Source organism: Gadus chalcogrammus, chromosome 11 (genome assembly GCF_026213295.1).
Source record: "Gadus chalcogrammus isolate NIFS_2021 chromosome 11, NIFS_Gcha_1.0, whole genome shotgun sequence".
Taxonomy (NCBI): domain Eukaryota; kingdom Metazoa; phylum Chordata; class Actinopteri; order Gadiformes; family Gadidae; genus Gadus; species Gadus chalcogrammus.
This window is the reverse complement of record NC_079422.1, coordinates 2490295-2634473: the sequence shown is the minus strand read 5'-3', so window position 1 is coordinate 2634473 and position 144179 is coordinate 2490295. Positions and strand designations below refer to the sequence as shown.

General features: G+C 43.6%; 2 protein-coding genes across 2 annotated transcripts; one reads left to right on the top strand and one right to left on the bottom strand.

The window, feature by feature from the left end:
• Nucleotides 1-17154: 17154 nt before the first annotated feature.
• LOC130391621 (uncharacterized) lies at nucleotides 17155-19336 on the top strand. Its single transcript, XM_056601843.1, has 7 exons — nucleotides 17155-17632; nucleotides 17754-17830; nucleotides 17973-18162; nucleotides 18333-18454; nucleotides 18549-18777; nucleotides 18865-19011; nucleotides 19086-19336. Exons 1-7 carry the CDS (start codon nucleotides 17155-17157, stop codon nucleotides 19334-19336), a joined length of 1494 nt encoding a protein of 497 aa, XP_056457818.1.
• Nucleotides 19337-59896: 40560 nt separating this feature from the next.
• On the bottom strand, nucleotides 59897-136221 carry ankrd28b (ankyrin repeat domain 28b). Its single transcript, XM_056602219.1, has 28 exons — nucleotides 135834-136221; nucleotides 111907-111990; nucleotides 110030-110108; nucleotides 109468-109538; nucleotides 109191-109391; nucleotides 106864-106951; nucleotides 100967-101109; nucleotides 81215-81427; nucleotides 75313-75391; nucleotides 75076-75190; nucleotides 74390-74472; nucleotides 70371-70434; nucleotides 69258-69326; nucleotides 67381-67521; nucleotides 67116-67227; nucleotides 67004-67030; nucleotides 65202-65276; nucleotides 64915-65116; nucleotides 64725-64812; nucleotides 64530-64647; nucleotides 64142-64361; nucleotides 63705-63792; nucleotides 63512-63595; nucleotides 63264-63409; nucleotides 63055-63137; nucleotides 62870-62952; nucleotides 62642-62733; nucleotides 59897-62174 (listed from the first exon to the last, which is right to left on the bottom strand). Exons 1-28 carry the CDS (start codon nucleotides 135858-135860, stop codon nucleotides 61888-61890), a joined length of 3162 nt encoding a protein of 1053 aa, XP_056458194.1. The 5' UTR covers nucleotides 135861-136221; the 3' UTR covers nucleotides 59897-61887.
• Nucleotides 136222-144179: the final 7958 nt, after the last annotated feature.

The following is a 144179-nucleotide window of genomic DNA, read 5'->3' as shown; positions in this document are numbered from 1 at the left end:
CGCGGATCTCCAGAATGCTCCGAACTGTGGTAAACGAACCGAACGGATTCGGATACAATTCGAATCCGCTGCAGGCCTAATATTTAGTGGACAATGGAGAAAGGACTCCCACCCGGAACCATTGTAAAAGGCCCGTGATGAGATGGTCTACAAAACCGGAGTCGGGGTGCGATGAGAGGAATGATGAAAGAGAAGCAATGTTAATTGGGGTAGATTTTAAAATCTCTTGGAGGGATGGCCCCTCCCTTGAATTGCCGGCCTTTGGCGGCGGGGGCAGGTGGATTTCGGGTGCGGGTCCCTGCAAAAGCTGCAGATGTGGGAGAATTTACATTGATGGTAAGAACAGGCAGATTCATTAAAATTATTACAGATGGGCCTCCCAATGAAAGAAACGATAGCCCGTCCGAGACGATCGCACGGTTGTCTTACGTTAACGCCACTATGGACGAGTGGCGTTTTAGAGGCATAGACGGGGGCAGTAGTAGCGGTCTTGGGACATAGCACCGTTGTGTGCCCGTGGGAACTGCAGATAGCACATGAAATTGACTGATGGCCACCGAAGTGGTGGAGCAGAAGCTCGGTGTCCGTAGTGGACCAATCAATCCTCACGTTAAGCATGGCGATCCATTGGGCAGACTTGGCAGAAAATGCTTTATGATATTCATAGAATAACGTTCCGCCGTAGCGCTGGTTGAGGTCGGCGATAATAGCGAGGTAAGCGTCAAGTTCTGCCCTCCTATCCGGATAAACTTGGCACATAATGTCTCTGTAAATCCCGAATGTAATGACGAACTCACCAAAAGAGAGATTGCGCGAAAGTCTAGGATCTGACGTTTTCAAAAGAACGGACACGTCACCGCAATCAACCCATTGACGCTCTATGGCAGGGGAGGGTAACAGTAAGGCCGCGAGATTAACGTCTCTGCCCTGGAGTATATTATTTTTTTTGGTCTGAGAAACCGTAGCCGCGGCGGGCGTAATAAAGCTCCTACCCTGGAGCTGGACTGGTAGAGCAGTAGCGAGAGAATACGCGAAAGGGGCTACCGCGGGGGCTGCAGTAGCCGTGGTACCAGAGCACGTGCCAGGTGCATAGCCTGTGGAGGCGGAGGGAGCCGAGCCGGATGGTTGCTGGAAAGAAAAAGGCGCCGTGGCGATGAACGACGGCGGGTTGTGGGCCTGGACCCGTCCGGGAATGCGGCCTGGTGTTTCGACAGCATCCATCCTGGCGCCGAGGCTTTGCACCGACTCGGCGAGGGTGTGTAGAACCTGGCGGAGGTCCGCGTCGGGGACATGTTGGGGGTGGTGATGAGGATCCCGTGGACCGAAATTACCGGCTTTCCGCGCTCGCTTGCCCGGGCCGGAGGTAGTAGGCCGACCAGCACGCTTTTTGCCGGGTTTTGTAGTAGTCGCAGCAGCCGAGCCAGCAGCGGCGGCATCCGGAGTGAACGTTGGAGAGAGTGGAGCGTGGAGATGTTCCCCCAGCACTGTGTCGGCAAGCTGCAGGGCAGCCGCCCGCGACAAGCAGACTTCCACTGGGACGCCTTCTTGGGTCAGGAGTTCCAGCAGTTATTTGGTTGGCCAAGACGCCCAAGAAGCCGATCTTAATTGGATTCTCGAACTCCTCCGCGATACGGCAGGAGATGGAGGAAAAGCGTCCTCATCGGAATCCGACATTACGGCCTCTGGGTGTATATTTATCGACATGGTACTGGGCGACGAGATTTAGCGAAGCGAAAATCGAAAGCACAGTAAAGCAGCTCATGCGTTGAACGAAGACCTGAGCAGCAAAGACATATGTTAGACTACTCTTTATAGAGCAGGTGTAGGTAGGTGATTGGTAGCTGGTGATTGGCGGCCAGCCGTGCGTGATTTGAGTCCTCATGGTAGAACTACCAGCAAGCTAACATATGTTAAGGACTGTGCCAGGCAAGGAGAAATCAGTAGTTATCAGTTTCTTATCCGCCTTACTTCATGAGCATCAGCTGTATGTGGCCTTAGTGCCTAGATTTAATATGACAACCGCCACTGTTGTTTGGACCGGCGGGTAGACGTAAACTGGCAGATAAATGTAAGTGTTATGATTTCTCTCATTAATTTCTTATGTTTGCATTTGTGTCTTGCAGAAGATGAAGGAGAATGCGTGCAGTGGGCTGAATGGAGAATTCGTGAATCAAAGGCAACACCATCAAATGCATTATGAAATTAAGCACTATTAGGTTGTCAAGGCTGTAGCTCAGCGGGCACATGGTCCTGGATACCTGATTTTCGCCCAGAGTGAAAACTATTTCTACATGTAATCTGAATGCACTCTCCAAGAAATGCTGCAGTTCTTCGTGCCACAAGAGGCCAAGAAGCTCTACTACAAGAAGTTGAGGCAGAAGGTGAAGATTATTACAAATTATCCAAGTTAGTTCCGACCAAGTAATTTGATTGGACAAGAGGCATTCCAGTGCTGATATAGAGTATAACAGCACTTGGTCTTTTAACTATACACGTATCGCTCCGCTTTACGGGTGTTCTCATAACCGTTAATGTTATTAACAATCTTTTTGTAGCTTAGATTGCAGCTAATTTTGCACAGCAAATATGAACATGTTTTCAGGAATAACATTTGAGTTGAATTACGAATGGTCGCCAGAAGAGGACCAAGGGAACCTAATGTAATGCTAGTGTTGCTTGGCAACAGTTCACTCCCAGTCCAGTTTCAGATCTATTTGTGTTGGCGGAGCCAAATAAATCATTAATGAACAAAATAAATCTGATCATAATATGTTGTTGCTTATTATTGTTAACTAATGAATGGTGCTTGTAGAACTGTTGTATAAAAGCAATATCACACAGGAGGGAGTGCTGTTGTACTACGGCTGTGATTCGGTCTTAGGTACGAGGCCGTCGGTCGAGTGCCGAAGAGAATCACAGCCGTGCTGATATTCAGTACAACAGCACTCCCTCTCGTGTGATATTGCTTAATTATTCTGTTAAACCAAAATTCCATTAAAAGTCTGATTACTAAGAAATATTGATGTATCATTACTTTAGTCAGTTTCAAGTTTTTATTTTATTAACACAGGGGTACCAACAATGTGTATGATGTATGAATACCTGAAAGCATTTGTCGATGACCTCACCCAGCTGCTGAGAAAACCTTCAGAGGTAAACCTCTAAAGGTGTGTGCCTTTATAAGCGATGCTCCAGCATGTGCTTTTCTCCAGAACAGTGTGCTATCCTCTGGTTCAGTCTTTATCATCTACAGTTGATTTAGTTACAAAGAAACCCATTTCACATATCCCATTGATTAAATGCACCTCTGCTGTTTGGGTGTAAATTTTGCCATCACTATTTTTTGTTACGGAGACGAGGACAACTACTTGCCTCATTCATGCATCTCCTTTGTCCATATCTATGTTTGGGGAATGTAATTTGAAGCCATTCCTCAAGTGTTTGCTATGCCTCATTGTTTAGTATACTGCATACTACATTGGCACACTTGGGAAAAAATAATCTTTTTATATTTTATTACATTTCTTCCCTGCTACAATTTTTCCCCACTTTATTCTGTTTTGGGCATTTCCTACCAGTGCAAATATGTTTAAATTAGTCACTGAAAGCAGTGTTCTGAAATGATATCAATAAATAGTTGTGGCCTGTATGTGTATGCATGGCCTTCACATATTTTTTGTAAAGCTGTACATGTCTTTAAAGATATTGATGTGGATGTTTCCACATTTACATTTCTCAGTGCAAATGGGTTTTTGAATAAGTTTCTGAAAGTAGTGCTTTGAGATGTGCTATCTGTAATTTGTACACCATGGTGCAAATATAACAAACATTTAAAATGTTGGAAATATTTCTGGTCGCTTTTATTTCAAGTAAACTTGTTTTTCTGTGTTATTACAACCTTGCAACATATTTCCATTAATGTAGTTTGTTTATTCCTTAACACAGTTTTCAAAAAACACATTCAAATGGGTATTAAAACCTTAAATTTTGTCAAGCCAAACTCTTGAGTAATTATTTCAAAGAAGAGGGGCGTGGAAATCAATGAGGTATGAGGAGTGGGCTTTGGGGCTTATCTTATGACTAACTTTGGATCTGAACTAGGCCTATGTGAATTGTGAGCAGATCTCATGGTATTTACATCGCTTAACTAGGATTTCTAAATTGCAGCTTCTGTGTTTTAACCCCTCTCAAATGCCACTGTTGTAATGGGGTTTTCTTAACCAGTGATCTTTATTGGATTTGTGAAAGCTGTTTGTGTGAGCTTGCTAAAAGTATATAGACCAGTTTTCCTGCCAGAAATAGTTGTAGCTGCGACATTCAATGGCCATACCTGCAGATTATCTACAAGGATAAGCATTAATTGATCTCATTACAAAATGACAATCAGACTATCAGGAAAATTGCTAATATGCGTTACAACCGCAATTCAACGCCATTTCGACGTGTGGTAAATGACATTGAAAATTAGCACGCAAATCATCGTTGAAACAACGTAGTATTTTTCGACATTCTCCGACCGTCGAGATAACGACTATCCACCACGTTGATCCAACGGTGAATTTTAGTCGTCTGACGGAAACAGACTATTCTAACCAACAATCACCTCGTTTTCGACGCCCCATTGCTGTCTGGGACAGGACTGGCTGGCTACGCTTATGGGTTGCCGTTTGTAAAAATTTGTTTAAATTTTTTTAGCTAATACATTTTCAACATTTAGCTCACTTTCCTCACATTTAGCGCATTTTCCTCACATTTGAAACAGAAATTCATGTAAAACAATAATGTAGCGACCCTGGGACATTTAAATAGTTTGTGTGTTTGTATGTTTTGCAATGTTCTTCTTGTCAATCAGTGTGGGGGTGAATCATTAGGTCAGCTGGGGGAGGGCCTGTGAAGAACAGGAGGGTGGGGGCCTGCACGTGGGAGAGACCATGTTGGGGGTTGCCGCCGGGGTAACCAGGGTTTGTTTTGGGCGGGATTTTCGCTGTTGATTACGCGTTTCAGTGACCTAGTTTTGTTACATTAAAAGGTTCCTTCAAATACCTGACTGGACATCGTTATGCAGTGATGTTGATAGGTTTTCAATGTAGTGAGTCCCCGGGACCCACAGGTGGCGAGTTGGGTGGGTCCCTGAGAAATTCAATGGGTCCCGACTCCCCAGTTTAAAAAATGTGTTTCTTTTTTATTATTATTCTATTTCTTAAATTAAATTAATAGTGTTAAACTCCTTGATGGTGGTATGATATGGTTATAATAAACGGATATATTAATGTATGTTCAAAATGTATCTGAAATTAAACAAATAATACATGAAATTGTCATCTGAAAAGCGCAGCCATTTGTATGTGGTGAGCCACTGCTTCAGAAAAGTTCACTTTTTTTGGGAGGAACATGTAGAAGGTTGAGGCACTTCTTCTGCAGTGGGCTCATCAGGCTCAGTAGAGGGGGAGGCAGAAGTAGGTACAGGCAATGTTGAGGTACTCTCTCTAGGCTGATCAGAGTCAGGGAGGAGTGCAGAGGTAGTGGGGACAGAAAATGCAGCTGCAATAGTTTGCTGACCTGCAATAGGTTTCATCTTTTTCTTTGGTGGCATTTTTGCGTTCTCTCTTCTCTGCCTGTTTCTCGAGAAAAACGGGATCTCGTTGGAAGCGCGATGTATGCGCAGGCGCCGTTTGGGCATAACAATATGGCGGCTGCCGTTCAATGTAGTTTTCATCACCACCACCGGATTATGTTTCATTTATTTCATTACAGCACGTCCCCTAAACGTTACAACATAATCGACACGAATGAGCACAGCATCGAGCAGTGGAAACGTGGGTTTATTTACTATGAAGTTCGTATTTTTAATTGTTGAAATGAAATCAGCGGTGACGAGCTAGTTGTTTTGGTAGCGGCTAAATTAGCATGTCGCGATACTTTGTACAGGGGATCACGTCTGCACCGAGTAGATGCGCAGAGGGCTGAAACAGCGCTTGTCCGGTCTGCTCACAAGAAGGTTTCTTTGGCCAGTTACTGTGATTAAACACGAGTTGTTTAATGTTCACAATGTATCGTTTTTCATGGGGAAAATGAGATGCGTCCCTGGGACGCATCTCGTTTTTCATGGGGAAAATGAGATGCGTCCCCGGGACGCATGGATAGTGAGTTTAGTGCGTCCTTTCAGATTTTAATGCGTCAGGGACGCAGGACGCGTACCTAGCAACATCACTGGTTATGTCACCGGCAAGGTCATTACATTGGTGAAAGTCATTACATTGGTGACTTACATGGCGGCACCTTTCTCACATCGAGCCCGGTGTCCATCAAGACGCCTAGATACACCGGTGAGGCTGACTGGGAAGCTTTCCAAGCGCAATTTGACGCGAGGCGTTGCCCCCTTACCCCCGCCGTCGTCGTCTGGAGGAGCCCATCATCGCAGCCGGAGAAGCAGACGACGGCATCCTGGAGCCTGTTGTCGTGGTGGGGCGGATCTAGGCGGGGTCACTGTTGAGGGGGTGGCCTTTTTGGCTTTAGTCGATACAGGGTATTACAGTGACCCTGGTGAGGCCAGACATTTTGCCAACCTGGACGGTGCTCCAACCTACAACTGTGCAGCTCCGCACAGTCACGGGGGAGAGGGCTCCCATGAAAGGGAAGGGGTTGTTGTCCATCTGCGTAGGGAAAGACTGTCCTCCACCCAGTGTTGGTAGCAGCTGTGCAGGACCCCTGTATCCTAGGGCTGGACTTCCTGCGGTGCACAGGCTGCCAGCTGGACCTGGAGAGGGAGGCGATTGGCTTCCAAGGAGGGCCCACAGTCTATACGGCCCCGCCAAACACCTCCTAGATCCGGCCCCCACCGACAAGAGTTCAGATGGACCAGTCACACGTCCCCGGCCCCCTTCATCCCTTGCAAAGACCTTCCAACCACCCTGTCTTCCCGATCCCTGTCAATTGTCTCAGTCCTCCTCCCGAAACCCTTCCCCCTCGTGTCAATGTTTCGGCCCCTACAGACTGCTCCCTTGCCACCCCAGCACCCCACTCCATGAGCTTGGGCCCCTTCCCCTGCCCAGCTTCCCCAGACAGGTGAGGAGACCTTGCTGTCTACTGTGCGGGCAAATTGGCAGGGGCACTGTGATGGACTAGACCCTCAACAGCAGGAGCAGCTGTGGCTACTACTGGCGGAGTTTAAGGACAGCTTTGCCGTGAATGAGAGCGATGTGGGTCAGACGCACCTGGTGCAGCATGAGATCGACACTGGGGATGCCAGGCCCATCAGAATGCGCCCGCGTCGCCTGCCCTTGGCCCGCCAGGAGGCTGCAGACTAGGCGCTGTGGGAGATGCAGCAGGGGGGCCTCATGGAGCCCTCAGATAGTCCCTGGGCAGCAGCCGTGGTGATGGTGCCTAACTGTACGTCCACACCATAGAAGCAAATTGAGCTACCAAATCGCCGGAAGTCATTCACTTTCTATGGGCAAGAGCGACCAACGCTACCAGCGGCCAAAGTTGAGTGACCAGAGCGTCCAAAAAAAGTTTAAAACTGTTGAACTTTATGCAAATTACTATGACGCGTTTCTGCGGCCAGACACTGACAGCCAATCGTAATGTAGACGCTCTTCGCTTGCGTGGATCCCAGGGAACACCGGACGCCGGCACTTTGGTTCCTATACCTACTGTTTTGGTTCCTACTGACTACAAAATGTCGACGAAAAAATTAATCGAGGCTGTAACCGGAATGCTCTATGGCTTTTACTTTTTCACTTCCTGCCCTGATTGATCTGCTCTGTTGAAATTGACGCGGTTCAGCAACGGCTTGCAGCAAAAATAGAAATGCTACGGAATGATAGCGCTGCGGCACGGCAAGCCGCTCCTGGGACGTTGCTGAGACGTTCCGCAGCCGCGCCCTGTGGAAATGGTCTCATTGATTAGAGTGGAACCTATCTGCTGCGGTGACCGCGGCCAAGACGTGCCGCTGCCGTAACGTTGCCGTAACGCGTCCGGTGGAATCGAGCCTTGAAATGTCGTAGCTTGGTCGTCCTGGTTCTCCGGCAACAGTGTATCGTCTACCTGGATGATATACTGGCACACGGGGGCTCCTTCGAGACAGCACTTGCCTCGCTGCGTCAGGTTCTGGAGAGAGTAGCTGCGGCGGGCTTGAAGCTCCATCCTGATAAGTGCCATTTCCTGAGGAGAGAGGTAACTTACCTTGGGCACAGGGTGGGGGGAGAAGGCATTAGCCCCATGGAGGACATAGTCCCTGGAGAAATTTTGAATCCGTGTCTTTGTGGCTTTATGTAGCAGGCTGGACATGCAGAAAACCCGTACTACCCCCCTGCACCCACAGAGTGAGCGATTTCATCGCTGTATGGAGCAGCAGCTGGCCATTGTCTCGGCTGAGCATCAGCGGGACTGGGACAATCATCTGTCTCTGGTGCTCATGGCATACAGGTCAGCTCTCCAGGAGTCGACGTCCTGCACGCCTGCTCTGCTAATGTTGGGCAGGGAGCTTCGCACCCCAGCTGACCTGGCGTTTGGCCGGCCGTCCGATTCTCCCCCTGTTCCTCCCAGCCCAGAGTATGCCAGGAGACTCCAGGACCGCCTGGAGAGGGTTAACTCCTTCGCCAGGGGACCGCTGCTGAGCGCAGGGGTGAGGCAGAAAAGGAACTATGATGTGCGTTCTCGTGGCAGGCACTTTGAGGCTTGGGAGCTGGTCTGGACCTACAGCCCGCATAGAAAGAAGGGAAGATGCCCAAAGCTCGATAGCGAGTGGATCGGGCCATGCAGGGTCCTTGAAAGAATGGGGGAGGTGGTGTACAAGGTCCAGCTACCACCTCGGGGAAGGAGGGTGGCCCTCCACAGAGACCAGTTGGCCCCTTATCGAGGCACCGCCAACCCTCAACCTGCTCCAGCGAGCCCTGGAGCTCCCCGCACCGGTGCGAATGGGCCTCGGACACGCACACCTCAGTGTTCTGGCCCTGGGTCCCCACCTAACCCTATCCTTGTCTCCCCTCCCTTTCGATCACCACAGTCAGCAACTTGGCCCCCAGCCCCGCCCTTTCCCCCTGCCCGCCCCCGGTCCTGACACTCCTGGGCCCCTCACGCCCCCAGGCGCTTCTCCCCAGCCCCCTGTGGCCCCAACGCGGCCTCGTAGGGAGGGGAGAGCGCCGGGTCGCTTCCAGGACTTTGTTTCTTCCCTCGAGGACGATGAACTTTGAAGGGGGGAGGCAAAGTAGCGACCCTGGGACATTTAAATAGTTTGTGTGTTATATGTTGCATTGTATTTCGTTGTCCGTTATGCCAGTTGTTCTATGTGCATGTATTGCAATGTTCTTCTTGTCAATCAGTGTGGGGAAGAATCATTAGGTCAGCTGGGGCCTTGGAAGAACAGGAGGGTGGGGGCTTGCACGTGAGAGAGACCGTGTTGGGGGTTGCCGGGGTAACCGGGGTTTGTTTTGTGCGGGATTTTTGCCGTTGATTACGTGTTTCAGTAGCCGCGTTTACATGGACACATCTGTTCCGCATAGATTTCTATGCGGAACAGAAAATGATCATATATACGCCTCATTCGGAATACAATTATCTGTTCGGCATAGATTCTATGCCAAATAGAAGAGGTGGTGTAGTCCGTTTTAATCGCCATGTATACACTTATTCCGAATAGATTGGGGTTTAACTTAGAGCAGCCGCAGTAGTTCGCAATTGGTCCACTGAGCTCCATCTGTACTTTTAAGCACACCGAACTTGACCGCTGTCAAGGAAAGTGGATTTATTGCCTGATTCACGTCTTTGTTATCACTCCGTTAAAGTAGTCCGGTAAGCGTGTCCGGTTGCTAAGCGACGGGACATGGGTGTTTATTAAAGGACAATTCCGGTATTTTGAACATTGAGCCCCCTTTCTGGTTTGTTTAGGATGAAATAGAGTGGGTGACACCGAAATTTGAACTATTAGTCCTTTCTCGGGTATTTGGCTCATTTTGAATCGCTCCTGCCTGCTTCACAATGGTTGTCTGTGTGCATACACAAACCTGTCAACCCAGCAACCCTAAACGTTCGTTTTCAAAAATGTGCAAGTAACCGAATGGTTAGTGGCATTCGTGAAGTTTAAAAAAATCGTCGCAATATATGGTTTCCATCCGTGTCAGTTGCTAATTGGAACTATTTTTTCAGATACCTCACAACCGCATATAAACTTCCGCTCGCTGCGTTACGATGGTTACACAGCTGGTTACACAGTTCGACCATCTGTTGACGACAATATTCCAGAGGAAGAAGAAGCATAATAATAATAATATATATAGGCCTATATGTATATCTATATATATGTATAAATAATATAATATATAATAATATATAATAATAATAAGAAGAAGACGTTCAACTTCATTTTCTGTCGAGTTCAAAACCAAGGCATCAGCTGTGGTTACCGTGCAGTCGATTATGGGAAGAATTTGTGCGGTCAGAAACTGACCGCACTGAAAGGAGTTGTCATCGGCTTCCTCTCAACACCCCTAACAGTCATAGAGTCAGAAAGTTGTGGCTTTCATTCCTCGGGTTCGACATAAACACCCCTGTAAATGTACTTCGGGAAGCTGACCATCGCGTTTGCGCCTTTCACTTTCGGCCTGAGGACTACCCTCAATCAACAAGTCATCGAAAGAAGTGTCAGAAGAGACTGCATCTGAAAAGGGCAGCTGTACCGACGCTTTATGGACCAACGCTAGACGAAGAATATCTCGGGGTAAGCTAGACATCATGTACAACGTTATGTTTATGATTAGTTTAGGTTGAACATCTGACTCGAACTGAAGGTTACACGGACCAAAACAGCGAGTTCGTTGTTGCTGCTTGATGTTTTTGACGATGATTCTGAAGTTAGTCTATAGGCCTACTAGTATTTTGACCTAGAATAGCGTTTTTAAAATGTTTTTTTGATCGTAACGTCTCCTAAAGAGCGCTGATGGGGTATCCACAGAGGTTTGATCAGACATGGGCATCATACGGCCGTGATTTTGGCCGTGATATATAAGATATAGATATCTATAGCCTATATTATATATCTTAGATTATTATATACTCAGGCGACCAGGCATAACATAATCGCTTGAACCACCGTTGAAATGGCAGTCTGAGCCATCATAACAACAATATTTGTGTCAGTAATGTTGATGAGATGTTGTGTTTTGCAACTTGTTACAGGCTGTTGGCGGTGTGGTGGACCAGCCTTCTACCTCCAGCATATCCTTGGTCCTCACCAGTCCACAGCCACGGCCTCACCAATCCAATCCAATAAATCCCCAAGGAAGTCCTTATCTGGGAGTTACCTTGCTTTCCCTGTGATCAGGGAGAGGCTCTCACTATCTGTAAGTTATATTGTTACTATATTGTTACCTTACTTGTGGTGATACAATGTTTATTAGGTGAGTGCTGCATGAAGCGCTCAACTATTATTTCTTTTTTCTTTCACCTAGACTCCATTCAAATTTTAAAATATTCAGAATAGCTTGGAATCGCGCGCTTCTTTTTCCGATTTTTTTAATATTTTCGGACGTTCAGCAGTGTTGCCAGATTGGTCAGTTTGTCCTGACAGATTGGGACACACGCACACACACAAACACACACACACACACACACACACACACACACACACACACACACACACACACACACACACACACACACACACACACACACACACACACACACACACACACACTTATTTTACATTTCTGCATTTTTAGCAATGCTTTGCGCTTTTCATTCAGCTGTCACTCTATTTGTTTTCAACCATTTCCATTTTCTTAAATGTTTACATTGTTTACTCCATTTAGACTTTTGAACTTTTGTTCAAACCCCATCACTTGATATAAGACATACATTTCTTTATGTCTTAATCTATGTGGCTTTATTAAAACATATTTTCAACCTCACTTTGCACTACAGCACATTTTCTGCAGGAAATGCATTTTCTAGTTATCACTATAATTGTAAGTATTCCTTTGTTTCACTTTTCAACAGCCAGATGATTGTGAAACTGCAACCCAGTCGCCAAGAAAATACGTGACGGTGTACGTTTCCATGAACACTGGATACGTAGCATTTCAACGTAAAAAATAGAGTGTTATACCTACAGTATCCACGCGTGCCGCTGTGGAGGCGGGTTTCGGGGTTTGCGTTTCACGGCTTTCGCGGCAAATTGTGGACAAGATTGTTTAGGGGGGGGGGGGGGGAGGTAGACTGTTGTTGACCGGGGAGGGGGGGGGGGGGGGGGGGGGGGGGGAGACACGTTAGTTGAGGGGGGGGACGCTCGACAACGAGAGTTGGTTTTTATTGAACGCTCGACAACGAGAGTTGGTTTTTATTGAACGAGACTTCAACACGGAACAGCTGCACGAAACGATGGTCACGTCACTCTCGGTGACGGTGTCGACAACAATGAACACATGAACAATGTTAATAGAACAACACACAACCACATAACATCCCGAACCCATTAACCCCACTTAATCCTAACAACAAAACAAGTTAACAAAAGCCCCTTTTGTCAACTGACAACCCCAATTCCCAGAATCCCCCGCGGCTCCGGAACACGGCGTAGCCTATATTAATCTTTATTATCTGAATGGGAAATGCAATATTTTAGGAGAGATACACCATTAAACGCGTTTCTAATGACATTTCTAGCGAGAAATCTACATTTTCCTTACATAATCTTCAGTCAGTGAATGTGTATGATCTTTATTAATCTTTATTATCTGAATGGGAAATGCAATATTTTAGGACCGATTCACCGTTAAACGTGTTTCTAATAAAATTTCTAGCGAGAAATATACTTTTTACTTGCATAATCTTCAGTCAGTGATTGTGTCTGATCTTTAGTTTTATAGTTATTAGGATTTGATCGGCTCGCTCGCATGTTTCAACGACGTCAGGTTGTTAGGAATAGGGACGCTGCTTTTGCTATACTAGCAGCTCACGTGCTTCCTGCGTTTGTGTTATTAAACTGTTACTTTATGTAACTTTTAATGATATCATCTTGTTAGAAACACGTATATCTGAGAGCCAACCCAGTCGCCAAAAGCATACGTTGACAGTGTACGTTTCGTGAACACTGGATTACGTCGCATTTCAACATAAAATAGCGTGTTATACACACACACGCACGCACACACACACAAGCACACACAAGCACACACAAGCACACACACGCACACGCACGCACAGACACACACACACACACACACACACACACACACACACACACACACACACACACACACACACACACACACACACACACACACACGGTGCATTTCGCTGCTAAAACAACAACAACAAAATATTCCCTCAAATATTATTACTAAAGAACCGTTTTCCAAAGAACGAAATGTAAACCAATGCATTCTGAATGGGAGTGTTTCTTCGATTTTTCCATGCTACACAGAACGAAATGTAAACCCATGCAAATAAAGACTTCATGGTCATAATAATTTAAATATCATTAATCTCCTGAGTGTGTTGGGTGGTATTCTATTTTTTTCAACGGGGCTGGTGCCGTCTCCTTTTGACCTTTTGACCCCAGACTTCTGGGGGAATAGCTGAATCAATTCATTAGTCAATCAGAAGCATGTAAATATCTTCCCGGTGGCATAGGAGGACGAACAAGGTGTCCTTCAACATCTACGCTTCCAGGCGATTGCAACGGTGCCACACATGAGCATATTAGAACATGTTTAATGGTAGTAATTAGCTGTCGAAATTGGAGGCCTTAATCAATAATGAGCAGCTATTGATTTGCTTCCCGATAAAAAATTGTGACAAATGACATGTTATGTAGCATCTACACGTTGAGCTGAGTCCAATGACACCAAGCATGACACTCTAGCTAATGGTAACATGTATTTTACATGGTACACCTAGGTCTAGGACATGATCTCGATGTAGCAAGAGGGCGAGCTTGATCTCATTGGACTCAGCTTAACGTGTAGATGCTAATTAACATGTAATTTGTCAAAAATCTACATCGGGAAGCAAATCTATAGCTGGTCATTATTGATAAAGGCCTCCAAAATCGACAGCTAATTACTACCCCGAAACATATTCAAATATGATCATGTGTGGCACTGTTGCAATCGTCTCGAAACGTAGATGTCGAAGGACACCTTTTTTGCCCTGTTGCACGACCGGGAAGATATTTTCATACTTCTAATGGATTGATTCATATTTTAAGGTTCTCGGAGTGAGACTTTAAGCGGCTGCAGCAGAAGTGTTGAGACGAAAGATGATATCAAGACATTAATAGAATATTCCCATTCACATTATGATTCTTCGTCATAACATCCGACCAAACATCCTTTACATTCACCGAGCGAAGATTATGAAAGTCCAGGCCCCCCCTTCCTGCACTCGGGGTCCGACCGGGCCAAGTTTCGGTGCGGGGGTCCCAGTTAGGCCCTAGAATATGGTATTCAAATTTCAGGGCGGTAGGACCTTCCTATCTCAAAAACTGTTTTTCCACCACATTCTGAACCATTAGGTCTCGCAGGCAACACTTCTGAAGGGGCTTTGTCCAAATGACAGTCCATTTGGGAAAACTTTTTTTCTCTATGGGCTAGAACTACAAATCTTGGATATGTCGTTCTCGGGGCCCCAGGAAATGTGTGTAAACATTTTAGCATCCTATCTCGAAAAGGCCGGAAAAGGGGCGTGACCTCCAACAGTACAGTCACTGTACATAAGACAGAGGTTAGTTTCTAGGCCCCATTTTTTGTGGGATGGAGGTGTACATTTGTGGCTTAACGTGTGTAGACACAGCTGGCCTGTGGCCACGTCTTTGAAGTCTGGGGTCAAAAGGTCAAAAGGAGCCGGCACCACGCCGCTTATGAGATAACAAAAAGTGAATCTGTATTTCTCTCATAACATTTTGTCATTATTGAAGAGAGGCCTGATTCTCAGATATGCATGTTGGACTGTTAGGGTATAGGTCTGGGAAGAACTTCAGGCCAAAATCTTGCAAGCGAGCCGCTGGGTGCAGATGCAACGAGATGGAGCACTTGCTGAGTCATTTCCTGTAGGGCTGGAGCCACAGGTTGAAGCGTATATGCGTCCTTTGAAACCCCCTTTGATATATAAGAGACCCCAAGGTACAGTTTACTTAAATGTTCTCGCCTCAGTCACCTATTGCATCACTTCCTTTAGGGCTTCGGCCTCCTAATTGATCATTGTAGTATAATTGAATGCCCTCTTTCATATTATATGATACTTCCACCACTGGGACGTGGCAACAACTCTCCAAATCCATATGGGGGGGGGGGATGCTTTTGGATAGTAGGGGTGTACACTAGACATAAATAAGAAGCAAACTCAGGAGAAGGAATGACCTCTCACAAATATTTATTGAATAAATTGTTTCAAATAACCCTGCCTCGTTAAATCAATGAACTTGGTGTTTTGCTTTCAAAAATAGGTTATAGAAGAAGTCTAAACTGCAGAAAATAAAAACATCCAAGCTGCCTTTTAAGGATACCTCGGAATATCTGTCTATTTTTTAACCGTCGGACCCCAGTTTACGACAAAAACAACACAATTTACGGCAGCTCCTTTGCCGCGTGGTTTTTAGAGCCATGTAAGGATTAGAGGGGGCGGTCGATAGCAACCACCATAGCAACCATGACGGTCAAGTGACTGGATGCAGCCCCATTGAAAAAAATAGAATACCACCCAACACACTCAGGAGATAAATGATATTTAAATTATAATGACCATGAAGTCTTTATTTGCATGGGTTTACATTTCGTTCTGTGTAGCATGGAAAAATCGGAGAAACACTCCCATTCAGAATGCATTGGTTTACATTTCGTTCTTTGGAAAACGGTTCTTTAGTAATAATATTTGAGGGAATTGTGTTGTTGTTTTAGCAGCGAAATACACCGTGTGCAGTGTGTGTGTGTGTGTGTGTCTGTGTCTGTGTGTGTCTGTGCGTGCGTGTGCGTGTGTGTGTGTGCGTGCGTGTGTGTATAACACGCTATTTTATGTTGAAATGCGACGTAATCCAGTGTTCACGAAACGTACACTGTCAACGTATGCTTTTGGCGACTGGGTTGGCTCTCAGATATACGTGTTTCTAACAAGATGATACCATTAAAAGTTACATAAAGTAACAGTTTAATAACACAAACGCAGGAAGCACGTGAGCTGCTAGTTTGGCGAAAGCAGCGTCCCTATTCCTAACAACCTGACGTCGTTGAAACATGCGAGCGAGCCGATCAAATCCTAATAACTATAAAACTAAAGATCAGACACAATCACTGACTGAAGATTATGGAAGTAAAAAGTATATTTCTCGCTAGAAATGTTATTAGAAACACGTTTAACGGTGAATCGGTCCTAAAATATTGCATTTCCCATTCAGATAATAAAGATTAATAAAGATCATACACATTCACTGACTGAAGATTATGTAAGGAAAATGTACATTTCTCGTTAGAAATGACATTAGAAACGCGTTTAATGGTGTATCTCTCCTAAAATATTGCATTTCCCATTCAGATAATAAAGATTAATATAAGCTACGCCGTGTTCCGGAGCCGCGGGGGATTCTGGGAATTGGGGTTGTCAGTTGACAAATGGGGCTTTTGTTAACTTGTTTTGTTGTTAGGATTAAGTGGGGTTAATGGGTTCGGGATGTTATGTGGTTGTGTGTTGTTCTATTAACATTGTTCGTGTGTTCATTGTTGTCGACACCGTCACCGAGAGTGACGTGACCATCGTTTCGTGCAGCTGTTCCGTGTTGAAGTCTCGTTCAATAAAAACCAACTCTCGTTGTCGAGCGTTCAATAAAAACCAACTCTCGTTGTCGAGCGTGCCCCCCCCTACAAACGTGTCTCCCCCCCCTCAACAAACGTGTCGTCCCCCCCCCCCCTCAACTAACGTGTCTCCCCCCCCCCCCCTCCCCGGTCAACAACAGTCTACCTCCCCCCCCCCCCCCCCCTAAACAATCGTGTCCACAATTTGCCGCGAAAGCCGTGAAACCCAAACCCCGAAACCCGCCTCCACAGCGGCACGCGTGGATACTGTAGGTATAACACGCTATTTTTTACGTTGAAATGCTACGTATCCAGTGTTCATGGAAACGTACACCGTCAACGTATTTTCTTGGCGACTGGGTTGGAAACTGAGATGCTTCAAATGGACACAGAAGAGCAAGGGGTGTGGGATGAAAGAAAATGGATTGTGAACGAGTCTAGCATCATGCAACTGTTTAGAACATGTCATATATGTGCCGCACAAATCACGGATAAAAAAGTGACAACTACAGGCAGCCAACTAAAGATTGAATGGACATGTTTGAATAATCATCATGGCAAGTGGGCATCATGTCCTGATGCAAGAGGAATGGCACAGAATAACCTGCTTGTTTCTGCTGCTACGCTTTTCTCTGGAACAACTTTCACTGAAGTACACGAGTGGGCCAGCATCCTAAACTTGCAACTCTTGAAGAAATCGCAGTACTACTCCATCCAATCCGACTACCTTATTCCAGTAGTACACTTTGCATACAAAGATCATCATGAGAATCTCATCAGGCGACTTATTAGACAAAAGGCTGAAGGCGAGTCCATAGAGCTGTGTGGAGATGCCAGGTCTGACTCACCAGGTGGGTGTGTTTTTTTTCTTTAATACAATAACATGGAGGTATGGATTGTAAGACTGTTGGAAATGTTTTCTTCTGGATAGTAAGGAGGACTCACATGTTGTCACACTATTACATTCTACAGGCTACAGCTGCAAGTATTACACCTATTCGTTTCAGCTTCTATCCAGTAATGAGATCATTCACTTTGAACTACTACAGGTAAAACTAAAATGCTGCTTGTCCGATTTGTGAAACTATACTCTGGGTGACAGAGTATAGATAAAGCATTATTCAGTAGGTGTATTGTATTTGTTTTTTTGCTATTGCTCATTCATTCATTTCTATTCTCTTTCGTCAATAGGTAACGGAAGCTAGCAGTTCAGTTGCCATGGAGTCCCAAGGCTGTAGGAGGGGCCTCAACCATCTAATTTTCAATGAAGGAGTAGATATAGACCTCTTCACTACAGACCGGGCCACATCAGTTCGGAAAATAATGAGGGAGGAATTCCAGAATGTTCACCATGAATTTGATCTTTGGCATGTATCAAAAGGTAAATAGTTGTATCAAAACAATGTAAATTGTGAGTGACTCAATGACTCATCAAATCATAACCTGATAGACCTTCCATGTATCAAGACCACATATCTTGTACTGTGAAGGAGAACCTTCACATTTGGCTCACCCACATTTGTGGTAATGTGTTTCATTACTATTACACAGGCATAAAGAAAAAACTGGTAGCACTCGCCAACAAAAAGGAAAATCGGGTCCTGCAGGGCTGGATTCGGGCGATCCTCAATCACTTTTGGTTCTCATGCTCATCTTGTGGTGAGAGTGCTGAGGTAATAACCCCAATGTATAAAGAATGTATAAAGATTGCACTGAAATCCAGTCAGAAGATTATCAAATAGTCTTGAAATGTAATATATTCTGTAGGAACTGAAGCGACGGTGGACCTCAGTCCTCCACCACATCTGTGGGGAGCACACATGGGAGCAAGATGGAAGAAAGTGGGCATGCCCTCACCCTGCTCTAAACCCAGATCAGCAAAGGACAAAGCGATGGCTCCAGCCAGAGTCTCAAGTGTTCAAGTCTTTACGGAATATTGTTGAAGATAAAAGACTTCTGAAAGACCTTGAACAGATGACTCGCTTCAAACATACAGGTATATAGCATTATGAAACAGATCTATGCAACTTTAAAACCTATGTAGTCACTCTCTCAATGTCTAATGAAACACTTTAATTTACAGGATCTTTGGAGGTGTACCACAACGTTATGCTAAAATATCTGCCTAAACGACTGCATTTTCGGTACGACACCATGGTAGCCCGAACACAACTAGCCATCCTGGACAACAATTACAATGTCGGCCGACAGCAGACAGAGACTTCTGAAGGTATTGAGATTTCATAAGTAAGCCCCTAAATGTGTTTGTAACAACTTGGCTAAGAAATAATGTTCTCCGTGTAGGACTTCCAAGATACAGTATGGTGTTCCCAAAACAGAGCAAGGAATGGGTAGCCAAGAAGATCTATGAGCCTACAAGTCAGTACTTCACGCAACACCTTGTGAAACTCGTGTTGGAGAGAAGGGAGGAAAGAACACCGGAAGACATACCACATGTCCAGCGGCCTGCAAACATTGCCACTAAGGAGAGACCCCCCAAGGAAGATGTAATCTGGAAACATCAATCCAGATTCCCTTGCCACACTGATGCTTGAAAAACCAAGGATCCAGATTGTAAATTTGTTTATGTCAGAATCAGAATCACTTTTATTACACCTTATTGTACAGTAGGCTACACAAGAGCAAAATTATTAGGCTTGGTACCTCAACATACGCATAGCTGCAAGTAAAAAATATAAAATAAGTATAAAAATAAATAAGTATAAAAATAAATAAGTAGCAGCATCAATAATAATAAAGTAATGAGGTGTAATAAAGTGTGAAGTGTAGGGTGTTCAAGGGGTAGTGTTAAGTATATTAGTGAATATAAATGCAGGTGCAAAGCCATGTTTAAGTAGCCTACAAAGAGACTTCATTATATGAGCATGCGTGCCTGCGTGCACTGTTTAATTTCATGTGATCATGCGCAGAATAAACGGTCCGTGTTAGTTCCCCGACCAAAGAGACGATGGCGGTCGTGTGTGTTTTTCTCCTGTGAATAATGTCTAACGCAACAGGTTATGGGCCCAGTCATGCAGGCCAAAGATGGTTTAGACTTTTATTCGACGGCGATGAGAAAAACTATGAGCTATGGGAAACGAGGTTCCTCGCGCACATGGAGTTACGCGGCCTCGGAGAAGTCATCACGGAGGACCCGAGGATAGACAGGGAAGACGAAGAAGCCCTCGAAGAAGACGAGACAAAGAACGGACAGGCATATGCAGAGCTGGTGCATTGCCTAGACGACAAGAGTTTATCCTTGGTAATGAGGGACGCAAAACGTGATGGAAGGAGAGCACTGGAGATTCTCCGCGAGCACTACGCGGGAAAGGACAAACCGCGCGTTGTGAGTTTGTACTGTGAACTTTCCTCGCTCCATAAGGCTAGCAATGAAACGGTAACTGATTACATAATTCGAGCAGAAACTATATTCACGTCATTAAGAAGAGCAGACGAGAATATTAGTGATGGGCTTCAGATAGCAATGGTAGTAAAGGGCCTACCTGATACATACAAGCCATTCGTCGTGCACATCACCCAGACAAATGACATTGTAACGTTCAGCGAGTTTAAAACAAAACTCAGAAGTTATGAGAGCACTGAAAAATATGGGCAGAGTGACGGAAATGTAGAAGAAGACAACGTGATGAAGACTAGCGGCGCAACATGGCCACGTGGAAGAGGAAGAGGAAAGAAAATGAACCTGGCTGATGTCGAGTGTTACACATGTGGTAAAAAGGGACACATGGCAAGGACATGTCATGACGGATTCCAAGCAAGAAGGGAAGAACGAAAATGGGACACACCACAGCGAGGCAGAGGGCGCGGCCGTGGACGAGACCATGAGTATGTAAAGAAAGCTGATGGAGAAACGGAGGCAGAGCCGACATCGTTCTGTTTCTTTAAAATAACTGACTGTCCGACACAACGAGGAAACAAGAAGGGCCTCATGGTCGACTGTGGCGCCACAACACACATGATCAACGACCCCAACAAGTTCATGACAGTTGATGAGAGCTTCCGACCCGAAGGCCACACGATCGAGCTTGCCGATGGAACCAAGATGAGCGGGATGGCGAAGATGAGGGGAGACGCTGAAGTCTACCTACTGGACAGCGAGGGACGACGGGTGAAGACGAGGCTCAAGCAAGCACTCTACATCCCATCTTTTCCTCAGAACATCTTTTCAGTCAAAGCGGCGACAGCCAACGGAGCCGAGTTTCGTTTCAAGAACAATGATGACTGGCTGATCCACAAAGACGGTACCAAGTTCAAAATGGATGGGTGTGGTAGGCTGTATTACCTTAGCACAGTAGAAGATGAAAACAGTGATGAAGTGAAGGGGTGTTATGACATTCAAACGTGGCATAAGATACTTGGTCATTGTAATTTTGATGATGTTTCAAAATTAGAAAAGGTGGTAGAAGGGATGGTGATAAAAGGGAAACATGACAAGTCCAATACAAATTGTGAAATATGCACACAGGGCAAATTTACACAAAACAGAAGGGTACAGATATGGGTACAGATATGCTATAGCATTTACTGATGATCACAGTGGGATGATTTTTCCATACTTTATCAAAGTAAAGAGTGACACGACAAAAGCTACTGAAAAATTCATAGCAGATGTAGCTCCATATGGAAAGGTAAAGTGCATAAGATCTGATAACGGTACAGAGTTTACCGGGCAGGAGTTCCAATCTTTACTTAGGAGTAAAGGGATAAGGCACGAGACTAGTGCACCCTACTCACCTCATCAGAACGGAACTGCAGAGAGGGGTTGGAGAACCCTATTTGAGATGTCACGATGCATGCTATTGGAGAGTAACCTCCCAAAGCAATTATGGACATATGCTGTACAGACAGCAGCTCAGATCCGTAACAGGTGTTACAGTAACCGACTAGAGCAGACACCTTACCGTGTTTTCACAGGAAAAACCCCTAACCTTTCTAACATGAAAATATTTGGCTCTGAATGCTACACATACAAGCAGGATAAGAAGAAACTGGATTCTAGGTGTGCAAAGGGAATCTTTGTAGGCTATGATAAATATAGCCCATCATATAATATCTACTATCCTGAGACAGGAAAAGTCCTTAAACATAGGCTGGTAAAATTCATCAACAAAGGTAACGCAGATAGCCAGACTCAGACAGATCATGACATGGGGGACAACATTGAGTGTTATGGAGATACACCACCAAAGATAGCCAACCAGGGTCAGGAACAACCTAAGGGGTGTAAAGAACCCAGTGTTGAGACTGCTGAGACAAGTCCCACTCGGACATAGAACAGGAAGAAAGCAGGTATCCTACCAGGCAAAGGAAGGCTCCAGACCACTTAAAGGAGTACCAGTGTAAAGCTGAGTGTAACAATGATGATGATGAAAATGTTGATTATTTCTACAGAGTGACTTATGGTGTACCTAAAACACTTAGAGAGGCTATGGACTCTAAGAAGTCAAAAATGTGGGCTGACGCAATGGAAGAGGAGATGACCTCTTTAACAGAGAATGAGACTTTTACTCTGACCCCACTGCCACGGGGCAAGCGAGCAGTGGGAGGTCGCTGGGTATATGCAGTAAAAGAGAGTTCAGATGGATCTGAAACGTGCAAAGCCCGATATGTCGCAAAGGGTTATGGCCAAGTGGAAGGGATTGACTATAATGAGACTTTTTCACCAACAGCCAACATGACCTATGTCCGAGCTTTGATGCAGGTGGCTGTAAAAGAAGATCTCATCCTACATCAAATGGATGTGAAGACTGCTTACCTCCATGCTCCGATGGACTGTCAGGTATACATGGAACAACCAGAAGGTTTTGAAATCAAGTCAAAAACAGGAGAACACTTGGTATGTAAACTCAACAAGTCACTGTACGGGTTGAAACAGTCCGGGCGTAACTGGAACATGTTACTACATGATCATCTTACAGGGAATGGTTTTGTGCAAAATGGGGCTGATCATTGTGTTTACAGCAGAGAATCTGAGAAAGAGAAAGTGATTCTGCTAGTATGGGTAGATGATTTACTCATAGCGGCAAGTAACAACACCTCACTCAATGATGTAAAAGAGATGTTGAAGAGAAGGTTTAAGATGAAGGATATGGGTCCACTTAAACACTTCCTGGGTATCGATTTTAAACAGAGTGAAGGAGAGATCAAAATGACTCAAAAGAGACACATAGAGAGGATGTTGATAAGGTTTGGAATGTCTGAATGCAAACCAAGATCAACCCCATGTGAGCAGAAGCTGCATTTTGACACTGAGGGTGAAGTTATAGACTCAACAGGCTATAGAGAGATAGTAGGTAGCCTAATATACATTATGACATGTACTAGACCTGACCTGAGCTGGGTTGTGAGTAAATTATCACAATACCTAGCGGAACCAAAACAACAACATTGGGCTACTTCAAAACACCTACTCAGGTATTTAAAAGGTACTATAGACCAAGAACTACACTTCAAGAAAAGTGATGAAAACCTACAACTTGAGGGATATAGTGATGCTGATTGGGCAGCCGATCAAAATGACAGGAGAAGCACAACTGGATACTGCTTCAGCTCAACTGAAAATGGTCCAGCTATATCTTGGAAAAGTAGGAAACAGCCTACAGTGGCACTGTCAACTTGCGAAGCTGAGTATATGGCACTAGCAGCCACTACTCAGGAGAGTATGTACCTTGTACAACTACTAGCAGGAATAGACAGCAGCAACCAGCATGTACCAGTGAAGGTATACGAGGACAACCAGGGGGCGATAGCTTTATCAAAGAACCCAGTATGTCGACAGAGAAGCAAACATGTAGATATAAAGTATCACTTTATAAGGTCTGCACACACAGAAGGGAAAATAGCTATATAATATTGCCCTACTGCAGACATGGTAGCTGATGTCCTTACCAAACCAGTGGTGAAGGCTAAGCTTGAGAAGTTCAAGGGGTATTTGTTTGGAGAGTGAAGGGTACTGACTGATGCAAAGTTTTTTATTTTGTTATTAACACTGTCAATGAGCCAAATGTTTATTATAGATTATTATATTCTGGTGTTATTAAAACAAGTTTTGTTTACTATTAGAGAGAGCTATAAACATGTCATTGAGTGGGAGTGTTAAGTATATTAGTGAATATAAATGCAGGTGCAAAGCCATGTTTAAGTAGCCTGCAAAGAGACTTCATTATATGAGCATGCGTGCCTGCGTGCACTGTTTAATGTCATGTGATCATGCGCAGAATAAACGGTCCGTGTTAGTTCCCCGACCAAAGAGACGATGGCGGTCTTGTGTGTTTTTCTCCTGTGAATAATGTCTAACGCAACAGGTAGTGTTGTAAATGTGTTTGTAAATACAGTCGGCCTATGTCTACCTTTACCCATTAGGAAAACATGTTTAGGCCTACAGACACTAGTGTGCACTTTCTAAATAAAACTGCAAAGATTTTTGAACAAAAGTTTTTTATTGAGAAGAAATTAAAAAGTAAACGCAATGCAGTTAGGTAGGAACAGAAGGTAGGAACAGAAGGGTAAGATATACATTGGAATAAGAATAAAAATAATGAATTCAGAATAAGTCCTCTATCTCACTGGGTTTAAACCCAGCATACTGTCCAGTGGGGGATGGGAACGCATCCCTAACAGCCCACACCACGCAACTGGGTAATCCAAGGCGATTTCCTCGTCCCAGTGGTTGACCTTTGAGGGCCCACTCCAGAATGACTCGATAAGCCACAAGTCGGTATTGCCTGAGGGTAACAAAACATGGATAGAGCAAAGACTGGGTCAGTAACTAGTAATGAGACGGTGGCACAGTTTTCAAAAACATTATAGTCGAGCTACATGCAAATTATACAAATTGGCATCTGAATATGAAATACATTACATCAATGTAGCTTACCTTACTGACAGTTGGCCATTCGGTCCTTCGGGTGTGGAGCGTTTCTTCCAGTTAATTTTAGGGACCCAGAAGAAAGTCTCCAGCACGGTTTTGTTCAGGAGATGGCGGTTTCATTTAGAGAGATGCAGGGCGACAGTCTCGTCGACCGAGACATTGAGGTTGGCCATACCAGCTGTGACGACAAGGTCCCACTCCGTGCAGCACCTACTTTCGTGCTCCGTCGGCATCTGCCTGCACTTCCCACAGGCACACCACCAATTTCCAGTGATCCTGGGGACCGCTTCAGCCGGAGCTTCAGGCGCCTCCGTAGCCCTAGCCTCCATCTCCCGTAGCTCCTCTTGGGTGTATTCTGGTTCAAACCGATATCCTCTGCCGTCAAACTCAAAATCGAGTGCGTCCTCCAGAAGCCACCTTTCATATTCCATTTTCAGTGATTTTCCCTAATCCGAGGTGCTCAAGTCACGGTACAAGACTTCAAACCAACCGGTTCGGCGGAGTAATATCAACGAGCAGTAATGAGTCTTCCAACTGAAATCAACTGGCGATAAATGTGCAATAAAACACGACAGAAACCATATATTGCGCCGATATATTTTTTTTAAACTTCACGAATGCCACTAACCACTGGGTTACTTGCACATTTTTGAAAACGAACGTTTAGGGTTGCTGGGTTGACAGGTTTGTGTATGCACACAGACAACCATTGTGAAGCAGGCAGGAGCGATTCAAAATGAGCCAAATACCCGAGAAAGGACTAATAGTTCAAATTTCGGTGTCACCCGCTCTATTTCATCCTAAACAAACCAGAAAGGGGGCTCAATGTTCAAAATACCGGAATTGTCCTTTAATGACGTGTTCGCGTATCGTAGTGTCCGCACGCATCCGAGATAACTGTAAATGAGTAGGCTACTACTAGTACTTTTGCAGGCTGAACGTTAAAATACTTCTTAACTTAGAGAGATGGCAGCTGCAGTAGTTCGCAATTGGACCTTCGAGGATTCCTGGTCACTAAATTCCCGTAAGACCACTCTCTCCCACCAGTCTTGGCTGCGGACTCGCATCCAAATTCCTCTTGTCTGCGTCGGAGCTGGGGATAAATATAAAGATCTGACGAGAAATTGACGTTGCTGCGCTGTCCTCCTCCTTCTTAATTGAAGGAGCAGGCAGAGAAAAGCTCTCTCCTGCTGTGCTTTCATTAAAATCTAATTTAAAATCCCCGATAGTGATAAGACATCCATTATGTCGCCGCCGGTCCAGAGATGTGTCAGGTGTGCGCGAGAGACATAACGGACAATTTTGTTACTGCCATGTATACAGTACATTCGGATCACATTTTAGGAACAGATCTATGCCGCATAGAAATCTATGCGGATCAGATTTGCCATGAAAACGCGGCTAGTGACCTAGTTTTGTAACATTAAAAGGTTCCTTCAAATATCTATGACTGGACATCGTTATGTCACCGGCGAGGTCATTACAATATGTTCAAATGTAAAAAATCCATGTTAAAAATGATATATTAAATGTTATATCTAAATGTTAAATCTAAATCTAAATGTTATGTTTAAATCTAAATGTTAAATCTAAATGTTATAGATAAATCTAAATCTTAAATGTTAAATCTAAATGTAAACCTTAAATTCATATCTAAAACTTAAATCTAAACGTTAAATCTAAATGTTAAATCTAAATCTAAAAGTTAAATGTTAAATCTAAACGTTAAATGTTGAATCTAAATGTTAAATCTAAATGGGTCGCCAAGTGAAAAGCGAAATGTTTAGAAAAATATTCAAATCCCCAAGGAAACCACGCCCACTGCAATGTATTCAAATCGCGCATCAACATCGCACGGCCCCAGCCCCCTCCCCCGGACTTTGGTGAAAGGCAGGCAGGCATGGCCGGTTCTCTAGGAGTCCTAGACATCGAACGGGCGGTTATTGCAGCTGTACGGGCTGCACTCCAAGGTGTTTCTCCCCCGGTCCAGTCCACAACATCAACGGTAAGTTAAGTTGTTTTAATTTGAGTTCTTTATGCATACTGGACGAGGGGGTTGGCCACTGTTGGCTAACCCAGCCAGTTAGCTGTGTGATGGATGCTAGCTGAAGTTTTGTTTTCCACTCCACTGTGTAAGGACTTTCTGTAGCCTAGTTGACTAGTGGTTACCAGTGACAAAACTGACCACTTACTCTATGAAGTCTGTGCTGTGGTAAACATGTGTAATATTAACGTACTTTGCCGCTCTATTTAAAATTGCGGGTTCTTGTTTCAGGTTTCAACACCAGCGGTGCCCAGTGCCACAGACACGTCCAAATTTGCCGCCACCGTCACATCACTGAGATCAGTAAGTTGTGTTCTATTTCATCCTTACTGACCGGTGCATTAAGCACGGGATTTATCCGTCTCGCGCCTGCGCAGTTCGAGTACCTATACCAACAAGGTCACATGTGACCCTCGTGACACCGGATTGGCTACATAGCCCGGTGTCGACAGAGGATCTGTTCCTTTCATCTTCTCGCAAAGACGCATGTAGTAGTACCGCTTGCGGATAGCGTATTCGCTTTTTGGAAAGGATCGCGCTCCAGACTGTGTGCAGCCTCGCGACCAAGGGTCGGAGCAACGGGTGAACTCGTCCTCCAGGGGCTGTTTGTCTGTACAGCGCGGAAAGGCTTCCTTTGAGCAGAAGCTTCCAAGTTTTGTTTAGCAACACTTTTGTTAGAAAAAAATAAATATATAATCGTTCAGTCACTTACCCGTGAAGGCAGCGCTCTCGCGTCCTCTCCCGGCAACACTGCTGGGATTATTTTCACTACTGGCTACATTGTACAGCGCTAACCTACCTTGTGGGTGAGGCAGCGTGTTCGCTCCCTTCCAGCGCTTGTAGCTGCTACTTGATAGCTTCCCTGATAGAAACAGCTCGGCTGTGTTCTGGGCTATCAAATTGTTTGGTAACACTTTTGTTAAAAAAAAAGAAAAAAAAAGAAGGTTTTTCGGTCAGTCACTTACCGGTGAAGGCAGCGTTCTCGCGTCCTCTCCCTGTAACACTGTTGCGTATTTCTTTCGGTCACTTACCGGTGAAGGCAGCGCTCTCGCGCCCTCTCCCTGTAACACTGTTGGGGTTTTCTTTTCAGTCACTTACCGGTGAAGGCAGCGCTCTCGCGCCCTCTCCCTGTAACACTTGTGTGTTTCTTTTCAGTCACTTACCGGTGAAGGCAGCGCTCTCGCGTCCTCTCCCGAGAACACTGCTGTATATTTGAGTGTGTAATTATTTTCAGTCACTTGCTGGTGAAGACTGCGCTCTCGCGTCCTCTCCCGGTAACACTTTCTTGGCTTTTCTCGAGTTAGTAGCTTACTGGTGAAGCTAGTGCTCCCTCTCCCATTGTTCTGCTGATGGCTCATGTGTATGGCGCCTGTGTGGCCCTCCTTGAGCCTGACGATGGCCATGATCGCTGCCCCTCTTGCCTCGGCTTCGAGCATTTGAGGGAGGGCCTTACCGAGAGGGCCTGTATGAACTGCGGCTCCATGCCCTTGGCACTCAGGCTGGCTAGGCTCGCAGTGGTGGAACATCCGACAGCCGTCGACCTTCCATCAATGGCGCCACTTCCTCCGGCTCAGCCCGGCCGTTCTTGGCGTTGGGGTAGAGCAGGGCCCCCCCCCCCAGGAAAAGGGCTAGGGACGAGGAGTCGGCTCCAGAGCAGATCTACTGGAGGGGCATGGGTCGCCAGCAGGGGGGCACTGCCGTTTGGGAAATATTTTAACGAAAAAAAAAGGGGGAGGGCTGTCGTGGATGCTAAACGCAAATAAATGCAGTTTAGCGCTGGCGCACGATTGGCCGGACAGGCCTCTTTATGCGTACCCAGCATTGCCTCTGGTTCTACCGACACCCCAGAGGGTCCTTTTGGAGGGCCACCGGCTCCTTCTGGTGGCCCCCTTTTGGCCGGGGAGGCTCTGGTATCCACTGCTGCTCAGGCTCTGCTGCAGCTCGCCATGGCGCCTCCCCGACAGGAGGGATCTCCTGTCCCAGCTGGGGGGTCAGATCTGGCATCCCGACCCCTCTCGCCTACAGCTCTGGGCTTGGCCACTGCAGGGCCTGACCCACTGCTGAGGGAGTGCACTGCGGCTGTCAGGGGTACTGTCATGAGTGCCAGGGCAGCGTCGACCAGGTTGCAGTACGGAAACAAGTGGAAGCTGTTCTCCAACTGGTGTGCGGCTAGGGCCGTGGATCCAGTGCACTGCGCTGTGACCACCGTGCTGGAATTTCTGCAGTTCCTCCTGGATAGTGGCCGGTCGCACTCTACCTTGAGGGTCTATGTCGCTGCTATCACCTCCCTACATGATAGGGTTGACAGCGCCACGGTAGGGTGCCACAGATTAGTGTCCCTCTTTCTTAGAGGGGCTATGAGGCTGTGTCCCCCTACAGCCATGAGGTCTCCACAGCATGGGACCTGCCGCTGGTGCTGGAAGCCTTGTCATCGCCTCCCTTCGAGCCTTTGGGTCAAGGGGGGTTGAAGTGGCTGTCCATGAAGGCTGCCTTTTTACTCGCCATAACCTCTGCCAAGCGGGTCGGGGAGTTGCATGCCCTATCAGTGAGTGATACATGCCTGAGGTGGAACTCTGATGGCTCGGGTGTCACTCTATGGCCGAATGTTGCGTTCCTGCCAAAGGTGCTTCCACGCAATCACCTTAACCAGCCCATCCAGTTAGCACGCTTTGACCCCCCATCTGGGGAGGGTGGGTCTGAGCTGCTGTGCCCGGTGCGGGCCCTTAGGGCTTATATTTCTGCTACCGTCGGTATTCGCCAGTCGGAGCAGCTTTTTGTTTGCCATGGTGGCCCTAACAGGGGTTGTGCTTTAACAAAGCAGAGGCTGTCCCACTGGATTGTGGAGACCATAACGCACGCCTACGGGGCCAGTGGCGGCCCCCCGCCATCCAGGGTGAGCTGTCACTCAACCAGGAGCGTCTCAACATCATGGGCTGCCCTGAGAGGGGTGCACCTGGGGACCATCTGTGCCGCGGCGTCTTGGGCGTCGCCTAGCACATTCTCCAGGTTCTACCGGGTCAACGTTGCCACTCCCCATCCAATGGGCGTGGTCCTGATGCCAAGCTCTGCTGTCTCTGGTCAGTAGGTGAGCGCTTTGATTCTTCGTGACGTTGTTGGTATTGGCCATCCAGTGCTTAATGCACCGCTTCTGGCGGTCAGTAAGGATGAAATTGAACGCAGAGTTACGTATGTAACTCAGATTCTATGAATCCTGGATGACCGGCAGAGTTACAGGTCACTCAGAAGTCTCGTGGTTCACGAAAAGATTCTGGGAACAGATCCTCTGTCGACACCGGGCTATATAGCCAATCCGGTGTCACGAGGGTCACATGTGACCTTGTTGGTATAGGTACTCGAACTGCGCATGCGCGAGACGGATAAATCCAGTGCTTAATGCACCGCCTCTGGCGGTCATCCAGGATTCATAGAACCGGAGTTACATCCGTAACTCTGCGATATAATTGTTGGATAACGTTTGTGTTACCCCAAGAAGAATAAAACTATTGATTTAAAATAACTGGGTAATATTGAAGTTTAACATTGGTTATTTGAGGATTAGGACTACAACTAACAATTATTTTCAGAATCGATTAATCTGCTGGTTATTTTCTCGATTAATCAATTAGTTGTTTGGTCCATAAAATGTTGAACACTGTTTCCAAAGTTCAAGGTGACATACTCGTTTTGTTCTGTCCACAACCTAAGATATTTAGTTTACTGTCAAAGGGTTGTTTGATAGTTTGCAACAACCCATCAATAGTTGGCAATTAGTTTAATTGTCAACTAATCAATTAATCGTTGCAGCTGTAAGTAGGAATATGTCAAATGTAATTTGATATGTAGCAACTTCTGTGGAATATAATGATTACATCCTATGCATGGCAAAAAAAAACTGGTGGTGGAATAGATCAAATATGTGGCATGGATGGTTTTTCCCCAGGACTGGTTTGAGAACCACTGATGCAGAATATATTGCAGTGCATGTCAGTACTATGTATGCACCAGTGGAGGCTTCTCCATTGAGGAGAGGGAGGAAGATCCTCCCTAACATTGTTGAGAATAAAAAATGTAGATGCCCAGATTATTGTAATGAATTAATGCCCTTAAATATGACTACTTTATTGCCTTTGAATATATAATGTTCGTTTCCCTGGGTAAAGGGACATTAGCACCCCCTATCGCCTATTGACAATTACTTCAGGGAGGAAGGTCCTCCGTTATCCTCCGTTGACTCCCATTCATTTCCCCGAAAGTACTGGCGGCCGGTGGATAACATGGGTTTCAATGGGAGAGAGGAGGAAAGTCCTCCTCTGAGTGGGTGGGACCTTAAGGGGTCTGATTCGCGCAAAAATCTATCCGTCTGCGCTATGAACCAATAAGCAGGATCCCTGGATGTTGAGCAGTGTTGCCAGATTGGTCAGATTTCCCACCCAATTGGGCTACTTTTAACCATTTTAGGCTGGAAGAATTATCATTCGGCGGGAAATCTGCCCAATCTGGCAACGCTGTCGATAACAAACCCGGTCTGCATTGCCGCGGTGCTCAGTCAGAGACGCAGAGCAAGTGAAATCTGCGATAGCGAGATCCTAAATGCACAATGGAAACGTTGGAAACGGAGGACATTGTTAACGTCTTATTAAAAAAAGCATTCCATTCATTGAGTTACAGTGCTAAGTTAGCGACCAAAGAAAGAGGTAGACCACTTCCCAAAATCAAGGTGACCAGAAGTAATGGCAACGTCAGTGTTGTGAGTGCTACATGGTTTGCTAGGTACGCATGGCTTACTGGTAGCATTACAAGCAATCGACTTTATTGCTGGCCCTGTTTGCTTATGAATAATAGCAAATCTCCAACGTGGGCTGTTCATGGTTTCACTGATGTGGAAAATCTTGATAGGGCAACCAAACGCCACGACAAGTGTCAAGATCACGTTGGTGAGCACCAACGTGATCTTGACACCCGTCGAGATCTAGGCCCAATGATAGGCCCAGATTTTTTTATTTTACAAATCAATAGTAGGCCTGATTTGACTAATATGCTTTGCATCCTTTCCTTCTCAAATTACAGTGATGCCACTGGTGGCTTTGTATAAATTGTATTCACATAACTCCCTCCCTGCTATTTTGTAGTTCACCAAAACACCTTGAAACAACTTGAGTCTCACATTCTTATGCCACCATACACCAACAGTGCAAGCAGGCCAATGGCAACCAAGCGCGCAGTCCTTCCTCCCTCACTTTAAAAACCACCAGCCGCCACTGGTATGCACTATCCTACTGCAGTCGTAAGTGTTGCAATAGGCATTTGTGATAAATCTAAGTGTTTGCTCTGCCTTATTTCTACATTCTCCTACCTTTGTTGAAGATAATTACAATATGTAATTTCACTGTATAATCCATGGCACGTCATACATGTCATGTTATCTCTACATATTTTGAAGTCAAGCTATATGACAATTATATTCTATACTATCTACAAACGTTTTGTAGATAGACTTGTGATGGATATATTTTCTTTTGTTCTGAAACTTTTCAACCTTGTAGAGAAGGAGCTTGGGGAACATCTTAACGCCAGGAACCTCACTGAGGCAGAAAACGCGTTTATCCTGACATTGAATCCTGGACACATCCTAGCCTTTGCAACAGGCAGCAGCAAAGCTCCTGCAATTGGATTCCCTCTCAGTCCAAAACTGACTTTTGTTCATGATGACACGAAGCACCTCCCCATTGCTCACACATGCTCAAATGAGCTACAGAACTTTGTTAGCAGAAAGAATCCGGCAGATGACAATGAATTTGATTACATTTTTCTGGTGGCTCTCATAAATGGATAAATTTTTAGTGCTGGGTGTAGTCTACATAGAAACAATGCTTGGGCTGTACATTTGGAGCCCAGAGCTTTTAATGGTTGGACTTGCTGAGAATCTGCTGTAGGATGTTCTTTTGAGTTAAAACTGTAAAAACGTTTTGCCTAAATTCTGATCTGAACTATGTGCCATATAATTTGGACAAGGCAGTGTGTACACTCGTGTTTTTGCTTTTATGAGGTTGCACTCTTGTCAGATTTCATCAACAAGTCCAGTTGTCAGTATTGTGCATTTTTGCAGTATTGCTGTTCTAAGGTATGTTCTTGTCTGATTAATATTCATTGTTCATTTTAGCAGTATCGGACAGACTATTGTTTTCATTCCATTTAATTATTTAAATGCAGTATTTCAAATATTATTTGTGGCTAGCTGCATACCTCGAAATGGATTCATGACTTTACTATTTGCCTTTTAGCTTGTTTCAGCAATATGCAGACATGTAAATGTTTCATTTGATTTGTTTGTATTTTGATTAAACTCCACTCCAAAAGCAAAAAAACAGATTTTGCTTTTCTTGTCCAATATCAACAGGTGTGATTAAATGAATCCATGAGAGGGAAAAGAAAAAAGTATATACTATTTTCCTAAAGCTGACAGGTGTCAGTCATCTTACAAAGCAAGTTAGTTGGTTGTTTCACACTGTCACTGTTCTGGCATGATATAAACTTTTTTTTCTGTTGTCATACTTAATGACAGGTTTGAGGGGATTAGAGAAGTGCAACACATGGAGATCCTCTGTACAGTAGGTGGATATATGAGACACACAGGAATAAACTAAGAATTCACAATTAAGCTGGAATCTGATATTTTTGTCAAATGACTCATCAATTGACTACCAAAATCGTTCAATTAATTCAATAGTTTGCAATCATCGCAGTTCTAAAATATAATAACCACACATTAATTGACTTGAATTGAATTTACAATATTTTCTAATGTTGACATGGGTCAAAGTCTCCCCCCCCCCCACCCCTCTTCTGCTTGGCTGATTGTTACATATTTACAATTTTGTGTAATACAAATTCCTGTACTCCTGTAATGTTTTTCCCTTGTTACCATAATTTGCCGTTGGGTTTACTGTAACAACCAATTCTTGCAAGTCCTGCTGGTTAAGTGGGCAAAAGGAGTAATGTGCATGAGTTGATACAGAGTCCACTGTTCTTTCCTCAGCTGCAGCTTCTGGGTAGTTTAGTAACAGAAGATGTCTGTCTAGTGTAAACAGTTGAACAGGGGTTTAATTGTCAACTAATCAATTAATCGTTGCAGCTGTAAGTAGGAATATGTCAAATGTAATTTGATATGTAGCAACTTCTGTGGAATATGATGATTACATCCTATGCATGGCAAAAAAAAACTGGTGGTGGAATAGATCAAATATGTGGCATGGATGGTTTTTCCCCAGGACTGGTTTGAGAACCACTGATGCAGAATATATTGCAGTGCATGTCAGTACTATGTATGCACTATCCTACTGCAGTCGTAAGTGTTGCAATAGGCATTTGTGATAAATCTAAGTGTTTGCTCTGCCTTATTTCTACATTCTCCTACCTTTGTTGAAGATAATTACAATATGTAATTTCACTGTATAATCCATGGCACGTCATACATGTCATGTTATCTCTACATATTTTGAAGTCAAGCTATATGACAATTATATTCTACACTATCTACAAACGTTTTGTAGATAGACTTGTGATGGATATATTTTCTTTTGTTCTGAAACTTTTTAACCTTGTAGAGAAGGAGCTTGGGGAACATCTTAACGCCAGGAACCTCACTGAGGCAGAAAACGCGTTTATCCTGACATTGAATCCTGGACACATCCTAGCCTTTGCAACAGGCAGCAGCAAAGCTTCTGCAATTGGATTCCCTCTCAGTCCAAAACTGACTTTTGTTCATGATGACACGAAGCACCTCCCCATTGCTCACACATGCTCAAATGAGCTACAGAACTTTGTTAGCAGAAAGAATCCGGCAGATGACAATGAATTTGATTACATTTTTCTGGTGGCTCTCATAAATGGATAAATTTTTAGTGCTGGGTGTAGTCTACATAGAAACAATGCTTGGGCTGTACATTTGGAGCCCAGAGCTTTTAATGGTTGGACTTGCTGAGAATCTGCTGTAGGATGTTCTTTTGAGTTAAAACTGTAAAAACGTTTTGCCTAAATTCTGATCTGAACTATGTGCCATATAATTTGGACAAGGCAGTGTGTACACTCGTGTTTTTGCTTTTATGAGGTTGCACTCTTGTCAGATTTCATCAACAAGTCCAGTTGTCAGTATTGTGCATTTTTGCAGTATTGCTGTTCTCAGGTATGTTCTTGTCTGATTAATATTCATTGTTCATTTTAGCAGTATCGGACAGACTATTGTTTTCATTCCTCATCCTCATCCTCATCGTCATCCGCTTATCCGGGGTCGGGTCGCGGGGGGAGCAGCTCAAGCAGGGGGCCCCAGACTTCCCTTTCCCGGGCCACATTGACCAGCTCTGACGGGGGGATCCCGAGGCGTTCCCAGGCCAGTGTTGAGATATAATCTCTCCACCTAGTCCTGGGTCTTCCCCGAGGTCTCCTCCCCACTGGACGTGCCTGAAACACCTCCCAAGGAAGGCGCCCAGTGGGCATCCTTACCAGATGCCCGAACCACCTCAGCTGACTCCTTTCTAAGTAAAGGAGCAGCGGCTCTAATCCGAGTTCCTCACGGATGGCTGAGCTTCTCACCCTATCCCTAAGGGAGACGCCAGCCACCCTTCTGAGAAAACTCATCTCGGCCGCTTGTACCCGCGATCTCGTCCTTTCGGTCATCACCCAGCCCTCATGACCATAGGTGAGGATAGGAACGAAGATCGACCGGTAGATCGAGGGCTTTGCCTTGCGGCTCAGCTCTCTTTTCGTTACAACGGTGCGGTAAAGCGAACGCAATACCGCCCCCGCTGCTCCGATTCTCCGGCCAATCTCACGCTCCATAGTACCCTCACTCGCGAACAAGACCCCGAGGTACTTGAACTCCTTCACTTGGGCTAAGGACTCAATTCCTACCCGGAGTAAGCAATCCACCGGTTTCCTGCTAAGAGTCATGGCCTCAGATTTAGCGGTGCTGATCCTCATCCCAGCCGCTTCACACTCGGCCGCCAGCCGATCCAGTGAGTGCTGAAGGTCACAGGCCGATGATCCAATGAGGACCACATCATCTGCAAAAAGCAGTGACGAGATCCTCAGACCACCGAACTGCAACCCCTCCCCACCACGACTACGCCTCGATATCCTGTCCATGTATATCACAAACAGGATTGGTGACAAGGCGCAGCCCTGGCGGAGACCAGCACCCACTGAGAACGAAACTGACTGGCTGCCGAGAACACGAACACAGCTCTCGCTTTGGGAGTACAAAGATTGGATGGCCCTGAGGATAGACCCCCTTACCCCATACTCCCGCAGCACCTCCCACAGTTTCTCCCGGGGGACCCGGTCATACGCCTTCTCCAGATCCACAAAACACATGTAGACCGGATGGGCATACTCCCAGGCCCCCTCCAGGATCCTTGCGAGAGTGAAGAGCTGGTCCGTAGTTCCACGTCCGGGGCGAAAACCGCATTGTTCTTCTTCAATCTGAGGTTCGACGATCGGCCGAACCCTCCTTTCCAGCACCTTGGAGTAGACTTTTCATTCCATTTAATTATTTAAATGCAGTATTTCAAATATTATTGGTGGCTAGCTGCATACCTCGAAATTGATTCATGACTTTACTATTTGCCTTTTAGCTTGTTTCAGCAATATGCAGACATGTAAATGTTTCATTTGATTTGTTTGTATTTTGATTAAACTCCACTCCAAAAGCAAAAAACAGATTTTGCTTTTCTTGTCCAATATCAACAGGTGTGATTAAATGAATCCATGAGAGGGAAAAGAAAAAAGTATATAATATTTTCCTAAAGCTGACAGGTGTCAGTCATCTTACAAAGCAAGTTAGTTGGTTGTTTCACACTGTCACTGTTCTAGCATGATATAAACTTTTTTTTCTGTTGTCATACTTAATGACAGGTTTGAGGGGATTAGAGAAGTGCAACACATGGAGATCCTCTGTACAGTAGGTGGATATATGAGACACAGGAATAAACTAAGAATTCACAATTAAGCTGGAATCTGATATTTTTGTCAAATGACTCATCAATTGACTACCAAAATCGTTCAATTAATTCAATAGTTTGCAATCATCGCAGTTCTAAAATATAATAACCACACATTAATTGACTTGAATTGAATTTACAATATTTTCTAATGTTGACATGGGTCAAAGTCTCCCCCCCCCCCACCCCTCTTCTGCTTGGCTGATTGTTACATATTTACAATTTTGTGTAATACAAATTCCTGTACTCCTGTAATGTTTTTCCCTTGTTACCATAATTTGCCGTTGGGTTTACTGTAACAACCAATTCTTGCAAGTCCTGCTGGTTAAGTGGGCAAAAGGAGTAATGTGCATGAGTTGATACAGAGTCCACTGTTCTTTCCTCAGCTGCAGCTTCTGGGTAGTTTAGTAACAGAAGATGTCTGTCTAGTGTAAACAGTTGAACAGGGGTCCTGTTTCCTTCAGAGGAAATGTAATGATTGTTAAATGCAGATTTAAACTCATCTAATGTGCAATTGATCCTGGGAATGTACACATGAAGAGAAAATAAATCTGTATCATTGTCCACATGCAAAGCCTCCATTGACTCTAGTTCGTAGAAAATGGGTGCAAACCCATGACTGCAGTTTCTGTTGAAGTCCCGATTGAATCGTTAAATTCGCTGGTTATGTACAGAGCTTCCAGTCAACACAGAATTTTCACCTCTGTGCATGCTCATGTCTTCCCAAACCTGGACATTCTCCCCTCCATGATCAGTTCTAATATGAAGGGGCCGGCCATGTTGGCTGATGGCTGAACTGAAGTGGTTCATGACAGTTTCAGTCCGATTGTTGTTGGAACACTGGAGAAACGTTAACATTCTACTGTAACCATCCATTGCGCCATGTACAACTAATTTCCATCTTATCAGTTTATGATTTCCGTCTATGTGGCATATATAGTTTGGACAAGGCACAGTGTATACTCGTCTTTGTATAGTTGTTGTTCTCCTGGACTCAACACCAGCACCATCAACCCGTTGAACGGAGTCTCTGAGACCACGTCGCTGCACCAATGTTTCTGGCACGCAAATGTCCATTAAACATAACTTCTCCTACATGTGGATGTTCTGCTTTTATCTCATATATAGTTGCATCCAACTCCTCATCAGAAATGTTACAAAATTGTGTGGGTCTTATGTCATATACCCGCATGAGCTTGTATAATGTGGGTCTGGAGATCCGCAGGACTGAAGCAACTTCAGAAAGTGTTGTACCTAGCAGCAGCAAACCCTCAATATCTTCTTTGGAGATGTTCATCCTAAAAAAGCAAAAAACAGATATGACATTCACTAATATCATAACTTGTTTTTTTGCCATGCATAGGATGTAATCATTATATTCCACACAAGTTACTACAAATCACATTACATTTTATGAATGAATGAATGATCTTTATTGTCAAAGTACAGGTACAGGTACAGGTAAATCAAAATTTGGGATAGCTCCCCCCTGAGCTATCCCAAAAAGAAAAAGAGAGGACAAGGACCATACAGAAACAATATATACAGTTTGATAAAAGAAGACACTATGTATATATATCTATATATATCTATCTATATCTATATCTATATCTATATCTATATATATATATATATATATATATATATATAAAACTGATAGATCTAATATAAATCTGACATCTAATATAAATCTAACATCTAATATAAATCTAACTAAAACTGACGCATCCAATATAAATCTAACTAAAACTGAGTTAAAGTGCAGTTGAATGACTTGAAAAAACATGGAACCAAAATATTGCACAAATCCTTAGAAAAATAAATATATAAATGTTTAATATAATAATATAAATAGATAAAAAAATAGATGGTTCGTAGGGAATTGCACAGTTCCCCAGTAGCTGCCACATGTTATGTGCGTGATAGTACGAGGTCAGGTGTTGGCAACGTTCAACGCCTGTATGGCCCTGGGGTAGAAACTAGATACAAGTCTGTTTGTCCGTGCAGGCATAGTCCTGAACCGCTTCCCTGAGCGCAGCAGCACAAAGTGTTCGTTACCTGGGTGGGTTGGATCCCCGGAGATCCAACCCACCCAGCGGTAGAAGGTCACAAGCAACTCCTCCCTGAGGTGGTAGTTCCTGAGGACTCTCAGGAAATAGAGTCGCTGTTGTGCCTTCTTAAAGATGGCTGTGGTGTTGGTCCTCCAGGACAGGTCCTCCTGGATGTGCACCCCCAGGAAGCAGAAGGCTGTCCACGCAGCCACCGTCGATGAGCAGGGGCTGGATCACAGTCTTCTTCCTCCTGAAGTCGATGATGACCTCCCGGGTTTTGAGCTGTTTCAGCAGCAGGTTATTAGCCTTGTAGCGGGTTAGACTAAATTGAATGTTGGGGTGCCAGTCAGAGTCAAGTCTGACAAAGTAAAATAAAACATAACCGAAAATAGCTTAGTTAACCCACACAAATTAATAACTAGGCAGATCAAAGAGCAACAATGAATCACAAAGACAATCCAGCAATGCGATTTTCACAATATAATTGCATAATAATTATCCACAGTACAGTACAAACAAGAAGAAAATAAATGCAGCGTGTGTACGCATCAGTCTGTCTGTTCCTCGTTTAATCCCATTTTTAATCCATTTGGGGAAAAGTCTGTTTCGGGTTTTACCGCGAACGCCAATAGAAAAGTCTGTTTCGGGTATTACCGCGAAAAATAAGGAAATAAATCACAATAACCAGCGTCTCTCGACCCGAGGGGTGTTCCACGAACGGAGGTTTAACAAACACTGAGTTAACGCTGAACTCTAGGTTGATTGACCCTGTGCCGACCAACCCAGAGTTTTCGGTTCCACAGCAGCGGTTATGCATTAGTTCAATCAACTCGGGGTTGGTTAACACAGGGTTGTGCGCGTCCACGCCAAACTTAAAAAGACGTGATGTATGGATCATGGAAACCCTGATCGATATGGCGAAACGGGCCGCTTATTTAAATGAAATGGAACTCCAGGTTCTCCTGGAGAGCTATGACGAGGAGAAGGACATTATCACAAGAAAAGGGAACGCTAAAACCTCTGGAACCCGGAGAAGCAAAGCCTGGCAGCGGATCGCTGACCGCGTAAATGCGTTAGTTAGGCCTACACGTCAAAAGCATGATCCTTAATATTTGAGCCATGAATATATAAATATCCCAGTTAAGCATTCTTAAAGATCTACCACATAACCCCTTTCTTCTAAAACAATATGTACTCCGATTGCTTCCAAGCGGTCAGAGGATCAAGTATAAAAATGAAGTATAAAAAAAAAAAAAAAGCTTTTCCCACCATCGTATTGGTATAAATTTAAATAAGCCATTTTTTTAAGCCAATCGTGAAAAGGCTGACAGTCGGCAGACTGGATCTGGCCCTCAAATTGTCTTGACCCCGGTGGAGGAGCTGTTAATAAACATAAATTCAGGGCGCCCTGGCATGGAGGGGGTACCTGGAGGTACCTACCACCTCAGAGAGTCATGGGCCATACCCCACACTGGTTGAATGTAGGTTTTTGTGTTTTCTTGTAGGCTATTTTAGATTTTTTTTGCCTTCGAAGTAACACATGCAAACCGTGTGCTTGCCACAGCGCATACTATTCCAAATGTTTCTTTTTTTGGTAACTGGGTAGAAAACCTAAAAGTGACAATTCATCAACTTCACAGATGGATCAGTGCTTGTAAGGAAGCCGCCGGCTACGATCGAACATTCTCCAGTGGATGCAAGTCCGTTAGGACTATTTTATACTTTATGTTGTAGGCTAAATGCCTCTCGGCATAGTACTCAGACAATATTCTTTGTATGATAGGAGGCCGATACAAATCTTGGATGGGTCATCTGAAACGACTGTGATGTGCTCAGCATCTCCAGCATTATAGCCTAGATAAAACTACCATTTGAAAAAAACGGAGGGCTACGCAAATAGTCTGGAGTGAACTGAGGCTAGGTCCTCGATTGGTAGTGTTGGCTATGTAAGGCTATTTAAATATATTAAAGATTTGCGCGAGAATCTATATCTCTCCACTCCAGCAAAAAGTCATCCAATATGCCAAGATGTCGAGCCGTGGTCTTATCAATCGCTCCCGGTGGATTGCACGTATAATTTGCACTCTGATATCAGCATTTCTCTCATCAAAAGTGCATGCCATTGTGAACACATGAAATCTGCGGTGAACGCCGGTTGAAATACCCAAAACCGGGGTTATGTTTCAAACTTAACCTGCGCAAAACCTGGTCCGACCAGGTTTGATTCAGAGCATATGTTGCTATAGCAACTAACATACCGTGATCCTTTTGGAACGGAAAACCTAGGGTTACAGCAAACCCTGGGTTATCTTACCCGGTTATGTGATAAAACCGGCTTTGTGGAACACCCCACCGGTGTAGCAACAACCCACCCAAAACAAAAATACACACCGGGTACTCACGGTACCTAAGTTGATAACGTTAGTCAGAGTCAGAGTCAGTCAGTTGTGAGATGCAGGTCCCCATGAAGCAACGTCCGGTAGGGAAATGACGACATCCACATGCAGGCAATCGCAGACGTGCCGACGAAACTCCCGTGACAAGGTTGCAAAGAAGACGGCTATAACGCGGACTTCAAACAAACGCTTAACGCCGTGGTCCCACTTCTTCTTCACGGACTCTCCTTTTCCGGTGACTTGCACTCGCTACCCCCTTTCCTATGGAGTCAGTTTCCTGCCATAATTCAAACCTGAAAAAAAAAGTTTCAAAGGCTTGTAAGTCTGGGTTTGAAAACTCAACACCTTGTAAAATAGGTTTTGCAACACTGAAAAAAGAGATTATAACCTGAAAAAAAATAAAAATAAAATTCAAACATCTGTAAACATGATCTTGTGTTCTATTTTATCTTCTTCATCATTTTCACCAACACATTTTCAAAGTTCAAACAATTTCACCAGCGCATTTGCAGAGTTTCAAATCTGGCACTGTTCTAACAGTGTATTTCATTGTTGCCCGGTTTTGAAGCCTTGTAAATGGGATTCTGCAAACAGATGTTCATACATTGAGAAATACGATTTGAAAGGTTGAATATTTAGTTTTAAAAACTTGTAAAGGTGTACGTTTACGACATTGCAACGTATTTTTTCAAAACTGGCTTTTCAGCACTGACTTTTCAGAGATTTGACCACACAGGCGCAAGCTTTGAGTCACGTGAATATTGGCAGTGTTCTGACGCCACTCGTTTTGAAACTCCTGACAGTCGAATCTGAAAAAGAAAAAAACGTTCCTGGGGGCGGGACCATTTAGCTCTAAACCTATTGGTTGCTCTCGGCTGACGTACATTCCAATCACATGTGCCGTTCAACGGGCTGTGCGTGATTGACAGTGCTCTGCCGATGACACGAATAACAAGCGACTTTCGAGGTTGATTTTGATTTCCATTTTCTGGAACCAGAAGCTGTGTTCGAAATCGTTCCCTATTCCCTATATAGTGTACATGATATAGTGCACTATATAGGGAATAGGGAACGATAATTCGGACACTACGCCTAACATTTCTAAACGTCATTTGCGTCAGTAAATGCGCCTGGTATTTGTGTGACGTGATGCGCCGACATCATCTAAACAAACCGGGCTGGAGGTTGTATTGATGTTGAATGTTACATTTCCTTGTTCAAGTTTTTTTAAATTAATTTTGAATGTTAAATCCCAAATAAATTGTTGACATTTCTAAACACAAGCCGGAGACGCTTCTTCTTCTCCCCTGGAAAAATACAACCGCATTGCATTGTGGTATACGGGAGTAACATGTAGGGAACATCGTATGTACCCTATTTTAAGTCCACTATATAGTGGACCACTGAGAATTCGAACACCCTACAAAGAGTCTCATCTCCATAGGACGCGACTAGCAAGGACGCGTCCTAGCAAGGCTGCAGCCTTCACTTTGGGAAACAGCCATGGTTCCAGAAAATGGAAATCAAAATCAACCGCGAAAGTTGCTTGTTATTCGTGTCATCGGCAGAGCACTGTCAATCACGCACAGCCCGTTGAACGGCACATGTGATTGGAATGTACGTCAGCCGAGAGCAACCAATAGGTTTAGAGCTAAATGGTCCCGCCCCCAGGAACGTTTTTTCTTTTTCAGATTCGACTGTCAGGAGTTTCAAAACGAGTGGCGTCAGAACACTGCCAATATTCACGTGACTCAAAGCTTGCGCCTGTGTGGTCAAATCTCTGAAAAGTCAGCGCTGAAAAGCCAGTTCTGAAAAAATACGTTGCAATGTCGTAAACGTACACCTTTACAAGTTTTTAAAACTAAATATTCAACCTTTCAAAACGTATTTCTCAATGTATGAATGTAGCCGAGCTAAATTTAATTTTATTTTGTGTTATTTTTTTATCATTGTTCATACCTTTTTTATTGTGAACTCCACCAAATATTGGTTCCTAGTTGTAAGTTGATTTCGTTGTTCCGTATGGCATGCCTTTTGTTTCCCGGGGGAGTGGTTTGGCGTTGCACCTGTGTGTCTAGCGTCAGTGAGCGCTGATGCACGGAGCTGGTGAGTTCCGTTTGTGTCTCTCTCCGTTAGATTTTTATGTTAACCCCTTGTTTGTTGCCCTTGAACGGCTGTGGTGGTTCACACTGCTTTGTGACGTGCTTTTAGGCACGCGGGAGAAACTCTGGTGCTTTAGACAATTTAATTGAACTGTTGGAAGGGTGGATTTTGATTAACTCGTAACCTAGCTTGAGCCGGTGGTAGCTTAGTTTTTTCCCGCCTTGATATTTCAAATGCGGTTGTTTTATCCGGTATGTGTGGTCAATTGTTTGCTTCCTTTGTTTTGTAGAGTGGAGAGTGATATCCCGGATTGTGTGTGACGCCCGTGTTGTTTTGTCTCCTTTGGAAAGGTATGCCTGTTATGTGTCTTTGTTTATGGTAAAATATGTAAAATGAGTGTGAGGAAAATGACAATTCTCTATTATATTTTATTTCCTTTATTAGTGTATATATTTAATATACTGTCTTTTTATTTAATTTATTTATTTGAGATCATTTTATGCTTTGTTTACATTTTTATAATTTATTCCTTACATGTATTTATTGAAAGTCACAGGATATATGTGTCTAGCGTGAGTGAGCGCTGATGCACGGAGCTGAGTGGAGAGTGATATCCCGGATTGTGTGTGACGCCCGTGTTGTTTTGTCTCCTTTGGAAAGAATAAACCTCTAGTACTCGACTCCTGTGTGTGCCTCACTGGAAGATACAAGACACAACGCAGAAAGACATCGGTTACTAATGGTGGCGTGACCCGGATTCTTCAGATCAGCCGCTGCAGATCGCCGAGGTTATGCTGTGAGCAAGTAAGCGTATCGTACAGCAAGCAGGAAGGATCCGTTTATTTGTGGCTGTGTTTTTCCACAATTTATTATTATTTTTCCTCAAATACAGTGTCCCTGTACAGTTAAATATTATTTTAACATCACATTTCGACTGTTATATTCCACCATATTCATTGTGTTTTAATTATAATGGATTTTACACGATTTGGGATGGGTAGAGGGTGTTTGCAACCAGGGAATGCAGAGCAAACTAGGACGCCAGGCATTAGCAGCCCTCAGAGTATAGATAATGGTACGCCTGTAGCAAGGCAGATGTTTTCCACTCCCGCCACTGCTGATAATGACACTCTGGCACAACTGCGTGACCTCTTAGGGGAGCTGGGAACCCACATTGGTAACACTGTTGTGAGTCGCATATTAGCCAACCAAACAAGTACCCCCAAACTCAATTGCCCACCCCCCATGACTCCCCACTCCACCATTCCATTCGCTTTGCCACTGGGGCTCCATTCACCACCTCCCATGACTTCCCCTCCACTCGAGCCCATGCCTTCCCCAGTTGATATGTCTCGACTAAACATCATGGTAAAAGCAGCTGTCAAGGAACCAGTGATGTTTAGAGGAGATGGCTCTGACAAATACACAGTACAAGAGTGGATAGAGGTGATGGATACTTACCTGCATAAAAATAACTGTCCAACCTCAGAGCAGGCCGATGAAATCCTCAGTCACCTTTTGGGACGAGCTAAGAGTATCGTTAAAGTGGGGCTGAAGAGTAGTGCCGATGTCAACACACACCCTGAAGTGGTATACGACATACTCAGAAGATACTTCAGTGATTCTCCCATGTCCAGCTTACCGATGGCTGATTTCTATTCTACACATCCCGATGCAAATGAGAACCCAGTAGATTACTGGGTCCGGCTCAATGCAGCAGCTGAGCATGCTGACCGGTATCTGGGGAAAAGTGGAGAAAAGAGGGAGACCATGTCAGCGCAAATTGCTATGATGTTCATCAGGAACTGCCCCAACCCAGAACTCTCCAGTGTGTTCCGGTGTAAGCCTATCAGCAAATGGTCAGCCGTGGAAGTGCAAGAGGCTATCGATGAACACCAGAGGGAGCACCAGGCAAGGAGGAGGCCCATTAAAGCAGAGAAGTTCAAAATGGTGACAGCAGCTGCCACTACCTGTTTACCTGTAGTTGAAGAGCTGACTGCAATGAGGGCTGGAGTTCAAGAACCTCCTACACAGCCAAAGGTGAGTGCAGTCACCTCTTCAGAAGCAGGGGCCTTAGAACGAGTACTGAGCATGCTGGAAGGCATCATGGCCAGAGCAGCTTCACCTGTCCAACGGCCGACCCCGTGGACACGCCCCACTTCTTGCCGTGTATGTGGTGACAAGACTCACATCACACGTGAACACTGCATGAAAGAGAACAGGTGCTTCGGGTGCCTGGAACCTGGCCACGCAAGGTGAGATTGCACACGAGCTGTACCACGGCAAACCCAAGCAGAGAACCACACACCTAACCAGGGAAACTAAGTCGCTCACACTACGGAGGGAAAAGTGTGAGTGTGTTATGTCAGACCCTCAAAACTGAAGAAGACTCGCGTTCAATATATGAAGAGAGCTGCAAGACTGCACCGAATGGCAGCGTCATGATTTTTCAGAATATACACAAGCTCGAGAAAGCAGATGATCTATTCTACACTGATGTGCTGGTTGATGACCAAGTTGCACTGCACGCAATGCTAGACACAGGCTCAATGGCTTGTACAATGAGTGAAGAAGCAGAAGAGGAGCTCCACAAGGCAGGGTTGCTCTCAGAGAATGCTCAGTCCAGCGAAGACATCTTTCTGGTGGGTTGTGGTGGTGTGCATGTGCGGCCCAAGTGCATTCATCAGTTAAAGTTGAAAATCCATGGACAAGAAGCAATCGTGCCCACATTAGTCGTGCCAGGTCAGCGTGACCAAATGATAGTAGGCACCAATGTGCTGAAACACCTGCTACGCCAATTCAAGCAAAATCCCAGCTATTGGCGCGTGATGAGTAAAGCTGACTCCACTGGTGAACCAGGCATCGAACAGTTCTTGAGCATGCTCTCGGGCATAACAAGATGGAAAGGTGACACTATCCCAGACGTCATTGGGACTGTGAAACTTACCAATGCAGTGACGCTGATGCCCAAACAGGAGCACATAGTGTGGGGAAAGCTTCCTGGAAAGGCTCCTATCTCAGAGGGAAGTACCATACTGGTGGAACCTTCAAAGTCCCACTCAAACCGGAAAAGCATCATGGTAGGGAGAACTGTGTCATCAATGAGTGGAGACAGGTGGGTTCCTGTGAAGGTCGTGAACCCAAGTGACAAGCCTGTAACACTGAGGAGGAATATGAAGTTAGCTGATGTTTCACCATGTGTGGCACTTGAAGACTTCGAGCTCGGAGTGGACCATGTCACCGACACAGAGCTAAAAGCACAAGGCCAAAGCGTAAGAGTAAGCACTGACCATGTCCCTGATACCTCTGTAACTACCACCCTTCAGGACAAGCTTGCCGGTCTTGGATTGAACGATATAGACATCAACTCTTGTGAAGTGTCCCTGTATTGGAAGAACCAGCTTGTGGAACTCATACAGCGGCATGGAGATGTGTTCTCCAAGGACAAGCTGGACTGTGGCCTGGCCAAAGACTTTGTCCACCGGATTCATCTGACTGATGAGCGCCCCTTCCGTCTAGCATACCGCCGTGTCCCACCAAGCCAATACCAGAAACTAAGAGAAGTCCTCTCTGAGATGGAAGAGAAGAACATCATACGCAAGTCATCAAGTGAGTGGGCTTCGCCATTAGTACTGGTTTGGAAAAAAAAAATGGAGAGCTACGCATCTGTGTGGACTACCGGTGGCTTAATGCTCGCACAGTGAAGGATGCCCACCCAGTACCCCACCAAGCTGACTGTTTGGCTGCGTTAGGGGGAAATACCATATTCAGCGCCATGGACTTGACATCGGGGTTCTACAATGTCCCCATGCATGAACAGGACAAGAAGTTTACTGCCTTCACTACACCAGTAGGCCTCCATGAGTTCAACCAACTACCCCAAGGCCTGTGCAACAGCCCGGCGAGTTTCATGCGCCTCATGATGAGTGTCTTTGGAGACCAAAACTTCTTGACCCTGCTGTGCTACCTTGACGATGTTTTGGTCTTTGCCCCAAATGAAGAGGAAGCCCTGAACAGACTCGAAATGGTCTTTAAGCGGTTGAGAGGACATGGGCTTAAGTTGGCACCGAAGAAATGCCATTTTTTTAGGCGAAGCGTCAGGTTCTTGGGCCACATCATTAACGAGAACGGAGTTGCTACTGATTCTGAAAAGATACAAGTCATCACAGACATGAGTGAAGCGGATTTGATGATGGAGGATGGAGTCACACCGTCAGCAAAAAGGATCAAGTCTTTCCTCGGTATGGTAATGTATTACCAGAGATTCATACAAAACTGTTCCAGCATGGCAAAGCCCCTGTTCTCCCTGACCGCCGCTGCCACTGGAAAGGCCAATGCAAAACGGGCCTCTCACTTCAAAAGGCTCAGCCCAGGTGATTGGACTCAAGAACAGAGCAACTCATTCAACCAACTAAAGGCTGCTCTACTGAACTCAGTTGTGTTGGCTCATCCAGACTTTGGACGCCCTTTCATTCTCTCAACCGACGCTTCATTGGATGGATTGGGAGCTGTACTCTCTCAAGTCCCCGAAGGAGGGAGCAAGGCACGTCCCATAGCCTTCGCAAGCAAGGCTCTGACTCGCCCTCAAATGAAGTATCCAGCTCATCGGTTGGAGTTCCTCGCTCTCAAATGGTCTGTGTGTGATAAATTCAGCCATTGGTTAAAGGGACATTCCTTCACCGTCTGGACCGACAATAACCCGTTAACCTACATCCTCACAAAGCCAAAGTTGGATGCTTGTGAACAGCGGTGGGTGTCGAAGCTGGCTCCATACGACTTCAGTATCCAATATATCCCAGGCAGCAAGAACATCGTCGCGGATGCCTTGAGTAGACAACCCTTTGTCAAGCCACGGGTCAGCGAGAGACTTATAGCAGAGCCGTATGGAGCTCTGCTGGAAGAAGCGCAGCAGATCCGAGATGACAGGATACAGGATGTGTTTCGGCTGAGCACCAACTGCCAAGAGGTCAAAATGGGTGGATCTGAAGTGGCATGCAGTTCAATGAGCAGTGAAGAAGTGACAGCCGTCCTGGATGGTCAAGTTGAGTGGGTTGAGGGACCCAAAGGACGAGTGATCTCCTGGCTGGCAAACAATGTGCATAAGCTCGTTCCACCAGGTGAAAGTGCCTTACCTGTCTTCTCCCTTAAAGAGCTCCAAGACAAGCAACAGGAAGACACTATACTGGCAAGAGTCATACACTACGTGTCACGTGGTAGTAGACCATCGAGGCGAGAAAGAGTCAAAGAGCCTCTCAAAGTCCAGAAAACTCTAAAGCAGTGGGAAAAGCTCAAGATGTTGGATGGTATCCTGTATAGAGTGATCAAAGACTCACTAACTGGGAGAAGGCGTTACCAGTATGTCGTGGCTGCATCACTGACCAAGCAGGCTCTGCAGGGTGTCCATGATGAGGCTGGGCACCAGGGACAGCATAGGACTCTATATCTTGCGAGGCAGAGGTTCTTCTGGATTGACATGGAACGAGATGTCCGTGAATATGTCAAGTCATGCAAGCGCTGTGTGGTAAGCAAGACACCCGAACCTGAAGGGAGAGCGCCTCTCGAGAGCATCAAAACAACAAGCCCTCTCGAGATGGTCTGCATTGACTTTTGGTCAGCCGAAATCCCAAATGGAAAAACTGTCGATGTCCTGGTCATCACTGACCATTTCACAAAAATGGCTCACGCTTTTCCATGTCACGATCAGTCAGCAAAGCAGGTTGCCCGTCAGCTCTGGGATCGATACTTCTGTGTCTACGGCTTCCCAGAGAGAATTCACTCCGACCAAGGAGCCAACTTCGAGAGCCAGTTGATCCGAGAGTTACTGCTGATTTCTGGTGTAAAGAAGTCGAGGACAACGGCTTATCATCCCATGGGAAACGGTGTGGTTGAACGCTTCAACCGGACATTGGGAAGCATGATCAGAGCTCTCCCTCCAAGAGCCAAGCAAAAATGGCCCCAGATGTTGCAGACGTTGACTTTCGCCTACAACTGCACTGCCCACGAGTCAACAGGCTACGCCCCGTTCTATCTAATGTATGGGAGGATCCCCAGACTCCCAGTTGACGTGATGTTCCACAATGTGGAGAGGGACTGTGACATCGCTGACTATGATAAATATGTCCTTAAACTGAGGGAGGAGTTAAAAGAGGCATTATCATCTGCTCAGGCCAATGCTGTCACCAGTCAGCAACACCAAACTGAACTGTACAACAAGAGGACCAAAGGTCATGACATCGCTGAGGGAGACCAAGTACTCTTGTCAAACAAATGTGAAAGGGGACGCAAGAAATTGTCTGACAAATGGGAGTCTGTCCCGTACATGGTGGTCTCAAGAGATCCTAGGTGTCATACCTATCGGATAAGGAATACAAGCAGTGGCCGTGAAAAGGTTGTGCATCGCAATCGCCTCCTGTGCGCAAACTTTCTTCCACTTGAGGTGGAAGATGAAGAGGATGTTGACGCATCGTTCACTGAGTCATCTGAGTCGATTCATGACGAGACACAAAGCCGCGTGTCAGATGTGGTGACAGGTGATGTCACAGAAGACAGGACATCCAGTTGGGTTCTGGATAGTGCTTCTGTTGTCCAAACATGTCTTGACGATGATGAAGAGCTTGGAGACATTGACCTGCGGGAAAGTGTTAGCCGGAGGTCAATGAGTGTGTCAAGTGTGGTCGATGAAACAGGCTGTAGCAATGACCCCCCAAGCACTGTGATCAGTGTTGTCTCCCGTATTAGAACAAGGGTGGGTAGGCTGGTGAAACCTGTAGATAGACTCATTCAGAACATGACCCAGAGGAAAATACTAGCTTGAGTGATGAACCTCTGTAAGCCATCAAGTACCTTGAGACAATTCTTTAATCCAGTGTTTGGGTTGAAAATGTGTTAGAGTAGCAGTGATAAATATTAGGTACTCCTTGTCTTTTGAAAGGTATATTTAAGTATTACCTTTATGAAGTAATGTGTAAGGTGGTGTAAAAGGCACCCTTTTTTGCAAGTGTACCCTGGAGGGTTGCGCAGCCCTCCTCGGCCATTTTCTCAGTAATATGAGTAACTAATGAGTTGCATAACGTGAATGTATTGGAGTGTTCTGCTAAAGTCTTAAGGTATTTTGGTGAAGTTCAGAGGGGAGTATGTAGCCGAGCTAAATTTAATTTTATTTTGTGTTATTTTTTTATCATTGTTCATACCTTTTTTATTGTGAACTCCACCAAATATTGGTTCCTAGTTGTAAGTTGATTTCGTTGTTCCGTATGGCATGCCTTTTGTTTCCCGGGGGAGTGGTTTGGCGTTGCACCTGTGTGTCTAGCGTCAGTGAGCGCTGATGCACGGAGCTGGTGAGTTCCGTTTGTGTCTCTCTCCGTTAGATTTTTATGTTAACCCCTTGTTTGTTGCCCTTGAACGGCTGTGGTGGTTCACACTGCTTTGTGACGTGCTTTTAGGCACGCGGGAGAAACTCTGGTGCTTTAGACAATTTAATTGAACTGTTGGAAGGGTGGATTTTGATTAACTCGTAACCTAGCTTGAGCCGGTGGTAGCTTAGTTTTTTCCCGCCTTGATATTTCAAATGCGGTTGTTTTATCCGGTATGTGTGGTCAATTGTTTGCTTCCTTTGTTTTGTAGAGTGGAGAGTGATATCCCGGATTGTGTGTGACGCCCGTGTTGTTTTGTCTCCTTTGGAAAGGTATGCCTGTTATGTGTCTTTGTTTATGGTAAAATATGTAAAATGAGTGTGAGGAAAATGACAATTCTCTATTATATTTTATTTCCTTTATTAGTGTATATATTTAATATACTGTCTTTTTATTTAATTAATTTATTTGAGATCATTTTATGCTTTGTTTACATTTTTATAATTTATTCCTTACATGTATTTATTGAAAGTCACAGGATATATGTGTCTAGCGTGAGTGAGCGCTGATGCACGGAGCTGAGTGGAGAGTGATATCCCGGATTGTGTGTGACGCCCGTGTTGTTTTGTCTCCTTTGGAAAGAATAAACCTCTAGTACTCGACTCCTGTGTGTGCCTCACTGGAAGATACAAGACACAACGCAGAAAGACATCGGTTACATGAACACCTGTTTGCAGAATCCCATTTACAAGGTTTCAAAACCGGGCAAAAATGAAATACACTGTTAGAATAGTTCCAGATTTGAAACTCTGCAAATGCGCTGGTGAAATTGTTTGAACTTTGAAAATGTGTTGGTGAAAATGATGAAGAAGATAAAATAGAACACAAGATCATGTTTACAGATGTTTGAATTTTAGTTTTAGTTTTTTTCAGGTTATAATCTCTTTTTTCAGTGTTGCAAAACCTTTTTTACAAGGTGTTGAGTTTTCAAACCCAGACTTACAAGCCTTTGAAACTTTTTTTTTCAGGTTTGAATTATGGCAGGAAACTGACTCCATACTTTCCTGCCTGGAGGACGGATTTTTTAAAATGTGCGGAAATCGGTGGGCGGTTTATTTCCTTTGGAGTAGGAGATGAATGGGGGTGGATGACGGAGGAAGCCTTGAATGGAGGTGTGTTTTACTGGAAAGGGGTGTAGCAATGTGTGATTCTGACAACGCGGCCGCTACACTCCTCCCCCCTTAGCAGAAGCCAACCAAAGGTAAGGCGCAGTAGTTGTCCTACTTAGTGTGCGTTTTACACAGAATCACCTCCTAGTTTATTCTGTAGTAGAACCGGAGGTGTCTGCGAACCCAAGGAAGTCCTCTTCATCCGACTCCTCATTGAAGATTTCTAGAAGGTGTTTTTTCTCCTGCTCCTGTAGGTCCTGAGCAGTCGGGTAGCAAGGTTTGAGACGGGAAATGTGTACAACTTTTAAGTCTTTGCCTGAATTTTCTAAAACAACTTTATAGTTCACCGGCCCAACTTGTTCCACTACCCGATATGGACCTTGCCATTTTGGGGCTAACTTGGCGGCAAATGATTTTTCAGCCTTGGAGAGAGGATGGGCTCTCAACCAGACTCTGTCCTGTTCCTGAAACTCAAGGTCACGTCGGTGTTTGTCATAGTTTATTTTCTGCCGTTGACGAGCAGAGTCCAGATTTTTTTCAACAAAGGAACACAGATCTTTGAGCTGTGTTATTTTGGTGTATGGAGGGGTGTCAGGAGCAGTTTCCTGAGGTTGCAACATTGCATCAAGAGGTCCTCTGAGGGAGCGACCAAGATTAAGCTCTGCAGGAGAAACGCCTGTTGACTCCTGGACTGCAGAGTTAATCGCGAACCGGAACTCCGACAGGTTCTTGTCCGAATGTTTTTGATTGTCACCAACATAGGATGCTATCATGGATTTTAGGGTACGGTTCACCCTCTCTGTAAGGTTAGTTTGCGGATGGTATGCAGATGTTAACTTGTGTCCCACATTCCAGGTCCTGCATACAGTTTGGAATACTGATGAAACAAACTGTGTTCCCTGGTCCGACAGGATGTAGTCAGGAATGCCCCACCTGGTCAAGATGTCTTTGAGAGATGGTTTCAGCAGTGGCATTTCGGATGGGGAACAATTCAACCCACCGTGAGAAATAATCTACAAACACAAGGAGATAGACGTTTTGGTTGGAGCTTTTGGGAAAGGGGCCCATCAAATCCACTCCCAGCATCTCCCAGGGGTGGTGAGTTTGGGTTTGTTGGAGTTTTCCTGCAAGTTTTTTGTTTTCTGGTTTGTAAAGTTGACATGTGTAACAGTTTTTTACATGTTCTCTGACATCCCAGCTCATCTTTGGCCAGTAGACAAGATGTTGTAGTCTTCGGTAGGTTTTGTGCCTGCCAAGATGTCCAGAGAGAGGATCTTGGTGGAAGTAGTCTAGTAAGTGTGAGCGGAAGCTAGGAGGTATGTAGAGTTGGTAGATGGTTTTGTATGGGAGGGGGACGAGACGGTAGAGGAGATCATCCAGAACAGGGATGGGCAACTGGCGGCCCGCATCCTCACTCAGTGCGGCCCGCATCCTCACTCAGTCAGGCCCGCACATAATAAAAAAAGAAATAAAAAAAAGAATAATAATAATAATTCGAGTTACAGAAAACTCGGTCAAGAAAGATGAGAAGAATTCATAGAATTCGAAGGCAAACCCATGCGTCTAGTTTGCTTAGAAGCGATATCAGTCATTAAAGATATCCACTTAAGTCGCCACTACAACTACTACAACTGCTTGTTGGGTTTGAGTTCATTGAGTTGTTGCACTTAATGTTGGGTTTTTCAGTTTTTTGACTTCATTGAATGATGATGTATGTGAGCCCTTTGCACTGATAAGAATACTGACCATTCATGTGGCTGTTTGAGCATGGAAAACATGAAATGAATGTATGTTGGTTCAATTACCATATCGTACATAGGTTATGATTCTGGAAGATTTTTTAGGTAGTGGCCATCCCCAAAATGCACCAGAATACAGGAAATCATATCTACCAAATTCAAAATTGTGTAGCTTCTCTCAGCTCACGTTTAGTTGAAGTGTGCAGTCATGTGGCCCTCCGATGGTTATGATGAAAAATGTGGCCCTCTTTATCATGAAAGTTGCCCATCCCTGATCCAGAATGATGTAGGAAGGGTTTGAATTAATGACTTGTCCGGTTTCTCCTACTTTTTGATATAGAACCTGACATTCTGGATCTTCCTGTTGGGTCTTCCACAGGGCCTCAATTGAGATAGGAAGCTCTTTTGATGGTTTTGGAGGGAAAGATGCGATGGTAGCACACACCGGTGCGGTTGTATGGATGGATTCTGTAGGAGCTCGGGAGAGGGCATCCGGTACAGTGTTGTACTTTCCCTTTCGGTATTCAACAGTGAAGGAGAATTCTTGAAGCCGGAGTGCCCACCTGATGAGTCTGGTGCTGGGTTTGGTGGTTTTGAACACCCATAGTAGAGAGGGATGATCTGTAACCACTGTGAATAGTCTACCTTCCAGGTAAGTTCTCCACTTCTCCACTGCCCACACCACTGCCAAACATTCTAGCTCAGTGGCAGCATAGTTTTTCTCTGCAGGGTTTAGACTGCGGCTGGCAAAGGCGAGGACTTCCTCGGTTCCTTGGTGGGATTTCTGGACAAGCACAGCCCCAAGTCCAATCTCACTGGCGTCGGTGTATACCACAAAGGGTGCATCGAAGCTTGGGTGGCCCAGGACAGGTGGTTCAACCAGGTGCTTTTTTAGGGTAATAAACGATGTTTGGCATGCAGGTGACCAGCAGTATTTTGCTCCTTTTTTCTTTAGGGCATTGAGTGGTTCAGCAATCTGGGAAAAGTTGGGGACGAATCTGTGATACCACCCAGCCATGCCCAGGAACCTTTGTAGGGCTTTCAAGTTGGTGGGTGCAGGGTAGTTCTGCACAGCCTCAATCTTGTCTGGGTCAACATGGACTCCTGTAGCAGAGACAAGATGGCCCAGGAATTTCAAAGAGGTTCTGAACAGTTTACTTTTCTTCATATTCACAGAGAGGACTGCGTTTCTGAGTTTGTCCAGGACAGCTTGGACATCATAAGAATGCTGTTCCCAGGACGGAGAGAAGATGATAATGTCATCCAAGTAGACAAAGCAGATGATTCCCTTCGGCTCTCTCCATGAGCCTCTGGAAGGTGGCAGGAGCAGTCTTAAGTCCAAATGGCATGACTTTAAATTGAAACAGTCCATGAGGGCATATAAAGGCTGTGATTTCCCTCACCTCTGGATCCATCTCCACTTGCCAGTAGCCACTATTTAGGTCTATTGAAGAGAAAACAACAGCACCCGAGAGGCTATCCAATATCTCTTTGATTGTGGGAATGGGATAAGCATCAGTGACTGTGTTAACATTCACTTTTCGGTAATCAACACAAAACCGTGGTTTCCCGTCTTTTTTGGGAATCAGGACTACAGGCGAGGCCCATGCAGATCAAGAAGGTTCAATGACGTCATCTTGTAGCATGTCCTCGATGAGTTCCTTCATCACCTTTTGTTTAGGAGGGGAGACTCGATAGGGTTTCTGTCGAATTGGTACAGGATTGGTGAGAAAGATTTGATGCTTCAATATCTCAGTACGTCCTACTTTGGTTGTACACACATCAACATTGTTACATAACAGATTGTGTAACTGAGGTTTTATGTGCTCCTCCAGGTGAGACTCCTGAACTGCCCTCAGCATCAAGTCTGAGTCCTCCAAAGGGGCCTGTGTAGGGAACAGTGCAGTGGCCGATGGAGCTACCACATAAAAGAAGGCAATAGAGTTGCCATTCTCCCCCTCCCCAGAAAGAGAGGATTCTGCACAAAAGTATAATTTATTTTCCACATTATCCCGCTACAGCCTTGCACTGCTTGCTCAGCTGCTCCACCTCGTCCCGGAATGCAGTCTCGTCTCCCCCCAAGATGCGGCCCACCACGGTGGTGTCGTCGGCATACTTTATGATGTCATTGCTGGGGTGAACGGGGATAAAGTCGTGAGTATAGTGGGAGTAGAGCAGGGGGCTCAACACGCAGCCCTTAGGGGACGTGGTGCTGAGTCTGAGGGCTGTGGAGGTGTGGGAGCCTACCCCCACCCTCTGGGGGCGGTCAGACAGGAAGTCCTTAATCCAGGTGCAGGTGTTGAGTGGTAGTCCCAGGTTTGTCAGTTTAAACACCAGCCTGTCCGGAAGTATGGTGTTGAACGCCGAGCTGAAATCCACGAAGAGCATTCTGATGTAGCTACTCCTCTCCTCCAGGTGGGACAGGGTGGAGTGGATAGCCGTCGCGATGGCGTCTTCTGTGGACCTGTTGGCTCGGTAGACAAACTGGTGTGGGTCTAGTCTGGGCGGCATGGATGAGATGATGTGACTACGGACTTGCTTCTCAAAGCACTTCATGGTGATGGGTGTGAGTGCCACCGGGCGGTAGTCGTTGAGGCAGCTCACAGTGCTTTTCTTTCGGACCGGGATGATTGTAGAGGTTTTCAGGCAGGGTGGGACAATGGCCTGGGACAGGGACCGATTAAAGATCTTGGTGAGGACCCCGGTCAGCTGGTCAGCACAGTCCCTCAGCACCCGTCCCGGAACGCCGTCCGGCCCTGCTGCTTTTCTGGGGTTCACCGCCTTCAGCGTGCGTCTCACCTCGTGTTCTGTGAGGGTGAGTCTGCTGGGGGCAGGTGGGTGTGGGGGTTGTGATGTCGCTTCCCCCCCGGCCCCATCTCGAACCGTGCATAGAAGGAGTTCAGCTCTTCCACCAGTTGTGTTATCCCCGTCGGCGGAAAGCCTGTTGGCTCTGAATGTGCTGGACCCCCTGCCACACCCGCCTCGAGTCGTTGCTCCGGAAGCAGTCTTCGATCTTGCCCTTGTACTCCGCCTTGGCCTCTTTGATGCCTCGGTTCAGGTTGGCCCAGGCGATGTTATAGAGGGCCTTGTCCTTTGACCTGAAAGCGGAGTCTCTCTCCCTGAGCAGCTGCAGCACCTTTGTGTTCATCCAGGGCTTTGTGTTGGGATAAACCCTGACACGCTTGTCCATGGTGAACGAGTCTGCACAGTTCCTGACGTGTTGGAGGACCGTTGATGTGAACCGTTCCAGGTCCTCATGCTCGTATTCCTCCCATCTGGTGTCATGGAGACTGATTTGCAGTGGCGTGGAGTCTGCTGGCCAGGTTCTGACTGTCCTAGTGGTGATGGGGTTGTACGCTGGAATCAGAAGGATGGACACTAGGGGTGGGAAAAATAATCGATTTTTCGATGCATCACGATTCTCGCTAGAACGATTCTGTCTCGATGCAGATAAATTAATAATCGGAATTAAAAAAAAATACTTTTTTTTTGCCTGCTGCAACATTCTGTTCACCAGAGAGGGATAATTTTTTTTCAATTAAAATGATTGAATTTCTCTTTAGTGAGTATTGGCCAATCTGATTTATCTTGACACGATTGCGATTCAGCCAACACAGTCTCACTCCCTACTCGTCAAATGTGTGACGCATGGCCATGGATCCCTGGCGCCAATTTCCGACGAAAAATTGGTACCTTTTTCGTCGTTTTTCAACGCGGGGGTCCTTCAGATAGACATTCATGTTATACCTTTTGCGTCGTTTTTCAACGCGGGGGTCAATCAGATAGACATTCATGTTAATCCCTCACCGTCGGATATAGACGAAAGGAAATCAATGTCTATCAACGGTGATGCCGTAACTATTGATTTGTTTGACAGATTCACCATTAAACGTGTTTCTAATGACATTTCTAGCGCTTTCTAGCGTACTTTTTCCTTGAATAATCTTCAGTGAATGTGTATGATCTTTTTAATCTTTATTATCTGAATGGGAAATGCAATATTTTAGGACCGATTCACCGTTAAACGTGTTTCTAATAACATTTCTAGCATTCTTTTTTTACTTAGTGTACTTGTGTCTGATCTTTAGTTTTAGAGTTATTAGGAAGATTTTATCGGCTCGCCCAAACCGACGTCAGGTTGCTAGGGACGCTGCTTTCGCTAAACTAGCAGCTCACGTATTTCCTGCGTTTGTGTTATGAAACCGTTACTTTATGTAACTTTTAATGATATCATCTTGTTAGAAACACGTATATCTGAGAGCCAACCCAGTCGCCAAAAGCATACGTTGACAGTCTACGTTTTCGTAAACACTGGATTACGTCGCATTTCAACATAAAATAGCGTGTTACACACACACACACACACACACACACACACACACACACACACACACACACACACACACACACACACACACACACACACACACACACACACACACACACACACACACACACACACACACAATTCATTTCGCTGCTAAAACAACAAAATATTCCCTCAAATATTATTAGGGGTCCAAGCCAACAGGTTGGATCCCTATTGTTTTTGTAAGGATTATTTTTAGGGGTCCAAGCCAACAGGTTGGATCCCTATTGTTTTTGTAAGGATTCTTTTTAGGGGTCCAAGCCAACAGGTTGGATCCCTATTGTTTTTGTAGTGTTTATTAGGGGTCCAAGCCAACAGGTTGGATCCCTATTGTTTTTGTAAGGATTTTTCTTATTATACTTCCTACCAAGAAAGTGGTACCTCAGCCCAAACCGTAAATGGTGCAGACACGCCAATTGCTTGACTAGATCCAGGTCTGTGAGGACTACGCAGACGACAAAATCCAGACCTGCCGGTCACTAGGTGGCGCTATACCAAGGAAAACGCGTTTGGGGCTATAACTCCCACACCGAACCTCCCACAGTCCCACAGTCCCACAGTCCGTTATACACACAGATGCACTGGAGTCTGCTGCATCTTTTGGCATAGGCCACGCCCATTTGCGTCAATAATTTTTTTTCGCAAAGTCGCGAAAACCGCTAAACTGCCTTTTCCCTACTCCTCCCACATTTTTTGACCAATCGACACCAAACTTTGCACACGACATCTTCAGACACACACGAAAATAAATCGTCAAAAACGATTTTGACTCGACCGTCGATGACGGAACGGTAGCGTTTTGAATGTTTGTTTATTAGCTACGTTACACTTGGAAAATCAAAAATCCCCAAAAACCCAAAATTACACATTCCAAATTTAACACGCATGTTGGTGCTACCCTTAATGTCGTTCGATAAGTAATTCGGAAAATTTCGCTATTCGGGGGCGCAATAAACAAGGAAATTGTATGTCTTCTACAAAATTTCGCCATTAGGGGCCGCCATAAACGAGGAAATTGTTTATCTCCTAATTAGCCAAAGGAATGTTCAGCTAAAACCTTCATATCCACAGGTTCACGGTAGCGTTTTGAACACAGGCTTCGCATTGTGCCGGCGAAATGCACATTTCTTGGACCCCTGCATAACTGCTTGCAGTTCTAGTTAGGGGTCCAAGCCAACAGGTTGGATCCCTATTGTTTTTGTAAGGATTATTATACTTCACGCCTTGAAAGTGGGACTACAGCCCAAACCGTAAATGGTGCACACGCGCCAATTACATGACTAGAACCAGGTCCGGCACCGCTACTCAGATAACCAAATCCAGACATGCCGGCCACTAGGTGGCGCTATACCAAGGAATACGCGTTTGGGGCTATAACTCCCACACCGAACCTCATACAGTCAAAAACTTGTACCCACATATGCACTGGAGTCTGTTGCATCTTTTGGCCTAGGCCACGCCCATTTGCGTCAATGAATATTTTTCGCAAAATCGCGAAAACCGCAAAACTGTTTTTTCGCTACTCCTCCCACATTTCTTGACCAATCAACACCAAACTTTGCACACAACATCTTCAGACGCACACGCAAAGAAATCGTCGGACAGTTTTTTGATCCGAACTTCGACAACGAAACGGTAGCATTTTGAATATTTGTTTATTAGCTAAGTTTTACGTCGAAACGCAAAATTTCAAAAAATACCAAAATTAGAAATCGGATCGAGTCCAAATTTTACACACATGTTGGTGCTAAACTTAATGTCGTTCGATAAAAAAATTGGAAAATTTAGCCATTAGGGGGCGCAATAAACGAGGAAATTGTATATCTTCTAATTGGCTAAAGGAATTTTCTTCAAACTCAAGGGAAACCGTCAAGGGGCAAACCCGAGTCTATATAGAAAATATGGCCAAGAATTATTAATGTGGGCGGGAGTTATTTGGAAAAGGAAAATTCTCTTCAGAAAATTACACCACAAGGCGGCGCCAAAAACGACGACATTGTATATCTCCTAAATTAATTGGCCAATGGAATGTTCTGAAAACGCGTTTTGGGCTATAACTCCCACTACGAACCTCCCACAGTCAAAAACGTTATACGGAAAGATTCACTGGAGTCAGCTGCATCTGTTGGTGCCCATTTGCGTCTGCGTTTTTTTTGCAAAATCGCGAAAACAGCTTAACTGACTTTTTGCTACTCCTCCCACATTTCTTGCCCAATTGACACCAAACTTTGTACACGAAACCTTCAGACGCACACGACAAGACTCTATTTTTATCAAAAGCAAAACTATTTTTATCCGACCATCGTTGACGAAACGGTTGCATTTTGAATGTATGTTTCGCGTTGCAAATCAGTAAAACCGTTTTGATCCAACCGTCGACGACGAAACGGTAGCGGAAAACGCGTTTGGGGCCGAAACTCCCACACCAAACCTCTCAGTCAAAACCTTTATATCCACAGGTTGTTCACGGTAGCGTTTTGAATACATGCTTCGCGTTGTGCCGGCGAAATGCACATCGCTTGGACCCCTGGATAACTGCTTGCAGTTCTAGTTTTTATTATAGAACTGAAAACTATATTTGATATCAGCCACATAGATGTCATGGAATTGAGGTATACAAGTTTAATTAATTAGCAAAAATGTAAACAACCAAGAGACTTTCTTTTTGTCTAGACTAAAGGTTTTAATATTCAGAAAAAAAAAATCAATGAGTTTCTTGTTAAATATCATTATGCATTTATTACTCAAAATAGACAGCAATCTCAGGTACTCAAAATAATTCATTGGAGCATTGAATTCACAGTCATTGTTTTATGAACATGCTCGTTTAATCTTTTAAGAAAAGCTTGGAAAATAATTTCTTATATTTAGATGAAACTAGCAAATAGATCGGAGCAGATTTCCAGTTCAAATGAATCTTCAAAGGATCAAACAGAAGTTTTTAATAGTCTATAATATCAGATGCTTGTTATTTTTTGTTAGAACAAGCAAAACCTGTCCAGTACATCGATTAACATATGTCGAAGAGAAGATATACAAATGCTGTTCTACCATTGGTTTACAGTGTTTATCTTCAGAAAGCAAGGCATGCCATAACGACACCCTTAGTATTGTGTCAGTGCTTTAAGAACAAATACACCACTTACCTAGGTTCTGTACGTCATTGATTTCTGTCACAACTGCCCCTACAAACCCAGCCATTGGTTTTAGCAAAAAATGAAGGCACAAAATGACATAAATAGAACTTATAGAACACAAATAATTTATTCATCACATGATCAACTTAGAAACAACCTTCTTGCACATCTCATTTTTATAATTACTTTGTTTAACCAATACTATGTTCCTTGAGGCTAGGAGTTTAAAGAAATTAAAATGGGTACATTAAAACTCTGGTGTTTAAAATAAGTCATCCCCCCCCCCGGCCTCCTGTAGTATGCCCTGTTCAGCCGCTTATCGCTTTGACAATTTGAAATGTGGCCTTCAATTTATGTATCCGAATAACCCCATCAATGTCCAAGCCCAATTTACACAGTTAAAACCGGCTTCAAAATGTATCAACATTTTGTTTGGTCCCTCTCAGTTTTCTACTCAGTGCTACACTCCCTCTTCAACTCTTTTGTTTATTGCCATGTAAAGATAAGCTGAACACCCGGTCAACGCAGTCAGTAAATAGCGCTGAAGGTCTCGGTGGGCTGCTGGGGCAGCAGTTCACTGTTCCAGTCCACAATCTGCTGTGAAAGACACCTTGTGCTGAATGAGGTCAGGGGGGGGGGGGGGTTTGGGACGTATGAAACATCTCTACCCCCCCCTCTCGCTTGATCGCCATATCTCCCCCTCCGTCTGTCTCTGAGGGGACACTTAAGGCTCCTGTTTGGCTCGTCTGTTCGTTCTCTGTCCAAGCTGGAGTGGTGATTTTTAAGACACAGCGTGTGTGTTTCTGTACGTGTACGCGTGGTGTATAAGAGTGGGGGGGGTGCGTCCTGCTCCTGGTCCCTCAGTAGGTCTCGGAGTCGGAGTCGTTGAGCTCCTCGTCCTTGTAGGAGCCGTCGTGGTGGCTGATGTTGTTAAAGCTGCAGTAGGAGCTGTGCTCGTCCTGCAGCGCCGGCAGGCTGTCGAAGGTGATGCTCTTGGAGGGGCTGGTCGTGGTGTAGTGGTTGATTGCACTGAAGGGCAGGCTTGGGGCCTGGGTGCAGGGGAACACAGGCATCATGGTAGCCAGGATGAGAGCAAGGCAGTCGGCCACATCCTTGTTGGGGGCGCACGCCAAGGCTGGGGTGTAACCTGCAGATGACCACAGACAAGGGGAAGAGAAGTTGGTTACTTTATGAGTGGTAAGCACTTCTCATATCACCATTATCCCAATATATGGCTTTATTACAATATGAATAACACTACGCAAATCCAATTTTATACTTTTCCAATAAGGTTCATTACAGTGAACTAAAGTGACATTTCTAAGGTTTATTAGTGTAACAAAATTAAAAACATCAAATTGTGATACATTATAGATTAAAAAGTGTATCATTCATAGCCTATAACAGGTGGGTTTCACAAAACAATATCTTAGTTGTTTTACAAAATTTCTCATGATTTGATAGCTATTTCAATGGAGTTTGTTCACCACCCATTTGTACTTATTAATTAATAAGTACTAGCCCTGGCACTAGAAGATTAATTGAAAATGGGGATGTCCGTTTTGAATAGTAACCATGTAGAATAAGTGGAGGAAGTTGAATCCAGGAGCTCACCATTCTCATCAACGGCCAGCACACTGGCTCCCTTTGCCAACAGCTCTTGGACCACCACTGTGAGACCGTTCTTTGCAGCCACATGAAGAGGCCTTCAGAGATTAAATAATGACAATAATAATCATTGATCAGTTCTGTATAGACATTCATCTACAGCCTCAGAGGACATGAATTAAAAGCATTCATAGCCACAGAGCCGATTGATGCATCAGGAGATGCAAAACATACGTTTGTAAGGCTGAGTTTGTCGCATTGATGAGGTTTCTGTCTGTAGCCTTCTCCAATATCAACAAGGCACTGGTTTCATGTCCCTAAAAAGGATAGAGATAAATATGTTGATAGGAATTTAATACTATACAAAGAATAATGTCCCTAAAAATCTAAGACCAGCATAATGTTGTGGCAGTACAGACCTTACTGCAGGCTAGATGAAGCGCAGTATTCTTCACCGCGTCCTGCAACGTGAGATCCGCTTTTGCGCTGCTAACCAACAGCTCTGTGCAAGAACATAAACGAGAATACATTTTCCATACACGTTGAAAGGGCTTTCGTAGATAATTTACATAGCAATATAATGACTTGATATATTGCATATGGTTGGTTTGGAGGGGGGTGGCCGTACCGACAGCATTGGTCTGGCCATTCTCTGCTGCCATCATGAGCGAGGTCTTCCCAGTGGAGTCGGTGCTGTTGACCTGTGCGTTGTGGCTGAGCAGCAGCTGGAGACACTCCACGTGGTCCGTGAAGGCGGCTGCGTGCAGTGGCGTCCTGTCCAACACAAAACCATCAATTGCTCTAGTTCAATTGATGCAAAAATGAACGTTTCCAGCACAGAACTGCAATGCTAAGGCAAGATGATTAATAGCGTACCTGTTTTTGGTGTCTGCTGCATTCACAATTCCTGGCCCAATTGTGTCTATTAGCATCTCTGCAGCTCCTTCGTTGTCATGGATACTGAACAAGAAAAAAATAAAACATTAATATCAGCATAATCAAGATTCAAACGGCACACTCATGTCCCTTCCCTTAAGCTGTGATGAGGAGGAGGATGGAAGGCTCTTACACAGCACAGTGGAGGGGACTGAACAAGTTGCCCTCTGTCTTGTGAAACACCTCCTGTTCCAGCAGTAACTCCACGCATGTGTCGTGACCTGAGGTATTGAGGGCATTTAAACACATGGGGCATGGTTGTGACATCATTCGAATCTTCCAAGTAAAGATTTGTCGGGGTACATCATTTACATTTATGAAATTAAGCAGATGCGTTTTTCAAAAGCGGCTTGTGAGGCTGAGAACAATTCGGGAATGTGAAAACCATTACAGTAACTACAAAATGAGCCACAGCAAGTTGTAAAAGAAAACTTGACAGAGTGCAGTGTAGCTGTAGAAAAGTGAGTAGGAACCAGTTAGTAGGATTTAGATTATTCAGTCAAGCACATAAAACAAGGTAAGCTGCGATAAAAAACAGGTTAACCAATCAGTGTGAAAGATGCTGCGTACCGTTGTAACAGGCCCAGTGCAAAGGGGTGTAGCCCTTGTTGTCTGTGAGGACAGGAAGTTTCTCTACAGACTGGGCGGCGTGCAGCAGGCCCCCCAGCACACCGATGTGTCCACAGGCTGCGGCCAGGTGCATGGGGGTCCGCCCCTTGCAGTCACGGACCAGAAAGTTGGCGCTGTGCTGCAGCAGGGCCTCCACACACTCCTCATGTCCCGTCACCGCCTGACAAACGTCGGGGTCCAATTAACAAGGGGTTTCCCCGTCAGGGGGATCAATCACAGGCAGATTAACCTTCAACCCACTCATGTATCAGAGGCCTTCAGAAGGTTAGGCGGGGACATTTTTGCTGATATCAGATATTTGAAAGAATGTATATGAAGTCTTACTCACTCCTCTGTGAAGAGCTGTCCGACCCCACTTGTCTTTGGCTTCTACACTTGCACCCTTATTCAACATGGAATAGACGCAGTCCGTGTGTCCGCTCAGCACAGACAGCATCAGAGGGGTCCTGAGAATCACAACAAATGTCAAATGTCTGGTTTCAAACACTGCAGATTGTTCCTGGAGTTCAACCGCTTTACTTACTGTCCATTCCCATCCTGAATGTCAGGGGCACTGGGAAGATCAGCATTTCCGATCAGCAAACGCAAACATTCTGAATGACCGTTGGTGGCTGAGGGTGGAGAAGACAAGTAACGTTAGTAACGTTGTTCAAAAAGGTCTCCACAACTCATGTGACACAAGGCTACTGAAAGAAAAAGAAGTGTCTTGCGACCTGCGGCGTGGATGGGCGTCCTCTTTAGGGTGTAGTCCTTAACCAGGATGGAGGCTCCCTGGTTGATCAGGACATCCACACACTCCACGTGGCCCTTGAATGCGGCCAGGTCCAGAGGCGTGCGCCCCTGGCCGTTCCTCACATCCAGGTCCAGCAGGGACTGCACCAGCACCTCCATAGCCTGGTGGTGGCCGTGGTAGGCCTGGAAGAGATCAAAACAATGAACTCACACTGTATCTGTTGGTTATCACAGGCCTTTTCTCTCAAGGGTTTTTGGGTGTCCTTACGGCGAGGTGCAGCGGGCTGATGGGAGCTCTGACATCCGAGTCGTTCATGATGTCCGTCCCTGAGGTTTCCATTAACTGAACAAGCCACAAAAAAAGAAAAGTCAAAACCTTCTAACCACATCAAGATGCTGGCTGGATTCATAAGGCCTCAGCATAAAGTAACAATCTCTTTAAAAAAATATATGATTTTGGTGCGCACGCAGTTCAGATTGTAAAGGGATAATGAAAAAGAGGATGCCTGATTTTCGCATATTTTGGAATATAATTATTCTAAACAAATGCACTATAAAGGCAGCCAGCAACAAAAAAAGATTATCAATAACATCAGTGATTGTTACGCTGAGTGATAAGAAGAGAACAACATAAAGGTAGAGAATGGCAAGCGCAGAGGGCTAGTGAACGATCCTCATCCTTGTTCCAAACATGAGCTGTTTAAGGTGATGGGTCCGCTAACTACTACATTTTCTTTTTTACTCACTAGTAATCTGTAAAAAGTGTAGACGTTTTGTATTCGGTCACATAGACTTCGAATGTAATGACCATAATAGACAACGACTTTGCATATTTTATACATATCTATATAAATGTGTGTATTTGTAGACACCTGTGCTTGTGTGTATTGTCTGCCAGGTAGCAATGCTGTGTTTTTGTTTTTGTTTGTTTTTTATTTGGACATGGCCCTGTCCGTTGTAATGCTGCTGCTATGTGCCCTCAATTGCCCCCTGGGGACAATTAAAGTCTTTTTGAATTTGAACGACGACCAACTAGCCCATCTTCTGTTTTTGTTGCCCATTGTTTGAGTCATATTCAGCTTTCAGGTTGCTAGAATCCATACCATAATCAAAACTTCTAGTGGTAGACCAGTTGTAAAGTAATATAATGCACAGACAAAGACCAACTATTTGTTCTCTCTTTACCACGGACATGCATAGTGACAGGTAAACCCGACACAGAACCATAAAGGTTCAAGACTACGTCTAAGCAAGTGCGTGGTCATGTCGTTGCGTGATCCATAATCAGCCCTTTAGTCGGCAGTTGAAGATGCAGGATTTAAATACATTTTAAACATTACTGCTGGTTTTCTCATTTAAAAAGACAAACACACACACACACATTACTGTTTTACATCATCTTGCTCGCCTGGTTACCATGGGGTCAACAGCATTCAGTCGCTCAGCCCCCCACCTCTGGAATTCTATGTCTCATGACATCCAACACTCCAGTTCCATTATCACTTTCAAATCTCATCTATTCAGACAAGCCTAATCCCTTAAAGTCAGTTGCATTCTTGTGACTAGAATGACCCCACTCTTTCCTCTTGAACATTTTTATTATTTTGTTGTTTTTTGCTTGCTCTTATGAATGTCGGATTTTGTAAGGTGAACTTGAGTGTCAAGAAAGGCGCCGATAAAAAAATGCATTATTATTATTATGATTATTATTATGATGTTCTGTGGGAAGGTTGATGCTGCTCCCCATACTACAGGTCATTGGTCCCTTTAGCTCATGGTTTTACTTTGATGTTGCTGTGGCTCGAAGCATTGCTAGTCCAGCCCCAGGATACCACGATATATACATCAAATAACGGCTAATAGATCTCGATTTTAAAAATCGGCCGATATATCGTTATGGGGAATGTTTTACTCCCTAATATCGGTATTGTCCCCTAAAATCTATTATTGTCAGCCTCTAATTTATTTACATATAATATTTACATATAACTGGACCAAGACTCAACTGAAGTGTTATAGCTCTAATACACACTAGTGTGTTACTTGCGTAATTCAATAACAGACACTCACCACATCTAGAGGCGTTTCGCTAGCGATCTGTGAAGGATAAAGGATCAACCATTAGACATGACTACGGAATGGGACATATGGACAATGCAATAAAAGCCTCACAAAGCCTCACCAGCTCCAAACAGAGGCGATGTCCGTATGCAGAGGCATAGTGCACCGTATTGTACCCCTGATTATCCCTGATCCCTGGATTGGCATCGTTTCGCAGCAAGTACTCAAGGCACCTGTTCAAACAAGAGATACACTTTAGTAAAAGAAAAGGCAAAAGTCAATGCAACTGTAGAGTTATATCAACTGGAAGGGAGCATGCATGGGACTTGGATACTCCAACAAGGCCACAGCATTATTAACTTGAAATGTCAACAGGTTGTTCTTACTTCCCGTCTGTGTCGGAGGCGGCGGCGTAGTGCAGCGGTGTGCAGCCCCTCTCGTCCAGGTCGTTGACGCTGGCCCCGGAGCCCACCAGGGCAAACAGACACTGGTAGTTACAGTTAGCGGCAGCGTAGTGCAGCGGTGTTCTAGGTGAAACAAGATGCAATGAAAATTGTCATAAGGGGAAATGTTACCTCCCCTTTCTCTGCTTTGCCCAATCAGCTATGACCGTGCGAGCGCCACATGTGTGTGTGTGAATACACACACTGTAATGCAGGTGCTGTACACTTCTGTGTTATTTGGATAACCTTTCTGCTGTTGGTTTTATGCATAACACGTCAGGTTTTTGATGTCTCTGGTATTTCCACCACAAGACTGTAGTGAGGGTTATCTCAGCCAAGGCTGAGAAGGAATTGGGGGAAAGGAACTTTGGCTTTGACTCCCTGAAATACATGAACATGGGGGAGAAAGGGATTGTTGCCCGCGATTGTCTCCCGCTTGAGCCCCGCTGCCGAGGCAGTGGTCCCTCGACAGCGGGCAGCGAGGCTCCGGAGGGAGAGATTCACAGTCAACAATAACGGGCAACAATCCCTTCCACCTCCATGTCGCATTTCAGTCTACTTCAGATTGATGTGGAAGTGGGAGGCGCACACATCTTTGGCCGAGATAATATAGATTATATGATATTATTTAGATATAGAGCTCCAGGACTCCCTAGTGTTATATATTCTATATTCTAGTGTTTTAATATTTATAGAACACGGCCAAAGGCTGTGTGCGCCTTGCCATTGTGATACATCCACTGTAAACAGAGCGCATGGTACCATGGCCGCAAGCTGCTCAGGGCCACAGCCCCACCCTCCTCCTTGACCCGCCTCTCTCCTCCTCATTAGCATTAAAGCTACAGACACCGAAACTGAGCGTTTGGATGAAGCTCAATGTGCGACTGGCTCGTAGTAGCTGTAATTCTGCACCATGGCAGAATTTCGGTAACGTCTTCAAATACTGTGTTAGGGACCCACTAATATCTATATTCAAGAATCACTAAAATAGCATGCCATGGGACCTTTAACAAATCATTAATTTGATACTTAATTATTTAGCCAATGCTTCTTTCCAAAGCAAGCTACATTGAATTGTAAATACCAGGGGTGTGCATCTCTCCTTTACAGGACAATCCGATACTAGATACATGTGCTACGATACAGGGACGATGCATTTTAAAATCGATCCGGTGTGATTTGATGAGATATGATTCAACATGATAAGATGGTTAATATTTGTTTAATGTTAACACATTCATTTTCTATTAATTAAAATAAGCCTTCTATAAAAGAGCCATTGCCTACTTTCAAATAGATAGATGGTACAGGGACCAAGAAATGTTAGGTTTTTATATTTGTTTCTTAATGGTTTGGGGAAAAAATGGAAGACAAATGTAGAACTACATATCTATTTATTTGTTTATTTATAAACTTGATAGCTGTCTTATACAACTTACAAATAGTGAGGCTTTTGTCAAATTTCCCTCCTTCTTACAAAACCCAAAGGACTTCCACAAGTTTGATTTCAGATTCGCGACTTGCCTGCTCGTGTGACACAGAAACGCACGTGCAAAAACATACACAAACAGGGAGCCGCCCTCATCCTTAAATTCCATTTTTCTGATCTGTATTGAACCGGTATGATATCAGGCTAAAGGTTCACGCAACCGATTTGCAACGTTTAAGTCGGTGCATCGATTCGTATCAGTGAAACGTTACACCCCATGTAAATACAATGTTATTATAAATGTCAAATAATTAAATATTAATTTAACCAAACTGTTAAAAGAAAACTTGAAAGATCTGAGAAGAAAAAAGCACTTGGCAATGGTACCGACCTGCCAAAGGAGTCCTTTCTGTTGAAGTCTGCTCCAGTGTTCAGGAGGAGGTTGAGACATTCCAAGTTCCTGGAAGGCATGAGAACAATAAGCATAACTAGAACTGCAAGCAGTTATGCAGGGGTCCAAGAAATGTGCATTTCGCCGGCACAACGCGAAGCATGTGTTCAAAACGCTACCGTGAACCTGTGGATATAAAGGTTTTGACTGTGGGAGGTTCGGTGTGGGAGTTATATCCCCAAACGTGTTTTCAGAACATTCCTTTGGCCAGTTAGGAGATGAACAATTCCCTCGTTTATGGCGGCCCCTAATGGCGAAATTTTGTAGAAGATATACAATTTCCTCGTTTATTGCGCCCCCTAATGGCTAAATTTTCCGATTTTTTTATCGAATGACATTAAGGTTAGCACCAACATGTGTGTAAAATTTGGACTCGATCCGATGTCTAATCTTTGATTTTCCATGTCTAATTTAGCTAATAAACCAATATTCAAAACGCTACCGTTTCGTCGTTGATTTATTTTTTTGTGTGCGTCTGAAGATGACGTGTGCAAAGTTTGGTGTTGATTGGTCAAGAAATGTGGGAGGAATAGCGAAAAAACAGTTTAGCGGTTTTCGCGATTTTGTGAAAAAAGATTAGTGACGCAAATGGGCGTGGCCTATGGCAAAAGATGCAGCAGACTCCAGTGAATCAGTGCGTATAACTTTTTTGACTGTCGGAGGTTCGGTTTGGAGTTATAGCCCCAAACGCGTCTTTCCTTGGTATAGCGCCACCTAGTGACCGGCGTGTCTGGATTTTGTTATCCGAGTAGCGGTGCCGGACCTGGATCTAGTCATGCAATTGGCGTGTGTGCACCATTTACGGTTTGGGCTGTGGTCCCACTTTCAAGGCGGGAAGTATAAAAATAATCCTTACAAAAACAATAGGGATCCAACCTGTTGGCTTGGACCCCAAATAAAAAAAATCGCTACAAAAACAATAGGGATCCAACCTGTTGGCTTGGACCCCTGATAATAATCGCTACAAAAACAATAGGGATCCAACCAGTTGGCTTGGACCCCTAAATAAAGGCAGTTGGCGAGATGAGGACTTTGGAGTGCAAGTGTCCTTACCCCCCAGCTGCTGCAGCGTGTAAACAGGTCCTCCCAAAGTTGTCTGGAGTGTCGATATCAAAGCCTTCAACAGAATAGATGATAGTTAGCCGCATATGAACCACATTATTTATTTCACACCACTGTGTACATCAGATACTAAAATATATATATGATGAGATGTTTCCACCTATTTATAATGGGTTGACATAATTGGGTTTAAAGAACCTGGAAACAAATAAATGACAAAAGAACATAAGCATACTGTAGGACATTTTGATTGTTGACTTTATTACATGCAATATTATGTTTGTTGTGAGACATGCTAGGAGGGAGGGGCAAGATGGCGCCAGTGTGTTTGTCGGCCTGCCGTCAGCTCCTACCTGTCCGGTCGGTGTCCTATATGTGTTATCGGTTTGTGTTCTCTCTACTGTTTCTTTGGCGTTACTCCGATGCAGCATTATGGACTTATGATCGCCAAACATTGATGCGCATCAAAAGCGCTCAGGAGTCTCAAACTCTTGAGTGTCCTCCTGCTCCACACAACAGACGTCATCCCAGATTCATCCACCCTTCCATCCTTCAACAGACGTCATCCCAGATTCATCCACCCTTCTGCGGATTGTATCCACCAGCTTCCCTGTTGCGCTGGCTACCGTAAGAAACGGCGTAGGAACAGGGGAAATCGCGGCGGCATCCGGGTGAGAATCAGGAGAGAAATGAGTTTCTCCCCCGCGCAGCCACGGACTCGCCAGCTCTCCACTGTCTATGGAGGACACAGTGACCTCTACCTGGCCCGGCGTTCGTGGGATCCCAGGTACTCCTGCCATCTGTCCGTCGCTCCATACCGGACGCAGATCCCCGCCAGCCCGGCCCGACCAAGACTGCGCGTCCGAAGCGGCGGAGTGAACCTCCAAAACATCCGACCTCTGGAACTCACTCGCTGTCAACAGGTTTCTGTGCTTTCTGTGAAAGCGGCCCTGATTAACTGCAGGTCTGTGTCAAATAAGACGTTCATCCTCAACGACTTTTTCACGGGTCATGATCTGGATTTACTGTTTTTGACTGAGACTTGGAATGCCTCTGGACCCGGTGAGTTATCTGCTTTTGGTGAACTCTGTCCAACAAACTGTTCCGTCATTAGCACCCCGAGATGCGTTGGAAGAGGTGGCGGAGTAGCTTTGGCATTTAAAAATCGTTTAAAGATTCGGACACTGTCTACTGGGAATTATTCTAGCTTTGAGCTACAGTGCGTAAAAATAGAATCCACTACAACTCCGTTGGTCTGCGCATTGGTTTACAGGCCTCCCAAGCCAGATAAAGACTTTATTAGCGATTTTTCTGACTTTGTCGCAATTTGTACCATTACATGACCGTCTGCTGATATTGGGTGATTTCAATATCCATGTCTGTTGTCCAGGCAGACCCATGGTCAGCAAATTCTGCCACGTCCTGGATTCCTTCAGTCTTCTCCAGCACATAGACAAGGCTACTCATGTACTCGGACATACTCTTGATCTTATTCTCTCCTATGGGATTTTATTGACAAATTAAACATCGAGGACGCATCGTTCTCTGATCACATGCCTATTGTGTTTGATGCCACTCTATCTAACCCCATGTGTACAGTTAAAACCCCAGGCCGTTTTTCCCGTTATATTAACTCCCACACTGCAATCCAGTTCTCTGAAATGTTCAAAAAAACTGCATTCTCAACTGCTGATAGGCTTCCCTCCAACCCAGATGAATTGATTTCCCTATTTCATTCCTCTTGCTCAGACATCTTAAACTATGTAGCCCCCCTTAAATACAGGCGGCCCAAACTGACATCCCAACAGTGGTTGGATGAACCCACCCGCTCTTTTAGACAGGCCTGTCGAATAGCTGAACGAAGGTGGAAGAAAGACCATCTTACTGTTTCTTTTGACATTTTTAAAAATGCATTGGTGACTTATCAGGCAGCAGCCAAAAAAGCCAGAGACAAACATTTCTCTGATATCATAAATAAACATTCCCATAGACCCCAAATTCTGTTTGGTACCATAAACTCCATTATCAACCCCCATGTATCCCCAGATGATGACGCATCCACTGACATCTGTGTAAAAATTCTTAAAATTTTTCACTGAGAAAATTGAAAACATCAGATCCCAGTTTAACCCCTCCCCATCTGACATTACGCCTGGCTGTTCAGGTGCTACAGTCATTTTTAACACATTCAAACAAGTTTCTTTAGAGGAGCTTAGGGAGATAGTCTCACATATGAAACCCACATCTTCCCCTCATGATGTTGTCCCCTCCCATATCATTAAGGACACTTTTGATACAGTTGGCCCAAGTATTCAAAACATCATTAACGACTCTGCGGTCGTCCAGCCTCTGCTTAAAAAACACAACCTGGATGCTAAGTGTCTAAAAAATTATCGCCCCATTTCTAAGCTTCCTTTTATTTCTAAAGTGATGGAAAAATTTGTCCCGTCACAACTGCAACCTTTTTTAGATTTAAATGAAATATTAGAACCCCTTCAGTCAGGCTTTAAAACTCTCCATAGCACTGAAACAGCTTTGTTAAAGGTGACAAATGATCCGTTACTCACATTAGATTCTGGTGAAAATGCTATCCTGGTTTTATTAGACCTTAGTGCTGCCTTTGATACTGTGGATCATAACACTCTTCTGACCCGCCTTGAACAGTGGGTTGGCATTAAAGGAACAGCCCTCGAATGGTTCAGCTCCTATCTGAAACATAGGACTTTCTCAGTATCCATCAGTCAGTTCTTTTCATCCACTGCTCCTGTCTCCTATGGGGTCCCACAAGGGTCCATCCTTGGACCAGTCCTCTTCGGCCTGTACATGCTCCCGCTAGGGAACATTATCAGGAAACATAACATCTCATTCCACCTCTACGCAGACGACTCTCAGCTGTATCTTCCACTGAAGTCTAAGGACTCTTTACAACCTCTCCTGGACTGTCTGGAGGATATTAAAGGCTGGATGGCAACTAACTTCCTTCAGTTAAACAGCAATAAGACAGAAGTCATGATCTTTGGCCCTCCCAAATCAAAACACACTCTTGTCAGCAACCTAGATCACCTTGAACCTTTTGTCAAGTCCCATGCTAGAAACCTTGGTGTCATCCTTGATTCAGAGCTTTGTCTTGACAAGCAAATTTGTGCTGCTGTCAAAAACAGTTTTTACCAGTTACGCGTAATTGCCAAAATCAAACCTTTCCTGTCTCCTAAAGACCTTGAAAAAATCATCCATGCCTTCATTACATCACGGCTGGACTATTGTAATTCCTTATCCATAGGCCTACCCCAGTCCCTACTAAACTGCCTTCAGATGGCCCAAAATGCAGCTGCCAGACTGCTGACAGGCACTAAAAAACATGACCACATCACACCAGTTCTTGCCTCCTTGCATTGGCTTCCTGTTCATTTTAGAATTCAGTTCAAGGTTTTACTGATTGTTTTTAAAGCTCTTAATGGACAGGCCCCTAGTTACATTTCTGACCTTATCCATCCCCACCAAGCCCCCAGGTCTCTCAGATCATCTGGCAATGCTCTCCTCCATGTGCCTCGGTCAAGGCTCAAGCGAAAAGGTGACAGAGCCTTTGCAGTTGCAGCGCCACGGCTGTGGAACCAACTGCCCCTGGACGTTAAAAATGCTCCGTCCATAACACATATAGGACACCATCAAGTCTAGGCTCAAAACTCACCTTTTCACTCTATCCTTCCCAGCTTTCTAACCCTCCGGCTGTTGCCCCATCTGTAACTCTGTATATGTCTCTTGTTGTCATTGCCGTCTCTGTTCCTGTTGTCATTGTTTCTGTTGATCTATCTGCCTACTGTTGCTCGTCTCATATTGTAATTATTTGTTTACTTATTTTTATTTTACTTTATTTTATTTATATCACTATTTTTTATGTACAGCACTTTGGTCAGTGAAAGCTGTGTGAAATGTGCTTTATAAATACATTTTACTTACTTACTTGTTGGGAGTGAAGCCAGTAGATAAAAGTGTAATAAAGCATAGCATACCTGATGAGAGGAGCTTCCGGCAGCAGTCAGAGAATCCACTAAGAGCTGCCAGATGCAATGGGAACATCCCGTGAACACCTCGTCTGAAAAAAACACTAAAATTAAACTCACATTCATAGGAACATACTTGAGCTAAAAGAAAATCGCACAAAAAAAAGGTTTTATCTGTTGTATGGCAGCGGTACCAATGCACCAATATTGTGGATTGAGGACATTTAATCCATCTCAGGTCTGGTAAAAGTAGCTAAATTAAGCTGGCGTACAACAAAGGAAGGCCAAGTGTCAACCCATCCAACAGGCTGGAATTCCTCTCTTTTAGGAAGTAAAGTGAAGGGAGAGCCAGATAAATAGAAATCGATGGCAGCCATAGTTAGCTGTAGACCAACAGACAGTGGACTTCGTCAAGGGCTGAGACAAGACCCTGAAGAAGCATTTATATGTAAAATTTACATCCTAGACAGACATCCTAAAAAGATCGCTGTGCATTTTGGCATTTGTATGCATTATTGTACATATTAAAATAGGTTAAACACATCATTAAGTGTTCTTACAGTATATGCTAACTAAGCAAGCTTCTATATGAATGACCAGGTATTTTTTTCTACAAGTCATCAAACATGTTATACTGCAATACAAACAGAAACGAGGGCCCGGCCCACCTGGGAGCCAGGGCATGGCACACTCACTTGGCGGTGTCAGCTCCATTGGTGATGAGCGTGCTGATCAGCAGCTCGTGTCCGTATCGAGCCGCAATGTGCAGCGGAGTGTTCCCATTCTTATCTTCACAGTCGATTTCCGCCCCTAGAGGAAGAGAGTGAGCCGAATTGAAAGTTGCAACTCAACAAGGTGGTTTAATGCACTGAATTGCTGGATTAAGATAATAAAACACTGATGGAGGGGAATGAACAGCTAATAATCTTTACCGTTCTTTATGACCGCCTGAGACCTCGAGAACCGCCCGTGGATGGCCGTCATATGGAGAGGAGTCTTTCCATCTTTACTCTGCATTGGTGGAGAAGGAAGTCACAAGTGAGCTACCAACTAATATTATTTTCAAATGCCTTTAAGGATTTGGCCAGTATGTGAAGATCCCAGGGTAGGTGTTGAGATAGGCCATGTGGAAATGTTACTGAGGCGTGGTTTGGGTTAAGCTCAACGCTTTTGCCATATTCTGACGTTAGGCAGTTGGTGAGCCGTTAACCTCCACTGTATCACCAACGAGTGTTGGGCAGCTCCCATAGCTGGATCTTTGTTTGGAAGTGCAAACAAACTGCCCTCTCCCACACACAAACTAATCAACAAGTTTGGATTCTGTGTTTACACGCCACTGCGAATGCTCAAAAACTGAGACTTGTCCTTGTCATGAGCATGGTAGTAAATTTTGGAACAATTTGCTTTGACCCACTGGTTGCAGAAACATGGCTAAGCAGGAAAAATGTTGCAATTATGTTTAGGTCCTCGTTTACGTAAATCCATACAACCGGGAACTGAGCACCTCATTCTGATTCAGGAGCGAACACCAAGTCTACAATCCGTTAAAAACACAGCCTCCTACACGTACAGTACGTCTACACGTACTCCTGCGACTTATTGAAACGTTGCTCGGCATTCAGAATTAACACACTGCCTAAAATGCAGCAATGATCTTCGCTCAGAATCGCTTCGCTTGTAGACGCAGAATAAAAACCTGCTCAAATGGAGAAAACGTCCTGGACAAGGCAACCTGTATGCACACCCAACTGTATGATTCGTTGGGACGAAACAAATATACAGCTATTGGAGCTGCTAAACAATTGTTTGGAATAATGGATTGATATGAGCTGAAGAAAGATTATGGCTGATTTATATCTGAGGGGTATTCCACAAAGCCGGTTTTATCACATAACCGGGCAAGTTAACCCAGGGTTTGCGGTAACCCTAGGTTTTCCGTTCCAAAATGAACACGGTATGTTAGTTACTATAGAAACATATGCTCTGAAACAAACCTGGTCGGAGCAAGTTTTGCACAGGTTAAGTTTGGAACATAACCCGGTTTTGGGTATTTAAACCCGCGTTCACCGCAGATTTCATGTGTTCACAATGGCAGGCCCTTTTGATGAGAGGCGATATCGGAGCGCAAATTATTCTTGCAATCCACCGGGAGCAATTAATAAGACCACGGCCCGACATCTTGGCATATCCGGATGACTTTTTGCTGGAGAGATATAGATTCTCGCGTAAATGTTTAATATATTTAAATAGCCTTCTCCAGCCTTACATAGCCAACCCCATCCACGTGCGGACCAAAATTTTCATCGGCCTCCTATCATACAAAGAGTTTGCCGAGAGGCACTTACAACAGAAAGTACAAAATAGTCCTAACGGACTTACATCCACTGGAGAATGTTCGATCGTAGCCGGCGGCTCCATTACAAGCACTAATCCATCTTGATCTGTGAAGTTGATGAATTGTCACTTTTAGGTTTTCTACCCAGTTACCAAAAAAACATTTGGAACATTTGCGCTGTGGCACGCACACGGTTTGCATGTGTTACTTCGAAAATAAACAAAATCTAAAATACAAGAAAAACAGAAAAACCTACATTCAACCAGTGGGGTACCCTCACATGGCCCATGACTCTCTGAGGAGGTACCTCCAGGTGCCAGGGCGCCCTGAATTTATTTCTATTGCCAGCTCCTCCAACGGGGTCAAGACAATTTGAGGGCCAGATCCAGTTTGCCAACTGTCTGCCTTTTTACGATTGAATTAAAAAAAGGGCATATATAAATGCAGGAGTGACAAATATGGTATGACAATTTAAATGCTGGACTGACAAAATATACCAATACAATGGTGGGAAAAGCTTAACAGTTTGTAAGATGTTTTTATACTTCATTTTTACTTGATCCGCTGACCGCTTGGGAGCCATCGGAGAACGTATTTTTTTAGAAGAAAAGTGTTATGTGGTAGGAACATTAAGAATGCTTAACTTGGATATGAATAGATTCATGCCTCAAATATTAAGGATCATGCTTTTGACATCTTACACATTTACGCGGTCAGTGATCCGCTGCCAGGCTTTGGTTCTCTCGGTTGCAGGGGCTTTAGAGTTCCCCTTCCTTGTGATATGTCCTTCTCCTCGTCATAGCTCTCTAGGAGAACCTGGAGTTCCATTTAATTCAAATAAGCGGCAAGTTTCGCCATTTCGATCATGGTTTCCATGATCCATACATCACGTCTTTATAGGTTTGGCGTGGACGTGCACAACCCTTTGTTAACCAACCCCGTGTTGATTGAACTATTGCATAACCCGTGCTGTGGAACCAACAGCTCTGGTTTAGTTGGCACAGGGTCAATCAACCTAGAGTTCAGCGTTAACTGTGTTTGTTAAACCTCAGTTCGTGGAATACCCCACAGGACACAGACAATGTCAACAATACATGTGGACTTAAAAAAAACCTTAGTCCTCTTTAATTACATGTACTTAAACACAATAACAATTGTCTGGCCTTGACTTTAAGCTCTCTAAGCCACTTGCCCGAAGCGCAAGTGGCTGTTATGTTTTACTTGCTCAATAGCATAACATACTTGCCCATAATGGAAAGTGTAGGCCTATTAAGAAAATGTATAAAACCAAGTATTTGGTGATACCGATACACGTAAAAACGCAAATATCAGCCAATAATATCGGCCGGCTGATATATCGATTGATCACTAATTCAGACAAAAAGAAAGGTTAAATGGCTTAAATCAAGTGAAGGGATTTGGACCAAAGTTGAATAGTCTAAATGGAGTAAAAATGTAAAAATGCACGCCATTTAAGAAAAAGTAAATGGTTGGAAACAAATAAAGTGACAGCTGAATGAAAAGCGCAAAGCATTGCTAAAAATGTAAAAGTTCAAATGTATTGCCCGGCATTGCTGGTGTGTGTGTGTGTGTGTGTGTGTGTGTATGTGTATGTGTATGTGTGTGTGTGTGTGTGTCTTTAAGAGAATAGCGAGCCGTTGTGATTAAAAGTAGCCCAATAGATCGGGAAAAAAAGCCCAATCTGGCAACACTGCCTGAACGTCCTCCAAAAGTAGCCCGATCAGCGGGAAAAAACGTCCTCACGCTCCAGCGTCAACGTACATCAATGAGACCAACTGAAAACGAAGCCGGTTTGGGTACCGGATTGACTCGGCTGCCAGATCGACTCGGGGTCCTGCGCTTACAGATGACGTATCGACACAAGCCAACGGACAAAACCCGGAAGGGTTGTTTATAAACGGGGCTCAATCATGGACTTAAAAAGAAGGCTCAAACCGTTTTGGTTTCATTGAACGCAGCCCGTTCTTTCGCACAAACAAAGCCATTGGAAACACGTCTAAAAGCACTGATGAATGCATATGTAACCCAGTTCCTGTTAGGGACTCTTATTCTGAAGGAGGAGAACGGAAGTGTCTGCGTGTGGGTCGCTGTTTTGACTCTGTTGGGAGCGCTGGAAATAAAGTGGATCGCCCCGTTCAGTGAATGGAGTTAACCCATTCTTCTTTAATCTATAAACCAAGTATATGCAACAATAATTTGTACATTAGATTATTATTATAACTAGAACTACAAGCAGTTATGCAGGGGTCCAAGAAATGTGCATTTCGCCGGCACAACGCGATGCATGTGTTCAAAACGCTACCGTGAACCTGTGGATATAAAGGTTTTGACTGTGAGAGGTTCGGTGTGGGAGTTATATCCCCAAACGCGTTTTCAGAACATTCCTTTGGCCAGTTGGGAGATGAACAATTCCCTCGTTTATGGCGGCCCCTGATGGCGAAATTTTGTAGAAGATATACAATTTCCTCGTTTATTGCGCCCCCTAATGGCGAAATTTTCAGAATTTTTTATGGACTCGATCCGATGTCTAATTTTGGATTTTTTTGGATTTTTGATTTTCCACGTCTAATTTAGCTCATAAACCAATATTCAAAACGCTACCGTTTCGTCGTCGAAGGTCGGATCAAAAAAGTGTTCTGAAGATGTTGTGTGCAAAGTTTGGTGTCGATCGGGCGAGAAATGTGGGAGGAGTAGCGATAAGGCAGTTTAGCGGTTTTCGCGATTTTGCCGAAAATTTCTATCGACGCAAATGGGCGTGGCCTATGCCAAAAGATGCAGCAGACTCCAGTGCATCTGTTGGTATAACGTTTTGGACTGTGGGAGGTTCGGTGTGGGAGTTATAGCCCCAAACGCGTATTCCTTGGTATAGCGCCACCTAGTGACCGGCGTGTCTGAATTTTGTCGTCTGCGTAGTCCGAAGAGACCTGGATCTAGTCATGCAATTGGCGTGTCTGCACCATTTACGGTTTGGGCACACTTTTAGGGGGGTAAGAATAAAAATCCTTACAAAAACAATAGGGATCCAACCTGTTGGCTTGGACCCCTAACTGCAAGCAGTTATGCAGGGGTCCAAGAAATGTGCATTTCGCCGGCACAACGCGAAGCATGTGTTCAAAACGCTACCGTGAACCTGTGGATACAAAGGATTTGACTGTGGGAGGAGTAGCGAGAAGTCAGTGTAGCGTTTCTAGCGATTGGTTTGCTTTACCAGAGCCCCGTTGCCCAGTATGTTTCCAGGTCCATTCAGAAAACGGCTTGGATGGACCTGGAATTGCGCCCCCGAATGGCGTAATTTTCCAAAGAGAATTTTCCTAGCGGCGAAATATTCCGAATTTTAGTGAACGCCATTTAGGGTAACGCCGACATGTGTGTAAAATTTGAACTCGATCCGATGTCTAATTTTGGATTTTTTTGGATTTTTGATTTTCCACGTCTAATTTAGCTAATAAACCAATATTCCAAACGCTACCGTTTTGTCGTCGAAGGTCGGATCAAAAAAGTGTTCGAATTTATTTTTTTGTGTGCGTCTGAAGATGTCGTGTGCAAAGTTTGGTGTCGATTGGTCAAGAAATGTGGGAGGAGTAGGGAAAAGGCAGTTTAGCGGTTTTCGCGATTTTGCCGTTAAAGACAAAAAATTATAGACGCAAATGGGCGTGGGCGTTTGCCGAAAATTTCTATCGACGCAAATGGGCGTGGCCTATGCCAAAAGATGCAGCAGACTCCAGTGCATCTGTGGGTATAACGTTTTGGACTGTGGGAGGTTCGGTGTGGGAGTTATAGCCCCAAACGCGTCTTTCCTTGGTATAGCGCCACCTAGTGACCGGCGTGTCTGGATTTTGTCGTCTGAGTAGCGGTGCCGGACCTGGATATAGTCATGCAATTGGCATGTCGGCACCATTTACGGTTTGGGCTGTGGACCCACTTTTAGGGGGTAAATAATAAAAATCTTTACAAAAACAATAGGTTTCCAAGCCAACAGGTTGGAACCCTATTGTTTTTGTAAAGATTTTTATCTAACCCTAACCCTAACCCTAATAAGAAAAATCCTTACAAAAACAATAGGGTTCAAACCCGTTGGCTTGGACCCCTAAAAATCCTTACAAAAACAATAGGGATCCAACCTGTTGGCTTGGACCCCTAATAATAATAAAAATCCTTAAAACTAAAGGAGATCGTTAATACTTGGGAATAACATGGGAATGAATGAAACCTCCGAGTCGATCTGGTAGCCAAGTCAATACGACACCTACACCAGAAGTACTAATATGACTCCCATGTTTAAAAAAAAAAGATAACATTTAAAAATTTGAATGGAGTCTCTAGGTGAAAAATTGAGGAAGGAGGAAAGAAAGAAGGAACGAACAAACAAACAATTATTGTTATGATTCTTATTCTCCTGTGGACCGATGGACTTCACTGTAGGAAGCTAATAGCCGTCGTTAAGGAACCACAGCCAAGGGGCTAGGGGTCCTGCTCACCTTGATGTTGACCTCTGCTCCGTTGCAGACCAACAGCTCCAGGCAGAGGGCCCCGTGGCGTGACGCGGCAGTGAAGTGGAGCGGCGCAAAGCCCTTCTCGTTCACCTGGTTAACGTTGGCGCCGTTCTCAATGAACTCGTTCACCACCACATCCTGTCCGTTGTAGCACGCCACGTGCAGCGACGTGTTGCCATACACGTTGGGCTCATTGATCTGTTAGAACCACAGACACACGGTCAGCACGGGCACCACTGTTTACAACAACACCACACACACACATACGCGGTCAGCACGGGCACCACTGTTTACAACAACACCAGACACATACACTGTTCACACCAACACAACACGCACACGGTCAGCACGGGCACCACTGTTCACAACAACACCACCACACACACACTGTCACCACTGTTCACAACACCACCACACACACACTGTCACCACTGTTCACAACACCACCACACACACACTGTCACCACTGTTCACAACACCACCACACACACACTGTCACCACTGTTCACAACACCACCACACACACACACACACACACACACACACACACACACACACACACACACACACACACACACACACACACACACACACACACACACACACACACACACACACACACACACACACACACCAGGGGGTTCCCTTTCAAAAGGTAACTTATTTATGGATTTCCACTCTGTAAGTACATTTTATTTCAGACCGGCCAACTCTCCGGAGGAGAAAATGTTGACGTTTGTAAACCCAACACCTGAGGGTCTGGGGGCTTTCTAATCCATAGGATATAACATGTCAAATAAGTATTCTGGTGCTTCCTGAGAAGAAAATAATGGAAAACAGAACCTCTCATTTAGGCAAAATCAATCCAATCACTGCAGCATGACCACCAATGTTTTCGAATGGAATTGTAAGCAAACAGGTATTACAAGTAAAACAAGTGAAGTCTGGCAGTTAACCTTGCTCGCGAGGATGGCTGAACAGGCAAAAAGGGCGAAAATCATTTATTGGAAAGGGGGGAACACAACTTCAATGGCCACGCACATTAGCATTGTGCATCAAATAAAGACCAAATGCAGTACCTTCGACCGTCTGAGTTGAAAAGCCTCCGTCTCCTCCTGTCGCACCACAGGCGGGCCCGTCTTAATCATCCACTCAAGCTACGAGCGGTAATCGCACACCCAGACATTGTCGCTAGTCCCGTCAGTTAAAAATAGTAATCCAATAGTGAAATCGGTGATGTAATCTATAGCATACAAGCTAGTTATCTTAAATAGTAAATAAAGTTTCCGATGTGCTGCATGATGATTTGTTGAGGTAGGCTCAGTAAAACGACTGTTAGGTTATCATGATGCGTTCAAATATAACAAAGAAACAGTAAATTGATTTTTTGGTGAGAAACATGAGTAATACTGTATTACTCATGTTTCTGTATTACTAATACAGTTGTATAGTGCTCTAATCATTTTAGTTTATATAACTTAAAATACTGTCAACATTTATTAAGAATTACATATTTAATTTAAAATGCAACTTGATTTCCTAAATATTTTCCTCATCACTAAAAACGCTTCGTATTTCCAACAATTAATAGAAAAGTATTGATAGTGGTATCGATAAAGCCTCGGATCGTTAATGAGTATCGAAAATGGCATCTATATCAATAAATATTAATGATCCCAATCCCTACTCATGGTAGGATCATATCGTGGTCTAAGACAATAAGAGAAATAGCTCGGTCGGTTCTTTGGCTCTGGTCCTGTTCACTGCTTGTGTTTAAAAAAAAAAAATGTGAACGACCTGAGCGCCAGAGTAACTAAAACGTATAAAGAAAATAAACGCGACTAAAGAGGGGGAAAATCAAGCGAGGTAAAAACATAGAATGTTTTTTCCTGCAAAATAAACTAAGCCTACTGTTCCAACCTTCCCTACTACTGAGAGTAGTTATTCAGAGAGTCTGAATTACCCGCACAAGCCCTTTTATTTGGAAATGATTTATTTTACTAAATTCTTTAGATTGAAATGTTCCATTTCAGCTCAGTGAAAAACTTGAAACACTTTATTTTAATTTGTATACATAATTGTGCTTCAAATAAAGACAAGCATTTGTCTACACCTTATGCTGCGTTCCAGGGACACTTTTTAGCCCGTAAGTTACAAGCTGGAACTGGGAGTGAATCGGTCTGGTACGAGTTCACGGGTGGTGAATTGCGGGTTTGTCTGCCGTACCAGGGCATTCTCACGGGTAGAAGGTTGTGAAAACACGGGTTAGGGGTTGCCTGGAACGCACCATGGTGCCTCAGCAGCAGGCAGCGGGGCTCCAGCAGGAGACAATCGCGGTCAACAATCGCAGGCAACAATCCCTTTCTCCTCCATGTCGCGGTTCAGTCTACTTCAGATTGATGTGGAAGAACCAGAGACGTCGGAGAACGCGACAGTCGATTGAGATTCATAATATCGTCTGGAGGCGCACACATCTTTTCGCCGGGATAATATATATTATATGATATAGATATCTATGCATAATATGTTATTATTTAGATATAAGCTCCAGGACTCCCGCCAGAGCACCCGGAGTCTTCTAGAATATTTACAGAACACGGCCAAAAGCTGTGTGCGCCTCGCCATTGCGATACATCCACTGTAAACACGAGCGCATGGTACCGTGGCCGCAAGCTGCTCAGGGTCACACCCACACCCTCCACCTTGATCCGCCTCTAAAAAACGGCACGTTTGTGGAAAGCTCATAGTGGGACTGGCTTCGTAGTGGCTTTAATTCTGCACTGAGGCTGAATTTTTTTTACTGTATTAAGTACTGTATTAGGGGCTCACTAACACCTGTATAAAAGCATCCATAAAGTAGCATGCCATGGGACCTTTAAACACAAATAATGAACATTTATGAAAAAAACGTGCAGACTTTTATTTAGCAATATTCATTCAATCACGTGTTTTGGCGTGTTGATACAGTTTAAATTAGTTTTTTTTTGGCAAATCATAGTGAGGTTCTTAAAAAAATTTGAAGCGTTAAAGACAAGAAATGTTGTTAAACTAACTGTCTTAAATGCATTGGCTTATTTCACTGCTCCAAGGCTCATGTAGCTCCCGTGAAATAACATACCTGCAAACTAGTTCCTTTTTGGCAAACTGACAGTTTGCATTTGTCAGCTGGAAATAGCTTAAATGTAGTCCAGCCCATTACAGCCAACAAAGTCAGCTCCGTTCCAACCACACCATGTGTGCCCAAGAACAGTGCATGCTCTGCTGGAAGAAGTACACCATTGCTTAGTAGTAGACCATAGAGGAGCTCTGTCTTCTTACCAGATTAGGTACCTGATGGTATTGGACCCATGGAACAGCTGCCTTGCAGGCGTGTGCTCTACTAGTGCTACCGATGGCCTTCATCAACAATGGGTGATCAGTACCTGTTGTTTGGTTGTTTACTCTGGCATTCAAACAGTAGTTGATACTATGAAATAATTGTACATTTAAAATGGGGTGCATAGTCCAAATTATAGGTCTTGTTTAAACTTTAAACTGCAAGCTACTACCTCAACGGCTCAGAGGAGATTTGAATATTCTTACCAAGTACTTTATTTGGGGCAGTTAGCAGACAGTTTTATCCAAACCGACTTGAAATAAGTACATTCGTCAAGAGGAGAAACAATATATCAACAAGTAAGCTTATTATTCAGACTTGGAGATTTTTGGAATGTGACAAACTAATGAAGTAGAACGGAATGACCGAGGACATTGGGATTTCTAAAACATCGAAAGGTATAGGATGAGGTCTTTATTAAATTACAGATAAAAGGAATCTGGCAACCCTGGCTATGGAGTAGACGTGTTTGCGGGAAGCTCCGCCTAAACTTATCTTTTTACCTCACTTATTGTTCTTAATTTAAATTTTGGCGAGTTTGAACTAACAAGAAAGACAAAATGACAAGAAAAGGCAAGGGGCATAAATCTGAAAAAAGCCAAGATGAAGAGGTTTTTGTCGAAAACGATGCCGAGGCCACTGAAGAAGCTGGCGCTACTGCAGCTAGCCCTGTAGCTGCTAATGCTAAAGTCCCGGCTACAAACGAAGACGTCTTGGCAGCAATAAATGCATTGAAAAGCGCTGTAGATGTGAGATTCGACGAGCTAAAAGGGTCCCTATCCACCCTCAAATCGGCTCTATCAGACGTTACTGAACGTGTGTCGTCAACCGAGGCTGCCGTGGAATCGCACGAGAAACGGCTAGAGGAGTTGGAGAGGCGACACGCTAGCCTTGAATCCCAGTACACGCTACAAGAAGCCAAGCTAGACGACCTTGAGGCCCGCTCCCGGAGGCAGAACATCTGCATCATCGGAATCAAGGAGAAAGCTGAAAACGGTAGGCCGACGGAGTTTGTTGCCAAGCTGTTACCGAAGCTTTTGGGAGAGGAGAATTTTGACCGGCCCGTGAATGTGGATCGTGCACATCGAAGCGCAGCGCCTGCTAAAGATGGTAAATCTAGGGCTATCATTGCAAAGCTACACCACTTTCAGGTGAAGGAGCTGGTGTTGAAGCTTGCCAGGGAGAAAACGCCGCTGCAGTACGACGGGCGCTCTGTGTTCATCTTTCCTGATCTAACGTCTGCTACCATGAAGAAACGGAAGGTGTTTCAGCACATTAAGGAGAAATGCAGAGCCAGGAAAATCAGGTGCGGTTTCAGGCACCCATCAAACTTTGTGGTCACAGTGGATGGCAACAGTGGATGGCAATACTGGCACGTTCAACACCCCGGACAAAGCCGAAAAATTCCTGAGTCGGGAGGCACGGGACTGGAACATGGATGTTGGGTCAAGCCGGCAAGTTGACTAATTTATCTCTGTATTATCAGCAAAATTGAAAGTAAGAAAAAAAAAAAAAGACCAAACGCATTGAGCATTGAGAGGACAAATGTTTTATTTGCAATTATTATCCACGGTTGAGGTGGAGTCTCTCCCTTGCTTGGAGAGAGGTGAGTAGTTGTTTGCTATCTTGGGCCTTTATTGGCCCCCTGAGTTTAGCTTTAACTTTAAGTCTGGGGCATGGAAGCGTTTTCCATGGGGTTGTCTCTCCCCTTTACTATGTTCATGTGTTCTGTTCGATGTTCTTTTTTTGTCTGCACATCTTTTTTTTCAGTTTACTGTATATTCCTTTTTGCCATGGTCATGTAACAAATTCCCTTATGTAGCATATTATGTCAGATAGACCTACATCTTGTAAACACAGTGAAGGTGGAATTACATTGGTCAGTTGGAATGTACGGGGGATCAATAGCCCTCTTAAGAGAAGAAAGGTTTATGCACATCTACGCACACTCAAGGCTGATATTTCCATCCTTCAAGAATCGATATAAAAACAACGGCAGCAAAAATATTGTGTCCTTCATGGGCATCTCATGTATTTCAATCTAAATTTTCTACAAAAGCAAGAGGGGTAGCGATCCTTATTAAGAAAACAATAGCTTTTATCCACAAGCAAACTATTTCTGATCATAGGGGCAGATATTTAATAGTTAAAGGGGAACTTAACTCTGTACCAGTTACCCTAATTAACGTGTATGGGCCAAATTTTGATGACCCCATTTTCTTTCAGAATCTCTTCAACACCATACCCGATATGTCAAACTCAAATATAATTTTGGGTGGAGATTTAAATTGTGTTTTGGATCCTGTCTTAGACAGACAACACTCCCAAACCAGTTCATCTAAGAGCAGTGTTACTCTTAATAATTGAATGCAGTCATATAATCTAGTGGATATTTGGAGGCTCCTCAACCCCACAGCAAAATACTTTTCTTTCTTTTCAGCAGTTCACAAGTCTTATTCCATTCTGGATTCTAAACTTTTAACACAAATAGTTGACTGCAAGTATCATAATATTCTCATATCGGATCATGCCCCTGTTTCTGTAAAACTTAAATTGAATTACAAGAGGGGAGAATTTAGCTGGCGCCTAAATAATGCAACACTGAAAAATAAAGAATTTTGCTCTTATCTCTCAAACCAAATAGATCAATATGTACAAATGAATGAAAACTGGTGAAGTTGATGATTCCACACTTTGGGAGGCCATGAAGGCTGTTATTAGGGGCCACATTATATCCTATGAGGCAGCAGAAAAAAGAAAATCTAAAGAAAGGTTAACTGAAATTGATAATCAACTGGCTGATATGGAAGTGTTATATAGAGAAGGTAACAAACCTGAGTTACTAAAGAAAATCACTGCATTACGATATGAATACAATACTCTACTGTCAAAGAATGTGTCACGTTTACTGGTCCAAATTAAACAAAAATATTTTGAATTTGGCGACAAGCCCCATAGGTTGCTATCCCGTCAATTAAGGCAAACTCAGGCTTCCAGAGCCATACACTCTATTAAGTCAGATGATGGAACTCTCTGGACAGACCCTGAAAAAATGAATAAATGTTTTGCTGGTTTTTATGAACGTGTCTATCAGTCACAAGGCGAACCTGATCCTGACGAGATGGAAACATTTTTTGAAAATCTGGACCTACCTAAACTATCAGCAGAATCATCTCTTTCACTAGATAAAGAAATTAATTCAAAATAAATAATGGAAGTGATCTCCTCCCTTCCCAACAATAAGGCAGCTGGGCCAGATGGCTTCAGTATAGAATTTTTCAAAAAATGTAGCTCTAAATTAACGCCTCTCTTATTACGTATGCTTAATCACTCAATGTTGAACTCAAGGTTACCTCCCACCTTATATAAAGCCAACATTTCACTTATACCCAAGCCAGGCCGTGACCCTAACTTGGTCTCATCATACCGCCCCATTTCACTGTTGCCTATAGAAACCAAAATCCTGGGTAAAGTCTTAGCTAACAGATTAAAGGAGCACATATGTTCCATTATTCATCCGGACCAATCAGGTTTCATGCCAGGGAGACATATGTATTTTAACTTGCGTCGTTTATTTCATGTGTTGTACACGGAGCACACAGAGGAGGCTGTAGTAATCTCTCTGGACGCACAACGTGCGTTTGATCAGGTGGAGTGGCCTTATATGTTGATCACACTTGAAAAATTTGGTTTTGGAGCCTCCTTTATGAAGTGGATTGAGATCATTTATTCACACCCAACTGCCTCTGTTATCACCAATCAAAACATTTCATGCCCTTTTGCAATCAATCGTGGGACCCGTCAAGGGTGCCCTCTCTCCCCTTTTTTATTTTCAATAATTATTGAGCCGCTTGCTGCCTGTGTCAGACAAAGTCAATGAATATCCCCTGTTGAGATACATGAGCAAGAGCATCATCTCTCGTTGTATGCAGATGACATTCTTTTGTTTATATCTCGTCCTGAAACATCAATACCTGCCCTCTTGACTCTAATTAGCAGTTTCGGCAAACTCTCTGGATTCTCTGTTAACTGGGACAAAAGTGAGTTAATGCCAGTGTCCAAGGAGGTTAATATGACGTATTTATTGTCCACTCCCTTTAAAAAGGCTTATGAGCATTTTTCATATCTTGGTGTTATTGTTACGAAAAAATCGGAGGACCTCTTACGAAAGAACTGGAACAGCAAAATTGAACAGATTAAGCAGGGAATTAATTTCTGGAAGACACTTCCTATTTATCTCGTAGGGAGATTAATGCTATTAAGATGATTGTACTGCCGCGTTTCCTCCATCTTTTTCAATCCATTCCTTGCTTTATTGCTCAGTCTTACTTTAAGCAACTAGATTCCATTATTGTATCATTTATCTGGAACTACAAAGCCATTAGAATTTCTAAAAAACATTTATGTAAAGCAAAGAATGTTGGTGGCTTTGCTTTACCAAATTCTAAAATGTACTATTGGGCTACTCATCTGTCTATGCTTGCTTGGTGGAGAAGGGGCCCCCCCTCTATTTCAGATTCATGCCCAGCGTGGCTACGCGTAGAACGGCTGTTTTGCAAAAAGTCTTCCTTGCCGGCACTGCTTAATACCCCCACCACAGTCAAGAAGTCATGCTATAGTAACAGCCTTGTAATTCATGGCACTATACGCATATGGGAGCAGATAAAATCTTATATTAAGGCTCCAAAAATGTATACCGACACTCCCATTTGTAATAATCACTCTTTTATACCAGGCATTAACGATGCAGCTTTCTTTGACTGGAAACAAAAGGGTATTGTTGACATAAATGATTTGTATATTGAAGGAAGTTTTGCCACATTTAGACATGCTTATAATATTTCTACCTCAAGCTTTTTCAGATATTTACAAATTAGAGACTTTATTCGTAAAAATGTAACGAACTTTCAGAGCCTGAATAAGCACGAAACTCTTGAGACAATGAATAAATTTGACCCGGCTACTCGCGGGGCGGTTTCCTTCTTTTACAAAATTCTTCATAAGGGAGCTGTGCTGGGTACGAGGAGCGTAAGCAGGCATGGGCAGATGAGTTAAATTTGGAACGAGTGATGATATTTGGGATGAATGTTTGCGGAATGTGCACAGATGTTCAGTTAATGTTAGACACAATCTTATACAGTTTAAAACAGTCCACAGACTTTATTATTCCCTGGAGAAGCTAAACAAATTATACCCTAATGTCTCACCTGTCTGTAATCAATGTAAGTCCATGATAGGTAATTTAGCACACTCATTTTGGTTATGTAGCAAACTCCATTCATATTGGAAAAGTATTTTTCAATGCTTCTCTGAGGCTTTTGGGAAACGTTTGGAACCTGACCCACTTGTGGCAATTCTGGGAGCTACAAGTCCCTTGTCTTTTATTAATAAATACGAGAAGAAGGCTAACGTTACTAGTAGTGCATAAATTGTACCAGTGTCGCTTTTAATGACGATTGATGATAATTTCAAGCCAATCATTGACAGCAGCAACCAGCTGCTGAACTGCAGCCTCATTCACATGGTCAAAATGTCTATTGATAAGCACACAACATCCAGAAAACTCCAAGCACACATTTCTCAAGTGAATTAATGGCTTTCTTAAAAGCATATACCTGAAAAATCTTTGAAATTCTGGGGAAATTAAACATTTGTAGTTAATTATGAAGGAAAAATGGTCAACGAAGAAGTTCCCCTTAATGCCATACTGTGTCTTGGCAGTCAGATTCTTGGAAACTAATGAGCCGGAATGTTGATTGCCTGATGAATTTCAGGTGCTGATCAATGTTGTGTTTCTTAAAAGCACACATTTCACAACAGAATTAAGGGATTTCTTAAAAGAGTACAGATCTCAAAATGTGCACCGTTAATGGTGTCTACCTAATGATAGCCGTATGGTAGTTATACAATAACCAAATAGTCATATAGGCAAAATGGGTTGAGACTGTGGACGTTTGGCTTTTCTATGAAATTGTGGGAAAAGTAAACATTTTTAGAGCAGAAGACCAGGGTGAAAAAGATGCATCTGATTTTAGAGATTAATATGATGAAAGAATTTTGAGTCCAGGTCAATCTGGTAAGGCGAAATAAGCCCAATTCATGATTTTGGGCTAAAAAAAAAAACATTTCAAGAGTTTTCGACTTACGGTATAGGCTGCAGTATTACTTTTGCAGAATTTGAGGGGGAAAAAAAGGAAACAATAGGGGACCAAGCAGCTTCGCTGCTCGGAACCCTGATAAAATATAGGGAAGTACTTTGCAACATCTCACTCGATTTGGAAAGCATCGAAACCCCACATCTTCTACAACCGAAAGGGGTTGGTCGTCCAGGTCGTTAGGCTGTATCTAATTAAATATGCGCACATTTGCATATATTTTGAAGCGAAGAATCTGACCATTGGAAAAAGCCAGATTCAAAATTATTTTTTCATTTCGTTACTATATTAATTAGAAAAAGTATTTACAGAGGGGATTATGGATATCTCCTTTCGTTGCCCAGTAAATCAGAAAATACTGCCAATTACCTTAAATTTATTTCCACTAGGGCTGGGCGATATATCAATATTTAAAATATATCGATATTTTTTCAAACGCGATATGAAACGAGACCATATCGTCAATATCGATATAATTTAATTTGCGTTGAAATTACAGCACATTTGTTCCAAATTTCGAACCGCGCCTGCCGCCTGCTATTTCGTAACTCTGCTTATGTCTCTCCCGCTCTGCCTCCGGCTCAGACACACAGTCTCTGCCCCCCCCCCCCCCCCCCCCCCCCCTCCACTGACTCACGTCACTTTTTGAAACATGAGCCGTGTTCGAAATCGTTCACTATTCATTGGGTATTTTAAGTGCACTATATTGTGCATGAAATTAACCACTGAGAATTCGAACACCACTACAAAATGGCGAGCACCCTATATAGTGCACTATATCCGTGATAGGGAACGATTTCAAACACAGCTATGGAGTCCGCCTGCGCATGCAGCTCCGAGGAGCTTGTTTGCAAGCGAAAGACCAACGGCTCCATAGTATGGAAATGGTTTGGATATAAGTTGTCTGACGAATTAAAAAATCACGTAATTTAGGAGTGTGCTTAAAAACTGTCGCAACCAAAGGGTTGCAATTCTGTCCATAATATTCCGGAGGTGCACACAGCTTTTGGCCGTGATATTATATATTATAATGTTCTCAAATACGAGGCGGAGGCAGTGTCTAGTCCACGGTTTATTCAACCATCAAACTGTATTCAATTCTGAACGGTAGGAATATTAATTGTAAATCGAAACGGTAGGTATAGTAATAACGGTAACTCCACAGTAACTTCAAGGTTTCTCACTCCGCGAGACCCAAACATAAAACATTAAAGGTCCCATGACATGAAAATCTCCCTTTATGAGGTTTTCTAACATAAATATGAGTTCCCCTAGCCTGCCTATGCCTAAAACTTGCGTTTGGTGCAAAACGAGCACTAGCTGTTCTTCTGCTCGCCTTTGAAAAAACGGAGGCTCAAGCGCGCTGATTTGGAATGTCTTGGTCTGTCACAAAGCATCTAAGCTCCTCCCCTTACTCTGCCTGGCCCGCCCAGAGACGTTGGCCCGCCAATGAGACACGACCGTGCGAGCGCCACATGTGTGTGTGAACACACACACTGTTACGCAAGTGTTTCTTGTCGGTTCTTTGACGTCTCTTGTATTTCCACAACGAGACTGTATTGGGGGTTATCTGAGCCATGGTTGAGAAGGAATTGGGGGAGAGGAACTTTGGCTTTGACTCGCTGAAGTACATGAACTGCTACATGCCTCCCGTGTGTTCTAGAATATTTACAGAACACGGCTAAAGGCTATGTGCGCCTCGCCATTGCGATACATCCACTGTAAACAGCGCATGGTACCGTAGTTGCACGGCAGAATTTCGGGAACGTCTTTGAATACTGTGTTAGTTGCCCACTAATACCTATATTAAAGAATACATAAAATAGCATGTCATGTCCGCCCCCCCCACGCAGTCGTTACGGTTCATAATATTTCGCACAAAGCTTTTGGCCGTGATGTTATATATTATAATGTTCTCTAATACGAGGCGGAGGCAGTGTCTAGTCCACGGTTTATTCAACCATCAAACTGTATTCAATTCCGAACGGTCGAAATAGTAATATCAAATCTGCGCACCCCCCCCCCCTTCGACAAATATCGATATTTATCTTATATCGATATTCTGCTTGAAGATATCGAGATATGACTTTTGGTCCATATCGCCCAGCCCTAATTTCCACCCTGTTTTTATGCATAAAATGTCATGTAAATCAGGCCAACAATGATATATCAACAAATCCCTATGGGGTATGTAGGTGCTACAGAAGTGTAGATTCCTCGCTTGGCGTGTGATAAACTCATTTTGAGAAAATGGCCTTTTCAAAAGACGATTACACCGCAAAACTCAAACATTAAAGTTCAAAGTTCAAAAGCTTTACTTGTCCAACATGTTGCCATATAAGAAAATTGCATTTGATTGAAGGCAGTCTGTTCTCAAATTGTGTTTATGTGGTGCTTGTGTAAGAAGTATGTTGTGTGTGTATTGCCTTGGGTATGAAGGATTTTGTATAGAGAGGTTTTTTGGCTAGAGGCACTCTGTATCTCTGCCTGATGGAAGCAGCTCAACAGCCGTGGAGGCGTTGGGATGAATCCAGGAGAATGGAACTGGTCTTCCTTTCCACTGCTTGAGTCTGCAAGTCTGAAAGCTGTTTTTGTTGGATGCTGGTTATCTTTCTTGCCTGCCTAATTATCCTACTCAGTTTTTTCTTGCATCTGCTTGTTAGGAAGCTGTACCAAGATGTAGTTTTGAGGGGGTGACGGATTCGATCAGTGTCTGATAAACCGTTAATAAAATGTCCTTTCTGACATCAAACCCTTTCAGCTTCCTCAGGAGACACATGCGTTGTTGGGCTTTTTTGTAAACTCCGTCTGCGTGCTGGGTGAAGGACAGGCGGTGGTCAATCTGGGTACCAAGGTACTTGAAATGTTTAACCTGTTCAACCACTCTCCCCTCCAGTCTTAAAAGGTGTGGAAAGTGGATGTGGGGTTTTGGGTGCCCAGCATCTATGGCAACACAGTTCTTTGGGCTTGCTGATGTTTAGTTGCAGTGAGCTCTCCTTGAACCACAGGGCCATGGTGCTGACATACTGTAATGCCTGTAAGTGGACAGGGTGTGCTCGTCTGTCAGGTTGGCCACCAACGCCATGTCATCAGCATATTTAAATAGTTTTAGTCCATTGATCTTGCAGGTGATCTCATTTGTGTATATAGAAAAGGGAAGACACATCCCTGTGGGACTCCTGTATTTAAAATGGTGTTGGTAGATGTCACACAATGCACTCTCGCATGCTGGGGTCTGTTCCTTAAGAACTCCTTAATCCAGAGCATCAATGTTGGGTTGAATTGTAGCTGCTGAAGGTGATGTAGAAGTGTGTTGATATTTACTGTGTTGATGGCTGATGTAAAATCCATGAATAGAATCCTGACAAAGGAGGGTTGGGAGTCAATGTGCCTTTTCACAGTGTCTGCAACTGCAACGGATCCAGACTTTCTCCAACCATGGTGGTGAGTTCCTCTGCAACAACTCTCTCCATACATTTGCAGAAGATAGAGGTGAGTGCCACAGGTCGGAAATCGTTCAGGGCTTTGGCATGAGGCTTTTTAGGAACAGGAATGATGGTAGTCTCCTTCCTTGCCCTGGGAACAAAGCTGGCATCCTAGCTGGGTCGCACACTCCTTCAATAGCCGCCCATTCAGCCTGTCTGGTCCGGGAGCTTTTGTAGACTGGAGACGGGTAAAGATGGAAAACAACCCTCTTCTCTACACAGATGGCTTCAGAGGGGTAGTTGTATGTGACCCCATCCTCCACAGCATCAGTGCTATTGAATCTGGCATAGAAGGTGTTTAGTTCTTCAGCAAAGGCAACAGGGTCTGGGCATTGTATTTCGGCAGGATTATGAGTTAGAATTACAATTAGGGCATTTAGCAGACGCTTTTATCCAAAGCGACTTACAACGGTTATACACACAATGACACACCGACGGCAGAGTCAACCATGCAATGCGACAGCCAGCTCGTCAGGAGCAGTTAGGGTTAAGTGTCTTGCTCAGGGACACATCAACACTCAGCTAGGAGGAGCTGGGGATCGAACTAGCAACCATAGGTTACAATACAACTGCTCTACCTCCTGAGCTAAGCCGACCCGAGTTCTGCCAATCATGGTGTTCAGACTCTTCCAGGCATCCCTCACATCTCCACTGGTGAACTTCTTCTCCATTTTGTCCTTCTATTTGATCTTGGCAGGCTTGGTCTTCTGCTTCAGCTCCCTTGTGAGGTCTTTGACACATTGTTTGTCTCCTTGAAAAAAAAGCTATTTTTTTCTTTAATTCCGTTATTCCAACCAGTTGCCCTGGAGACGGCATTGTTGTAGCCTTCTAAAATGCGCTCTGCTGCTAGCGCGTTGTCAGGGCCAGGGACATAAACAAGAACTAGAACTGCAAGCAGTTATCCAGGGGTCCAAGCGATGTGCATTTCGCCGGGACAACGCAAAGCATGTATTCAAAACGCTACCATGAACCTGTGGATATAAAGGTTTTGACTGAGAGGTTCACACCGAACCCCTCAGTCAAAACCTTTATATTGGGGAGTTATAGCCCCAAACACGTTTTTTCTTGGTATAGCTCCACCTAGTGACCGGCATGTCTGGATTTTGTCGTCTGCGTAGACCTCACGGACCTGGATCTAGTCATGCTATTGACGTGTCTGCACCATTTACGGTTTGGGCTGTGGACCCACTTTTAGGGAAGGAAGTATAAAGATACACAATGTCTTCGATTTTGGCGCCTCCTTTGGAGAAATTTTCCAAAGAGAATTTTTCTCGTGGCGAAATTTTCCGAATTTTTTATCGAACGCCAATAAGGGTAGCGCAGACATGTGTGCAAAATTTGAACTCGATCCTATGTCTAATTTTTGATTTTTTGGGATTTTTGATTTTCCACGTGTAACGTAGCCAATAAACAAATATTCAAAACAGTACCGTTTCGTCGTCGACGGTCGGATCGAAAAAGTGTTTGAATTTCTTTTTTTGTGTGCGTCTGACGATGTCTTGTGCAAAGTTTGGTGTCAATTGGACAAGAAATGTGCGAGGAGTAGGGAAAAAGCAGTTTAGCGGTTTTCGCGATTTTGCGAAAAATATGCCAAAAGATGCAGCAGACTCCAGTGAAACTGTGGGTATAACGTTTTGGACTGTGGGAGGTTCTGTGTGGGAGTTATAGCCCCAAACACGTTTTCCTTGATATAGCTCCACCTAGGGACCGGCAGGTCTGGATTTTGTCGTCTGAGTAGCGGTGGCGGACCTGGATCTAGTCATGCTATTGGCGTGTCCGCACCATTTACGGTTTGGGCTGTGGTCCCACTTTCAAGGCGGGAAGAATAATAGACACTACAAAAACAATAGGGATCCAACCTGTTGGCTTGGACCCCTAATTACAGTCAGTCGTTGAAATTCATGGGGAAGATAGTGGGGACGAAACGACACCATCATGATTTCGTAGTGGCGTGAGTGCCTCTCACGCACTGTAAAATTCGTTGCCCATCTGTCATTTACAGCCATACATAGACCGCCCCCGACCAGGGATTTCCCTATTCTTTCTGTGTCCCGGTCAAAGCGTATGAATGTGAAGCCATCTAAGCATACTGCAATGTCTCCGTTACCTATCCCTCATGCCTGGCAGCTTTTTTGAGGGCACACCCCTGACAATACGAGGAAAGGACCTCAAAGTCCATCACTAGACCTATAAAAATATCGATGCACACCCCTATGCCATAGTGCAGGGGTTCTCAAACTTTTTCGGTCATCCCCCACTTTGGACAAGGGGGAATATTCAAGCCCCACCTGCCCCCATCGCCCCAACACCATGCTAATGATACGCAAAGCTTAACATTGTCAAATTTATTTGAAGTAACATCATGTTGTATCTAAATTATATCTTTATATCAAATAGAAGCAAGTTCAATATAGAGATTTACATGGACACTTCTGATCCGATTAGAAGTGGAAGAACAGCTCAATCGGGAAAAAAAGAATGATCATATATACGTGTCAATCGGAATACAATTCTCTGATCGGAATACAATTCCATGCGCAATAGAAGAGGTGGTGTAGTCCGCTATAATTGACATGTATACACTTATTCCGATTGGTTTGGGGTGGGTGCGGCTACTTTTTAACTTAGAGAGATGGCAACAGCAGCTGCAGTAGTTCGCAATTTGTCCGTCTGTACTTTTATGCACACAAAAATTGACCGCTGTCAAGGAAAGTGGATTTTTTGCCTGATTCACTTCTTTGTTATTACTCTGCAAGTAGTATGGTCACTTAACCCCAGCGTGTCCGGTTGCTAAGCAACGTCAACGTCTTTGGCAGACTATTTCTCTGCAGATCAACACTACGAATGGTAATTTTGAAAGACACACTGTGTGAAGATATTGTTTCATTTTGGCAAGGAGCCGTGTAACAAGCGGGATAATGTATAGAACGTCGCCGGTCATTATCGAAAATAATACCCTTCAGGGCGAACCGGACCCCGACATGAAGCGGAGGTGTCTTGCCTCGCCCTGTCGGGGATTATTTTCCAGACAGGGCAAACCGAATGTACGCTTACCACTTTTGTAAATGGCATACATAAAGTACATTCGGATTGCATGACAGGATTAGATCTATTCCAATTAGAAATCTAATAGGATCAGACATTTCTATGTAAACACGGCTAGTCAAATTTCCTCCCGTTTGTCGTGCCCCACCTGTCACGTCTCTATTCCCAACCGGTGGGGCGTGCCCCACACTTTTGAGAACCGCTGCCATAATGGGATGTGAATCCTCTTTTCTGCCAGGTGCCATCGAAAGATACACTGATGTTAATCATCTGCATCCTCCCTCAGCAACTCTGCCACTTCTGGATTCACATCAGCATAGGCCTGCCTGACCTGCTCCCTGGTCCGGTTTAAAGACTCCAGACCTCTCAATTTCCGCTGCTAAAATGAAATGTAATTTGTATCAATAACTGTTCATTTGGTTGGGTTTTATTGATACAGGTCACATTTCTTTCACTTGTGGCAAAAACTTCCAATTATTTTTTAGATAGGACCAGGGATTAGGTCAAGAAGAGTCACTGGGGCAGCTTGTTACATAAGCTGAAAGTAATAAATTGACTAAAATGAATAAACTTCAGCTCTCCCTTATTTTACACTATGCAAAATGGTATGGTTGCTTAACGAATAGCCTACTTTTATCCAAGCAGCACAAGGCAGACGTGCGTACGTGCGCGCGCGTGCGTGCGTGTGTGCCCCCCTCTCCCCCCACCTCCCTCCCTATGTGCAAGTCTGGGCCTAGGTTTGCCCAGTGAACCAATTTTATCTTAAAGTAATCCTATTAGATGGAAAATAATAGGATTACTAAATGCTCAATTGATTAGAGGATTTATTTTCATTTTTTTTGCCACTGAATAGAAATCTTAACTGTAAAAGTAAAATTGACCAACACAAGATAATGAATGAGATATAACTTTATTTTATTCTTATAAATCCATCCTTTTTCCAACCATACAAGACAAATACTTGTACAGTAATGTCATATAATTAGGTCACAAGGTGGCAACAGAAACGCTCATTAGGATATCTCTGTCACTAGAAATTCTACAGGCTGCTTCAACTTTTCTGACACAACCCTTTATCCGTACCCGTCATGCCTCTGATAAGTTCGAAGATGAAGGGCAGGGATCCCCAACACCTTGCTGATCTTTTTCAGTGCTGCATACCCCAGGCCTAGCTCATGCGCCAACAGGACCATTCACGTCAAACGCAACATATCGGGACTCCTGAAGTCGCGTTGACGTGTACACGCCCCTACGGTACTTCTTATCCCCCTCACAGACGGCAATCGTGTAATAAACTACTGCAGTAGCCATAATTCTGGGGATCTATGTTGATAACAAGCCCTGACCCACCACAATTTGGACAGAGCAAACCACCGATCAGCTCATTCAAGCGGCCAACATTCACAAGCAGCCACTGCTGTGTGGCACCGACTTGCACTTCATTTACATTTATCAGCCCCCAGGTTTCCAATCGCAAGCATACGTGCAGACGAAGGTACGGCAGGGGTTAATTCATTACAAAACTAGTGGTGGGCCGTTATCGTCGTTAACGGCTCCGTTAACGCGAAACTTTTATCGTGCGATAAAAAAAATATCTATTATTATTAATATCTAATATTAAGTCTAAATGGAGTAAACAAATGTATATATTCAAGCATTTACATTTTTTTAAATAGTTGTAAACAAATATAGTAAAGAGATAACAAATACCTAATGTGATCAAGTTAGAATACATTTGAGATCAAATATAAAATAGCTGAGCTGTTAAAGCTGATCGATTTTGGTTTGCGTGTGTGAGAGATCAAGAAAAGTGTCATTTACGTTATTCATTCACATCTAGTTAATCGAGAAGTTCACAAAATAATAAGGCTTATTCTACTTCATTTAAGAATGCTTGATTCTGATTGGCTGGGAGGAGGTCATTAACCCGACAGATTCTATTTGCTGCTGTTTGAGCACAGCGTCATCAAATAGTACATCAATATGCGACTTGTATTCTTTGGAATACTTGATTCTGATTGGCTGCAGGGTGTCCATTATTCCCTGATATATGGACACCTGCTAAGTAGTTCCAGTCAAATTGTCTGTTCAGCCTTCAAAATGAGAGCTGGTAAATTGTGAAAAATGCATTAAACTGTAATCAGAAAACGCGGTTGTATGCTATAGACCCTATAGTATCTGTGGTATAAAGGCTGGAACGAATTTCATATTATAAATATGTACACTTTATGTTGAAAGTATAGACCGTCGCAATTCCCATTGAAACAAATGGTGCAGTGATTATTCTTCAAAACGAGAGCTGGTAAATTATGAAAAGTGAATTAAACTGTAATCAGACAACGCGGTTATATGCTATAGACCCGCCTAGAGTATCTGTGGTATAAAAACTGGGACGATTTTCAAATGATAAATATGTACAATCCATAACGTTAGCTCTCTGGCTTATAGCTCAGCGGACTAGAACACCTCCCGTTGCCAAGTCGTAGCTAAGGTCTGTACTATTTACTGGAGGAGTGAACGTTTCCGTTGCATAAGCCTTACGGGAGGGTAATGATTGTTCCAGGTTTAGTCAAACCCGCAGGCGTTACTAGGTAAACTAAATTATGGCATGTGAAAAACTTTGCATTTGGATTGTAAAACGCATGAAAATATAAATGAATTATCTTAATTTATTTTCTTTGGCAAGTGACCATGGTATAAGCGGGATAATGCCCTTTGAGGTGTCCAAAACATGTTTGATCGATCGTAATTAAAGTGGAATACTTTTTGAGGGAGTTGAACTCAAACAGAGTATACATTTAATAAGCATGCAATACGAATACGACAAAGCATAATTATTAAAGTATTTGAATTGTTTTATTATGTTGGCAAGGAAGAAGTAGAATAAACGGGATAATCACCTCAAGGCAGGGCAATAAACAGTTTGATATGCCCGGCTCGTTGAAGGTTACCTGTAAGCCGTCCACGAGCCGGGCATATCAAACTGTTTATTGGCCTGCCTCTCTGTGATTATCCCTTACTTGTACCCTTGGACTCCTTTTGAGTCTTTCACATGACTTAACGTTTGCGTCGATTTTTTACGTTGGCATTTAGCTTCTTCCGGAACTACATCAGATAAGTAAGAAGTAGCTAGCCAGCTAGCCTCTAGCCCGATAAATAATCATCATATTACCAATTGATTTTTCATTTTTTCACCAGTCAGGGCTTCAGAGTGCGACCAAATTATTTAAGGGTGTGAGTAATATTTTTTATAGGTCGCACTATTGCACCTGCAACAAAAAATTAATTTCCTTCACAATTGCTTCATCGCTCTGTGTTCTCCTGTAATCTAACTCACACTCATGGTTTGGGATAGGTATCGGAACCCGGTTCTATCAAGGAAGCGGTTCCACTTTTTTCAAAACCCGAAAATCATTAACGTTTGGTCTTATTGATACCAATATTGAGTCCCGTCGTTCATTTATTATTATTTTTGTCCTGTAACGTAATGTTTTGTCCCTCGAGTCGCGTCACGGCATTCCTCCAGATTATTTCATTTTGAACAACAACGACTAAAGTTTGGCCGCTGGATATTCTTCTCTTCTGAAATGTTGCCTGAATGCTGACCATAATTATGATAATTGGCGTATTGGTTTGCTGCCTCCTGTTATTGAGACAGACACACAGACAGACTCACATCCACCCCCATGTCGAGGAGATATTTGACCACGCTGATCATACCGCTGGATGCGGCGGCATGCAGTGGTGTGTATGACTTCTTATCCTTGCAGGCCACCTCTGCTCCATGGGAGGCCAGCAGCTTCACCACCTCAATGTGACCTAGAAGATCAAAGTTTGACAGTGAATAATTGCACACATTAGTCATCAAAATTTCAAGGCGCTTTGAAATCCAAATGTCAAATATATTTATTCAACAATTTAAATCATGTTGCATGGGCTAACCCATAAATGTTGATTAACCATTAACAGAAGAGTCTCGGTTGACAAAGAACTAGAATAGAATAGAATAGAATCTTTATTTGTCATTGGGTTAAATACAAAGTATTTACACAACGAAATTAAGGTGCAGATCTTGTTCAGTGCTTTTTAAAATAAATAAATAGAATACAGTAAGAAATATTAATAAATATATAAAAACAATAACAACAATAACCCCAATAACCCCTCCCCCTGCCTTCAACTTAAGGCACATTAAAGTGTCCTACACCCTCCCCTCCCTCCCAGACAACAACGCCTTCTGCCCACATCTATCTAAATAGCAGCAGGTCCAGGAAGGTAAGCAAGATGAGGAATGTCCAGAGGTAGTGGTGATCGTTTATGTGGTTGTCTATGTATTGCACAGGGGTTATTTTTGTTTAGCGTACGTATGGCCCAGGGGAAAAAGCTGTTGGTTAGTCTGGTGGTGCGGGATTTCATTGAACTGTAACGCCTGCCAGAGGGAAGCAGATCGAACAGGTGGTGAGCAGGGTGCGCAGCGTCTTTTAGAATGGCACTGGTCCTGTTTCGGCAGCGGGAGCTGGCCAGCTCTTCCAGGGTGGGCAGTGGGCAGCCTGTGATCTTCTGAGCTGTGCCTATGACCCTCTGAAGTGCCGTCCTGTCTGCCGCCGAACTAACGATGGGGGTTCATACTAAACACTAAGGACATTAGGGAGCTGGTTCATACTATACACTAATGGCGCTTTTCCACCAGCGGGTATGCAGTACAGTAGTGAGGGCGCAGAATAGTCCAGCTCAGTTACAGCTTGCCTTTCCACCGCCGACAGTACCTAAGGGTAGGGCGGGGTTTAAGCCGTAAGGTGATAGCCGCGGCAGCTACGTAAGCATCGGGATCTCATAGCAGCCCGACACAGTGTAGCCTGCTAATAAAACCAAGGAAAAAGAAGAATGCGCACAATGAACAAAGACGGAGGAGCACTGTGCGACGAATATGGCTCAGTCTGGATCACGCCCACTTTTGGCGGTGGCGTGATCCGGACTGAGCCGTATTGAGCTGTACTCGTCCCCCAGTATTCCCCCAGTATTGGGGTACTGATACGCCTGAAAGGGTGCTGGCAAGTTCGATCTACACATGCTGTCTGACAGAATCGTCACTTCCGTGCGACAGGGGAATAATAACAAACAAACACAGTACCCGCAAGGTATTTCTGGACAACAGAGAAGGCTTAGTTTATTGAAGAAAATGTTGTGCTAAAGTTTGACGCCCTTCTTGGATGTCCTAAATTGTTGCTCTTGTTCAATGTGCGCGTTCTTTTCCTTGGATTTATTAGCAGGCTACACTGCGTTAGGTTGCTATAAGGTCACAATGCTTACTTAGCTGCCACGGCTATTGACATACGTCTTAAACCCCGCCCTACCATAAGGGTACTGTCGGCGGTGGAAACGCGAGCCGTAACTGAGCTGGGTTATATTGCACCCTCACTACTGGACTGTACCCTCCGGTGGAAATGCGCCATAAGGACACAAGGGAGCTGGTTCATACTATACACTAATGGCACGTTGCCACCGAGCGGTGCGGTACACGTTTCCACCTCCAAAAGTGGGCGGGGTCCGGTCTTAGCCTTAAGTACAGTACCGGTCCTACACCTTCATTGTGGTTCCAAGGGGTCTGAAAGGGTGCCGAAAGGGTTGAGCTACACACGCCAGTGTTTCCCCCAGTCCTGGGTTGTTAAGGCCTTAACAACAATAGGGCCCCGCCTTGACTACCAATATACATTTAAAAAAAATATAGATATAAACACAGCGCCCTCCACAATTATTGGCACCCCTGGTTAAGATGTGTTAAAAGCCTTAAAATAAATGCACTTTTTATTGCAGAAGCATACTCTCACACTGAAAATTGTAGAAAAATGTAACCTTCAACTCAAGTGAATTTTAAGTGAAAAAAGAAATCCCTGACTAAGAAATAATTATTCTTCATAAAATCACCTGTTCACAATTATTGGCACTGTCATGCCAAATTTGTACCGGCTGCCAAATTTGTACCGGGCGCGTCATCCATACGTAATCCATTCCAAACCTGCCTGGCAACAAACGATCGCGTCGTCCGTTGCCTGGCAACAGACGATCGCGTCGTCCGTTGCCTGGCAACAGACGATCGCGTCGTCCGTTGCCTGGCAACAGACGATCGCGTCGTCCGTTGCCTGGCAACAGACGATCGCGTCGTCCGTTGCCTGGCAACGGACGATCGCGTCGTCCGTTGCCTGGCAACGGACGATCGCGTCGAATGACGTGAAAGGTTCACGACCATTCGCGAACCTTCAAGCTCGTTCATTCGCACTTGTCTGTTATCTGTATTGTGCTATTTCGTCCTTGACCTGCTTTAAACACTCAGTTTACTTGCTAAATTTGATTAAACAATTAAATACAATACAAATATAAAGTAAAAACAAGTGTTATCATTTTGTGAAAGTTTTCATATCACTCCGCGCCTGGAAGTAGAAACAGTTACAAAGTAAAAAAATATGTTGAATGATGGACAGGGTGTAAATGTTGTTACTCCGGGAGTGAGCAAGGCGATGGAGAGAATAACGAAAGCTTAGGCACACGGCGAGTGAACTGCTCCATAGGATAAATTGCCGGCGAACCGCTCTATCGGAGCCTTCTCTCGGAGGGACGCTAAAGTGTGTTGCATAGTGACCTTCATGCATTTTGAAGGCAGCCAGGAGGGACTACTATTTTGTATTCTTTAATAAAACGGCTACTTTGACTTTCTTGGTTTCTTTTTAAATGTAGTGTGTCTATGACTTTCGTTTTGCCATAATAGTAACCGTTGTATAAAAGCAATAGATCACTTCAGTCAGTGGTATGTGCTCATTATACCACTGAAGGGGGTCGCGGCCCTCCGCTGCGCGTCGGGGCCGGACAACGCCCCTTAACAGTGATATAATGAGCACATACCACAGCCTGTCGTGATCTATTGCTTATATTTTATATTTTTTAATATTTTTTAATTATTATGTATTAACAAAGTAGATAGTACTTTATTGTCATTGCACATGTTACAGAGCAACGGAATTACCAGTTACATTCCGTCCAAGAAACATAAAAGACAGTGTGGGGAGACAGGACGGAGAGACTGTCAGGCGCTTGTTAGACAAGAAACATGCGGCCCGCGTTAGATAAGAAAAGTTAAAAAAAGCTAAACAAGAGGGTGACGAGGGAAAAAAAAAGTCAATACCCCAAACTATGCTCCTTTAAGGGGGGCACAGTGTAGGGATTAGCAAAAAAAAACCTCAACACATAAGCAACACATCAAAAACATCACAAACACATGTGGGAGGGGGGAAGGGAGTTGGGGAGGGGAGGTAGAAAACTCGGAGGGAAAGAAAACATACTTCCATCAGGTGTAAAAAATAAAGATCAATAATGCATCAGTAATACTGTTACAACAATGGTCGTGCCATAAGGCTTTTTGAATGGAATTGAAACGGAGACCCCCCGCTCCCTGACCACCTTGACTAATGCCGCTTTTCCACTGCATGGTACCAGCTCGACACGACTCGACTCAGCTCGCATTTTTTGCGTTTCCACCGCGATCTAGTACCTCAAGTGGCTGCTTTTTCTAGTACCGCCTCGCTCTAGGTTCCAAGCGGCTGAGCCGATGCTAAAAGGTGACGTCGGCAGACGGCCGGCCACTGATTGGCCAGAGAGTGTGACGAAGTCGCGAGAGCGACATGGCAACCATGCTGGTAACGATAGAACAGCCATAGTGGCGCCGCAGCCAACATATTCCACTTCTTCAACATGCCAGCTAATAATACGAACACGAATACCATCGCATCGATGTTCTCCATTGTTGTTATGTGGGTTCTGTCCATGTGTGGGTTACGTAGGTGTTGTTTGCGTCGCGTACAAAAATACGTCACGGCCCTTTCGCGCAGACGACCCCGCCCACGTCCCGGAGGTACTATTTGCGGTGGAAAAGCACCCGCGCTGCTACCGTGTCGAGTCGTGTCGAGTCGTGTCGTGTCGAGTCGAGCTACATGTGCGGTGGAAAAGCGGCATAAGACATTTTCTGGGGGAAACACTGCACGCCATTCGATGATTGGTCGACAGAAGGTCGACAGGGAAAGCCTCATTTATTGAAGAAAATGTTGCACAAAAGTTTGCATTCCTTCTTGGATGTCCTCCATTGTTGCTCTTCGTTTAATGTGTTGCATTCTTCTTTTTCATTGGATTTATTAGCAGGCTAAACTGTCGGGTGGCTATGATGTCATGATGCTTACGTAGCTGCTGTGGCCATCCAGCTTAAACCCCGCCCTACCATAAGGGTACTGTCACCAGTGGAAAAGCGAGCCGTAACTGAGCTGCACCTAACTGTACTACACCTAGTCGTACTGGACATATCCGCACCATTTGGTGGAAAAGCGCTACAAGGACTCTAAGGAGCTGGTGGGGGTTCATACTATACACTAAGACACGCCTCCGTCCCCTGATGGAGCTCATATATCCACACGCACCAGACTGGGGGTTTCACATTCACATTTCAGATTGTAACGGTTAACTTCCCAAGTAAAATAACAATGTTTTACCACAACCTCTAATGAAATTGCTTTTTCTTAAATTGACCCATTCAGAACCGTTTTGTTGTTTCATTGGTGTGTTGTTAATAAGGATATTTTAAAGGCAATTTTTTACGGTTTTGTATTTTAGCACAAGGTATCTTACTTTTAAAACATTCTCCCAGCCGCGTTGACAATTTGGATGTGCCAATTTTAATATTTTTTATTGCAGAATAAAGTGGCATCTAGCCACCAACTTCGGATATTGGTCCCTTTTGCTTGCCGTGTGAACAAGGCATGAGAGAACAAATAATATGACAGATTTTTTGGAAATGCTATAGCCCTCTGCAGGTAAGGTCTCCCTTCTCATACAAAACAATTTCTTCCCGGTATGAGATAGACCGACCAATCACAAGCGTGATAATAACGAGCAGCTCCATAGAGACATTAACAAAGACGGCTGTTCCTGATGTAGTTAAATAAACTGGCGGTATATTTTTTTACTAAAAGACGAACCAACGCTTTACTTGAGAATCAATATGTTTTTCTGCACTCAGTGCTTCGTCACCCGTTTCGTTGCTCCCATTGGTTGTAGACCTATCCAATTGCATCAAGGGTCATATTGGTTTGCACCCGTTGGTGACGTCCCTTGGAAGTCTAAAATACAAGGAAACGTTCAAGAATATCGCAGTTTGCCATTCTTCCGGCGATGCCAGATTAAGGCGCTTGCATCTGTCGGAGACCATATCGATTTGAGGCTGCTCCCAACTCGGCTCTGCTCCATCATGGCAGGTCTCCCCTGCTTCGTTCAGAAAATCCATATTGCCTGTCCATCACATTATTACAGTGTTTATTTTATTACTGTTCGTCTCTTCTGATTTGTACCACCCTCTGTCTTACAACTCAAAACTTAACTACAGCAGCTTTAGGGTCAGTTTCACAACAGTATTTAAAATCTACAGACAAATTGAACTCCTCCAAACTCTCTAAAACCCTTTGTAGCAACAGGGACAAAAGTCCAATCCATTGGACTAGTTTTGTTGGCTAAATATAAAGGATTAGTCTTCATTACCCATGTAAGCTGCCCAGTGGATGGCGCGGCGGTCCTTCTTGTCAAATGCATTGATGTTTGCTCCTCTGGACAGCAGCAGCCTCACCATCTACACAAACAGAAACACAATGAGACCACAGTGGTGACTATAAATCCAAAATAAATGTTACACACACACTTTTTTTATTTATATATATATTAGTGGTGGCCTGGTGGGCATAGATTATTTTTCTAGATTAAAATGGCAAACGGCAAAAAATCTGTTTGTTTACCTTGACAGCGGCCAATTATACTGGGCAATGGTGAATTATCAAATATAATTCACCGCCGGAAGTTGTGAAGTGCCCATGCAAGTGAACGGAGCATAAACAAAAATAATTGACAGCTGAACGTTGGGAAGGCCCATGCAAGTGAATGGAGCAGTCTACAGCATTGAGAAGAGCCGTGTAATAATCCATAATAATGTACGGTTTAGAAGTTAAATATTTGAAAGTTGTAGAATAAATTTATATAATTTATATTGGAGTTAATTTGCTAGAAATGTACTTAAAATTTTTAGTCAGTTAATCATTTACATATTTATGTTACACAATTATTACATATTTACATGTTTACATATTTAACACAGTCAGGATATTCTGTTGAATCTGCCTCTCTGATTCCCTCACGTTTACCTCAGTCTAAATTCTAGCTTCTGATCGGTTAGTTCAGTCACGTGATGGGTCCGAACAAGAAAGTGTTGAAAATAGATTAAAGGCGATATTGTTTTTATCGAGCGATAAAAGTTTTGCGTTAACGCAGCCGTTAACGCCCCACCACTAATATATATATATATATATATATATATATATATATATATATATATATATATATATATATATATATATATATATATATATATATATATATTTTAGGGCCCGACCGATATTGATTTTTGAGTGCCGATGCCGATTATTTTCAGAGAAAAATTACGATTACGATTTAATCGGCCGATTAAAAAAAAAAAAAAAAAGGATATAAAACGTAGTTTTTGATACCCTAAATATACTTTAAACACTTTTGACGAATATGTGAATTGAATGCAGAACCTTTGAGTGTTTTATAATACATTTAAAGTCAAAAATTAGTGTAATGTAAAATAAATAACTAACTCCCAATGTGCTGCGCTCGTGAGCAGTGACTAACACGTGCGTGCTGAGCAGTATGGTCTCACCGTTAGTCTACAGTATAACAAATTAACATGGCCTGGGACCTAAAGAAAAACAGGCACAACATGCTCAAACAACGCGTCTTGTGTACATTGGTGAGGTGAGCGCGCAGCTGCCTGAGCGAGCGTGCTTTCATGTTGTACGGTAAAATTCAATCTCCTCTTTTTTACTCCAGCTAAAGTTGTTAGTTAGCAAGGCGAGTAGGAGTGCAATCTGCAGGATACTAAGCGCAATAACATTAAAAAAAAAATCGGTTGTAATCGGCGTCTTTTTGGCCGATGCCGATTATTTTCAAAAAGGCTATAATCGGCCGATTAAATCGGCAGGCCGATGAATCGGTCGGGCCCTATATTAGAGCTGTCAGTTAAACGCGTTATTAACGGCGTTAACGCAAACCAATTTTAACGGCGTTAACAAAATTATCGCGCGATTAATGCAATTATTTTATTTAAAAAAACAAATATATATTTTTTCTTTGGCTCAAAACAAAGAAGCAGTAGCCTGACTGCTATGTTCAAATGACATTTGTTCAAAGCAGTCGTTTAATTGCACTATAGGCTCTTTTTTTGCATCGTCCTATTTTGATCAGTATATGCCAATGTTGTTATCAATAAAAAATCTTTTGCACAAGGCAAGCCGATGCACTTCACCATGTTGATAAGAGAATTAAAATGAGAATTATGGGACAAAAAAATCAAGGGATATTTAGCATAGAAAAATAATTTGCGCTTAATCGTGAGTCAACTATGACATTAATGCGATTAATCACGATTAAATATTTTAATCGCTTGACAGCTCTAATATATATATATAAAAATATACACACACACATATAGTGTAAGCAGGCCGATGGCAACCAAGCGCGCAGTCCTTCCTCCCTCACTTTAAAAACCATCAGCCACCACCGATATAGATATCTATCTACCTACCGAGAATAAAATACATTTTAGACATTACATTTTCCAGGTTAAACCCCACCCAATTGCACTATAAATATACAGATAGTTGCATCACTGCATAACCCCTAGAATTACAATCATTGTTTTTGGAACGTGCAATGCTCGCAGTTTCAAACAATATTGGAAAAAAACAACTGGAGAGTGAAGACCAGAGTCAGCCTTAAGGTGGTAGGTAACACACCTCCAGATGTCCGCTGAAGGCAGCGTGGTGCAGCGCCGTGCGCCCGGCCCGGTCTGAAACGTTCACGTTGCTGAGCAGGGGGACCAGCGCCTCAGCACAGCGGACCGCCTTGTTGGCCGCGGCGATGTGCAGCGGCGTCTGCCAGTTTTTGTCACGGGCGTTGACGTCCGCCGAGTGTTTCAGCAGCACCTGGACAGCCTCCTGCTGGCACAGACCATGTGTGGTTGGGATAATGTAACCTATGATGAGGAAAGGATTGTGATAGTGCTGCATGTACCTCACTGCAGGACGCCACGGCCCGGTGCAGAGGAGTCAACCACTTGTTGTCTTTGGCATTCACCCGAGCTCCTACAGAACAAATGTCTTATTATTGATATTTATTTATTTAGGCAGGCAGCTTTTGAAAAGATAGGGCAATTAAAATAACAAAGAAATACAAATATAAAGAAGTCAAAGAAATACAAGCAATTTTCAATAAGGTACATAAAAAGGCAACAGAGCAAAGGCAATATGAGCAAGTAGTAAACCAGTTAAAAAATATTCCTGTGTGCACTGTTGATTAGATTTTAGCCAATGTTTGAGTCCTTTGTATATAAAAGACTACCAAAATCCATCATATTTTATTGCTTTAGAATTGATTGGTTATCTTAAACATTGTATTTCTCATTACATTCCTAATGCTTAGAAAGTTCTTAAAGGAATCATTTATATTGTCATTAGGTTTATGTTGAGTGCACATACAAAACGTAATAGTGAATAATGAAAATGCAACAATTATATTCTGATACAGCTCCATAGCAGTGCTAGACTGCAGTGTCATTCTGTATGTTAAACCCTACCTGACAGTATCAGCAGCTCTACAATTTCAGCATCTCCCAGATAGGCAGCAGCATGCAGAGGGGTTCGCTTCTCATTGTCCTGACATGGAAGGAACACAATGATACGTTGCCCTTATTCATTCAAAACAAAACTGCCCGAGTTTGACCTAGAAATGCAGTAAATTAACTAAGGTTTTGTGTAGAAATTCAACTCTAGTACTGTAAATGTCAAGTTATATGCTATTAATCCTGTAATCCTATAATCTTCTTGAAATAGGACAACCATAGATGGAATCCAACACAGGTAAGTGGAGTTTGGGGACAGTATAGGGATGTGAATAACTCAAATTGTTCATGCTCGAATAATCAGTGGTTGGTATGAACGAATTATTGATTATTCGATATGTGCCGACATTCACAAAGGCAGCCATGGATCTTCGGCAAGAAATTAATTGATATCTTAAACGCAAAAAAACAACTACCTGCTAAGTAGTTCCAGTCAAATTGTCTGTTCAGCTTTCAAAACGAGAGCTGGTAAATTATATGCCGTTATATGCTATAGACCCTATAGTATCTGTGGTATAAAGGCTGGGACGAATTTCCTATTATAAATATGTACACTGTCGCGATTCCCATTGAAACGAATGGCGCGGTGATTCTTTCTTCAAAACGAGAGCTGGTAAATTGTGAAATATGAATTCAACTGTAATCAGACAATGCTGTTAAATGCTATAGACTACTGATCGACCAATATATCGGCCGATATGAGTTTTTTTTACATGTATCGTATCGGCCGATTTCATTGTGTCATTTTTATGATGTAAATTGAGAGAGGCTTAGCCTGGAAATCCAGACCCACATCTAGAAAGCTGTTGGGTCTGGCAACGAGTAATGAAAATGGCCCAACTTGAGGGGCGGCACCAAGCATGCATTTGAAAATATCACTGATAACACACATTGGATAACACTACGACCAATCTGAAGAAAACAAGGATATTCAAGGATATAGATAAGACTCTCGCCCTATCCGGTCGGTAAAACAGCAACGCTTTTGGCCTGCATATATTGATACATCGATGTGATTGATTAATGTTCTTCTGGGCCAGAGGAGGCCAAGAATATACACAGGTATATTGCTTGTTCCCAGCGTGACTCGCTGAGCAAATTCAAATTGTGCTCTCGCGAGAACTCTGGATTTCCAGGGTATTATCGGCTCCAGAAAATCGGTATCGGCGTATCGGTTATGGCTGATGAAAAAATGTTGGCATCTGTGGTATAAAGGCTGGGACAAATTTCTAATTAAATATGTACAATGCATAACGTTAGTTCTCTGGCTCATAGCTGAGCGGACTAAAATACCTCCCGTTGCCAAGTCGTGGCTAAGGTCCGCCCTATTTACTGGAGGAGTGAACAACGTTTCCGTTGCATAAGAACCTTACAGGAGGGTTATGATTGCTCCAGGTATAAGTCAAACCCTCAGGCGTTACCATGTGAAAACCATTATATTTGGATTGTAAAACACATGAAAATATAAATGAATGGTCTTAATTTATTTTCTTTGGCAAATGACCACGGTATAATCTTATCTTATTGATTCGCCAAACAAAGTTAAATGTGGATATTTATTAGATATTCAATCTTCTTAATAAAGCAGGCTTAAGCGGTATACTTGATACAATGGCATAAAGCAGGGCAAACAGAGTGGTGATTCTGAGTCAAGTACAAACCTATCCGAACAGCCACAGTTGACCTGTAATTGATGAGAAGGATGCCCTACCTCCCACCTGCTCACCAATGGCATGCTTCTAAAATATCCTATTTATCCAATTTGGATAAAGCATGTGCCGCAAATAGTAAGAGCAACAAGATGGCAGGAAGGAAGATTAAGATGAGATTACCTGTGTATTTACATCTTCTTTCTTAAATATGAGTGAGCGTACTTCATCAGGGTCCACATTGAAAATAGCTTTCAGCAAAGCAGGCTGCAAAAGAAACAATGAGATTATGTTAAATATGACACGTAAAACAATAGAATATAATGGTATAGCTTTCCTGGGTTCTATTGTGAAATGCATCTGGTTATGTTCTGGTCTAGCACTGCAGTGCACACTGTGAAATAATCAAATAAAACTATCCACATCCACCAAATTTAGCAGGAAGAGTACACAGTTTATTCACGGAACTTCAATTGCTTTTCCGCCTGTAGCTTTTTCGAGACATTGGAATGAGAAAAGGCGGGGCCTGCTTTACCCTTATAGAAGGGTTTGCCACATCATAAGTTATTGATAGGCAGCATGCGAGCAACAACTGAACCTAGGTCTCAAAATGTTCTTCTTCCACTCCTTACCGAAACAGGAGAGCAACAACTGACATTCTGCACCAAACATGTGATGCGCCAACATAGCCCAGCGCTTGGCCACCACTAATCCTTGGGCTATTTGTGTTGGGACATTTACTGCTAAAGCAAAAAGGATTTCAGGGACTAGGATTGTAGGTTTTCAAGACTGAGAAGGGGGAAATATTTCATGTTTACGTATAACGGTTAAAGTTAAAGATGTTTGAGTTTAGTTGAAGAGACATTCATTACTTAAGTATTAATTTATTAAATAAGTAATAAAAACCCAATGATTTGATGGTCACAAAACCAAACCTTCAGATAGAAAGGGCTAGATGTCAACTAGACTTTTTTCAGACACATGCTGAATGGACATTGATGCTCATCAGTTCAGTGGAATCGGGAGAAAATGACCTGCATTGACGGTCTAGCAGTCACCATAAATCATACTATGTTTATCAGTGTTTCCCACAGACCAAGGACCAATGTGTGGTGCGGGGGGGGGGGGGGGCGGGGCGGCGGCGGGCGGGGCGGCGGCGGGGCGGTGGCGGGGCGGCGGCGGGGCGGCGGCGGGGCGGGGGCGGGGCGGGGCGGTGGCGCACTCACTGACGTCTGCGACGCGGCCGTCAGTGAGTGTGCATGTAACTCCGCGTTTACATGCGGCACATCTGATTTGCATAGATGTGGAAGAACAGCTCAATCGGAATAGAAAAGTATCATATATATGCGCCTCAATCGGTTCGGAATAGAATTCTATGCGGAATAGAATAGGTGGTGTAGTCCGCTATAAATACTTATTCCGATTAGTTTGGGGTTTAACTTGGAGCAGCTGCAGTAGTTCGCAATTGGTCCACTCCGTCTGTACTTTAATGCACACCAAACCTTACCGCCGTCAAGGAAATTGGATTGACAAGAATGACAGGGAGAACGAGTGCTATGCAGAGATGAATGGACGGAACGATTTTTAGATTTCCAAATCGCGTTATCAAAAAAAAAAAAAAAAAAAAAATTATATAAAAAAAAAAAAAAAGAAAGACAATCAATTCGTGGCGCTAGATGTTGATTCTGTGGCGCCGCGCCACACAATGGTCTATGTATGGGAAACACTGTTTATGGTGTATGGTTCATAAATATGTTTCGGTGCTCTTGTTTTATATCTATGCACGTTTCATTTCTGCCGAAACACACCACTAGTGTATACTGCATTTATATCTGTTTACTCTAATATAGTGGTGCACCAAGCAACGCTTCACAGGTTACCCATGATCCGTACGGATCAACCCTCACGGTTCAGGACGCAAGTGATCCGCGGATCGGCTGAAAACAGTCGGGCGTTCACGTGATAAGCGCATGTTCTAGGCAACAAACGGAGAGGACGCTGGCGCTGTCTGTTCGCCGCTTCTCCAAGCAATTTTTGGCCCAATTTTGGCCAATTTTACTTTAAAAAGTGATTTTTTGTTGACATATAACCTCTACTTGGTTCCCTGCAAGCTACATCAGTGACGAAAAGCAAGCATATGGACTGTCTTTAGTTGTTCCAGTGTTATTGTGTTATTGTGAAGAGCCGTGTAGGTCACTTGTTATTTTGGCGTCCCTAGTAACGGCTAATAACAACGGCTAAAAACAAGTAGCTGATGTGACATTTTTCTGGTCACTGCTGGCGTTTTTTTCGGTGATCCTGGTGAGGAATATGCCCTGGTCAACCTGCTAAGCTGTCTCTACTCTCTCGTGGATTTTCTGCACTGCCTCCCAGCTCTTCCCCAGATGCGTCGGGTCCGTACCTAGCTACAAACAGGCAAACATCACTCAACATCAGGTTCGATGTTGACGTACTTCGCCCCACAGCTGCTGAAGTACAACAATCGCTCCATCCCACCCTGTATTTCCACCATTAAGCAGCTAGGACTATTGCATAGACCTCGATATATCCACAGAGGCTCAGGGAGAAACTTTATTTATGGTCAGCCTGCCGGCTTCATCACATCCATTAGGTCCGCTGAGACGGCTGAGGGCAAAAGACGTAACATCGCGAGATCCCCGCACTCCCGGCTGGATAGATTTCATGGAGTGGATTCCAACCTGCGCGGAGTGGATTTTAAGGCTCTGCGACCTGTACCGAGAATAACTCCACAGTCACTGGTTAAATTTGAACTTTTCAACACTCAATCCTTAAATAATAAATCCAGCTTGATTGAAGAGCATATCAGGGAAAAAGGAATTGACTTCATGTGTCTAACAGAAACCTGGCACCAGCCAGAGGTTTACTCTGCCCTAAACGAAGCCTGTCCCCCAGGCTACAGTTACTTGGAGGCAGCCCGCAGAACTGGACGCGGTGGTGGCCTAGCTGTCATCCACAAACAGGACCTGGAGTTGTCCCCCATGGTGCTGCCTACAACTTCCTCCTTTGAATGTCTTGCATTCACATGCAAGCCCCCCCATCCCATGACTGTTCTACTCGTATACAGGCCCCCAAAACCCAACTCTGCTTTCATCCCGGAAATGTCTGATCTCCTCACAACACTCTGTACTACCTCTGCCAATACCATAATTCTGGGTGATTTAAATATTCATGTTGACACCCCCTCATGCCAGCCCGCTGCTGATTTTCTTCAGCTGCTAGACTCCCTCAACCTACAACAACATGTTGATGCCCCCACACACTCCAGAGGACACACAATTGACCTGGTCATCTCAAACTCCGCCCCCATCAGCAACCAACAGGTCTATGATCTTGGCGTCTCGGATCACAGAGTTGTGTCAATGGAGCTCCCTTTTCCTTCCTCCCACACCAAACCAAAGCGGCAGATCCACTTCAGGAATGTGAAAAATATCAACATGGATGCCCTGGCCCTGGACCTTCAACATCTTTCCTCTGGCTCAACTGACTCCCTCTCTGTTGCTGATTCAGTGGACTTATACAACCAGTCCCTGAGTAGTCTCCTGGATCTCCACGCCCCCCTAACATCGAGGTCAGTCTCCTTCTCGCGCTCCGCACCCTGGTACACCAGTGAACTACGTACAATGAAGGCTGCTGGGCGTGTCCTTGAGCGGCGACTCAAGGCCTCTGGTCTGACCGTTTACAAACAGGCATACAGGGAACACAGGAGGGCATATGCTGAAGCCCTGAATAATGCACGGTCCAGGTTCTATTCCGCAATAATCAACAATAGCCCTGGTAACTCCAAACAGCTCTTTTCAACTATCCATCACCTTCTCAAACCCCCTTTACCATCCCAATCGGATGTCACCACGGAGAGGTGCAACATGCACATCAACTTTTTTAAACAAAAAGTGAATAACATCCGCTCGCACCTCTCCACCACTACTGCCCTGCCCCTTCCAACTGCTGACCCACCGATTGACTCTGTTCAGACCCTCTGCTCCTTCTCCAGCATCACAAAGGAAGAGGTGGAGGACGTCATCAGGAAAATGAAGCCATCCACCTGTGCACTAGACCCCTTCCCTACAGCTCTGCTGAAGGCCAACATCTCTGCTGTCTCTCCACTCATCACCAATATCATTAACCACTCCCTCCTGGCCGGCCATATCCCATCTGCATTAAAAACTGCTGTCATCAGACCAACATTAAAAAAACCTACCCTTGATCCAGAAGTCCTCTCCAACTACAGGCCCATCTCAAATCTCGCATTTCTGTCAAAAGTTCTGGAAAAAACAGTTGCAGCACAACTCCAGGATCACCTCATACAACATCACTTGTTTGAAAAATTCCAGTTTGGTTTCCGCCATGGCCACAGTACAGAAACAGCCTTGGTCAGGGTCACAAATGACCTCCTGATGGCAGCAGACACCGGCTCCCCATCTCTCCTCATCCTCCTGGACTTAACAGCTGCTTTTGATACGTTGACCACAATATTCTCCTTCACCGCCTGCAATACACCATTGGACTATCAGGAAATGTAAAGAACTGGTTCACCTCGTACCTCACTGACAGAACTGAGCACGTTGCCCTGGGCAAAGCAAAATCACACACCAACAACGTCACCTGCGGTGTCCCCCAGGGCTCGGTGTTGGGCCACACACTGTTCTCACTTTACATGCTCCCCCTGGGTAGTGTCATTAGCAGGCATGGCTTATCTTACCACTGCTATGCTGATGATACACAGCTCTACATCAGGACAACCCCCACTTCTTCTGCCCCTCTGCCAACATCCACACTGACCACCTGCCTGGACGAGATAGAGGCGTGGATGAAGCTCAACTTCCTACAACTTAACAGCCATAAAACGGAAGCCATCCTTGTTGGCACGCCACATCAGCTCCGCTCCCCCACCATCACCAATATCACCTTCTCTGGCAAAAACATCCCCCTTTCCACATCCGTCACCAACCTCGGTGTTAAAATGGACCCACTTAATTTTGACACCCACATCAAACACCTCTGTAAGACAGCTTTATACCACCTCAGGAACATCGCCAAACTCTGCCAATCACTCACCCTGGCTGATGCAGAGAAGCTCGTCCATGCCTTTGTCTCCTCCAGGTTGGACTAATGCAATGCACTCCTCATTGGGATCCCTGGCAAGAGCATCCAGAGGCTCCAATACATTCAAAACAGTGCTGCCAGGGTCCTGATGAGGAAGCGCAAGCATGACCACATCACCCCCATCCTGAAATCACTTCACTGGCTCCCTGTCCCACTCAGAATTGAGTACAAGGTCTCCCTCCTCACCCACCAGTGCCTTCACGGACTTGCCCCCCTCTACCTTCAGGAACTCCTCACCCCCCCCGACAAATTCACGTACACTCCGTTCAGGATCCACTCACACCCTCCAAACCCGACATACGAAGCTGTGCACCTTTTCTGCTGCTGCCCCTAGACTATGGAACGCCCTCCCTGACCACCTGAGGGCTCCACAGACTACAGCTCTTTTTAAACGGAACCTCAAAACCCATCTCTTTAAAAGAGCATTTAGCTAAACTTTCTTTGAGGTTCCCCTTTTAATAGTTTTTTGTTATTTTTTTTCTCTGAAGCACTTTGAGATTCTTGAATATCAAGTGCATTATAAATAAAATGTATTATTATTATGTTTAGGACAATTCCGGTATTTAGCACGTTGAGCCCCCTTTCTGGTTTGTCCAGGATGAAATAGTGGTTGACACACTGATGTGCTTCCTTTGGAGTTTTTTATTTTATTTACTATCCATGTTAAAAATAAGGAATAATGCCTCAGATTGCACTTTATTTTGTTTAAATTATTTTTTATAAGTATTTATTTTATGTACACTATTTATTTTAAATATTTACTATGCTTAAAAGGATTCGGGATTATTACCAAATTTTTCACTTTATTTTGTTTTTGCACATTTGAAGATCTTATTTGATGTCACATTTGTCTTATCATTTTTGTTGTTGTTGATCCGAAAATGATCCGACCCGTGACTCAAAAACCGTGACACGATCCGAACCGTGGGTTTTGTGATCCGTTGCACCCCTATTCTAATATTAACGTTACCACTAGGGATGGGCAAAATGTTTATTTTCCGGGAATCAGTTCTTTCAGTTCAGTTCACTATAACGATTCGTTCGTTTGATTCGTTCGTTACGTCAGATTACGTCATTTGACAGGGAACCTCACAGGTGTCTGTCTTTTTTTCAGCACTGGGATGCTGACGGCGATTCCCGCCAATTTATTTTTCCTTTGGCGGCCCTCAGTCAAATTTTGGGTTCATTAATTGGCCCTCAGCTGTCAAAACTTTGAGAACCCCTGGCTTAGGGTGACGCCTTTATAATTTTGCAAGCGGCGGCCTGTACTTTACGTCATCAACTATGACTCAGTCCCTGATTTGTCAGATTACATCATTAATTACGACTCAGTCCCTCCCTGATTGGCCCGATTACATCATCAACTAGGACTCACGCCGTCTTCATAACGCTCCGAGTTTCCGGGAGTTTCGGTCCTTAAGCTCGGAGGATAATGCTTTGAACACTCTGTTGGGTCTGAGTTTTCGTGAGGAAGTAAAGCTACCCGAGACCTCAGAGTTCACGTCACAACAATGGCTGCCTATTTCTCATTACATAGATAGACTAATGTGAACTTGTAGCAAGCACCAAGAGGCGAACTTAACACCCATCCTAACATTTTATCGCGGTATATTAATGCTTACAATTATTAACAAAACCTGATAAATACTCGCTCATGTTCAACCATCGCAAGCAGTTCTAATAACTGATTCATCTGTTCTGTGAATACAGCAAAGAGGCCTCCTGGGCATCCATACTTGTTATGAAGTCTAGTCTCACGAACCATCAGTTTTTCCGGTTTTATGTCATAGCCTACGAACTTCTGAGGGGCGTTTCCTGAACACTCTTATTTCAGAAGACTGGAAGGTTTTAGTAAAGACATGCAAGAGCTTCCGAACCTCTGAACGTTTTGAAGACGGCAGTCCCTGATTGGCCCGATTACAACATCAACTACGACGCAGTCGCTGATTGGCCAGCCCTGATTACAATGTAATTTCAGGAAATCGATTTTGGGGGCTAGAGGTCCAGACTGATCTGTGTAGCAAAACAGAATGTGAGATCATGTGATCGGTATGGTCTCTAGTAGGGCTGCACAATTAAATCAAATTTTTATCACAATGACGATATTGGCTCCCACTAGGGCTGGGCGATTAATCGAATTTTGATCACAATTTCGATTTAAGCCTCAAACGATCAGAAGATTAACATAAGTTTAACAAGAGTTTTTCAATTTTATTTTTTTAAATGTTCTATAGAAAGGGCAGAACAGCTGGATACGTATCTGTCTGAAATTTCAAAGTTCTCAGTTACAAAAAAAAGATTCGGAGAGAGATGCTGAATAAATACAACATGTTTTTAAACTAAAAAATAATCGTTTAAATAATGGTGATTTCAATGTTGACCAAAATAATCGTGATTATGATTTTTCCCATAATCGAGTACTTCCCACTATAAAATGTATGTGACCTCTAGGAATAAAAACAATAAATAAAGGCATGTTCCGCAAAATAAATTGTATACAAAAATAAAGCGTGACCCGCCCAATGCAGTATACGCTTTGGCTCCGCTGCAAAGCAAACCAAGCCCTCCTTTATGGCAAGCCAACCCCGCCAGAAAATGACCTTGTTCAGTCACGTATCACCTTCATTACGCCGTAAAAAATGCTGTAATGTGCACCGTAATGTGCAAAAACTGCGCCGCTTTTTACGCCGCAATGAAGTCCTTCAAGTGTGTGCGTAAAAAACGCAGTTTTGAGCATCAAACCGCATGTAAAATACGCGCGTTTGTGCACATCACAACGCGCATAAAAAACAGTGTCTCTCTAGTATGCTAATAATCCCCGCCCTTCTTTTCTCTCAGCCAATGCATTTGAAGTGTTTGCGCCCAATCGCTGATCAAGACAAGCAGACCAAATCAGTTTAGCACAGACCTACTCGTGACAATTTCGCCTCTCATTTCTGTTAGTTGTAGCGTATATATAAATATGAGTGAATCCGAAATTAACCGTGTGGTCACCGTGGCCGGAACGATAGCGACACTTGCTCTGTAAGCTGGAGGTTGTCGGATCGAAACTAGCTATTGGCAGATTTGCTCTTTTGTCAGATTGTCACGCTTTGATGATCGCAATGCTTTTTAGACAGCAAGCCAGACCTCCTGTGTCATAAATTCCAAATTCAGTACCTTTTTAGTCAACCAGCCAGATCCTCTCGGTGTCTCGTTACACGCCTTATAAGTTAATTATATTTAAATTATTATAGCCATGGAGCCTTTATTTTCCTGGAGTTATCATCACATCCTTTCTTTTTATATCGATATAAATGCAGCAAAAGAGCTGTGCTTGTTATAGGTTTGGGTGTGTCGATGTCGAACTTCATGTGGCGGTAAATATCTTTGGAAAATGGAAATAAAGTAGCCTTCATTTCACCAATACCCAGGTGTAATAAGTCACTGGAATAATGGCAGGTAGGTGAAGCATTATAAGGATCTCAGCAGTGTTTCCTCACATCCTGATTCTACAAGAAGGCTTACCTGAGCAAACAAATATAAACGATGTAGCCAAAATATGTCTATATATCCTAACAATTTAGGAAGGGGAGATTAAATACCGTCAAAACGACAACAGAAATGAAAACAAAGTACACAGGTTGCTGCCGTCTTGTTTACTAACACAGCAGTCAGTGGTTTTATGTCAAAACAAATAAATCACAATATAGCAACGTGCATGACAGATTAAAAAAAAAATGCGAAGGGTCCATGTAATGGGTGGGAGCTCTCCCCACTGCAATAATATTCCCTTTCAATTTTCTAGGACTAAACCAGTAAAAATCAACAATGAGTAGGGATGGGAATTGATAAGAATTTCACGATTCCGATTCCAATGCCGCTTATCGATTCGATTCCTCATCGATTCTCATTGGGTGAGAAAATAAGTATAAATTTGTTTGTTTGTATTAAATCTCTAATATCTGATCAGAAGTAGGGCTGTGTTCAGAAAATCGATCCACGATCCGATATCGATTCATGCTCAAAAAGCACGATATCGATCCAAAAACGTCTGGATCGATCTTTAATTAATAAAAAAAATAAAAAAAATAAAAAAAATAATAATAATAATTTCAAATAATACTTGGATTTTTGTCTAAAATAAATACTTGATTCTTGACTCTTCTCTCTCTGTGTCCCTCTTACACGTACACAGATACAATCACAAACACATGGAGCTGTTTTGTCTATGGGACAGTATTTATTTGCATTATGTCTGTAAATAGATCGATATCGAATCGGATCGAATCGTATCGGATCGTGACCTTATGAATCGGAATCGGATCGATCCAGGAAATTTGGATCGATTCCCAACCCTAATCAGAAGTGCTTCTAGTATTAGGAAATTGTACATTTTCAAATCAATTGGTCTAGACGAAAAAATATATGTTTGGCTTTTTAAGCCCAAATGCCATCATTATGTGCCATACAACTAAAAACACAGACTGAAAACAGCCAAGTAAGAGCTTGTGCCTTTTGGAATGCTGACAGTGCTCATTTGCATTCAACTTGTAACAAAATTCAACTGACATAAACAAAATGAAGCATTGATTAGACAGAGATTTATTAGATGGGCCTACCTAATAAACCGTTGGAACACACAAGACCGGAAACCATAGCAATGCCGGTAAACAAACCCAGAGAAGCCCAATCCCTATGAGAGCTCCCCACGCTACGGCCATCCGGAGGCGAAAGAGCTGTTGGCTGTGATATTATATATACAATTATAATATATTATATACTATTATTAGAGATGTTCCGATACCATTTTTTCCCTCCCGATACCGATTCCGATACTTATGCTGTGGGTATCGGCCGATACCGAGTACCGATACCAGTATGTTACAAAAATGACTGTGATATGATTATCATTGTGGTAAGGCCTGGGTCAGGTTAAACCCTTTGTAAATGAATGAATGAATAAGGCAAATTAAAGCCATTTATTTTTAAATAGAACAGTATAAAAAACAGTAGTGCAACAGCAACTTAAATAATAGTTATTTTAAAAAAATAATAAAGTGTAGCCACAATATCTTTAAAGGAGCATTTCACCGGTGCAGACATGAATATGTATTGAAATTGGGTCCTATATGTAGTCGAATAATAAAATAAAATTCTAATTTGGTGCCGTCTTGACCGAGAAAAGGCAGAAAGTGACTTTTTGGCGCTTGTGGATTGAAGACAACAACTCCCACCATGCACAGCTTCGCTGGCGGCCACTCCCGCTGATCATCTCCGCCTATCGGACACCTCCTTGTTCCATCTACTAATGGAACAAATCAGCGTGGAGCTTGAACCGACGTCACTAGAGTAGTGACGCTTGCACAGAAGCATACGGCCGTCATCTTTCCTTATTCTGGGTGGAAATAGTAACAGTTACGCCATTAAATGCGTTTATGTAAACATTTTTAGCGAGAAATGTGCATTTTAATTTCATAATGTTCGCTCGTTGAATTTGAAGGATGTTTTTTTTGATAGTTATGACGAAGAGGGAACGCTCCATTCACTTGCATGGACAGCGTCTCTGGTTGCTAAGCAACCTCAACGTTTTGGCGGACTATATTATTGTTATTTATATCCGAGATTATTTAATCTAACCCGATCTAAACTCTATCATGCACCCAAACATGGCGGCGTTTGGGTTTCCTACCTCGGACTCCTAAATCCAGCGCAGCCACAAGCGCCTTGGCGCGTTGAACCAATTTTTGTGACACACAATGATCAAGCGACAAGTTAGGCACGTTACACGCGTTTGGTGTGGCCTTAGCCCGTGTCCACCAAAAGCGTTTTTTTTATGCGGTTTCACCCAAAAAATCGGCTTCGTGTGGACGGGGCCAAGAAGGCGAATACACGTCACCAAGACGGGGAGATTTACGCCACTATCTGCCAATGGATCGTGGATGCCTGGGCTGATATAACAGTCTCCACTGTGGTCCAAGCTTTCACGAAGGCAGGAATAATCACTGAACTGCCAGACAACAACAGCGACAATGACTCGGATAATGACGAGAGGAATCCGGGCATGTTGGATGCCGTAGCCTACTCGCCCAACTGTTCAATTCGCACACACAAGAATTCGAGGAATTCGTAGACGGGGAATGAACTGAAAAGGTGAGCTTATTGTTAAGAGATATTGATCAGATATTGTTAATATGCACATTAACGTTTGAACATCGTTACCATGGGAGTGACCGGAGTTGTCAGAACGCTTAATAAAGTTTGACTTTATCTGACTGTTTTGTTGACATTCTCTATAGCACAGCACGGTCTTGTCTATGCTATGCGCCTAATAATCCGGTGCGCCCTATATATGAAAACAGTTCTAAAATAGGCCATTCATTAAAGGTGCGCCTTATAATCCGGTGTGCCTTATAGTACGGAAAATACGGTAGTCCTCGTTTGTATTTCTTTCGAAATGGTGAACTTTTGCATGGAGCCATCTTCTATGTCAGATCCAGTACCCTCCGCCAATGTACTTCAGTTTTATCAACAGCCTCTGTTATCTTAGCTTCAGACGCTGTGGATGTTAGTTTCTGCTGGTGAAGTCCCACCCACTGGCACTGCTCTAATAGGTCTGTAGCGTCAGTGGGTCCCACCCCCTCGTCGTGCTCTTTAGCGTGACGCGTCTTCAAGTGTTTTATTAAGTTGCTAGTGTTGAAATTAGCAACACTCGTGCCACCCCTGGAAATCTTTTCACGGCATACGTTGCATGTCGCAGTCTTGCTGGTGGGAGCATCCAGCGTGAAATATTGCCACACCGCCGACATGATAACGCTAGCTCCTTGATTGACAGGTGATCAATTCTTCTTCGCCCCTCTAAAACAGTAGGCTGCAGATGGCAGCACAGCGCAACTGTTTTAAGAGCCGCGAAGAAGAACTGTGTCAGCGCTAACGGAGCTAACCAGTAAATAGCTTTCTATTTTAATAAATTACGTGGTATCGGAGGTGCCTGGACTCCAGTACTCGCCGATACCGATACCAGCATTTTCGGCAGTATCGGAGACATTTCCGATACTGGTATCGGAATCGGAACAACTCTAACTATTATATATAGAGCTCCGGGAGTCGCAAACTGTAACAATCACTTTTTCCTCGATGCCGCAGTTCACCCCGGACTGCACTGCACTGAGTTTGACGGCTGAACGCTGATTGGCTGTTACGTTACACATGTCACTCAGTTATCACGCTGTTGAACGCTGATGGCTGTCATCACGACAAAATCTTTTCGCTGGTTTTCTCCCGCGAAAAATTCGCCCTTATACGCGTCTCTACGTTCACTTTGTATGGGATCTTGTCGCCCCGTCGCGTTTGGTGTGAACGCACAATGCGATTCTTCCTCGGCGGCGACATGTTTGCTGCGTTCTGAACCAAATCAAAGCAGCGCTTCCGTGACATCACAAAGCATTTGCCGCGATCGGAACCAATAAGCGGAATCGTTAAGCAGGCTTGCTAATGATTCCAAGGAATCGTTTGACTCGGAACCGGTTCTCGATTCCCTGACAATGAGATAAAAATATTAAACAAGAAAATAAAAGTTTGGCAAACTTTGTCACAAAGGAGATCTGATCTGTGCTGAACTGATTAGGCACTGAATTTGGAACTTATGACACAGGAGGTCTGGCTTGCTGACTAAAAAGCATTGCGATCATAAAAGCGTGACAATCTGACCAAAGCGCAAATCTGACAATAGCTGGATTCGATCCGACAACCTCCAGTTTACAGAGCAAGTGTCGCTATTGTTCCGGCCACGGTGACCACACGGTTCATTTCGGATTCACTCATATTTATATATATGACGCTACAACTAACAACAGAAATGAGAGGAGAAATTGTCACAAGAAGATCTGTGCTGAACTGATTTGGTCTACTTGTCTTGATCAGAGATTGGGCAAAAACACTTCAAATGCATTGGCTGAGAGAAAAGAAGGGCGGAGATTATTTGCATACTAGAGAGACGCCGTATTTTACGTGCATTGTGATGTGCACAAACGCGCGTATTTTACGTGCGGTTTGATGCTCAAAACAGCGTTTTTTTACGTGCGCTCTTGAAGGACTTCATTGCGGCGTAAAAAGTGGCGCATTTTTTGCGCATTACGGCGTATAAAACTCAGTTTACTTTTAAAATGTATCCAGTGACAGAATACATGCCCAAAAATGTAATATGTAACGTATTCCGTTTCATCACTCAAGTATTGTATTCTGAATACTTACATTGAATTGCATTTTATAAGTGTAGGAATGCGGCATCAAATCCTGCTTACTAAACAGGCCTATTCTGGTGTGTTCTTCTGTTCGAACTGTCTGAATGTGTTGGACCCAAGTCTCCCTGAAAGTGAACTATTTTATATAATTTGCTGTAGTGGAACAAAGACTATAAAGGTATGTAACTATGTTCATGCCAAAGATATGCTATTACATCTATTTCACTGAGCTAAGTGCATTGGTGTTGCCTATATATAGATGGGGGGGGGGAAGAAAGAAAGAAAGAAAGAAAGAAAGAAAGAAAGAAAGAAAGAAAGAAAGAAAGAAAGAAAGAAAGAAAGAAAGAAAGAAAGAAAGAAAGAGAACATTGTACGTTTTATGTGGGTGTCTGTCCAAATTCCCAGACGGTCTGACAATTTGCTGCTAGTCTTGGATAGGGGTGCAACGGATCACAAAGCTTCGGATCGGGTCACGGTTTTTGAGTCACGGGTCGGATCATTTTCGGATCAACAACAACAATAAAGATAACAAGACAAATGTGACTTTAAATAAAATCTTTTAACTGTGTAAAATCAAAATAAAGTGAAAAATTAGGTAATAATCCTGCTTCCTTTAAGCATGGTCAATATTTAAAATTTGCAATTTGAGGCATTATTCCTTCTTCTTTTTAACATGGATAGGATAGTAAATAATCCCTAACCCTGGATTTACAATTCAGGATGTCTGCATTGTCTGGGGAGTTTAGAGTCTACACTCTCCCAAGGCAATGCAGACATCCTTATCTTCTTTTTTTTAGTTTGGTAGCGAAATACTGTTTCTGTGGTGTTTTTATTTGGCATTTTGTAAATCCATTGATTTCGGTTGGGAGACTCATGCTCATTGCAAGGGGGGTTGGTTGTAGTCTTTTCGCTCGGTTCTAGCCCTACTGTTGATACGCGAAAAGACTACAACCAAACCTAAAGACGTCCGGTTCCAGTTCCGGTTTACGTTTCAATGGGATTTACGGAACGCCAAATAAAACACAACAGAAACTGTATTTCGCTACGATACTTGATGATGTTGTTAATACCGGAATTTTCCTCTAAACATGCGCTGATCACGTCAATGCACAACTTTTTTTTTTAATCAGCCGATCCGCGGATCACATGCGTCCCGAACCTTGATGGTTGATCCGTACGGATCACGGGAAACCCGTGAACCGTTGCACCACTAGTCTTGGAGTTACCGCTAATCAAACAATAATTCCCATAATGCGCACGGCTGAGCGGGTGCCTGTTATGTCCAAAGAGGCATATGCTTTGTAGAACTGGATCGGGCCAAGGTGCGTTCGCTTTCACATCTCAAGCGTACCGTACCAAGGTTCGTTTGGAAGCGAACCGAGACCAGCTGTTCAGGGAGGTCTCGTCGGTTGATTTAGTTCACATCGAAGTGAGGTGGTTGCATTCACACCAACACAAACGTACCGAACAAGGGAACTCAAAACTCGTTTAGTGCGCACTAGGGATGGACATGATTAATCGACGATCGACTAATTGATCTTTAAGAATTTCGTCGATTAAGTACATTTTTCATCGACTAAACTAACGCAGTGTGCAATTAAACATTTTACCACACAGGGGCAATATTTCAATTTGCGGCTCCTCCCCCGCAATAAACATACCGCTTTTAACGGTGAACTCTTTACGCCTAGCAGCTATAAAAAGCTATAAAAACTACAAAAAGACTATTAATGCAGGCTATGTGGAAAATGTGCCGACTTTGGCTCAGCCTGGCTCCGCCCTCTTCCGCTACGTAGCTAGGATGGCTGCCGTCGAGTACGAAAAGTGTACATCGCCACACACTTCCGTTTTCAGTACACTTATTTTCGCCCGATCTGAATCGAAACGCCCTACGTACTCAAACTGTTGCTAGGTACGCGTCCTGCGTCCCTGACGCATTAAAATCTGAAAGGACGCACTAAACTCACTATCCATGCGTCCCGGGGACGCATCTCATTTACCCCATGAAAAACGATACATTGTGAACATTAAACAACTCGTGTTTAATCACAGTAACTGGCCAAAGAAACCTTCTTGTGAGCAGACCGGACAAGCGCTGTTTCAACCCTCTGCGCATCTACTCGGGGCAGACGTGATCCCCTGTACAAAGTATCGCGACATGCTAATTTAGCCACTACCAAAACAACTAGCTCGTCACCGCTGATTTCATTTCAACAATTAAAAATACGAACTTCATAGTAAATAAACCCACATTTCCACTGCTCGATGCTGTGCTCATTCGTGTCGATTATGTTGTAACGTTTAGGGGACGTGCTGTAATGAAATAAATGAAACATAATCCGGTGGTGGTGATGAAAACTACATTGAACGGCAGCCGCCATATTGTTATGCCCAAACGGCGCCTGCGCATACTTCGCGCTTCCAACGAGATCCCGTTTTTCTCGAGAAACAGGCAGAGAAGAGAGAACGCAAAAATGCCACCAAAGAAAAAGATGAAACCTATTGCAGGTCAGCAAACTATTGCAGCTGCATTTTCTGTCCCCACTACATCTGCACTCCTCCCTGACTCTGATCAGCCTAGAGAGAGTACCTCAACATTGCCTGTACCTACTTCTGCCTCCCCCTCTACTGAGCCTGATGAGCCCACTGCAGAAGAAGTGCCTCAACCTTCTACATGTTCCTCCCAAAAAAAGCAAACTTTTCTGAAGCAGTGGCTCACCACATACAAATGGCTGCGCTTTTCAGATGACAATTTCATGTATTATTTGTTTAATTTCAGATACATTTTGAACATACATTAATATATCCGTTTATTATAACCATATCATACCACCATCAAGGAGTTAAACACTATTAATTTAATTTAAGAAATAGAATAATAATAAAAAAGAAACACATTTTTTAAACTGGGGAGTCGGGACCCATTGAATTTCTCAGGGACCCACCCAACTCGCCACCTGTGGGTCCCGGGGACTCACTACATTGAAAACCTATCAACATCACTAAGTACGGATATTGGAACACGGCGATGTAATCATGAAGCGGACGAGGCCACGGCGAAGACTGGTGTGGGACTATTATGATTTAAAAAATGACTTCTTGGGGAGCACTATAGGCCTAACACACAAAACAAGGTTAGCATCGAAGCAGAAATAAAGAACTTTCAGAGCCCCTGGATTGTGGAAAGTTGTTCCCCCGCCTTGCCAATTTAGCACGGAGGTATTTGTGCATCACGGCAACGTCGGTCCCCTCAGAGCGGGTGGACTGACGGTCACCAGGCTGCGGTCGCGTCTGACCCCAGAGCATGTCAACATGCTCATCTTTCTGAACAAAAATCCGTAGCCTGGTTGGTTAAGTTATAACATGATTGTTTTTTGATATTATTATCGTTATTATTTTGGGAAGAAACTAGGGTTGTGTTTATTTTTAGTTATGTTTATGAGCACCGGCTTTGAGCTGCATGCTCCGTTGCTTAGAGCAGAGTAGCGCATAACTATTGAACGGATCTGGTTTAACTGAGTTGTTCATCTAATAATAAAGATCCCAATGAGGTAAACACGCTGCATTTGTATTTTTTTTAATTTTTTTTTATGTAAAATATTAACGATTAATCGACTAATTGATCGTTAATTCTCCCGACGATCGACTAAGACAACTTAATCGAATGCCCATCCCTAGTGCGCACTAAATGCTGTTGGTATGAAAGCACGAATAAACTGCTGAAACAGAAGTATCGTCATGTAATCCATTGATTTCAACAATGTTTTCTAAATACCAACTATTTAAATTGTAACTGTAACGGAATACAGTTAGCTATAATTTGTATTCTGAATAGTTGGGGTGGGTAAAATTATCGATTCAGCAATGCATTGCAATTATTTTCCCTGCAATTCAATATCGATTCAGCAATTTTCTGAATCGATTCAACCCCCTGGCCAGCGGGGCGCGGTGAGCAACATCCTCGTGTGATTCGCGCAATACGGACGGGGGCCGCACTTGACCATATCAACATGGCGACCGGGATGAGTAGCTGCTCCGTTAAGCCGCCGCCCTCAACCCTGAAAGCAGACGTGTGGATTCATTTGGCATCTGGTTCTTATGTGTTTTGTGAGCTCAGAAGAAAGAAAAAACATGATTTTATTTATTTTATTCTTTACGCGTGTGCTGATGTTTTATTTTTGCACATCTAGTATGTAACCAGAAGGCATCTGGTTCTTATGCGTTTTGTGAGCTCAGAAGAAAGAAAAATACATGATTTAAGTTTACAAAGGCCTACATTACATTTAATATAGCACTTTTTTTTCACTTTTGTACACCTTAGTTATATTGGTATTGTGCAAATGTTTTATTTGTTACCAGAAATGAAGGCACCTGTTTCTTATGTTATTATTATTCAAAGATGTGCAGATGTTACGTTACAATTTCCAGCCCTGTACCCAGGCTGTTTTAAGGCATGAAATTAAATAAATAATTATTTAATTATTTTACTCTTTCTTGTGTATTTCTACTTGATACCGAATCGATATCGAAGCATTTCAATCATTATCGAATGGAATCGTGACCTAATGAATCTAAATCTAATCAAATTGTGAGATTCTTGACAATATCCAGACCTACTGAATACGTAACGCCAGTACATGTATTCCGTTACTCCCCAACTATGGAAGCATATATGTAGCAAAATTCAAATGGCAATGCAATTTCATTATGCAATTGACAATTCATTATGCAATTTTATAATGTAATTTGTAAATACTTTATTCAAAGTGTATTTTAATATGCAAAGTGACAATGCAATCCTCAATTAAATTTGCAAAAGTTATAACAATACAAATAGAATAACATTTTGTCAAATTCTTTGAGTTCCTTTATTCAAATTGAAAAGCTATAGCGTCCCCGTGATTGCAATCCACTTCGCCACGCTCCGTGTGTTGCGAAATAAACATTTCAATTCGCAAAACGAACGCTTTGCAAAAGATTTGGCAAAACGGAATCCAAAACAGAATCCAAAACGTTTTCCAAAAAGTCAATATGCAAAGTGGCAAACGTATAAGCCAATCAGCGTCTGGGCGGGAACTACGTCACTTGCTCGTAATTTCCTTGTACACGTTCGTATGCGTCTTGTATTGAACATGTATTGTTTTTGTATTGAACATGAATTGTTTGTTGTATTGAACATGTATTGTTTGTTGTATTGAACATGCGTTGTTTGGTTTCTTCAATTACACCTCTAGTCAAGCAAACCAATATTTTATTATAAACCTTATTATTTTATTAGCTAAATGGCATATTCATAAATGTAAATACTCGAATCAGAAACTGCTTTTTGTTGTGTTTCAGAATGAAACCAGGCAATAGGAATGGGACAGCTATTAAAACACTGAGTGTGTGTGCTCTTTATAATATTTTTATTTAATTTAATGCTGCATTTTGTATTTTTTGTGTCTGTATTTTGTATGTCTGCCATTTCTGTACCCCCTGGCTGTTGTATTGCTAATTGTCAATATAATGTATTTTAAAAAAAAAACAATGTTCGTATGCGTCAGGTCAATGGTCACCAATGGAGGAGATTATTGATACGCTCCGAAGTTTGGCCGATGATGTGGAGAACAATCGTGTTGAAGTCACAGATGCAGTTGATAGAGGGCGTGTTCTGGGAGATAGGATAGACGACTTATCCTCACTGGTACGTTTTGACGCCAGTGTGGTAAACAGAGACCCACCTTGGAGATACCCTTGGAGGCAATAGGAAGTGACGTAATTCCCGCCCATACGCTGATTGGCTGATACGTTTGCCACTTTGCATATTGACTTTTTGGAAAACGTTTTGGAAAACGTTTTGGATTCCGTTTTGCCAAATCTTTTGCAAAGCGTTCAATTTGCGGATTCAAATGTCATTTGAATATCGCAACACACGGAGCGTGGCGAAGTGGATTGCAATCACGGGGACGCTAATTTGAATAAAGGAACTCAAAGAATTTGACAAAATGTTATTCTATTTTTATTGTTATAACTTTTGCAAATTTAATTGAGGATTGCATTGTCACTTTGCATATTAAAATACACTTTGAATAACATATTTACAAATTACATTATAAAATTGCATTATGAATTGTCAATTGCATAATGTAATGACATATTGAATTGCAAATTGCAAATTGCATTGCCATTTGAATTTTGCTACATATATGCTTCCATACCCCAACACTGGTGATGCGTGACTGAATGAGGTTGTTTTCTGGCTGGGTTGGCTTGCCATACTCCTTTACACATGCTGTCTGCATGAGTCCAGCAAAAACCGCGGTGCGAAGCCGGAAATCAAGTCTAGGACGGTCCTGAAAACACACCACAAAACAGAGTACGACTTCAATGCATGAAGGCTTAAAGTGTTGCATCGGCTTCTAACGCGAATTATCCCACGTCAACTCAGACGTCCATAAAAGGGAGCCTGTACAGCGTGACACTGTATCCATCCAGTTCACAAAGACACGCCGAAATCAACAATGCAATCACATACCATTTGGCCAAAGATATGTGTCCAATAAACCCTGTCAGTAATGTGAAGCATAGTCCTGCATTGAATTATTCTGATTCCGTCGCATTCTGTGATGGCATATTTATATTAGCAAACCTTTATTTTGGGCACCATTTTATTTAGCTCAAAATCAAGAGATTTATTTAAACCCATCTCGTCATATGGATACAATGAATAAAGTGAAGTAATTACATTTTTTCTCCTAGGAGGTCACATAAATAAACACCTTATTTACAAGTTTAACAAATCTTTTAGAAATTAAAATATTGTAAAATCTGTGCCCTATTGATTTAAGCTGGTGTTATGTATGCAAAGATTTGTACATTAGCAGGAATGTAGCAGAATGGATCACGGATGTTAAAGCAGTGTTAAGTTTATGCGACAGTTCAAAAAAAATATTTTTTCAATCAAATTAATAATCGTGGTAAAATAATCGGGATATCAATATTGATCAAAATAATCGTGATATCATTTTGACCATAATCGTGCAGCCCTAGTCTCTAGGGCCGGCTCATTCAATACACGATTGATGAATACAAATTAGGGATGCAAATTATCGAGTAATTCATTAATCGATAGTTGTTTCATCTTATCGATCGATGATCGATTAATTGATAAGCGGCAATTCTTCTGAGAAGCTGAATTTCCTTCTGAATGCAACACATTTAGGTGGTAATTCAACAAAGTCGTTTAGTTGTTGTACTTTAAAATACTTCCACATATTGTGCATTTGGCGTCTTTGTCGTCATTAACCAACTTAAAGTGGCTCCATACTGCACTCCGTTTTGCCCTCTTCATCGCTGAATCCGAATACTTAGTACATACTATTTCTGTTCAGTGTCTACTACTTGACGGTACAACACTTGACAGTGTAGTACGGTCTACAGCTATGCGTAGAACGCCTCCGAACATCGCCGAAACTCCACCGGATGTTTGGAGATGACGTATCTCCCCTCAGATGCCGGCAAAATTACCTTGATAAGTTACCTGTTTTCCGTCTTGTCATCGTTGCTATTAAATTAAAAATGTCTCTTTTTACTTAATTACTTACTTTACTATTTTACTCTTTTTAATGTCTCTTTTTTTCGCCGCTTTCTACAACGTCTTTCTGGTGGTGTCAGGTCAGCCATCTCTTCTTCGTTCGTTACCAGACCCCGGTTGCATTGTGGGATAGCGTAGTGAACTCCGTGGTTTACTTTGGCGGTAGTACGCATTCGGAAAAGTCTTCCGTACTACACAATGCGTACTGAGCATTCGGACGCCCTATATTTTTGGCGTACTACAAAATGCATACTATATAGTAGTCAAGTATGAGTATTCGGATTCAGGTCCTGCTTTTCGTTTGTCTTGTCCTGCTTCGCTTGTGTTCCCGCGTGTGCGTCAAGTACGTCTGGCGTCAAGCACGCCCTCACGTGGACGGGTGGGGAATTACGGGTTAAAAACGCGATTAATTGCAAGTAATTGATTTTAATCGAGTAATCTCTTATCGACAATTAATCGATAATCGATTAATTGTTTGCATCCCTAATACAAATGGATTTAGAGTTCCGCATACAGCACATTTACAAAGATTGATTTTGATTGGGTACAAGCTGGATGTTTCTGGTTTTATTTATTTTTCAAAATTATACCAGAAGTTTAATATTGCTGGCCTCCGACTGCAATAATTACAAATACCCATTAAGCAAAGGTTGAAGTTTTACTTTTTCGTGAAGGTTGACAGCAAACAAGGCCGTTGTTCCCTCCAGAGTTTGTCTGGAGGGGTGAATGGTGAACTAACCCTGGGGGTGGCCTATCACGTTTAATCAATATAAACCGACAAAGTACCAACTAGGGGTGTGAACGGTTACAAAAGAATTGTAAACGGTTACACGTCCCCTTTATTTTCGTGTACAGGGTTAACCGTTTTTTTGTTAATAGATGATTTTTTTTAATAGTGGACCGCAGTCGCGCTATAGGGAGATTATTTGTTTATCAACACGGCGGATGCGCGAGCAGAATGATCGCAAAAAGCACATTTGTTTGACCGGATGCCATGGTTATCTCCGTGAGGTTAATTTGCGGTTGCGGTGTTAATTAGGATGTTGTCAGCTTACTGTTACATTAAACTAACCAGAAAACGCAGTTATATGCTATAGACCCTACAGTATCTGTGATATAAAGGCTGGAACTTGAAAATGCTCTTCTTGAGGCATCTGGTATTATTCAGCCATACCCTGAAGCTACCTGTTCATCTCCTGTGGTCGTAACAAAATACATCCATTCAGATGCAACCATTTCAGTTTCTTTAAGTTTAACTTTCTCATTTTAGGAATTTTCTTTTGGCTGGCAAACATACATTAAATAAATTTCACATGTTTTTACTAAGACCTTACATTTCTACATGCATTGTAGTTATGATCATTTAAAAGTCATCATCTACGGAGTGAACAGTTTATGAATTAATTGTTTATAAAACAGCAAAAACGGGTGACCTACAATATGTCTGTTTGAGCAGCTGTACTCAATTCGGTCACCATAATGGCAACAATAAAGTCTAAGTCACAATGCAGAAAATTTAAATTTATTTAGCTGCTTTTAGTTACTCTACATCATTTTCAAACTGTTGGCCATTTCAATAGCTCTAAAAGTGCATTTTATAAGCTCAATTTATTGTATAAATAATATTTTGTTTGCTAATATCAATCACCTACCACGTCCACCAGAACTTTTTGATTGTTTAGAAAATGTGCCATACAGAAGACAGAGGATATCTTATAAGGCTAAACATTTAGACCTACATTTGTTCAACAGGATGCAACAGTAAGCAATGCTATACAGACACTTGAATATGAGCATGCGAGTTGAGAGAACAAACTGTTCTCGGTAAGCATTGACTCAACAATTAACTGTCCTTTTATAAATTTCGGTGCAAAAAAATACTGTTGACTGTGTCAACAGTATTTACAGTTTAGTACTGCCAGAAGGAACTAGTGTCAAACCCTAATTTGGGAAAACGGTTGTAGGCCGCATTTACAGTTAACAGGCCGATATGCATGGTAAAAGTGAGTTTACAATCAACAATTGTTTTCTCTATCCACTGAATAAATGTCAGACACAAATAGCCAAGTGCTAAATTATCAATGTGGAATATTTGCAGTGCTTCAAGACCGTCTGATGTGCTGTATTGTTCCTCATCCTGACTCGTTCAAACATCACCATGGTGACCGCTCCATGGCAATCCATGGCAACCCAGCTCGCTTGAATACAGGCCAACCATCAATCACGCATATATATACTCGCACAACTAATTGCACAAGCAAATATGCTTAACGTTACATATATATCCTTGTCCAATTGCACCTACTAAAAAAAAAAATAAATAAAAAAAAAATCACAATTAATGGCGCACAAACCAAAATAATGATATTGATTTTTTTTTTGGCACACTTCACTTTCAAGAGAAGTGATCCATAAAAAAACAGTTTGGCCACTGCATTAATTATAAAACAAAGGTGACAGTACCCTGGAAAGGGAATGAGGAATGGATAAACATGGAGAATATCCCCTGCAAAACACATGCAACACCGATACGAATGGACACCGCTTATAGCCCAACTAGATTAAGGATACCACCATGTCACCATACACAGTTGGCAGTTAACACAATAACGCTCAAAAAGATCCAAGTACATAACTCATGTATAAGATGGTCATTGGTATAATGCCAGTATCGTGGAAGATCTCAGACTTGTGATCGTCATTTGGAGACAGTTCAGTTAGTTAACATTCATTACACTGTTTAAGTATCCTAAAGAGAGCTCTATTTTTTTTTTTAATATATATATATATATATATATATATATATATATATATATATATATATATATATATATATATATATGTGTGTGTGTGTGTGTGTGTGTGTGTGTGTGTGTGTGTGTGTGTGTGTGTGTGTGTGTGTGTGTGTGTGTGTGTGTGTGTGTGTGTGTGTGTGTGGAGACGAACATCAAACATTAGCCTTGGTTAGCTGACGATAGTAGCCCCAACTTAACCCATGAAACGTCATCTTTGGATGAGAACCAATTAACAAGCCAATATACAAGTTCGTCAATTTTCTCTTAACGACTCTTTCTATAATATATATTCACGGAATCTTTCCTAAGTTATATTGTGTCTGCAGTGGTAGTTCAGCTGAACTGAAGAGAGCAGCCATCGGTAGCTGAATGTAGCATTAAGTGCTAACTTACCTGGTCTCGGATCTTGACAACCACCATATTTTACAAGTTGTGATTGTCCTCATGCAGGATCATAAACGTGGCTCCGCTGTCCTTTTAATAGCGGTGTTTTAATAGAGAATCCGGCGGGTTTGTTGATAGTTACAATGAGGCCTAGCGTGACGTTAGCCTAGCTTTCCTGCTAGCTTCCTGGGTGATGGCATGAAGTTATCAGCCGAAGATCCATAACGTTACCGACGTCACGGTCCAATCACAGCCCACCTCAGATAACATCAACGCCATCACAGTCCAATTACAGTCTGCCTCAGAGAGAGAGGCAATTCAATTGGTCAGATGGTTTACATAGCTCAGTAACAGCGGTTATGGCTGGCTTCTGGTAGTGATGCTATGCTTTGCGTCGACATCGGGGCGTGTGTCGAGTACCTCAGCTCCTCCCCCTAGCGAAGCTCCGTATCGAGTAGGATTCACATCGGCGAAATTAAGTAGCGTGTGAAGTTTGAGGCTTATGGGTTATGGGTTCACAATTGGCACATTTTACAAAAAGAAGACACTACCCAGTTCCAAGATCACTTTAATGGCTATGTAATTAATCACACTCATTCTCAGTCATCATGCAGTTATATTATTAAAATTATTAGTAGGCCTAGTTCATAAGCCTTTCGATTTTGCCCGGGATGACTTAAATCTTTGTCAAATTATTTGTTTTCTACCATGAGCTCGGGAGATATTTATGAACGGCAGACTCACACGTATCACTGAAATGACTCTAATTCTCAAATGTTTTGATGTTGTACGGAGCAAACATCACATCATCACAGGAAACTCTTTCTTTCATCATAATTTCATTCACCACTAGGTGTCCCTAGCGTAATTTGAAGCTTCGAGGTCGAACCACTTTAATGGTTCATCTGGCTGCGAGGCTTTGACGTTTCATGAGGCATCATCTCGGCACCACTAGTTACAAGCCTATGAAAGTTGTTAGAGCAGTGCACGCGCCTTCATGTTAAGAGGATGTTTGGGAAAAACTCAAGATATTTTTTACGAAGGTTCGAAAGAATGATGGGCTGATGGGCCTTATGTTAGGGAACAGGTCGAGGGGACCCAAGCGCTGGACACAGGGAGGCAGAGACGGGGTAAAAGGAAACAGGGTTTATTGGGAGACAGGGTAGGTGACAAGATGGGGCGAAGCAAGCAGTAGTCAGGCAGGCGAGGGTTCTGCAACAGGGAGTCAGTCAGGCAGGCAAGGACTCGGCGACAGGCAGGTAGTCAGGCAGGGAGGGATTCGGTGACGAGTGACGGACGGAGAACTAGGGAAGAGGGGAGAGGGTTATCAAGAGAACGGGAACACTGAACTGGGTCTAGAGAATGCTGGTAGGACTGATACGAACTGGGTAGTTGTAAACGACAAACTGGCGCGGGCTGGATGGAGATCCCCGGCTGAAGTAGGAAGTGGAGATTGAAGACAGGTTTGACAGAAGAATGAGGTACAGTGGCGTCAAGTGGCCACTAGATGGGGCTGTTGGACATAGTAGCAGGACGCGGCGTGACATCTTAAGCCCGTCAGTTAGGCTACTTGGCTCCGCAGTTCATTAGTGTCTCTCTATATGGCTCCCTCTCTGTCCTTTCCACTGTGTAATTACATCGATATAACAAGAAAGAATGTAATGATAACTCAGAGAAAATAAAGGCTCCATGGCTATAATAATTTAAATATAATTAACTTATAACGGCTGGCTGGCTGACTAAAACGGCACTGAATTTGGAACTTTAGGACACAGGAGGTGTGGCTTGTGGACTAAAAAGCATTGCGATCATAAATGCGTGACACTAGTTGCGTTTCCATCCCCCTGATTTTATGCGAAATTTGAAGTATCGAATCAGTAAAAAGGTGATGGAAACACCAAAACTCGCATCAAAATCCACTAATTTGCAAAAAAGTTTATCCGCTCGCTTGAGGTGGTTTTCGAGAAATGCGAAAGAGAGTAAATTCGCAAAATGGGTGATGGAAACACACTTTTCGAAACAGCTGTGACGTAGTGAACTTTGAACACACAGGACTGACGGTCTTTCCGATTTCCGCATAACGACCAGCCATAGCAACCCTGCCGACATCAACGTGTAACGTCATCACCCGATTGTGCTCTCCCATACGTAAGGCACTCAACATCGTCCTCGTATTTCCCTTGCTACCGCTGTGTACATTGTAATTTCTCTATTTCTTCGTCTCCGGATGGAAGTTAAGATGGCCAATGATAACTTCACTGAAAGAACAGTTATGACTTGCCCAAGGGAAACCAATTGCTGCTGAATTCCTCTCTCCATGTTTGTTGTTACTCTTCTCCATTGGCAGACTTGCCGCTTTTTGATACATTTGTTACAGCTTTTCTACTTCTACCAGTTATTACGAACACGTATCGGCATACGTTTTTTGCCTACAGCGCCACCTCCAGGCAGAACTAGGATAGTTACCCGCTCCAACCACCTGATGGAAACGCACCTAATTAGGGGTCCAAGCCAACGGGTTGGAACCCTATTGTTTTTGTAAGGATTTTTCTTATTATTAGGGGTCCAAGCCAACAGGTTGGATCCCTATTGTTTTTGTAAGGATTTTTCTTATTATTCCCCCCGTGAAAGTGGGACTACAGCCCAAACCGTAAATGGTGCACACGCGCCAATTGCATGACTAGAACCAGGTCCGGCACCGCTACTCAGATAACAAAATGGCGCTATACCAAGGAATACGCGTTTTGGGCTATAACTCCCACACCAAACCTCCCGCAGTCCAAAACGTCATACCGACAGATTCACTGGAGTCTGCTGCATCTTTTGGCATAGGCCACTTTGCACACGACATCTTCAGACGCACCCACAAAAATAAATTCGAACACTTTTTTGATCCGACCTTCGACGACGAAACGGTAGCGTTTTGAATATTGGTTTATTAGCTAAATTAGACGTGAAAAAAAAAAAAAAAAAAAATCCAAAATTAGACATCGGATCGAGTCCAAATTTTACAAAGATGTTGGTGCTAACCTTAATGTCGTTCGATAAAAAATTCGGAAAATTTCGCCATTGGGGGGCAAAATAAACAAGGAAATTGTATATCTTCTACAAAATTTCGACGAAACGGTAGCGTTTTGAATATTGGTTTATTAGCTAAATTAGACGTGGAAAAAAAAAAAAAAAAAAATCCAAAATTAGACATCGGATCGAGTCCAAATTTTACAAAGATGTTGGTGCTAACCTTAATGTCGTTCGATAAAAAATTCGGAAAATTTCGCCATTAGGGGCCGCCATAAACAAGGGAATTGTTCATCTCCTAACTGGCCAAAGGAATGTTCTGAAAATGCGTTTGGGGATATATCTCCCACACCGAACCTCCCACAGTCAAAACCTTTATATCCACAGGTTCACGGTAGCGTTTTGAACACATGCTTCGTGTTGTGCCGGCGAAATGCACATTTCTTGGACCCCTGCATAACTGCTTGCAGTTCTAGTTTTTATTAATAATGCCGACCTCCGGTTGGGGATCGGAATGTAGTGGCCGCATTAGCTTTGCTCTCCCATTACTTTTTCAAAAATAATAGCTTTAACTACCCCAAACCTCTTCAAATACGAACCAACGAACAATTAACGTGGTATCAATGTAAAACTGGCAAAATGTAATCGAAACCAGGCAAACAATCCAAGAAAGACGACGCCAAAAAGGTAGAAGCCCATGGCACTTGTGGTGGCTCCTGTGTTGCTAACATAGCTGAACTGCTGGAGGAGCACAGAGAAGCCATCTCATCTGAGTTTAAAATGGCATTTTCATCTCTGGAAGAGAAACTGACTCAAACCCAAGCCACAGTAGAAGATCACGACCAGCGCATCTTCTCGGTGGAGTCAAACGCTAACCTGCTGGAAGAGCGTATGTGTTTGCTCGAGGAGAAGTGCACCACGCTAGCTGATAGCAACGCTAAGCTGGCAGCTAAAACAGCGGACTTGGAGGGTCGGAGCCGGAGGAATAATATCAGGATAATCGGGCTGCCAGAGCCGATTGAGGGGCCCCGGCCGACGACTTTCTTTTCAGACATGCTTGTCGGCAGCCAAATACTACCAACTCCCCCCGAACTTGACCGGGCACATCGAGCCCTCATCGCCAAACCCCCCCCGGGGGGTAAGCCACGGGTTGTTATTATTCGCTTCCACCGCTACCAAGTGCGAGAATTGGTCGTCAGAGAGGCCCGCAAACAGAGAGGTAAACTGCAATACAGGGGGAAACCGGTATTGATTTTCGAGGATTATACACCAGAAGTCCTGGAGCAGCGAACCAGATATCGAGAAGTCATGGCTGAGCTGTACAACTTGGTCTGAGGCCATCTCTGCTCTTCCCGGCAAGGCTATCGATTGTGCTGAAAGATGGGGCCAGGAGAGGTTTCTCCTCGCCCGAAGAAGCCCGGGTGTTTGCCGCAGCCCACCACCAGCAGCCTGCGGCCCGATCGGGAGTGCCGTGAACGAAAAGCTGTCATGTTAACTTGGCTTACGTCCTCTCGGCAATACTGTTGGGCTGCGTTACTATTGATGAAAATGTTGTGCTCTTAGGAGCTATGATTGTGCTGTTACTCTTGTTATTAGCCATAACTGAGCTGTTACTCGTGTTATTGCTCCTGCCTCGTTAGTTTGCGTTACTGAGAAGGTATGTTTCGCTTATGTTGTGCTGTGAGGCCGAATATAGCCTAATGTAAATTGGACACTTGCTGCTTGATATCCTCTGCACTGAAATTCGCTCAAGCACTAGAAGCTCATAATTCACTCACCTTCTCAAAGCCTGTTGCTGTTAAAGAGGATGGAGTATTATTAATCACACGTATAGCTAATTATACTACGGACCAAGTTCTTTGGAATATTTCTTTGTTCTATTGTTCGTTTGACCTTAATAATGGGGATACTGTTACATATTTTGGGAAGAGAAGCTAAGCATTCGAGTGAAGGTTAGTTAAGGTTGAATAGTGTACGCCAATGCAATTGGCGAAGAGGCATGATAACCAAAGGGTTAGGGAAGCTCTGGGGTTCGGGGAGGTGGGGAGGGGCATGGCTGGGGTAAGTAAGCCAACTTCCTTTTTTGTGTATTTTGTTGGTTTATTTTTTTGTCCCATCGGTCTCATTGTGTCTTTCAATGTTGCATTTATTTACCTTTTCTTTCTCTCATTTGCTCTGGAACAATCCACAGACTGCAGTGCTGGTATGTTACACTTCATATCGATCTTTGTGCTATGGCCGACGTAGCCCATTCACAGAAGGGTGGTGGACAGGTGGTAAGAATACCTACATATTAAATGTAGGTGGACTCAATGCCACAGTCAAGCGTGCTAGGATATTCTCACACATTCAAAACCTTAAAGCTGACATAATGTTTCTCCAAGAGACACACTTACTTAATATTGATCACCAGAAATTGTCTAGACCTTGGATAGGACAAATCTTTCATTCTAAATTTAACCTGAAAACGAGAGGTGTGGCCATACTTGTTAGGAAAAACGTGCATTTCACTCCAGACAAAATTATTGCAGACCCAAATGGTCGCTATGTGATTGTCCCCGGTACACTGTACCAGAAACCGGTTCTCCTCGTATCTGTCTATGCTCCTAATTGGGATGACTATAACTTCATGAAAAACCTATTGTCTTCTCTTCCTAACTTAAATTCTAATGTGCTAATTGCGGGAGGTGATATGAACTGTGTCATTAACCCTCTACTGGATAGGTCTAGCTCCAGAACTTCAACACCATCTAAAATGTCTCAGATCCTCTCTGCCTTTATGGAACAATATGCTATGTTGATCCCTACAGACTTTCTACATCCCACTATTAAGCAGTACTCTTTCTTTTCACACGTACATCGTACTTTTTCACGCATAGATTACTTTCTCATTGACAAAACACTAATTCCCTCGGTAATATCCACACAATACTCACCTATAGTCGTATCTGACCACTCCGCAGTAACCCTTGACCTTCGTTTTGACCATAGGCCTAAAGATTATAGGACATGGCGCTTAGATACCCTGTTGCTGGCTGATGGGAATTTCTGTAAACAAATCTCCGAAGCCATTGACCTCTTTTTGGAAACCAATAACACAGAAGGCATCTGCCCTATGCTATTATGGGAAACCCTAAAGGCCTTTATTAGCCCATCAGCTGAAAACTAAAACTGCTTCCAACCAGATTACTCGGATCCGTACTAATACCGGTGCGCTTACGTCTGACCCCGTAGAAATAAATAACGTTTTTAAAACATTCTATTCTCAGCTCTATACGTCGGAGTCCTCCAATAATGAATATGCTCATATGTCTGAATTTTTCACAGCACTAGACGTACCCGTGATTTCAGAGGATAACAGACAGATGCTAGACAGCCGTTTGCAACTTAACGAGATTACCGAAGCAATAAAACTGATGAATAATAATAAATCACCCGGACCGGATGGCTTTCCGGTGGAATTTTTTAAAAGATTTATAGAAGAATTAGCTCCATTACTACTAAGGATGTTTACGCAGTCGCTCCGGCAGGGCTGCTTGCCAACACCCTCACCCAGGCCTCAATTTCCTTATATTAAGAAGGACAAAGATCCCTTAAACTGTGCGTCTTTTCGTCCGATATCGTTACTGTCTGTTGATGTTAAAATACTTGCGAAGGCCATTTCACGTCGGTTGGAGATTGTTATGACCTCCATTGTGTCAGAAGACCAGACGGGGTTCATTAGACAACGACACTCATTCACCAACATTAGAAGGCTTCTCGGCATCATCCACACCCCACCCTCCCCTTCTGACCCAGAGGTGATCGTGTCCCTTGATGCCGCGAAGGCCTTCGATAGGGTGGAGTGGTCCTACTTGTTCACCGACGTTGCGGCATTTGGCTTTGGAGGCAATTTTATATCTTGGATTCAATTGCTTTACACCTCTCCTCAAGCATCGGTATGCACAAATACTTCTCGTTCTAAGACTTTTCCCCTTTCTCGTGGAACGCGCCAGGGGTGCCCGCTTTCCCCTCTTCTATTCGCCATCGCCATAGAGCCACTCTCGATAGCACTTAAAACGGAAAGAGGTTTTCTGGGCATCCAGCGATGGGGAACAGAACACAAAGTATCCTCTACGCAGATGACCTGCTTTTGTACGTAAGGAACCCGTTGTCTAGTATTCCTCAGATCTTATCAATCCTTAACTTCTTCAGCACTTTTTCGGGATACAAATTAAATGTTCAAAAAAGTGAATGTTTTCCAGTTAATCAGCCAGCCTTGGACATCCCAGCACTGTCTATCCCGTTTAAGTTTTCCAGCTCAGAGTTTAAATACTTAGGTGTCGTCATTACACGATCTATAAGGTCCCTACGTGAACAAAACTTTGCAGCTCTCACCTCAAAAATCAAGTCTGACCTCCAAAGGTGGAGCCACTTACCCCTTTCACTAGCAGGTAGGGTACAAATAGTCAAGATGAACGTTTTACCTCGCTATCTATACCTCTTCCAATGCCTTCCCATCTTTTTACCCCGATTTTTTTTCAAATCTATTGACTCTGTTGTCTCTCAATTCATATGGGCGGGTAAACATCCTAGAATCTGCAAAGCTGCCATGCAGCGGAGTAGACCTTCAGGTGGACTTGGCTTGCCAAACTTCCAATCTTATTACTGGGCGGCAAACGCGCACAAACTATTACTCTGGTTTACATCCCCACAGAGCAGCTGGTGCCAATTGGAATCTGATTCATGCATATCTTCATCGCCGCAGGCTCTGGCATGCGGCACCCTACCCTTACCTTACTCACAGTACACATCTAACCCCCTTGTCGTTGCATCACTCAAAATCTGGGCTCAATAAGGGGACATTTTAAGTGGTCTTCCCTTCCTCAATCAACACCCATCTGCAAAAACCATCTCTTTGCACCAGCCAGAATTGATCCACGCTTTGTGTTCCTGGGCAGAGGGGGTCTGCATTCATTAAAAGATTTGTATGTGGAAGGGTCATTTGCAAGTTTCAACCAGCTACAAGCCATATTTGGATTAACCAGTTCGGATTTCTTTAGATATTTTCAACTACGGGATTTTGCAAGAACTCATTCACCTACATTCCCACTTATCCCAACCGTAACTGGTATGGACCACGTTCTCTTAGCTAACACCACCCCTAAAGGACATGTCTCCTACCTATATGACCTACTGTTGCCAGCCAATGAATTAACTATTGAAAAAATCAAATCAAACTGGGAAGACGAACTGCAAGTGACCTTTTCTGATCGGTTCTGGAGTAAAGCCCTTACAAATATCAAACTTTCCTCTTCATGTATGCGGCTTAGCCTCATTCAATTTAAAGTGCTCCAC

Coding starts and splice junctions, on each gene's coding strand:
- LOC130391621 (XM_056601843.1), top strand. CDS start 17,155: ATGCTTCAAATGGACACAGAAGAGCAAGGGGTGTGGGATGAAAGAAAA. Junction 18,163..18,332: donor TCTTTGGCATGTATCAAAAG/GTAAATAGTTGT, acceptor ACTATTACACAG/GCATAAAGAAAAAACTGGTA. Junction 18,455..18,548: donor CTTGTGGTGAGAGTGCTGAG/GTAATAACCCCA, acceptor TATATTCTGTAG/GAACTGAAGCGACGGTGGAC.
- ankrd28b (XM_056602219.1), bottom strand. CDS start 135,860: ATGGTGGTTGTCAAGATCCGAGACCAG. Junction 109,539..110,029: donor AGAGCTGCTGATACTGTCAG/GTAGGGTTTAAC, acceptor TTTGTTCTGTAG/GAGCTCGGGTGAATGCCAAA. Junction 67,031..67,115: donor ATCGCCTCTGTTTGGAGCTG/GTGAGGCTTTGT, acceptor TATCCTTCACAG/ATCGCTAGCGAAACGCCTCT.